General features: G+C 37.4%; 4 protein-coding genes and 1 long non-coding RNA gene across 12 annotated transcripts; 3 read left to right on the forward strand and 2 right to left on the reverse strand.

Moving 5' to 3' along the window:
- Window positions 1-37,914: 37,914 nt before the first annotated feature.
- LOC148648267 (uncharacterized) lies at window positions 37,915-40,773 on the reverse strand. Its single transcript, XR_015926779.1, has 3 exons — window positions 40,666-40,773; window positions 38,505-39,016; window positions 37,915-38,127 (listed from the first exon to the last, which is right to left on the reverse strand). It is a non-coding gene; the product is annotated as an uncharacterized LOC148648267 (long non-coding RNA).
- A 9,786-nt stretch (window positions 40,774-50,559) lies between these two features.
- Window positions 50,560-56,702, forward strand: LOC148648268 (uncharacterized). Of its 2 annotated transcripts, none has more exons than XM_088608053.1 (3): window positions 50,560-51,167; window positions 52,052-52,177; window positions 52,989-56,702. In XM_088608053.1, the coding sequence occupies exons 1-3, from the start codon at window positions 50,847-50,849 to the stop codon at window positions 53,106-53,108; spliced, it is 567 nt and encodes a 188-aa protein (XP_088464179.1). In that variant the 5' UTR covers window positions 50,560-50,846; the 3' UTR covers window positions 53,109-56,702. The 2 variants fall into 2 exon arrangements, with proteins under 2 accessions (XP_088464179.1, XP_088464180.1); XM_088608054.1 differs by having other exon boundaries at window positions 50,565-51,167; window positions 56,637-56,702.
- Window positions 56,703-63,438: 6,736 nt separating this feature from the next.
- rgs19 (regulator of G protein signaling 19) lies at window positions 63,439-109,740 on the forward strand. 7 transcript variants are annotated; one of them, XM_088608417.1, is made up of 6 exons: window positions 63,439-63,586; window positions 86,543-86,578; window positions 91,272-91,408; window positions 97,158-97,244; window positions 98,468-98,702; window positions 100,602-109,740. In XM_088608417.1, the coding sequence occupies exons 1-6, from the start codon at window positions 63,530-63,532 to the stop codon at window positions 100,788-100,790; spliced, it is 741 nt and encodes a 246-aa protein (XP_088464543.1). In that variant the 5' UTR covers window positions 63,439-63,529; the 3' UTR covers window positions 100,791-109,740. The 7 variants fall into 7 exon arrangements, with proteins under 7 accessions (XP_088464543.1, XP_088464545.1, XP_088464544.1 ...); XM_088608418.1 differs by having other exon boundaries at window positions 63,444-63,586; window positions 97,170-97,244; XM_088608421.1 differs by lacking the exon at window positions 63,439-63,586 and adding an exon at window positions 79,513-79,986.
- Window positions 109,741-110,533: 793 nt separating this feature from the next.
- Window positions 110,534-120,356, reverse strand: tcea2 (transcription elongation factor A (SII), 2). Its single transcript, XM_088608416.1, has 10 exons — window positions 120,135-120,356; window positions 118,908-118,970; window positions 117,818-117,923; window positions 116,561-116,651; window positions 116,115-116,251; window positions 114,710-114,766; window positions 113,347-113,501; window positions 112,326-112,472; window positions 111,486-111,557; window positions 110,534-111,199 (listed from the first exon to the last, which is right to left on the reverse strand). The coding sequence occupies exons 1-10, from the start codon at window positions 120,207-120,209 to the stop codon at window positions 111,191-111,193; spliced, it is 912 nt and encodes a 303-aa protein (XP_088464542.1). The 5' UTR covers window positions 120,210-120,356; the 3' UTR covers window positions 110,534-111,190.
- A 13,121-nt stretch (window positions 120,357-133,477) lies between these two features.
- sox18 (SRY-box transcription factor 18) lies at window positions 133,478-136,319 on the forward strand. The gene is made up of 2 exons (XM_088608066.1): window positions 133,478-133,957; window positions 134,362-136,319. Exons 1-2 carry the CDS (start codon window positions 133,615-133,617, stop codon window positions 135,264-135,266), a joined length of 1,248 nt encoding a protein of 415 aa, XP_088464192.1. The 5' UTR covers window positions 133,478-133,614; the 3' UTR covers window positions 135,267-136,319.
- The last annotated feature ends 2,624 nt before the right edge of the window (window positions 136,320-138,943 follow it).

Raw genomic sequence — 138,943 nt, forward strand, 5'->3', positions numbered from 1 at the left:
AGGTGTTTTAAATGTCCTGTATCTGATGGGAATGTGCTCTGCATTTTCCTGCATTTCTTTCTTGTGCAACCTTCGGCTGAAATGGCATTTCAAAAGATCAGGTTATGGGCCATTTACAGGTTAAAATCACAATTACCACTACAGTCTGGCTGAAATGAGTATTTGATTTGGTTTTCAATGCCAACAACAAGAAATTTGAGCATGCAGGAAGTGTGTTTTCAAACTTTGGATTTTTGACCATTTTCGACAGGCGCGCGGCTTATCAAAAAAAGCAAAATTGGGCCAATTTTCGATCTCGAGGAAAAAACGAAGCATCACTCTTCCCGCATTTCAAATGCAACCTAAATCTCAACCGAGGCGTCCCAAAATGCCTAGGTGTTGTTCTAAACCTAACCCTAACCCTAGTTCGGACACTTCCGGTACAATTACAAATAGGTTCATCGAGAAACAGTGGCTGGAAAAAGATACCCCAAATGACTGCTTTATACTCAGAACCATTTGAAGCAACACTTGTAGGTGTTTTAAATGTCCTGTATCTGATGGGAATGTGCTCGGCATTTTCCTGCATTTCTTTCTTGTGCAAGCTTCGGCTGAAATGGCATTTCAAAAGATCAGGTTATGGGCCATTTACAGGTTAAAATCACAATTACCACTACAGTCTGGCTGAAATGAGTATTTGATTTGGTTTTCAATGCCAACAACAAGAAATTTGAGCATGCAGGAAGTGTGTTTTCAAACTTTGGATTTTTGACCATTTTCGACAGGCGCGCGGCTTATCAAAAAAAGCAAAATTGGGCCAATTTTCGATCTCGAGGAAAGAACGAAGCAACACTCTTCCCGCATTTCAAATGCAACCTAAATCACAACCGAGTCGTCCCAAAATGCCAAGGTGTTGTTCTAAACCCAACCCTAACCCTAGTTCGGACACTTCCGGAACAATTACAAATAGGATCATCGAGAAACAGTGGCTGGAAAAAGATACCCCAAATGACTGCTTTATACTCAGAACCATTTGAAGCAACACTTGTAGGTGTTTTAAATGTCCTGTATCTGATGGGAATATGCTCGGCATTTTCCTGCATTTCTTTCTTGTGCAACCTTCGGCTGAAATGGCATTTCAAAAGATCAGGTTATGGGCCATTTACAGGTTAAAATCACAATTACCACTAAAGTCTGGCTGAAATGAATATTTGATTTGGTTTTCAATGCCAACAACAAGAAATTTGAGCATGCAGGAAGTGTGTTTTCAAACTTTGGATTTTTGACCATTTTCGACAGGCGCGCGGCTTATCAAAAAAAGCAAAATTGGGCCAATTTTCGATCTCGAGGAAAGAACGAAGCAACACTCTTCCCGCATTTCAAATGCAACCTAAATCACAACCGAGTCGTCCCAAAATGCCAAGGTGTTGTTCTAAACCCAACCCTAACCCTAGTTCGGACACTTCCGGAACAATTACAAATAGGATCATCGAGAAACAGTGGCTGGAAAAAGGTACCCCAAATGACTGCTTTATACTCAGAACCATTTGAAGCAACACTTGTAGGTGTTTTAAATGTCCTGTATCTGATGGGAATATGCTCGGCATTTTCCTGCATTTCTTTCTTGTGCAACCTTCGGCTGAAATGGCATTTCAAAAGATCAGGTTATGGGCCATTTACAGGTTAAAATCACAATTACCACTAAAGTCTGGCTGAAATGAATATTTGATTTGGTTTTCAATGCCAACAACAAGAAATTTGAGCATGCAGGAAGTGTGTTTTCAAACTTTGGATTTTTGACCATTTTCGACAGGCGCGCGGCTTATCAAAAAAAGCAAAATTGGGCCAATTTTCGATCTCGAGGAAACAACGAAGCAACACTCTTCCCGCATTTCAAATGCAACCTAAATCACAACCGAGGCGTCCCAAAATGCCTAGGTGTTGTTCTAAACCTAACCCTAACCCTAGTTCGGACACTCCAGGAACAATTACAAATAGGTTCATCGAGAAACAGTAGCTTGAAAAAGATACCCCAAATGACTGCTTTATACTCAGAACCATTTGAAGCAACACTTGTAGGTGTTTTAAATGTCCTGTATCTGATGGGAATGTGCTCTGCATTTTCCTGCATTTCTTTCTTGTGCAACCTTCGGCTGAAATGGCATTTCAAAAGATCAGGTTATGGGCCATTTACAGGTTAAAATCACAATTACCACTAAAGTCTGGCTGAAATGAGTATTTGATTTGGTTTTCAATGCCAACAACAAGAAATTTGAGCATGCAGGAAGTGTGTTTTCAAACTTTGGATTTTTGACCATTTCGACAGGCGCGCGGCTTATCAAAAAAAGCAAAATTGGGCCAATTTTCGATCTCGAGGAAACAACGAAGCAACACTCTTCCCGCATTTCAAATGCAACCTAAATCACAACCGAGTCGTCCCAAAATGCCAAGGTGTTGTTCTAAACCCAACCCTAACCCTAGTTCGGACACTTCCGGAACAATTACAAATAGGATCATCGAGAAACATTGGCTGGAAAAAGATACCCCAAATGACTGCTTTATACTCAGAACCATTTGAAGCAACACTTGTAGGTGTTTTAAATGTCCTGTATCTGATGGGAATGTGCTCTGCATTTTCCTGCATTTCTTTCTTGTGCAACCATCGGCTGAAATGGCATTTCAAAAGATCAGGTTATGGGCCATTTACAGGTTAAAATCACAATTACCACTAAAGTCTGGCTGAAATGAGTATTTGATTTGGTTTTCAATGCCAACAACAAGAAATTTGAGCATGCAGGAAGTGTGTTTTCAAACTTTGGATTTTTGACCATTTTCGACAGGCGCGCGGCTTATCAAAAAAAGCAAAATTGGGCCAATTTTCGATCTCGAGGAAAGAACGAAACAACACTCTTCCCGCATTTCAAATGCAACCTAAATCACAACTGAGTCGTCCCAAAATGCCAAGGTGTTGTTCTAAACCCAACCCTAACCCTAGTTCGGACACTTCCGGAACAATTACAAATAGGATCATCGAGAAACAGTGGCTGGAAAAAGATACCCCAAATGACTGCTTTATACTCAGAACCATTTGAAGCAACACTTGTAGGTGTTTTAAATGTCCTGTATCTGATGGGAATGTGCTCGGCATTTTCCTGCATTTCTTTCTTGTGCAACCATCGGCTGAAATGGCAATTCAAAAGATCAGGTTATGGGCCATTTACAGGTTAAAATCACAATTACCACTAAAGTCTGGCTGAAATGAGTATTTGATTTGGTTTTCAATGCCAACAACAAGAAATTTGAGCATGCAGGAAGTGTGTTTTCAAACTTTAGATTTTTGACCATTTTCGACAGGCGCGCGGCTTATCAAAAAAAGCAAAATTGGGCCAATTTTCGATCTCAAGGAAAGAACGAAGCAACACTCTTCCCGCATTTCAAATGCAACCTAAATCACAACCGAGTCGTCCCAAAATGCCAAGGTGTTGTTCTAAACCCAACCCTAACCCTAGTTCGGACACTTCCGGAACAATTACAAATAGGATCATCGAGAAACAGTGGCTGGAAAAAGATACCCCAAATGACTGCTTTATACTCAGAACCATTTGAAGCAACACTTGTAGGTGTTTTAAATGTCCTGTATCTGATGGGAATGTGCTCGGCATTTTCCTGCATTTCTTTCTTGTGCAACCTTCGGCTGAAATTGCATTTCAAAAGATCAGGTTATGGGCCATTTACAGGTTAAAATCACAATTACCACTAAAGTCTGGCTGAAATGAGTATTTGATTTGGTTTTCAATGCCAACAACAAGAAATTTGAGCATGCAGGAAGTGTGATTTCAAACTTTGGATTTTTGACCATTTTCGACAGGCTTATCAAAAAAAGCAAAATTGGGCCAATTTTCGATCTCGAGGAAACAACGAAGCAACACTCTTCCCGCATTTCAAATGCAACCTAAATCACAACCGAGTCGTCCCAAAATGCCAAGGTGTTGTTCTAAACCCAACCCTAACCCTAGTTCGGACACTTCCGGAACAATTACAAATAGGATCATCGAGAAACAGTGGCTGGAAAAAGATACCCCAAATGACTGCTTTATACTCAGAACCATTTGAAGCAACACTTGTAGGTGTTTTAAATGTCCTGTATCTGATGGGAATGTGCTCGGCATTTTCCTGCATTTCTTTCTTGTGCAACCTTCGGCTGAAATGGCATTTCAAAAGATCAGGTTATGGGCCATTTACAGGTTAAAATCACAATTACCACTAAAGTCTGGCTGAAATGAGTATTTGATTTGGTTTTCAATGCCAACAACAAGAAATTTGAGCATGCAGGAAGTGTGTTTTCAAACTTTGGATTTTTGACCATTTTCGACAGGCGCGCGGCTTATCAAAAAAAGCAAAATTGGGCCAATTTTCGATCTCGAGGAAAGAACGAAACAACACTCTTCCCGCATTTCAAATGCAACCTAAATCACAACTGAGTCGTCCCAAAATGCCAAGGTGTTGTTCTAAACCCAACCCTAACCCTAGTTCGGACACTTCCGGAACAATTACAAATAGGATCATCGAGAAACAGTGGCTGGAAAAAGATACCCCAAATGACTGCTTTATACTCAGAACCATTTGAAGCAACACTTGTAGGTGTTTTAAATGTCCTGTATCTGATGGGAATGTGCTCGGCATTTTCCTGCATTTCTTTCTTGTGCAACCATCGGCTGAAATGGCAATTCAAAAGATCAGGTTATGGGCCATTTACAGGTTAAAATCACAATTACCACTAAAGTCTGGCTGAAATGAGTATTTGATTTGGTTTTCAATGCCAACAACAAGAAATTTGAGCATGCAGGAAGTGTGTTTTCAAACTTTGGATTTTTGACCATTTTCGACAGGCGCGCGGCTTATCAAAAAAAGCAAAATTGGGCCAATTTTCGATCTCAAGGAAAGAACGAAGCAACACTCTTCCCGCATTTCAAATGCAACCTAAATCACAACCGAGTCGTCCCAAAATGCCAAGGTGTTGTTCTAAACCCAACCCTAACCCTAGTTCGGACACTTCCGGAACAATTACAAATAGGATCATCGAGAAACAGTGGCTGGAAAAAGATACCCCAAATGACTGCTTTATACTCAGAACCATTTGAAGCAACACTTGTAGGTGTTTTAAATGTCCTGTATCTGATGGGAATGTGCTCGGCATTTTCCTGCATTTCTTTCTTGTGCAACCTTCGGCTGAAATTGCATTTCAAAAGATCAGGTTATGGGCCATTTACAGGTTAAAATCACAATTACCACTAAAGTCTGGCTGAAATGAGTATTTGATTTGGTTTTCAATGCCAACAACAAGAAATTTGAGCATGCAGGAAGTGTGATTTCAAACTTTGGATTTTTGACCATTTTCGACAGGCTTATCAAAAAAAGCAAAATTGGGCCAATTTTCGATCTCGAGGAAACAACGAAGCAACACTCTTCCCGCATTTCAAATGCAACCTAAATCACAACCGAGTCGTCCCAAAATGCCAAGGTGTTGTTCTAAACCCAACCCTAACCCTAGTTCGGACACTTCCGGAACAATTACAAATAGGATCATCGAGAAACAGTGGCTGGAAAAAGATACCCCAAATGACTGCTTTATACTCAGAACCATTTGAAGCAACACTTGTAGGTGTTTTAAATGTCCTGTATCTGATGGGAATGTGCTCTGCATTTTCCTGCATTTCTTTCTTGTGCAACCTTCGGCTGAAATGGCATTTCAAAAGATCAGGTTATAGGCCATTTACAGGTGAAAATCACATTTACCACTAAAGTCTGGCTGAAATGAGTATTTGATTTGGTTTTCAATGCCAACAACAAGAAATTTGAGCATGCAGGATGTGTGTTTTCAAACTTTGGATTTTTGACCATTTTCGACAGGCGCGCGGCTTATCAAAAAAAGCAAAATTGGGCCAATTTTCGATCTCGAGGAAAAAACGAAGCATCACTCTTCCCGCATTTCAAATGCAACCTAAATCTCAACCGAGGCGTCCCAAAATGCCTAGGTGTTGTTCTAAACCTAACCCTAACCCTAGTTCGGACACTTCCGGTACAATTACAAATAGGTTCATCGAGAAACAGTGGCTTGAAAAAGATACCCCAAATGACTGCTTTATACTCAGAACCATTTGAAGCAACACTTGTAGGTGTTTTAAATGTCCTGTATCTGATGGGAATGTGCTCGGCATTTTCCTGCATTTCTTTCTTGTGCAACCTTCGGCTGAAATGGCATTTCAAAAGAGCAGGTTATGGGCCATTTACAGGTTAAAATCACAATTACCACTAAAGTCTGGCTGAAATGAGTATATGATTTGGTTTTCAATGTCAACAACAAGACATTTGAGCCTGCAGGAAGTGTGTTTTCAAACTTTGGATTTTTGACCATTTTCGACAGGCGCGCGGCTTATCAAAAAAAGCAAAATTGGGCCAATTTTCGATCTCGAGGAAACAACGAAGCAACACTCTTCCCGCATTTCAAATGCAACCTAAATCACAACCGAGTCGTCCCAAAATGCCAAGGTGTTGTTCTAAACCCAACCCTAACCCTAGTTCGGACACTTCCGGAACAATTACAAATAGGATCATCGAGAAACAGTGGCTGGAAAAAGATACCCCAAATGACTGCTTTATACTCAGAACCATTTGAAGCAACACTTGTAGGTGTTTTAAATGTCCTGTATCTGATGGGAATGTGCTCTGCATTTTCCTGCATTTCTTTCTTGTGCAACCTTCGGCTGAAATGGCATTTCAAAAGATCAGGTTATGGGCCATTTACAGGTTAAAATCACAATTACCACTAAAGTCTGGCTGAAATGAGTATTTGATTTGGTTTTCAATGCCAACAACAAGAAATTTGAGCATGCAGGAAGTGTGTTTTCAAACTTTGGATTGTTGACCATTTTCAACAGGCGCGCGGCTTATCAAAAAAAGCAAAATTGGGCCAATTTTCGATCTCGAGGAAAGAACGAAGCAACACTCTTCCCGCATTTCAAATGCAACCTAAATCACAACCGAGTCGTCCCAAAATGCCAAGGTGTTGTTCTAAACCCAACCCTAACCCTAGTTCGGACACTTCCGGAACAATTACAAATAGGATCATCGAGAAACAGTGGCTGGAAAAAGATACCCCAAATGACTGCTTTATACTCAGAACCATTTGAAGCAACACTTGTAGGTGTTTTAAATGTCCTGTATCTGATGGGAATGTGCTCGGCATTTTCCTGCATTTCTTTCTTGTGCAACCTTCGGCTGAAATGGCATTTCAAAAGAGCAGGTTATAGGCCATTTACAGGTTAAAATCACAATTACCACTAAAGTCTGGCTGAAATGAGTATATGATTTGGTTTTCAATGTCAACAACAAGACATTTGAGCCTGCAGGAAGTGTGTTTTCAAACTTTGGATTTTTGACCATTTTCGACAGGCGCGCGGCTTATCAAAAAAAGCAAAATTGGGCCAATTTTCGATCTCGAGGAAACAACGAAGCAACACTCTTCCCGCATTTCAAATGCAACCTAAATCACAACCGAGTCGTCCCAAAATGCCAAGGTGTTGTTCTAAACCCAACCCTAACCCTAGTTCGGACACTTCCGGAACAATTACAAATAGGATCATCGAGAAACAGTGGCTGGAAAAAGATACCCCAAATGACTGCTTTATACTCAGAACCATTTGAAGCAACACTTGTAGGTGTTTTAAATGTCCTGTATCTGATGGGAATGTGCTCTGCATTTTCCTGCATTTCTTTCTTGTGCAACCTTCGGCTGAAATGGCATTTCAAAAGATCAGGTTATGGGCCATTTACAGGTTAAAATCACAATTACCACTAAAGTCTGGCTGAAATTAGTATTTGATTTGGTTTTCAATGCCAACAACAAGAAATTTGAGCCTGCAGGAAGTGTGTTTTCAAACTTTGGATTTTTGACCATTTTCGACAGGCTTATCAAAAAAAGCAAAATTGGGCCAATTTTCGATCTCGAGGAAACAACGAAGCAACACTCTTCCCGCATTTCAAATGCAACCTAAATCACAACCGAGGCGTCCCAAAATGCCTAGGTGTTGTTCTAAACCTAACCCTAACCCTAGTTCGGACACTCCAGGAACAATTACAAATAGGTTCATCGAGAAACAGTGGCTTGAAAAAGATACCCCAAATGACTGCTTTATACTCAGAACCATTTGAAGCAACACTTGTAGGTGTTTTAAATGTCCTGTATCTGATGGGAATGTGCTCTGCATTTTCCTGCATTTCTTTCTTGTGCAACCTTCGGTTGAAATGGCATTTCAAAAGATCAGGTTATAGGCCATTTACAGGTGAAAATCACATTTACCACTAAAGTCTGGCTGAAATGAGTATTTGATTTGGTTTTCAATGCCAACAACAAGAAATTTGAGCATGCAGGATGTGTGTTTTCAAACTTTGGATTTTTGACCATTTTCGACAGGCGCGCGGCTTATCAAAAAAAGCAAAATTGGGCCAATTTTCGATCTCGAGGAAACAACGAAGCAACACTCTTCCCGCATTTCAAATGCAACCTAAATCACAACCGAGTCGTCCCAAAATGCCAAGGTGTTGTTCTAAACCTAACCCTAACCCTAGTTCGGACACTTCCGGTACAATTACAAATAGGTTCATCGAGAAACAGTGGCTGGAAAAAGATACCCCAAATGACTGCTTTATACTCAGAACCATTTGAAGCAACACTTGTAGGTGTTTTAAATGTCCTGTATCTGATGGGAATGTGCTCGGCATTTTCCTGCATTTCTTTCTTGTGCAAGCTTCGGCTGAAATGGCATTTCAAAAGAGCAGGTTATGGGCCATTTACAGGTTAAAATCACAATTACCACTAAAGTCTGGCTGAAATGAGTATATGATTTGGTTTTCAATGTCAACAACAAGAAATTTGAGCCTGCAGGAAGTGTGTTTTCAAACTTTGGATTTTTGACCATTTTCGACAGGCGCGCGGCTTATCAAAAAAAGCAAAATTGGGCCAATTTTCGATCTCGAGGAAACAACGAAGCAACACTCTTCCCGCATTTCAAATGCAACCTAAATCACAACCGAGTCGTCCCAAAATGCCAAGGTGTTGTTCTAAACCCAACCCTAACCCTAGTTCGGACACTTCCGGAACAATTACAAATAGGATCATCGAGAAACAGTGGCTGGAAAAAGATACCCCAAATGACTGCTTTATACTCAGAACCATTTGAAGCAACATTTGTAGGTGTTTTAAATGTCCTGTATCTGATGGGAATGTGCTCTGCATTTTCCTGCATTTCTTTGTTGTGCAACCTTCGGCTGAAATGGCATTTCAAAAGATCAGGTTATGGGCCATTTACAGGTTAAAATCACATTTACCACTAAAGTCTGGCTGAAATGAGTATTTGATTTGGTTTTCAATGCCAACAACAAGAAATTTGAGCATGCAGGAAGTGTGTTTTCAAACTTTGGATTTTTGACCATTTTCGACAGGCGCGCGGCTTATCAAAAAAAGCAAAATTGGGCCAATTTTCGATCTCGAGGAAACAACGAAGCAACACTCTTCCCGCATTTCAAATGCAACCTAAATCACAACCGAGTCGTCCCAAAATGCCAAGGTGTTGTTCTAAACCCAACCCTAACCCTAGTTCGGACACTTCCGGAAAAATTACAAATAGGATCATCGAGAAACAGTGGCTGGAAAAAGATACCCCAAATGACTGCTTTATACTCAGAACCATTTGAAGCAACACTTGTAGGTGTTTTAAATGTCCTGTATCTGATGGGAATGTGCTCGGCATTTTCCTGCATTTCTTTCTTGTGCAACCTTCGGCTGAAATGGCATTTCAAAAGATCAGGTTATGGGCCATTTACAGGTTAAAATCACAATTACCACTAAAGTCTGGCTGATATGAGTATTTGATTTGGTTTTCAATGCCAACAACAAGTAATTTGAGCATGCAGGAAGTGTGTTTTCAAACTTTGGATTTTTGACCATTTTCGACAGGCGCGCGGCTTATCAAAAAAAGCAAAATTGGGCCAATTTTCGAACTCGAGGAAACAACGAAGCAACACTCTTCCCGCATTTCAAATGCAACCTAAATCACAACCGAGTCGTCCCAAAATGCCAAGGTGTTGTTCTAAACCCAACCCTAACCCTAGTTCGGACACTTCCGGAACAATTACAAATAGGATCATCGAGAAACATTGGCTGGAAAAAGATACCCCAAATGACTGCTTTATACTCAGAACCATTTGAAGCAACACTTGTAGGTGTTTTAAATGTCCTGTATCTGATGGGAATGTGCTCTGCATTTTCCTGCATTTCTTTCTTGTGCAACCATCGGCTGAAATGGCATTTCAAAAGATCAGGTTATGGGCCATTTACAGGTTAAAATCACAATTACCACTAAAGTCTGGCTGAAATGAGTATTTGATTTGGTTTTCAATGCCAACAACAAGAAATTTGAGCATGAAGGAAGTGTGTTTTCAAACTTTGGATTTTTGACCATTTTCGACAGGCGCGCGGCTTATCAAAAAAAGCAAAATTGGGCCAATATTCGATCTCGAGGAAAGAACGAAGCAACACTCTTCCCGCATTTCAAATGCAACCTAAATCACAACCGAGTCGTCCCAAAATGCCAAGGTGTTGTTCTAAACCCAACCCTAACCCTAGTTCGGACACTTCCGGAACAATTACAAATAGGATCATCGAGAAACAGTGGCTGGAAAAAGATACCCCAAATGACTGCTTTATACTCAGAACCATTTGAAGCAACACTTGTAGGTGTTTTAAATGTCCTGTATCTGATGGGAATATGCTCTGCATTTTCCTGCATTTCTTTCTTGTGCAACCTTTGGCTGAAATGGCATTTCAAAAGATCAGGTTATGGGCCATTTACAGGTTAAAATCACAATTACCACTAAAGTCTGGCTGAAATTAGTATTTGATTTGGTTTTCAATGCCAACAACAAGAAATTTGAGCATGCAGGAAGTGTGTTTTCAAACTTTGGATTTTTGACCATTTTCGACAGGCTTATCAAAAAAAGCAAAATTGGGCCAATTTTCGATCTCGAGGAAACAACGAAGCAACACTCTTCCCGCATTTCAAATGCAACCTAAATCACAACCGAGTCGTCCCAAAATGCCAAGGTGTTGTTCTAAACCCAACCCTAACCCTAGTTCGGACACTTCCGGAACAATTACAAATAGGATCATCGAGAAACAGTGGCTGGAAAAAGATACCCCAAATGACTGCTTTATACTCAGAACCATTTGAAGCAACACTTGTAGGTGTTTTAAATGTCCTGTATCTGATGGGAATGTGCTCTGCATTTTCCTGCATTTCTTTCTTGTGCAACCTTCGGCTGAAATGGCATTTCAAAAGATCAGGTTATAGGCCATTTACAGGTGAAAATCACATTTACCACTAAAGTCTGGCTGAAATGAGTATTTGATTTGGTTTTCAATGCCAACAACAAGAAATTTGAGCATGCAGGATGTGTGTTTTCAAACTTTGGATTTTTGACCATTTTCGACAGGCGCGCGGCTTATCAAAAAAAGCAAAATTGGGCCAATTTTCGATCTCGAGGAAAAAACGAAGCATCACTCTTCCCGCATTTCAAATGCAACCTAAATCTCAACCGAGGCGTCCCAAAATGCCTAGGTGTTGTTCTAAACCTAACCCTAACCCTAGTTCGGACACTTCCGGTACAATTACAAATAGGTTCATCGAGAAACAGTGGCTTGAAAAAGATACCCCAAATGACTGCTTTATACTCAGAACCATTTGAAGCAACACTTGTAGGTGTTTTAAATGTCCTGTATCTGATGGGAATGTGCTCGGCATTTTCCTGCATTTCTTTCTTGTGCAACCTTCGGCTGAAATGGCATTTCAAAAGAGCAGGTTATGGGCCATTTACAGGTTAAAATCACAATTACCACTAAAGTCTGGCTGAAATGAGTATATGATTTGGTTTTCAATGTCAACAACAAGACATTTGAGCCTGCAGGAAGTGTGTTTTCAAACTTTGGATTTTTGACCATTTTCGACAGGCGCGCGGCTTATCAAAAAAAGCAAAATTGGGCCAATTTTCGATCTCGAGGAAACAACGAAGCAACACTCTTCCCGCATTTCAAATGCAACCTAAATCACAACCGAGTCGTCCCAAAATGCCAAGGTGTTGTTCTAAACCCAACCCTAACCCTAGTTCGGACACTTCCGGAACAATTACAAATAGGATCATCGAGAAACAGTGGCTGGAAAAAGATACCCCAAATGACTGCTTTATACTCAGAACCATTTGAAGCAACACTTGTAGGTGTTTTAAATGTCCTGTATCTGATGGGAATATGCTCTGCATTTTCCTGCATTTCTTTCTTGTGCAACCTTTGGCTGAAATGGCATTTCAAAAGATCAGGTTATGGGCCATTTACAGGTTAAAATCACAATTACCACTAAAGTCTGGCTGAAATTAGTATTTGATTTGGTTTTCAATGCCAACAACAAGAAATTTGAGCATGCAGGAAGTGTGTTTTCAAACTTTGGATTTTTGACCATTTTCGACAGGCTTATCAAAAAAAGCAAAATTGGGCCAATTTTCGATCTCGAGGAAACAACGAAGCAACACTCTTCCCGCATTTCAAATGCAACCTAAATCACAACCGAGTCGTCCCAAAATGCCAAGGTGTTGTTCTAAACCCAACCCTAACCCTAGTTCGGACACTTCCGGAACAATTACAAATAGGATCATCGAGAAACAGTGGCTGGAAAAAGATACCCCAAATGACTGCTTTATACTCAGAACCATTTGAAGCAACACTTGTAGGTGTTTTAAATGTCCTGTATCTGATGGGAATGTGCTCGGCATTTTCCTGCATTTCTTTCTTGTGCAACCTTCGGCTGAAATGGCATTTCAAAAGAGCAGGTTATGGGCCATTTACAGGTTAAAATCACAATTACCACTAAAGTCTGGCTGAAATGAGTATATGATTTGGTTTTCAATGTCAACAACAAGACATTTGAGCCTGCAGGAAGTGTGTTTTCAAACTTTGGATTTTTGACCATTTTCGACAGGCGCGCGGCTTATCAAAAAAAGCAAAATTGGGCCAATTTTCGATCTCGAGGAAACAACGAAGCAACACTCTTCCCGCATTTCAAATGCAACCTAAATCACAACCGAGTCGTCCCAAAATGCCAAGGTGTTGTTCTAAACCCAACCCTAACCCTAGTTCGGACACTTCCGGAACAATTACAAATAGGATCATCGAGAAACAGTGGCTGGAAAAAGATACCCCAAATGACTGCTTTATACTCAGAACCATTTGAAGCAACACTTGTAGGTGTTTTAAATGTCCTGTATCTGATGGGAATGTGCTCTGCATTTTCCTGCATTTCTTTCTTGTGCAACCTTCGGCTGAAATGGCATTTCAAAAGATCAGGTTATGGGCCATTTACAGGTTAAAATCACAATTACCACTAAAGTCTGGCTGAAATGAGTATTTGATTTGGTTTTCAATGCCAACAACAAGACATTTGAGCCTGCAGGAAGTGTGTTTTCAAACTTTGGATTTTTGACCATTTTCAACAGGCGCGCGGCTTATCAAAAAAAGCAAAATTGGGCCAATTTTCGATCTCGAGGAAACAACGAAGCAACACTCTTCCCGCATTTCAAATGCAACCTAAATCACAACCGAGTCAACCCAAAATGCCAAGGTGTTGTTCTAAACCCAACCCTAACCCTAGTTCGGACACTTCCGGAACAATTACAAATAGGATCATCGAGAAACAGTGGCTGGAAAAAGATACCCTAAATGACTGCTTTATACTCAGAACCATTTGAAGCAACACTTGTAGGTGTTTTAAATGTCCTGTATCTGATGGGAATGTGCTCTGCATTTTCCTGCATTTCTTTCTTGTGCAACCATCGGCTTAAATGGCATTTCAAAAGATCAGGTTATGGGCCATTTACAGGTTAAAATCACATTTACCACTAAAGTCTGGCTGAAATGAGTATTTGATTTGGTTTTCAATGCCAACAACAAGAAATTTGAGCATGCAGGAAGTGTGTTTTCAAACTTTGGATTTTTGACCATTTTCGACAGGCGCGCGGCTTATCAAAAAAAGCAAAATTGGGCCAATTTTCGATCTCAAGGAAAGAACGAAGCAACACTCTTCCCGCATTTCAAATGCAACCTAAATCACAACCGAGTCGTCAGAAAATGCCAAGGTGTTGTTCTAAACCCAACCCTAACCCTAGTTCGGACTTTCCGGAACAATTACAAATAGGATCATCGAGAAACAGTGGCTGGAAAAAGATACCCCAAATGACTGCTTTATACTCAGAACCATTTGAAGCAACACTTGTAGGTGTTTTAAATGTCCTGTATCTGATGGGAATGTGCTCGGCATTTTCCTGCATTTCTTTCTTGTGCAACCTTCGGCTGAAATGGCATTTCAAAAGATCAGGTTATGGGCCATTTACAGGTTAAAATCACAATTACCACTAAAGTCTGGCTGAAATGAGTATTTGATTTGGTTTTCAATGCCAACAACAAGAAATTTGAGCATGCAGGAAGTGTGATTTCAAACTTTGGATTTTTGACCATTTTCGACAGGCGCGCGGCTTATCAAAAAAAGCAAAATTGGGCCAATTTTCGATCTCGAGGAAAGAACGAAGCAACACTCTTCCCGCATTTCAAATGCAACCTAAATCACAACCGAGTCGTCCCAAAATGCCTAGGTGTTGTTCTAAACCTAACCCTAACCCTAGTTCGGACACTCCAGGAACAATTACAAATAGGTTCATCGAGAAACAGTGGCTTGAAAAAGATACCCCAAATGACTGCTTTATACTCAGAACCATTTGAAGCAACACTTGTAGGTGTTTTAAATGTCCTGTATCTGATGGGAATGTGCTCTGCATTTTCCTGCATTTCTTTCTTGTGCAACCTTCGGCTGAAATGGCATTTCAAAAGATCAGGTTATAGGCCATTTACAGGTGAAAATCACATTTACCACTAAAGTCTGGCTGAAATGAGTATTTGATTTGGTTTTCAATGCCAACAACAAGAAATTTGAGCATGCAGGATGTGTGTTTTCAAACTTTGGATTTTTGACCATTTTCGACAGGCGCGCGGCTTATCAAAAAAAGCAAAATTGGGCCAATTTTCGATCTCGAGGAAAAAACGAAGCATCACTCTTCCCGCATTTCAAATGCAACCTAAATCTCAACCGAGGCGTCCCAAAATGCCTAGGTGTTGTTCTAAACCTAACCCTAACCCTAGTTCGGACACTTCCGGAACAATTACAAATAGGATCATCGAGAAACAGTGGCTGGAAAAAGATACCCCAAATGACTGCTTTATACTCAGAACCATTTGAAGCAACACTTGTAGGTGTTTTAAATGTCCTGTATCTGATGGGAATGTGCTCTGCATTTTCCTGCATTTCTTTCTTGTGCAACCTTCGGCTGAAATGGCATTTCAAAAGATCAGGTTATGGGCCATTTACAGGTTAAAATCACAATTACCACTAAAGTCTGGCTGAAATGAGTATTTGATTTGGTTTTCAATGCCAACAACAAGAAATTTGAGCATGCAGGAAGTGTGTTTTCAAACTTTGGATTGTTGACCATTTTCAACAGGCGCGCGGCTTATCAAAAAAAGCAAAATTGGGCCAATTTTCGATCTCGAGGAAACAACGAAGCAACACTCTTCCCGCATTTCAAATGCAACCTAAATCACAACCGAGGCGTCCCAAAATGCCTAGGTGTTGTTCTAAACCTAACCCTAACCCTAGTTCGGACACTTCCGGAACAATTACAAATAGGTTCATGGAGAAACAGTGGCTGGAAAAAGATACCCCAAATGATTGCTTTATACTCAGAACCATTTGAAGCAACACTTGTAGGTGTTTTAAATGTCCTGTATCTGATGGGAATGTGCTCGGCATTTTCCTGCATTTCTTTCTTGTGCAACCTTCGGCTGAAATGGCATTTCAAAAGAACAGGTTATGGGTCATTTACAGGTTAAAATCACAATTTCCACTAAAGTCTGGCTGAAATGAGTATTTGATTTGGTTTTCAATGCCAACAACAAGAAATTTGAGCATGCAGGAAGTGTGTTTTCAAACTTTGGATTTTTGACCATTTTCGACAGGCGCGCGGCTTATCAAAAAAAGCAAAATTGGGCCAATTTTCGATCTCGAGGAAACAACGAAGCAACACTCTTCCCGCATTTCAAATGCAACCTAAATCACAACCGAGGCGTCCCAAAATGCCTAGGTGTTGATCTAAACCTAACCCTAACCCTAGTTCGGACACTTCCGGAACAATTACAAATAGGTTCATCGAGAAACAGTGGCTGGAAAAAGATACCCCAAATGACTGCTTTATACTCAGAACCATTTGAAGCAACACTTGTAGGTGTTTTAAATGTCCTGTATCTGATGGGAATGTGCTCTGCATTTTCCTGCATTTCTTTCTTGTGCAACCTTCGGCTGAAATGGCATTTCAAAAGATCAGGTTATGGGCCATTTACAGGTTAAAATCACAATTACCACTAAAGTCTGGCTGAAATGAGTATTTGATTTGGTTTTCAATGCCAACAACAAGAAATTTGAGCATGCAGGAAGTGTGTTTTCAAACTTTTTTTATTTTGGACCATTTTCGACAGGCGCGCGGCTTATCAAAAAAAGCAAAATTGGGCCAATTTTCGATCTCGAGGAAAAAACGAAGCAACACTCTTCCCGCATTTCAAATGCAACCTAAATCACAACCGAGTCGTCCCAAAATGCCAAGGTGTTGTTCTAAACCTAACCCTAACCCTAGTTCGGACACTTCCGGAACAATTACAAATAGGATCATCGAGAAACAGTGGCTGGAAAAAGATACCCCAAATGACTGCTTTATACTCAGAACCATTTGATGCAACACTTGTAGGTGTTTTAAATGTCCTGTATCTGATGGGAATGTGCTCTGCATTTTCCTGCATTTCTTTCTTGTGCAACCTTCGGCTGAAATGGCATTTCAAAAGAGCAGGTTATGGGCCATTTACAGGTGAAAATCACATTTACCACTAAAGTCTGGCTGAAATGAGTATTTGATTTGGTTTTCAATGCCAACAACAAGAAATTTGAGCATGCAGGAAGTGTGTTTTCAAACTTTGGATTTTTGACCATTTTCGACAGGCGCGCGGCTTATCAAAAGAAGCAAAATTGGGCCAATTTTCGATCTCGAGGAAACAACGAAGCAACACTCTTCCCGCATTTCAAATGCAACCTAAATCACAACCGAGTCGTCCCAAAATGCCAAGGTGTTATTCTAAACCCAACCCTAACCCTAGTTCGGACACTTCCGGAACAATTACAAATAGGATCATCGAGAAACAGTGGCTGGAAAAAGATACCCCAAATGACTGCTTTATACTCAGAACCATTTGAAGCAACATTTGTAGGTGTTTTAAATGTCCTGTATCTGATGGGAATGTGCTCTGCCTTTTCCTGCATTTCTTTGTTGTGCAACCTTCGGCTGAAATGGCATTTCAAAAGATCAGGTTATGGGCCATTTACAGGTTAAAATCACATTTACCACTAAAGTCAGGCTGAAATGAGTATTTGATTTGGTTTTCAATGCCAACAACAAGAAATTTGAGCATGCAGGAAGTGTGTTTTCAAACTTTGGATTTTTGACCATTTTCGACAGGCGCGCGGCTTATCAAAAAAAGCAAAATTGGGCCAATTTTCGATCTCGAGGAAAGAACGAAGCAACACTCTTCCCGCATTTCAAATGCAACCTAAATCACAACCGAGTCGTCCCAAAATGCCAAGGTGTTGTTCTAAACCCAACCCTAACCCTAGTTCGGACACTTCCGGAACAATTACAAATAGGATCATCGAGAAACAGTGGCTGGAAAAAGATACCCCAAATGACTACTTTATACTCAGAAGCATTTGAAGCAACACTTATAGGTGTTTTAAATGTCCTGTATCTGATGGGAATGTGCTCTGCATTTTCCTGCATTTCTTTCTTGTGCAACCTTCGGCTGAAATGGCATTTCAAAAGATCAGGTTATGGACCATTTACAGGTTAAAATCACAATTACCACTAAAGTCTGGCTGAAATGAGTATTTGATTTGGTTTTCAATGCCAACAACAAGAAATTTGAGCATGCAGGAAGTGTGTTTTCAAACTTTTTTTATTTTTGACCATTTTCGAGAGGCGCGCGGCTTATCAAAAAAAGCAAAATTGGGCCAATTTTCGATCTCGAGGAAAGAACGAAGCAACACTCTTCCCGCATTTCAAATGCAACCTAAATCACAACCGAGTCGTCCCAAAATGCCAAGGTGTTGTTCTAAACCCAACCCTAACCCTAGTTCGGACACTTCCGGAACAATTACAAATAGGATCATCGAGAAACAGTGGCTGGAAAAAGATACCCCAAATGACTGCTTTATACTCAGAACCATTTGAAGCAACACTTGTAGGTGTTTTAAATGTCCTGTATCTGATGGGAATGTGCTCTGCATTTTCCTGCATTTCTTTCTTGTGCAACCTTCGGCTGAAATGGCATTTCAAAAGATCAGGTTATGGGCCATTTACAGGTTAAAATCACAATTACCACTAAAGTCTGGCTGAAATTAGTATTTGATTTGGTTTTCAATGCCAACAACAAGAAATTTGAGCCTGCAGGAAGTGTGTTTTCAAACTTTGGATTTTTGACCATTTTCGACAGGCTTATCAAAAAAAGCAAAATTGGGCCAATTTTCGATCTCGAGGAAACAACGAAGCAACACTCTTCCCGCATTTCAAATGCAACCTAAATCACAACCGAGTCGTCCCAAAATGCCAAGGTGTTGTTCTAAACCCAACCCTAACCCTAGTTCGGACACTTCCGGAACAATTACAAATAGGATCATCGAGAAACAGTGGCTGGAAAAAGATACCCCAAATGACTGCTTTATACTCAGAACCATTTGAACCAACACTTGTAGGTGTTTTAAATGTCCTGTATCTGATGGGAATGTGCTCTGCATTTTCCTGCATTTCTTTCTTGTGCAACCTTCGGCTGAAATGGCATTTCAAAAGATCAGGTTATGGGCCATTTACAGGTTAAAATCACAATTACCACTAAAGTCTGGCTGAAATGAGTATTTGATTTGGTTTTCAATGCCAACAACAAGAAATTTGAGCATGCAGGAAGTGTGTTTTCAAACTTTGGATTTTTGACCATTTTCAACAGGCGCGCGGCTTATCAAAAAAAGCAAAATTGGGCCAATTTTCGATCTCAAGGAAAGAACGAAGCAACACTCTTCCCGCATTTCAAATGCAACCTAAATCACAACCGAGTCGTCCCAAAATGCCAAGGTGTTGTTCTAAACCCAACCCTAACCCTAGTTCGGACTTTCCGGAACAATTACAAATAGGTTCATCGAGAAACAGTGGCTTGAAAAAGATACCCCAAATGACTGCTTTATACTCAGAACCATTTGAAGCAACACTTGTAGGTGTTTTAAATGTCCTGTATCTGATGGGAATGTGCTCTGCATTTTCCTGCATTTCTTTCTTGTGCAACCTTCGGCTGAAATGGCATTTCAAAAGATCAGGTTATGGGCCATTTACAGGTTAAAATCACAATTACCACTAAAGTCTGGCTGAAATGAGTATTTGATTTGGTTTTCAATGCCAACAACAAGAAATTTGAGCATGCAGGAAGTGTGATTTCAAACTTTGGATTTTTGACCATTTTCGACAGGCGCGCGGCTTATCAAAAAAAGCAAAATTGGGCCAATTTTCGATCTCGAGGAAACAACGAAGCAACACTCTTCCCGCATTTCAAATGCAACCTAAATCACAACCGAGGCGTCCCAAAATGCCTAGGTGTTGTTCTAAACCTAACCCTAACCCTAGTTCGGACACTCCAGGAACAATTACAAATAGGTTCATCGAGAAACAGTGGCTTGAAAAAGATACCCCAAATGACTGCTTTATACTCAGAACCATTTGAAGCAACACTTGTAGGTGTTTTAAATGTCCTGTATCTGATGGGAATGTGCTCTGCATTTTCCTGCATTTCTTTCTTGTGCAACCTTCGGCTGAAATGGCATTTCAAAAGATCAGGTTATAGGCCATTTACAGGTGAAAATCACATTTACCACTAAAGTCTGGCTGAAATGAGTATTTGATTTGGTTTTCAATGCCAACAACAAGAAATTTGAGCATGCAGGAAGTGTGTTTTCAAACTTTGGATTTTTGACCATTTTCGACAGGCGCGCGGCTTATCAAAAAAAGCAAAATTGGGCCAATTTTCGATCTCGAGGAAACAACGAAGCAACACTCTTCCCGCATTTCAAATGCAACCTAAATCTCAACCGAGGCGTCCCAAAATGCCTAGGTGTTGTTCTAAACCTAACCCTAACCCTAGTTCGGACACTTCCGGAACAATTACAAATAGGATCATCGAGAAACAGTGGCTGGAAAAAGATACCCCAAATGACTGCTTTATACTCAGAACCATTTGAAGCAACACTTGTAGGTGTTTTAAATGTCCTGTATCTGATGGGAATGTGCTCTGCATTTTCCTGCATTTCTTTCTTGTGCAACCTTCGGCTGAAATGGCATTTCAAAAGATCAGGTTATGGACCATTTACAGGTTAAAATCACAATTACCACTAAAGTCTGGCTGAAATGAGTATTTGATTTGGTTTTCAATGCCAACAACAAGAAATTTGAGCATGCAGGAAGTGTGTTTTCAAACTTTTTTTATTTTGGACCATTTTCGACAGGCGCGCGGCTTATCAAAAAAAGCAAAATTGGGCCAATTTTCGATCTCGAGGAAAAAACGAAGCAACACTCTTCCCGCATTTCAAATGCAACCTAAATCACAACCGAATCGTCCCAAAATGCCTAGGTGTTGTTCTAAACCTAACCCTAACCCTAGTTCGGACACTTCCGGAACAATTACAAATAGGTTCATCAAGAAACAGTGGCTTGAAAAAGATACCCCAAATGACTGCTTTATACTCAGAACCATTTGAAGCAACACTTGTAGGTGTTTTAAATGTCCTGTATCTGTTGGGAATCTGCTCGGCATTTTCCTGCATTTCTTTCTTGTGCAACCTTCGGCTGAAATGGCATTTCAAAAGAGCAGGTTATGGGCCATTTACAGGTTAAAATCACATTTACCACTAAAGTCTGGCTGAAATGAGTATTTGATTTGGTTTTCAATGACAACAACAAGAAATTTGAGCATGCAGGAAGTGTGTTTTCAAACTTTGGATTTTTGACCATTTTCGACAGGCGCGCGGCTTATCAAAAGAAGCAAAATTGGGCCAATTTTCGATCTCGAGGAAACAACGAAGCAACACTCTTCCCGCATTTCAAATGCAACCTAAATCACAACCGAGGCGTCCCAAAATGCCTAGGTGTTGTTCTAAACCTAACCCTAACCCTAGTTCGGACACTTCCGGAACAATTACAAATAGGTTCATGGAGAAACAGTGGCTGGAAAAAGATACCCCAATTGACTGCTTTATACTCAGAACCATTTGAAGCAACACTTGTAGGTGTTTTAAATGTCCTGTATCTGATGGGAATGTGCTCTGCATTTTCCTGCATTTCTTTCTTGTGCAACCTTCGGCTGAAATGGCATTTCAAAAGATCAGGGTATGGGCCATTTACAGGTTAAAATCACAATTACCACTAAAGTCTGGCTGAAATGAGTATTTGATTTGCTTTTCAATGCCAACAACAAGAAATTTGAGCATGCAGGAAGTGTGTTTTCAAACTTTGGATTTTTGACCATTTTCGACATGCTCGCGGCTTATCAAAAAAGCAAAATTGGGCCAATTTTCGATCTCGAGGAAACAACGAAGCAACACTCTTCCCGCATTTCAAATGCAACCTTAATCACAACCGAGGCGTCCCAAAATGCCTAGGTGTTGTTCTAAACCTAACCCTAACCCTAGTTCGGACACTCCAGGAACAATTACAAATAGGTTCATCGAGAAACAGTGGCTGGAAAAAGATACCCCAAATGACTGCTTTATACTCAGAACCATTTGAAGCAACACTTGTAGGTGTTTTAAATGTCCTGTATCTGATGGGAATGTGCTCGGCATTTTCCTGGAATTCTTTCTTGTGCAACCTTCGGCTGAAATGGCATTTCAAAAGAGCATGTTATGGGCCATTTACAGGTTAAAATCACAATTACCACTAAAGTCTGGCTGAAATGAGTATTTGATTTGGTTTTCAATGCCAACAACAAGAAATTTGAGCATGCAGGAAGTGTGTTTTCAAACTTTGGATTTTTGACCATTTTCGACAGGCGCGCGCGGCTTATCAAAAAAGCAAAATTGGGCCAATTTTCGATCTCGAGGAAACAACGAAGCAACACTCTTCCCGCATTTCAAATGCAACCTAAATCACAACTGAGGCGTCCCAAAATGCCTAGGTGTTGTTCTAAACCTAACCCTAACCCTAGTTCGGACACTCCAGGAACAATTGCAAATAAGTTCATCGAGAAACAGTGGCTGGAAAAAGATACCCCAATTGACTGCTTTATACTCAGAACCATTTGAAGCAACACTTGTAGGTGTTTTAAATGTCCTGTATCTGATGGGAATGTGCTCTGCATTTTCCTGCATTTCTTTCTTGTGCAACCTTCGGCTGAAATGGCATTTCAAAAGATCAGGGTATGGGCCATTTACAGGTTAAAATCACAATTACCACTAAAGTCTGGCTGAAATGAGTATTTGATTTGCTTTTCAATGCCAACAACAAGAAATTTGAGCATGCAGGAAGTGTGTTTTCAAACTTTGGATTTTTGACCATTTTCGACATGCTCGCGGCTTATCAAAAAAGCAAAATTGGGCCAATTTTCGATCTCGAGGAAACAACGAAGCAACACTCTTCCCGCATTTCAAATGCAACCTTAATCACAACCGAGGCGTCCCAAAATGCCTAGGTGTTGTTCTAAACCTAACCCTAACCCTAGTTCGGACACTCCAGGAACAATTACAAATAGGTTCATCGAGAAACAGTGGCTGGAAAAAGATACCCCAAATGACTGCTTTATACTCAGAACCATTTGAAGCAACACTTGTAGGTGTTTTAAATGTCCTGTATCTGATGGGAATGTGCTCGGCATTTTCCTGCATTTCTTTCTTGTGCAACCTTCGGCTGAAATGGCATTTCAAAAGATCAGGTTATGGGCCATTTACAGGTTAAAATCACATTTACCACTAAAGTCTGGCTGAAATGAGTATTTGATTTGGTTTTCAATGCCAACAACAAGAAATTTGAGCATGCAGGAAGTGTGTTTTCAAACTTTGGATTTTTGACCATTTTCGACAGGCGCGCGGCTTATCAAAAAAAGCAAAATTGGGCCAATTTTCGATCTCGAGGAAACAACGAAGCAACACTCTTCCCGCATTTCAAATGCAACCTAAATCACAACCGAGGCGTCCCAAAATGCCTAGGTGTTGTTCTAAACCTAACCCTAACCCTAGTTCGGACACATCCGGAACAATTACAAATAGGTTCATGGAGAAACAGTGGCTGGAAAAAGATACCCCAAATGACTGCTTTATACTCAGAACCATTTGAAGCAACACTTGTAGGTGTTTTAAATGTCCTGTATCTGATGGGAATATGCTCGGCATTTTCCTGCATTTCTTTCTTGTGCAACCTTCGGCTGAAATGGCATTTCAAAAGAACAGGTTATGGGTCATTTACAGGTTTAAATCACAATTTCCACTAAAGTCTGGCTGAAATGAGTATTTGATTTGGTTTTCAATGCCAACAACAAGAAAGTTGAGCATGCAGGAAGTGTGTTTTCAAACTTTGGATTTTTGACCATTTTCGACAGGCGCGCGGCTTATCAAAAAAGCAAAATTGGGCCAATTTTCGATCTCGAGGAAACAACGAAGCAACACTCTTCCCGCATTTCAAATGCAACCTAAATCACAACTGAGGCGTCCCAAAATGCCTAGGTGTTGTTCTAAACCTAACCCTAACCCTAGTTCGGACACTCCAGGAACAATTGCAAATAAGTTCATCGAGAAACAGTGGCTGGAAAAAGATACCCCAAATGACTGCTTTATACTCAGAACCATTTGAAGCAACACTTGTAGGTGTTTTAAATGTCCTGTATCTGATGGGAATGTGCTCTGCATTTTCCTGCATTTCTTTCTTGTGCAACCTTCGGCTGAAATGGCATTTCAAAAGATCAGGTTATGGGCCATTTACAGGTTAAAATCACAATTACCACTAAAGTCTGGCTGAAATGAGTATTTGATTTGGTTTTCAATGCCAACAACAAGAAATTTGAGCATGCAGGAAGTGTGTTTTCAAACTTTGGATTTTTGACCATTTTCGACAGGCGCGCGCGGCTTATCAAAAAAAGCAAAATTGGGCCAATTTTCAATCTCGAGGAAACAACGAAGCAACACTCTTCCCGCATTTCAAATGCAACCTAAATCACAACCGAGGCGTCCCAAAATGCCTAGGTGTTGTTCTAAACCTAACCCTAACCCTATTTCAGACACTTCCGGAACAATTACAAATAGGTTCATCGAGAAACAGTGGCTGGAAAAAGATACCCCAAATGACTGCTTTATACTCAGAACCATTTGAAGCAACACTTGTAGGTGTTTTAAATGTCCTGTACCTGATGGGAATGTGCTCGGCATTTTACTGCATTTCTTTCTTGTGCAACCTTCGGCTGAAATGGCATTTCAAAAGAGCAGGTTATGGGCCATTTACAGGTTAAAATCACAATTACCACTAAAGTTTGGCTGAAATGAGTATTTGATTTGGTTTTCAATGCCAACAACAAGAAATTTGAGCATGCAGGAAGTGTGTTTTCAAACTTTGGATTTTTGACCATTTTCGACAGGCCCGCGCGGCTTATCAAAAATAGCAAAATTGGGCCAATTTTCGATCTCGAGGAAACAACGAAGCAACACTCTTCCCGCATTTCAAATGCAACCTAAATCACAACCGAGGCGTCCCAAAATGCCTAGGTGTTGTTCTAAACCTAACCCTAACCCTAGTTCGGACACTTCCGGAACAATTACAAATAGGTTCATGGAGAAACAGTGGCTGGAAAAAGATACCCCAAATGACTGCTTTATACTCACAACCATTTGAAGCAACACTTGTAGGTGTTTTAAATGTCCTGTATCTGATGGGAATATGCTCGGCATTTTCCTGCATTTCTTTCTTGTGCAACCTTCGGCTGAAATGGTATTTCAAAAGAACAGGTTATGGGTCATTTACAGGTTAAAATCACAATTTCCACTAAAGTCTGGCTGAAATGAGTATTTGATTTGGTTTTCAATGCCAACAACAAGAAAGTTGAGCATGCAGGAAGTGTGTTTTCAAACTTTGGATTTTTGACCATTTTCGACAGGCGCGCGGCTTATCAAAAAAGCAAAATTGGGCCAATTTTCGATCTCGAGGAAACAACGAAGCAACACTCTTCCTGCATTTCAAATGCAACCTAAATCACAACCGAGGCGTCCCAATATGCCTAGGTGTTGTTCTAAACCTAACCCTAACCCTAGTTCGGACACTTCCGGAACAATTACAAATAAGTTCATCGAGAAACAGTGGCTTGAAAAAGATACCCCAAACGACTGCTTTATACTCAGAACCAATTGAAGCAACACTTGTAGGTGTTTTAAATGTCCTGTATCTGATGGGAATGTGCTCGGCATTTTCCTGCATTTCATTCTTGTGCAACCTTCGGCTGAAATGGCATTTCAAAAGAGCAGGTTATGTGCCATTTACAGGTTAAAATCACAATTTCCACTAAAGTCTGGCTGAAATTAGTATTTGATTTGGTTTTCAATGCCAACAACAAGACATTTGAGCATGCAGGAAGTGTGTTTTCAAACTTTGGATTTTTGACCATTTTCGACAGGCGCGCGGCTTATCAAAAAAAGCAAAATTGGGCCAATTTTCGATCTCGAGGAAACAACGAAGCAACACTCTTCCCGCATTTCAAATGCAACCTAAATCACAACCGAGGCGTCCCAAAATGCCTAGGTGTTGTTTTAAACCTAACCCTAACCCTATTTCGGACACTTCCGGAACAATTACAAATAGGTTCATCGAGAAACAGTGGCTGGAAAATGATACCCCAAATGACTGCTTTATACTCAGAACCATTTGAAGCAACACTTGTAGGTGTTTTAAATGTCCTGTATCTGATGGGAATGTGCTCGGCATTTTCCTGGATTTCTTTCTTGTGCAACCTTCGGCTGAAATGGCATTTCAAAAGAGCAGGTTATGGGCCATTTACAGGTTAAAATCACAATTACCACTTAAGTCTGGCTGAAATGAGTATTTGATTTGGTTTTCAGTGCCAACAACAAGAAATTTGAGCATGCAGGAAGTGTGTTTTCAAACTTTGGATTTTTGACTATTTTCGACAGGCGCGCGGCTTATCAAAAAAAGCAAAATTGAGCCAATTTTCGATCTCGAGGAAACAACGAAGCAACACTCTTCCCGCATTTCAAATGCAACCTAAATCACAACCGAGGCGTCCCAAAATGCCTAGGTGTTGTTCTAAACCTAACCCTAACCCTAGTTCGGACACTTCCGGAACAATTACAAATAGGTTCATGGAGAAACAGTGGCTGGAAAAAGATACCCCAAATGACTGCTTTATACTCAGAACCATTTGAAGCAACACTTGTAGGTGTTTTAAATGTCCTGTATCTGATGGGAATGTGCTCGGCATTTTCCTGCATTTCTTTCTTGTGCAACCTTCGGCTGAAATGGCATTTCAAAAGAGCAGGTTATGGGCCTTTTACAGGTTAAAATCACAATTACCACTAAAGTCTGGCTGAAATGAGTATTTGATTTGGTTTTCAATGCCAACAACAAGAAATTTGAGCATGCAGGAAGTGTGTTTTCAAACTTTGGATTTTTGACCATTTTCATGCCAATGTTTCTCGATGAACTCTTTTGAAAGTGTCCGAACTAGGGTTAGGGTTAGGTTTAGAACAACACCAAGTATTTTGGGACGCCTCGGTTGTGATTTAGGTTGCATTTGAAATGCGGGAAGAGTGTTGCTTCGTTGTTTCCTCGAGATCGAAAATTGGCCCAATTTTGCTTTTTTTGATAAGCCGCGCGCCTGTCGAAAATGGTCAAAAATCCAAAGTTTGAAAACACACTTCCTGCATGCTCAAATTTCTTGTTGTTGGCATTGAAAACCAAATCAAATACTCATTTCAGCCAGACTTTAGTTGTAATTGTGATTTTAAAGCACCAGGCACTTTTGGTCATTGCTGTTTTTCTTCTACAGCTTTTACTGACACAAAAAAGTTGGTAGATTTCTGATGCTTATGGATTGCAAACTGAGTTGACAGATTCCATCAAGCACCATCAATTAAGATCAGAAGTGCCCAGTTACATTGACACTTTGTTTTGTTCCCTACGGTTTTAGCCCCTTATTTGGTGTTGACTGACAGAGAATACATTTTCAGGTAAGTCCTAACATTGTTTTTCCATTTATAAGTACTGTACCTTATAAATTTATTATATCTAATTTCAGGCAAACTAGCACATAGGTTTTCTGTTCATTTTGGTTCAGAACAATTTCATCCTCAGGCTCCTCTCCCTTCAAAACAGTTTTACCTGTCTGATACAGTTGTCACAATGATGCTGCAGGAAACTATAATGATTCGTTTTAATTTCTTTGGTTAAATTGTTACCTCTAACCAAACTATCCCTCTTCAAGTCATAGTTAAATTGCATAGCAATGTTGCATATTTCGAGACTAGCATTTTATATATGGAAGATCAGGCAGTATTATTTCAGTAGTTCAGGCATACCATAATTAATTCAGAGAAGAGATGTGATTGAACAGTGAGCTTTACTGGAGTAACTCACCGATGGATACCGATGGTTTTAATGAAGAATGAAGCCAGGATGGAGGTTCCAATAATGAAATGTAAATGAATAAGCAAGAACTGTGATATTTCTACATAAGTACCGTACATGGAAGGGGTTGAGATTAGAACAAAACTTTAAAATTGAATTTAAAGATGAGAAACAAGTATCATTGAGTGTTCATGTTTCTAAATGGAATTAGAAGAACACTTCTAAGTCTAATTGCTTAAAGAGCAAGTAGAACATTTGTATATACAGTAAAGGGCTGTCTTGAGACACATATTAAGATTGGATTACAATGGAAATTCCAAGCTGATTAATTAAACTTCACTCCTTTCATATAAAAAACAAATTGATTGTCATATCAAATTAATCAAATTAACCAAAACTAACCAATCCCTAAACAAGAACCCACAGAAAAGAGGTTCTGTTTGTTTAGAATTATTATTTTTTTATTGATTTTTTCATAAAATAAATTCTTAGTATTTATTGACATACAATATAGGCTATTAACTAAATGCTTAATACTTAGCACTAGATTCTTAAATATACTCTTACTTGTTCATGTATTGACATATCAAATACTTTATTCATTTAAAATTGGACTGAAATGATATTATTCATTTAATATTAGCTTTCAAATTAAATTAATAAAATATCAATTAATTGTCATATGTTTATGGACACTGTATAATAGCTTGAGTTTTCTCATTCCATACAAGTGGCTCTAACTTCCCTGTAATAACCAGTGATGTGTGTCAAAACAGGAACCCAACTGGGTAAGATTCTAATTGTTTCAATTGTCCCCTGTAGGGATGGTGCCTAGCAAAATCCAACACAACAGAATATGAGCTTTAAAGCTCCTAACATCCTAAAGGCTGGGAAAAAACCGCTCCCTGCCAATCAAGAAATTGGTTTAGTGAAGGCAGGTTGGAGGAGTAGCATGTATGTGGCAGAGTCATCTTTTATTGAAGGAGCCATGCATGTCTCACTGATATTAAAGTCAATCAAAACACAGGGGTCACTGATGCCTAGCAAGCTTAGACACCCCAGCCAAATCCAGACAAGTCAACACTAGTGGCATCTAGTTGTGTGAATTCAACAAAATCCATTCAAAGTCAGCTAATATGATTTCCTAGGTCTGAATCGTTAATGCCAACCTTTTAACTAATACTTTGCCTATAAGAACTATAAAATATTTGATGTTCAGCATTTTTTATTTCTGGCAACAGCAGGAACTTTCATGCAGAATAAAAAGTAAATTTATGAACAGATTAATACTTTTTACTGTACTTTAGATTTTTAGCTCAAATTTATGTCCCTCAAAGCAAAAGGCTTCTTGATATAAAATATCTTTTTTTTAATTGCTATGTTTATAATAGGAACCAGAAGGGAATGACCTGGCAACATCTCTTGATAAAAAAAGATTTATGAGGTCTATATCTATTGCAGGCCATTCTGCAACTGCACATACCATCTCAAGTAATAAAGTCTCCAGCATGAAATCTCATTAGCGGGATCACTTTTGAAAAGTGTTCAGCCTGTACCATCACACTGTAAAATGGATAAAGAGGTTAACCTTCCTGCAGGCATGTATTAACATTATTTCACTCCTTCATCTCTAATGATTCTGCCAGTGTCAATGTGACAAAGCTGCATACCAGAATTATCTCTTCTGCAACTGTATAGAGGAAATGATGAATAACTACAGTATGTGCTGAAAGTACTGTGTTCAATTAGAGAGGATGCAGCATTGTTTTTGCACATCTTAGGGTATTCAGGCAAGGAGAGCTGTAATGCAGCCCCAGATTATATTCTAAAATGTATGTTTAAATTGAAAGAGTGCATAACAGAAAGGTGAATCAGGTGTTCATGATTGATGTGAGATCTTGGGTTACATTGTATGTGCTCTTTGCATGTATCAACATGATCAGTCTGATGGGGAAACACATTACCAGTTTTCTCTGAGTGCTGAGTGGTTTCCAAGGAAAGAGCATAAATTAAACAAACCAATGTTACATTGATCTTTTTTATAGACATTTAGCATACTTGTACATAACCTTGCCCCTGTTCATAATTTATGTTTTCAATTTGCACCAAATGCTACTGTTTTAATCTAAAGGAATCCATTTAGTCTGCTTATTTATCCTAACAGATGTCCAATGCACATGGCTTAAAAGTGAAATAATTGAAATCTAAATTAATAAGCTGATGATGTTTAATGTTTACTTTTCTTTCTGGACTAATATAACTGAGCACCAAAAATAGAAAACAGAAAAATACATTACTCCCATGATGACTTAGTAAAGTTATTTGAGCCTGTGACACTATTTTAGATTAAAACAAATTTAATATAAAGTTAGCTAGTTAATAGTTATCACTTTAAATGGATAATCTGTCCACAAATAAATGATGCCAACAGAAATCTTAAAATAGTTGTCTTTAAATGGTACAGTAGGTGTTTGTAAAAGAAATGGTGCTTCTGTGGAAAAAGAGACAGTCTACTTGGACGTATTTCACTCTTTCTTGATTGCATTGAAGAAGGCTTGTAGTTATTGAATAAACAATAGATTATCCATTATTTTTCACTCTTAATGAGTTCCTCTTGATTTCTTAGTTCCTTTTACAATAATCTGTAATTATGGTACTATACTACTATATAATAAATATTCTCTGGTGGCATCAATATTGATTCTTCTGCTGTGCTAACCTATCCTTTAAAACTTTTAAGTGCCCTAAGGCTAATTAATTTTGGACTCCTTAAAAATACAAAATAGCATTAATGTATTACTAGTAATCTTTAATTGCCTTTAAAAAATGTATTAAAAGAGCATTGTTTATAAAGAGTGCTCATTAAGGCAGCAAAATGATTATTTCAATGCATATGGGAAACAGAAAGTTAATTTGCAACAATGCACAGTATGTCATGCTTGAAATCTCAGAGGCCCATATAATACTGCAGTAAAAATGTTAAGTATACTGTATTAGCCCATGTTCTATGATACATTGGCGCTCCACAGCCTCATTCGGTAATTGCTAACATGAATAAAATCCTAGTGTTTTATCAGTGTTAGCACTGCTAAAAATTCAGAATTTAGTTAAGTACTTGATGTAAGGAATATTGTGCACATTACCAGGATAGAAATAATAATAATAATAATAATAATAATAATTGTTTACACTTATATTGTATAGCACTTTTCTTGACACTCCACTCAAAACACTTTACAGATAATGGGGATCCCCTCCACCACCACCAATTTACAGGGTACATGGCTGCTGGCAAAGAATCGCTTTATTTGCCAAGTACATAACATTAACAAAGACTTTGCAATTAACTATAGTATTTGTGGTGTTTGGTAGAAATGACATACTTTGTACATGGAACAAGTAAAGGTTTATTCCATGTTGAAAAGAGAAGAAAATAAACACAATGTTTCGGCTGTGGAGATTTCTTCGGGTGCGACATGCTTTATCGTATATTATGTCTTCATATGAGATTGCTTATTATTCTGCTTAAAATTAATGGGATGTAATGTATCACCAGACTGTTTCATGTACAAATGAACCTCAAGCTTTCCGGAACAGATAACTCAGTTGGCAAAATTACACAACAGCTTTGCTAAAAAGCATGCTAAAATGGGGATTCTAGCTCCAGAACACCAGTTACCACTTTGAAAATGGATAGATGGCAATAATAAAAAGAGATTATTTATTGGCCAGCTGCTTTAAATGACATAAAAATGTTGTCCTATTTAATGGGGGGGATCAAATCCAAATTTTCCACACCCCATTGCTCCCCTTCAGCTCCCACTGATCGTCTATAACAAGGAAGAGCTGCTATCTAGCTAATTCATCTGAGACAGTCTTGCCTCATTAGTCAGGCCACAGATTTTGTTCTATGCTCTGCCAAAAACCCCTAAAGCCCAGTCACCCTCCCATTGCAGTTTAGACAGCTGACTAGTGTTGCAAATTGTAGCTGCAGGTTGTTTAGTAAACCCATAAGTATTTTTCCATCTCAGCCAGTCAGAACGAAGCAGCATCCTTATTTTGCTTCCCAATTTTACATGGTTGTAATTTCATAAAACAAGTGTAGATAGGAAATACATGTCTGCCACCCAGGCAGCCTTATTTAGGAAGCAGACCCCCCATTTGCATGACAATACCAAATTGAAATCTGTTTAGCATCATAGGAGCTGCAACAACTTAATTGAATAAGCAAAATTGCATGCAAAACAATTTGGTCACTAAATTTTACAATAAGGACAAATTGAACATCCGGCTTACAGAAATACATGGAGGTTAATTCAATAGCTTTTTTACATAATACATTTAATTAATGATTCTGGCTTGAGAAAGAAATTTAAATGAGAATTTTCAGTGGTAAATCAATAACCCTTACATTCACAAAGAGCAAATATAAATGTCACTAGGCAGCATTGTACAAAGGTATTGTGATGCACAATGTTCTGGATCAGAACAGTGTAGTATTTCAACATTGGTACAGTAAGGGTGTCTGAAGAGCAAGGCAGAGACAACATTCCTGCAGGGCCAAGATAATAAATATGGTAATGCTTTATTTTTATGGCATTAATTAAGATTAACATCATATGCAATTGCAATTAAATCCACTTTAAATCTTGTCCTGTAAATTTCAATCAATATTTTGCTAAAATGTGTATAAATTATTAAAAACAGAAATGAACACACACAATTAAAGACAAAATTACAAACATCTTTCGTTAGAAACGATATTTGCTTACAGTAGTCTGTTACTCATTTATCAGTTATCTGTATATTTTTCAACATTTATAGTACATTCATTCATGCAGGCAAGTAGGAGTAAAAAACTTGTGAATAAAATGAGTTCAGAAATGGGGAGGCCAATATTCATGTCTACAACTCTAGAGGAACACATCAGTCAATAGGCACCGCCTATGCCTCCCAATGTGGCCTTTAAGAGAAAATGTATTTTGCATAAATACACTGTGACCACTCATTCTGTACTCCTGCTTTGTCCAACATCAGTGTTATCTCACTACATTCACCAGCACATTGCCAGGATGTAAAAATTAGTGCGAACTGCACTCTTATCTAGCCCTCTGGTACACAAACAGAGAACCAAGTAAAACAATTGGCATAGTAGCTCATAAAGTTTATTTCACATGATTTAATCATTACAAGAAGGTCAGATAAAGAGGTTAAAAATCTTTTCCAATATGTTTAGCCCGTATATGTTTCTTAGGGCAATATATTTTCATCACAAGGTGAGAAATTGGATTAATGATGAAAGGATTTGAAAGAGGTGCATTTATTATATAACTTATAGCATCATGACATATTTGGTAAATATGTGGATTGCATGTCAGGCTCCAAACCCTTGTCAAATATATCAAAGTCAAGCAACGCTTGACTCTTTGCTTTTTCGTGCTCTTTGCATGAACAGAGGGAGAAAAACTGAATTACAAATGTACTGTTTGACAATCATCAATAAGGTAATACAGAGTGATATCTTCCTAATGTACAAGTTTTATCCATGTGGATATTCAAAATTAAACCTCTACCATTTACTTTAATTGTTTGAATTTTGTGCAAATATTTTTTAATCATGACATAGAGTGAATGATCAACTAAAAAAAACACAAATGTAAAATGTAAGCTCCCAATCAGATGTTAGCTGATTAAAAAGAAGATTTGATATACAAGCAGATTGCAGCTAGATTAATGTTAATAGCATCTTTACTTTCATCTTCTTTGGCATCATTCTATTCCTCTCATGTACCATTTTGCTCCCTCTTCTGAAAGACCAATTTGGAGACAAGTGGCAGCTATGTGAGAACATTTTTTTTTCATTCTAGTCCTTTAGAACAATTTTTAGCAAGGAAAATGAGTGTCAGCTAATTACTGCCTGGAACAGAGGTAAAAACCTTGATTGCTGCAATTTGAAAATCAATTTTCTTCAATTTTCATAGGTTATTTTCATAGAGTGGTGTTATAGTTAAATAATTAAATATCAGTGATGTCATGAACTGGTGCAGCATCTCTGTTTTTTTCATTCCGGTTTTATATAAAATTTAACATTATATTGAGCACTCTTGACCACCCCATATGAAGGTGCTCAATGCATTCTTATGCTTCTTTGGTGTCCTATACATTGTAAAACATTACAATTAATACATTAAAAGATTACAGTACAGTATGTGCCCAGTTCATATTCATTGTTTCTATTGTAACAACTTGTCTTAAAATGTATTCAAATACCTTAAGTATTTTGTAATGTAACAGTAAATTGAACTTTACCTCATACAGCCATTTCTTAAAACCAGCTAATCAGCTAGGATATCTGCTTCAACAACATGACTGGGGAATTTTTTTAATGTCTTCTGTTCTTGGTTTTAAATGCACGTCTCTGTAGAGTCCATGTGTGTGCATCTTTGACATGTCTTTAAAAGTCAATCTATGACATTTGAAGCAGCCCTTGCCACCCACTTGATTAATGTCATTGTTTTTTTGTGATGTCATTCACCAAAGATGTCTTTTTTTTACCAAAAAATATCCACACAAAATGTGTTAATCCCTATTTCTTTGATGCCACCTAAGTTTCACCTCAGCTGAAAAGCACTTTCCACCACTTCTGAAGTATGTATTCAGCTGTCTGAATCCTGCTGCTTAATGCCATATGGCTTTAGTTTACTTCAGATGACTTCCTCTCTGATGCTTTTCAGGCTTCAGACATGGAGCACTTTAGATTGTTCCAGAAACCTAATAGTGGGAATTAGTTTGCTAAGACTGAGTAATGAAAAAGAAAAGGGATTTTAGATACCAATATAGGTGCAGTGACTCAGGGTTTATTTTGTGAGTTTGTCTGACTCATACACTCAAACACACTTGAATCTTTTCATAAACAGAGCATCTAATTTCATATAAAAAAATCTTTTTTCACATGGGCACAGTCTGGTCCATGCTATTAACCACCTGTGGGCAGGATTCCTCAAGTTGTAGCATATAGTTTGGCACTGTAGCTCCTAGCTTGGATGGGCATGAGTTTCCCAGTGTGGTCCTAGTTTGCCAGGCTTGTGCCCGTACCTGAGACTTGTGTTGTGGAGTTGTCAGTGAAAGTTAAACCGCCCTCCACCAGTAGAAAAGTGTGCACATTCCTACAAGTTTGTCTGTAGAACATCTGAGTCAATTGACAATTTGTGATTGCTGGGGAATATAAAAAGGAAAATAATTGGGTAGCTCTGTGGCATGGAGGTACAGTAAGTACAGTACTACTGCCCCACAGCTCCAGAGTCAGTGCTTGCTCTTTCCTCCTGCTTACCTGGCCCTTTTTCCACTGGACTCATCTCTCAGTCCTACAGTGAGGCCTGTTCTTCTGTGATAAGCTCTTACTGCAACTCTGCCAAAGGAGGGGAAATATTTATTGTTATGAAGTGGTTAAGAATATTCATTTGCACCTGGACGGTGAGAAGAGTTAGCAAAGTACAAATTCTGTTGCTTCACACTCACTAGTGGCTGCTTCCCCATTTCTGAAATTTTATTCTGAATGGTGATGCTCATCCAAGAATCCCTTTCAATCTAACTCCTGTCCAGAGACTCAAATTATTACACAAAAGACCAAAGTTCATCACCAAAAGGCTAATTCAGAATTGAGGAGAAGGGCGTGTTTTCAGTTTTTAAACCTTTAAATGAGGTGAAAGACAGAAAAAAAACAACCTTTTCTCTAAAAAACACATTAGGCTCAGTATCAATAAAGCATGAAACTAAATGAGGTAATCAGGAATGAGCTGCACATTGGGAAAGTATTTTACTGCCACATTTAATGTTATGCATATTCATAATTAAGATCTTTTGTTTTGCTCATGATATTGTGTTTTAAATGTGCTGGTTGTCTCAGAAGTACTGTAGATCCATCAATTTGACACAATTCCTGCTGTCAGCTACTGCTTCCATCGAGGAAGAGAAAAATATGAGATGGTACAGGACAGATAAATCTGTGATACTGCATCTTGTTTTTTTATTTTTCTCCTGTCAGGTGGGATGGAATTAGAGATATTATGAGCGCACTCCTGTAGCTAGTACAAGGCCCTTTGCTTTCAAGAGCTGTGTCTGATCCCCATACTCTTTCACAAGCTTTCAGTAAAGCAATGACTGATAACACAGATAACAAGGGCCCCAAGGTAAGATATAAAGAGGTGAACCTGTAGCAGTGGGGCAGCTCAAAGCATCTGTGGCTGTGATCAGGGTCGTTCTCTTCATTGTTCAGTAAGCGCTGCTGAACATGTGACACAGTACTTCACCAGAAGAATCAGCAGGTGGTGTTCCAAGTTTATCTCACTATTGAAAATGTCAGTCTTGGCGATGGCATGGTAAGAAGTGTGCAGAACTGCATGACATTTGAGATCCCTCTCCATCTTCGCTCCTCTTGATTCTCTCAGCCTCTCCTCTCTCCCCTCCTTGACCACTGCCATGACCTTGATCTCTCCCTTTGCTACTCCCACCATTAGCAAGGACACAAACAAAAGGAGTTCATTCTGTCCATCTAGCAAATGTCTTCTCTACACCCACCGGTCACATTTTCATATACAGTATAGGATCTACAGGACCAGCTACAGTATTTACAGTATTTACCCCTGTTCCAGGATCTACACTGGTCTACTCATTGTATCAACCACTAAGCTCCACTAAATCATCCAGAACTCAGCAGTGCCTCATTTATTCCCAGAATCTTCCTTGTTTTCTCTGCTCATCTTCTTCAAGTTGTTTTCTCTCTTCACTCTCATGCCTTCCGGGTCTTTTCATCTGTCATGACTGTAATGGAGCCATATTCTCAGCAATGACACTGCCTCTGACCACCTCCCTGCACCTCATCAGGACCACCTGTTCACATTGTATAATTTATTACTTTAATGTCTGGTGCCTCACATTGTGTTCCTATGCTTAAGTCATTATAAAGTGTGCATGTAAAGTCTTTTATCATGTTCTGTTCTTGTTTGCTTGATTCTACCTGTTGTATTATGTAATATTATTGCGTGAACAGATTTCTTTGGCTCATACCACGCTATGTAAAGAATGTTTGCAGTTTTAATATTTTACAATTCATTAATTTCTTCATGGGTCCTTAGGAACAATGCATTAGCTAAATGTAGTAAATTATTCATTATAACTGTTGTTGTCATTTCTCCAGAAATCACAAAGCATATCTTTAAAAAAATAAATAGAACTAGAGGCGACAAATATTGAAGACATTGTCCTTAAGTTTGTGAGATTGGTACCTGAAGAGACCTTTTCTTTTGAAAGATTTACCTTAATATTAATTACCCTTGATAAGCACAGTAGATTTTTTTTCCTGTTCTATTTCTGTCTCTGCACACAGCTTGCTTTAACCATGCATGTCTAATGTCAGGGGTCAAAACTTAATGGGAGTGACGAAGTGCAGATGGACTCCTTCACCTTTGCTTCCTATAAACCAGAGCTGTCACTGTAAAATCTCATATCATCCTACTCTCTCATAAACCCTACAAGTAATATTTCAAGGGTTGAGTACTGCAAAATTATACTAAATGTTTGTGTGGATCTGTAGGAATGTGAAGCTTTAGTTCAGGAGACAGAAAAAGAGTATAACGATGGACAAATCTCTGATATTCTGAACTGGCCTTCAAGGCTTTCCATTCTCTTTGCTTGTTATTTTGTGACTATTACTGAGTATCTTTCACACAGGTCTTTTTCCAAGGACCAACCAAAACTGACCTCTGATTAAGCCGATTTTTAACACAATTCACTTACTGTAAATGTGTGCGTATGACTTCAAATATCAAGAATCGATAATTATATAATATATATAATATATAAATAATATACAATATCAATCATCATAGATATGCACTTACTGGATTTTCTACATTCAAAACACTTCTAATGCTTCAGATCTTTACCTATTTTTCAAAATTTGGTTTAAAACTCCAACACTGTATACAATATGCAGTATAGTAGAGTAACATATAATATAAGCAGACATAATGAATCTTTTTTTGCTCAACCAATGGCACTATATTTTATTTTGAAATCTGGGAACACCAATTGATCTTCTTTTTCTTACACAACACTACTAATAATAACTTTTATTTATAAAGCGCCTTTCCAAGCCAAAGGACACTGTACATAGTTAACTGTTGTCTTACTTGATAATAAACTTGGCTTTACTGCTACAGCACATGAGGGATCATATACAGCTTTCCTCTGAAATGTGCACTTGTTAGAGGTGGGCACCACTTCTCAGGGTGAAAAGCCTGCTTACAAGAAAATTGACTGAACCCTGGAATGATGCAGCTGTCACTGATGATTCTTGCAAGGTTGCACAGACACATGGGAAGACAAGCAGATCACTCCTGTATTGCAAGCTAATTCAAGCTCACTTAACTCCGGCAGGCTCAAGCATTTGTGTAATCCTGCTTTGGAAATCCCAGACATACTCAGCTAATGGCTGCTTTCTCTGTTAACCTCTATCTGCCCTGTAGATTCAACCTGCAGTTCAAATGAACACCTTTGTTGACTGGCATGGTATAGAGTCTTTACTATGTACAGTAAGTATTATCTTTGTCTTATGATGTTGCAACTTCCTATAAAAATACACAATGCAAAACTATTTTCTGAGATGAACTTACTGTATGTGAATTGACGATGTAAGCAGCACGCAGTGCAGACTCAGTGGTTTTTCCATTAATCTAATTAACTTCTAATTTAACCCCAAGAAACCGGAAACATCATAGAAAACAGTTTTACCAGAGACCTAAGCTAAAGCTATTTGTGGTAGAATAATCCTAATTGGATTGGCATGGTGACAAGGTGGTAGGCATTGATGGCTCACAAACATGGGGCCCTGGGTTCATTTCCTGGGGTGTTGTCTGCAGAGTTTCCCTGGGTGCTCTGGTTCCCTCCTCCCACAGTCCAAAGACATACTGGTAGATGAATTGCCTTGTAGGGAAATTGCCCCTGGTGTGCTTGTGTGCAAGTCTGTATCTTTGTGTGCCATGCAATGTATTGGCGCCCCATCCAGGTATCATCATGTGTTGTGCCTGTTGCTTGCTTGGAAAAACTCTGGCTCACGTCTCCCAGTCCCCTCCACACCCTGTTTTGGAAAAAGCAGTTAGAAAATGGAGCATTAATTCTTAATAATAAGTCTGGAGATTTCTTATTTTCAGTAGGACGGGTTGTAACTTAGGATGTAATGTAACGTGTTGCATATCTAGATATACAAGTATTATTTAGAATTATTAAAAAAGAGGATAAAAATAATTTAGTCAGTCCAATTAAAAGGGAAGAATCTCGGAGCATATTCGGCAAAGAAAAGTGAATGAATATCATGAATGCCAGATGTACATTTAAATCTGTCCACATAAAGACATTTTTGTTTTTTTTCCACTTTTTTCTACTGTTAAAGATTTCCGGCTTGAACTTTCTGAAAATTTCTCTTTTATTCCTCCATTTAGAAATGTCAGCATCATTTGATGAATCCTGATAAACACAGAGGTATCACGGCAATTAGGCTTTGTCTGGTGCTCTTTCTTCAAATTATTACTCTAAAGATTAGATAAAATAAAAGAAAACACAGTCGAGTACTGCTATTAGTCATCAGTAATGGACTGGACAGCATTTCCTGAGAGAGAAGATGACATTTTGTTTTTTGTTTCACAATATTATATTCTCTCCTACCTTCAGTCTGTTTCCATGATTCAATTTATGTTTGTAAACTACAAAGAAAAAAATGTATCAATATGAAATCACTATACATCACTTTGTACTCTTTCAAAATCATAAAAAGTTCATATGTCACAGTTTGTTGCAACATACAGTAAGTCAATGCAAATTGATGGAATTCAAGAGTTGTTGATGTTTTTAACACTGTTAAAAACAGCTGGATCCCAACATAACCACGGAGACAGAACCTTAAATCAAACAATTCACCCACAAGGGAACTTTCCTCTATTAGCCTTATCATTTAGAAAGCAGGTTGCTGCTGAATTCATAGAACTTAATTCCCTAGAGAAATTAAAAATGCATAACAAAGTTTTCACTGCCTAGGAAGGTAGTAGGAAGAAATCACTTTTGAATACTTCTGCAATAGCCTGCTCATTACAGTGCAATCTCCTGTCTGCTAAAAATTGAAAATGTATATTCATGCTGGACTGAGTATCATTTATCATTTACATATATTGGCCAGACATTTGGAATATTACACAAATATTGGCACCAGCCAGCATTAAAAAGTCACTTTGACAATGTGTACGGTATATTATAGTTACTTTACAATACTAAAGTTATTTGTAAAATTATTTTTTTCTCAAATGTGTTTTTGAAGACCATTACAAAATCTGTTTTCTTTTATTTTTGTAGTTGTCTTTACCAAAGGAACAGACGAATTATAAAAGGAATACATCTTTTCATATGCTTTCCTATATACAAACATTAAATTGCTCCATCATTATTTGCAAAGGCACGACAGACAGTTTAGCGACAGAATGTGAAGGGGAATTAAAAGGGAAACTGCAGTTCCAGTTTCTCCCTGGTTAGGAAATCTCGGAAACAAAATAAACTCAATGACAGTATAGAAAAAAAAACACAAATTTCGGATTAAGCACAAAATCGTGAACTTTGTGAAAGTACTGAAAGTCGCCATATTGTGAAAAACCCCTGGTCTCCCCACCGGCGAAAGCGAGAGTTAATACGAATTACGACATAAAGCAGGTCTTCTGCTCACTGGTTACTGTAATGACTTACCCTGTATGTACTGCGATGTAAAAGCGAATAAGTACAGGTTGTGCAGCAGATATTTCACTGCAGAAATGTTCCAATGTGATTTGCAAGCAGAGTTAACAAGTAAGTAGTATTTGTTGACAAAACAAGCAGTATGTGATACTTGTAGTAGTATTTGTTGGCAAAACTGACTCAAAATGGAGAGTAATATTTCTATTGGATTAAGAGATGCCTGCTTGTTTACAATGTCATAGGGCCACTTCAGGTTACAGGATGTTATGTTGAATCGCAGATTATGGTGCTGCGCATGCCTGGAAATGTAATCTATTTTGTCATGTAAATTGATTTTACAAGTTACTGTGTACATTTTACTTTTATTGTGGCTTGAAATGCACTCATCAATACTGATTCTTGTGTATGTACAGTTTATACTACGGAAATAGGTTTTCCTCTCATGTACCCTTCCATTATGCATTAAGGTTGCATCAGACTTGGAATATGTTTGAACTGATACTTGTTCTCAGATTAAGCAGATTCACCTTTGGTTCCGAAGGATTGCACAACCAAATGAGTGAGTCATAGAAGCTCACAGGCGGTACACCTGGAGTGATTTTTCCTAAACATTAATCTTACTCAGTATTGCTGAACACTGATTCTGCTGAACTATTCATGCAATTTCTAATTTATTTGGCTGTCAATGTAACTTTTATCCTAAGCAACTTACATTTGCACCAGCAGCTACAGTATATCACCCTGGAACTCTCAACTGACAACCCACTGAAGCTCAGGAGGTGTGAGCCTGGCCAGTACCTGGATTGGAGACCTCCTGGAAGTGGTGTTAGTGGGACCAGTAGTGTGTGATCACCCTGCAGTCTATGTGGGTCGCAATCCCCCAGTATACCGATGGGGACAGTACAGTATATTGTAAAAAAGGCACCATCCTTCAGATGAGACATAAAACAGAGGTCCAGACTCTCCATGGTTAATTAAAAATCCCAGGGGGGTTCTCAGAAATTTCCCTCTGGCCTTTACCAATCATGGCCTCCTAATAATTCTCATCTATGAATTGGCTTCATCACTCCCCATTGATAGCTGATGTGTGGGGAGCATACTGGTGCACTTTGACTGCCGTCACATCCTCCAGGTGGGGCTGCACACTGGTTGTGGTGGAGGGGAGTCCCCATTACCTGTAAGGTTCTTTCAGTGGAGTGTCCAGAAAAGTGCTATATACAGTAAGTGTGAAGAATTATTATTATTATTATTATTATTATTATTATTACTTATAAAGCTGTTTTTTTTTTTGCTGGAAAAATTTAGATTTCTACTCAAGAATGCACCTTGGATTTGAACCTACAACCTGCAGAAACATAAACCACAGCTCCACAATGCTTTCTGTTTCCTAGGATTAGAGTTTCCTCTCTAAGAGGGAAGCATTTGGGACTTAACATTTTAGTGGATTGAACACTGATTTAGATCTTAAGCCATTTTTATCAATTATCCTCCTTGTTAATCACTAATAACTATTTAATTGTGTTTAAAACAATGTGCTCAACTTTATAGTTTATATATCACATGATTAAAGAAAAAGATTGCATCTATGAAGGAAGTAGTGATTGATATTAATTTAATTGTTGTTTCATTCTTGAGAACATTAAATATTTAAATCAATTTTTAAATGTTTAATGTGTATGTATCTAATTGCTTCTTTGCTGTATGTTTATATTACAATTAACCATATATTGCTTGAATTTGATTGGGAAATGATCTCATTAGAATACTACACATCATATGACCTCAGATGAGTGAGGTCTATATGTCCTGATGAAGGTTTATTTGTGCTTAAATGGGAGTTTAATAAATTGTGATGGAGCTAATAGTTTGTGACTTGCTTCCTGGTAGATTTCCCTTGGACTGCAACTCATTATAATTAAAGGTGTGTACTTTTTTCTTCTTTGTCAAACACAGAGCCTCACCATCATGTTGCTGGATATCAGAATCCTAAGCGGTACCATGCAGACAACTAATTAAATGCAGTCTTGCGGTTACCATGGTCAGTTGCAAAACCCCAGGAGAGAATGCCTGATGAAGCACCAGTCAAACAGAGAAAAAAACATGGATTTTTAGACAGTGGGTGGCAGATTCCTATGAGTATAAAGATTTAATTACCCAATAACCTTTTGATGCTTTATTGTTATAAATGCAAAATTACCAACAAGAGCTCAAATGGGTGCATATTTATTTCACTGTTTCCTGTTTTATGTTTATTATATGTTTGTATTTGGTTCGTGGATACACACATTGTTTTTAATTTAGTGGAAAAAGAAAAATGCATAAGTTATTGCTGTTTGTGAAGAAATAAATTTCAATGTGTAGCAATATTACAGCTTTTGTGGATTCTTAAAATAATTAAAAATGACAGTGCTAAATTTCAGATTAAAGACTATTATGGACATATACAATTCAATAATAACAAAAAGTTAATATTGCAAACGTAACAATATCTAGTATTGAATGAACACAGAGACTACATTGCTGTCAAATAAAGCTCACAGCTGATGCTAAATTAGATGAGTAATGCAATTTCTTAGAACATGAATTCAGAAAATGTCCTTGTTTTTTTTAGATTAGTATGAAACTTCACTTACATGTGTGAACAGTCACATTTCCTCTCATTTAACAAGGCCCTCACATGTCTTGCCTCATTACCCAAATAGAGATCTCTGCATTTACAGTGTGCATAGGGAAACTCATTTCACAGTGAACAAGTTATTTCACTCCTTGAAAAATAAATTCCGCTGCCTCATTGTGAACTAATTGCGACTTAAAAGTCACTAATGAAAAGCAAAGCTTAATGAACATTCCTCAGGGAGACCTGCTGGTGATTCTTTGAATGCGAGAAGCTTGTTTTTCCCCTGACCCTGTAGTACACCACACTGGTAACATGAAATATCAGCTCAACAGCACAAATTGGAGTAGTAACCCATGTAACCTATACACTACTACAGTAGATTATAGTTGAGAAAGAATGACAAACACATTTATCTTTTATTATTGCTTTCAAGTCATATAAAGTTTAACCGCAACCCCTGAAGCTAAAATACTAATGTCACACTGTTAATGGAATTACAATGAAATGGAAACTGGTATATCTAGTTTATATTTATTTCAGTTTATTACAGTTTGCTGAACATCTCCAAGACTCTTTACTGTTACAAAACTGTTGTTTTAATTGCCAAAACCATTAGCTTTTGTATATAAAGTAAAACCAAGATAAAATGCTATAGATTAATCATTAAATTTAAAATAAGCAACAGCTGTGCTTTCTAATTGTTTTGATGGTTTCCATTGTGCACATTCTCTTATATTTTAAATTAGTTTCCCTATGTAGTTAAATTAAGTTAAGTTCAAATTTACATTTTTGTCTCTTTACATTGCAACTTTTTTCATAAATTAGGATTTGAAATAAAACAATAAATCTAATCATATAGATGTATCTGTCCATTTTACATTTACATGATCACAAACCTGATTTGGTCTGATTTATTTTATTTTGTATAACATTATCAAGAGTAATCACATCACACCGTCACCATTACTGTATATCTAAAAATAGCAACGATAAAAAAATTACAGCATTTCTCATAAAAACAAAATCAAGCAGTTACTTTGTTTGGCCAACAGATGGCACCAAGTACAAAGTAAAATCCAACAAGAATCCAAATTGAAGTACTGAGCTAACATTCAAATTAAGTAGACAAAGCATCCTTGCTTATGTATGTTCATTTTATTTTGTATTTATATTTGTAGCATTTATCTAGTATAAGCCTAATTAACACACTCACATAACAGTGGGTTATCATTTCAGAGGTGCAAGGGCAACAAATGAACATTTTTCAACAGGATTGATCATATAGAGCAATTTATATTTTTGATGCAGGGAACAGCCCCTGTATGACCACTTAAAATATTGTAAAACCAGAACACTTAATGGCTGCAGTTCTTTTATCAAAAAGGCACAGCAAAAATTGCTCAAAGTGAAGATGAGGAACAGTGTACTGTATTTAGAGACCAAATAAGACTGAAATATTCCAAAATGATCCCATTGCCCATTATTCCTTGTTTTCAGTGTGTCTGGGTGTGTCCCTCTGGTGTTGTTAAACGGAAATAAAAAATAAAAATTAATACAATCAGTCTTGAAGACAAGATGAAGCTCCACGGCAGAAACGTTGTATTTTCTTTCTTCTCTTTTCAGCATAGAATAAACCTATAACTTGTTCCTACACCTTATGGAGCAGATTTAGGTGTTTCCAAAACCATTAATTCTGCTTATATCATATTTTCCTTTTTCAGATGTTCTCTAAACTGGAATTCTAAGCAGAAGGTCCTGACATTTGCTTTCAATAGATTAGACAGGGATCTATTAATGTTTTGATAGTTATCTTAATAACAAGCTTAAAAACTGTCAGAAGTCACTCCTAAAACAACAGGATATCATTAAGAATATAGCTATACCCCATGTAACTTGTTTTTTTTCTGTTCACATGATTACAAGTAATATTCTTATAAGAGTAAGCCACAAGTGTCTGATTCAACAGCAACAAAGAAAAAAAATAATAACAAACTGTCAGAAAAGAATATTGTATAACACAGCATGTCACTCATAGTAAATGATGTTCCCATCTTCAGCGCCTTTCTTTTGTGCTGTAAATCTTTGTTAGCAATATTATTTAGGTGAATAACAGGCTTTTCACTCCTCTTCAAATATACCGTCTTAGCAGGTACTGTGTAAGTCAGTGATTTCAGGAATTCTTGTCTCAACTTTGATTTGATTTTCACCCATTTTATCTTCCTAAACCAGCTTGCTTGGTGTTGCTCAAATTATCAGCGATATCATCTCAATCTCCCACTTTTGTTAGCAGGTTATCTTGGTGGCTTTTATCACAGCACACATATATAGGCTAACGCCCACACATTTCCTTTAACTGCACAGAGCTCTTATTTCACATGGGCTTATATGCTAAATGCAGCATATCTTGGATTAGGCTCTGCTGCACAGTATGCATGGGTGCTGGAAAGGTACAACTGTAGTTTTCAAGGAGACTGAAAAGATGAAAAAGTCAGACAGATCCATGATAAGTGCTTATACACTGTACATTTCCATAGAAAAAAGCAAGATATTATTAATGTACTGCAACATGTATGAATTAATCAAATCTATGTAAATAAAATAAATAAGTATTGAAGTATTAATCCCATGTGATATATAATATTTTACAAATGGCATTACAGTTTGAATACTCTCAATAAAGATAAACTGTAAAAATAGTACAATATACTGTGCAGGTAAAGAAAAGTACAGTATGTCCCTTGAAGACCTGTATGTTACACTTTTCAGACAAAATTAAGCAGACAGACTTCAGAAGAAAATGACCTAGTTATCAATCAGATTGTATATTGTATAGTTTAAGCAAATATTAATATAACAATCACAGCTGAATGTACTGTATGAATTTGTAAACACTGTTCTTTCAATACTCAGTTTATAAAATGACCACTAAGCTGCCCTTTAATTTTACTGTTGACAAGAATTTATCAGTACCAGAGAAACATGATTTGTACAGACAAGAGACCATAAGGATGCTGTTCATTCTGGTACTGTATTTGTCTTACCCCCTTACTGAGAAGGACGCAGAATTAACGGACAATTGTATAGCCCATAATCTGTGCAATCCCCTTCAGTTTAATAAAAAATAACTATATAAAACTATATAAAAAATAGTGTAGAAAACTTTCTATTAATTGTATAAGGATGTGACATTGAGATGGTCAGATGATTATAGAAACATACATACAGTATTTTATGACTGTCTTGAGTTCCCTGGTGGATGTTAAATCTTTTCTCAATCAACCATTGTGCTGCACAGTAGGCAAAATGTGCTTGATTTAGTTTACAGTGGGGTGCCTGATGTACTATTAACAGGGAAATGATTTACAGTTTTGCCAGTAACTCTGATAGCTGGCATATTCACCACAGTGAAAGTCCACGTTTCACTTTCTGCAGTTTTATAACCACTTGGATGAAATAATTATAGGAATGAAATTTCGGAAGTGCATTGTTTGCCTAAATACAATTAAGGTAAATTGTTTTCAGTGCTGTTAGTTTTGGCTTTACTTATGCTGCTGCTATTAGATATAATGTCAGAATGCCTCAGATTATTTTGACAAACTACTACAAAGCTAATGAGAAATATTTGATGAGTTTTGTGAAATCAGGTCATTTAAAAATCCATCCTTTATTAATAATCCATTTATCTTGGTGTGTGTCACAAGTCTGAGCCTATCCCATGTGGATAAGACATAAGGTGGGACTGAGAGAACATGACAGCTTCTTCTTTGTATGGGACACCAATCCTTCGCAGAACCACGCAGAAAGAGACAATGCAGAGTAGCCAAATCAGACAGCAAGTCTGTGGGAGATAGGAGGAAACCGAAATACCCACTCAGTGAAAACCCACACAAAAAGCATACAAACCCCTATACACAGATGGCTAAGGCCAGAATCAAATCCAGGAGATGTGAGACAGAAGCAGTAACTCACACCCCACCAATTTAAAATTGTCAATCACATGTGTGGTTATTTGCTGTTTTCATCCTGGCAGATTTTAACCGTAGCTTTAATCTCATTTAAGACACAATATTTTTATTAGTTTAGGAACACAGCTTTCTAAATTAAGTTTAAGTCTGAAAGAATGGCAGAAAGAATTATGGCAGTCACATACTGGCTGAGGAATCCTTTTTCTACGTCAGATTATTACTTGTGCTTTTGGCGTTTGTTCCTGTAACTGCATTTTTCTACTTATTCACATAATAAACAAAGGTATTTTGCAGCCTTCTCATTTGCAGAAAACCTTTTAAATACTTGCATGATGATCCCATGATAGAATATCTAAGTATTTTTCAGTATAGTGTGCTTCTTCTGCATTTTTTACCACCTTGTGTTATGTTCACTTAATTTAATTTTCTTTAGTTAGTTCAAATACAGCCAGTCATAAACCTAGTCCACATACATTTTACAATTTTTATTTTCCCATAGAATTCATAGAAGTGGTGCCTTTGCTGTTTATGAGATTTACAACAGAATTGGGTGACTTGTTAGATTCTTAAATATATTTAGTGTTTCATGTTTGGGATCAAAAACACTAGCTCAAACCAAACTGTATAGACTGAACTCTTCTGTGGGCAAGATTCATTGCATTAGACCAATAAATGTGGTTTCCTTGGTGAAATATTACATATGTCTTACATTTTGTTTGTAGGTGCTTCATTTCCATTGACCTTGGACTTGTCTCTATGCCCACTCAACCCCAGTATAACAGCTGTATGCCAAACTTTGGCTACATGTGCATTTATGTAAAAGAAAGACAAAAGCCTTTTATATGGTATGTTTAATGGTTCTTGTGATGCTTTGAATATTATGCTGATCTAATTCATTATTTCAAAGACATTATCCAAATGATGAAAAATAGGCTGCCAAGCACACTGAACTCAGTACTAGTCATTCCAGTTCTTTTTTTTTTTCATGGGCAGGAGAAACAAAACATCACAAGCCTTTCTCTTTGGTGATTTGGTCCATTTTTCAGACTGTCAGTCTGTCTGTCTGCATGAACTCTCACTGGGCTGTTTTTTTTCCTGAATAATTTTGACGCTAGTCTGTTTAGCAGAGTTACGACTATAAATATAAATAGGCTATACTGTTAAAGGACCCAAGTGTAGCCTAGCATCCATTAAATTTCCATTTTGATTCTGTTTATCTAACTGTTATTTTATTTTATTCTGAGTTGGTGGTGCTCAGCATGAAATTAAAAGTCCACAGTTTTTTACACAATGGGTGTTTTTTATCAAAGGTGGAGAAACTAATTTATCAATTCCTTCTATACAGTAGATCATTGGCTGCCCCTCATTGCTGCGGATGATTGTTTGCCCGAACCTGAAGGAGACTGATAAGGTCAATTCGTGCTAGCAGGTCGAGCAGGTGTAGTCCGGTGGGGATGTCTGGCCATGTGCTGTGCGATCTGGTCCCGCTGACCTCTCCGAAACTCCTTCAATGTATCTCCTCATTCTGACATGTTTGGGTCTCAAAGGGCTGGGTATCTTCCCAGATATTCATCCTCCATCTGGTCCTGCTACAGATATATATTTATTTAAAAAAAACTCAACTTACACACTCTGTAGAGGAAAGTTTAAATGTCCTTTTTTTAAGATCGTATAACAAAATGCAGACAATAACATTAAGAAAATATGTCTTGATAAGATGATAGTTGTAGCCCAACCCACATTTGTACTAGGTGACTCAGACTATAAAACCATTGACAGTTTGACGTTTTACAATATTTGCATGTAGTCTAACACACATCAGGTATCTTTCTGCAGTGATAGACTGGAATTATACTACAGCTCCTTTCACAGTGGGGTGGCCTCTTTTGGGCCCAGAGGATAGTGATAGTTTGTTGAGCTGTCAGACATAAATTAAAGGTTAAATGGAGAGTTTACTGTTTCCTATGTTGATGCAGTTCTTTTAATAGCAGGCTTGAATAGCATGAACATGTTGCCCTGAGTCAACATGTCACAGAGGCAACATGTCTATCACTCAGTCTGCTCGGTCCTAAAAAGCCAGTCCATCACAGAGGTATTAGTCAGCAAAAGATCCTTAGTTCTTCTCCTTCTGTGGAAGAACTCTTCACTTCTCTATTCCACTGGATGGATGGATTCCTGTCAAACTCCTTTTAGTTCTCCCTCTCCCTTCCTTGCTTCACTTTCATTTCCTGGAACCCCTGCACTCAGCTGGGCTTCCCGTTACCTGGACGATATACGGTAAATTCCATGTCTCAGAGGCGTACTGGTACACCATAGCCAGCATAACCACTGGCACCCGGTTCCCAACGATAAACACAAATCTACTGCTCTGTACAGACCACAGGGAATTCACATTAATCCAGGAACACAGTACACACCAGAAAAACAAATGCTAAATTCTCCCTGGATCCATCTTCCTCTTCTAAATTCAATCCATTAAAAAAATCCCCATAAGTCTTCATCATCTCTTTCTAACTTGTTAAACCTAGAACTGGTGTTTGGGCTGCCAACTAACAGTAAAGCAGAGGAGTTCCATAAACTCTATATGAATCTGGATTCCAATTATACACTTTCCTTTCCTGAGCTGTGAAAGCTTAGACACAGCTCCCTGCTGTCTTCACCTGACTGCTCCTACTCCTGAGGAATGTCCAGTTATACACAGGGCCAATCAGCTAAACATTTTTCTGGCTGTGGAACTGAGAAATCCAATCAGTCAACCAAGGTAGGCATGTCCACTTTACTCTCAAGACAGAAGAGGCTTTAACTCAGTCTCCACATGAGCCATCGCTGAATATAAATTATTTCGCAAAGTACTTGAGCTGTGGATCAGTCGTTTACAATTCTGCATTCTAAAATATACTTTAGAGTTGCTTTTTTTAATTTTTCATATGTATTATCTTGAGATACCCGTATTTCAAATATACTATTGTTAATGTGCGCATTTGCCCCCACACTATTTTCTGTTACTTTGAAGTTAGTGATCACGTAAGGGAAATGTGTACTATCCATTGAGTTCTTTTAGTTTACAGGCAACAAAAAAATACAGTATGTTCTGTCTTAAGAATACTGTAATTAGAGATCCAAAATGCACCTTCGGCTCTACTACACGAAACGTTGTGTTCTCTTTCTTCTTTTTTTCAGCATGGAATAAACCTATTACTTGTTCCTTCACATTACCAGCATACCCTCCTCCAAAGCCCTTAAGTGGATCATCAGTGCAACAGCGCCTCGCTTTAGCGAAAGTAGTGGGAGCACAAATATGACGTCACTGCGGCAGTTACCATAGCGACGATAACAAACGAAAGGTAGGTAGGGCATTTTTTAATCAGTTGTGAAGAGATAAGTAAAATTTTGTTACAGGTAAAAAGTAACAAAAAACGTAACAATTATCTGTTTTGAAGCTAGCTCGATTTACTTTCTCCAAGATAAAACCGGTACTTCGGCTGTGTTTAAAATGTAACTCTACAGCTGCATGCTTTCTTTTTTAGTTCAGGATGAAAAGGTTCAAGTGAGACGCTGAAACACACAGCCTGCACTGTTGCAGCGAAAAGAAATATTCACAGCAGGAAAACATGTCCGCGACGGCAAAAAAAGAAAAGTTCGTGGCTCATAACTGGAAAAATGTGCCTGGATCAGAACTGAAAAAGATGTCCCTCCTGCAAAGAGCTCGGTACCTCGCTTACGAGGAGCCGAGCAAGGAGGTTGTAAACTCAGTTTTGATCTCGAAGCAGCGGCTTCGTGGGAGGGCACCCGTCAGCAGAAACCCGCAAAAAAACCCAGACCCAGAGGCAGAGGAGCAGCAGAGGAAGCAGGACACAGTGATCGGGCAGCTAAGGGCTGCGGAAGCTCGCAACAGGGTGCGATCGATGAGAGTACGGTACCAAAGCATGAGAGTGGGTTTGTTTTTGCATTTTTTTATCATTCTTTTTTGTTTCTCTTTTACATTTTTTTTTCCTGATTCGACACAACGCACAGAACGAACATGATTGTGTTAATTCTTTGCAGGCATGTTGCAAAGTTGGCCTGCATTAATCGAAGTCCCTGTCTTATACTCTATAGCTCGTAACATCTGGAATTATAAGTAAACTAATTCACACTCAAACATAGACACGTACTGTACAGTACGTACAAAAGCCCATACAAACTTGGTCTCAAAGTCTTTACAGATTTCAGTTTATATCCTACAGTGAGAACAAGGACAGTCGTACTGTAGGTCTCTATGCCATTTTAGCAGTTTTTAAAGAGCTGTCTCCCATAGAGCTTTTTTATTTAATCTATTTTTTGTGTGATTTTTAGAAGGCATGTACAGTAAGTGCTATTTGTTAGTATGTTGCAAACCGGAACGTGGGCACTTTGACTTAAGCATGAAAGCTATGCAGAAGATACTGTAGGATTGTTTGTGATGCTAAGTAGACTAGTAACTTAGGTCTGGCTTATGAGGCCCAGTGGAGTTCAATATTGTAGCTCACAGAGTATTTTGCTTTGAGCAGTCAGCCTCATGACAATGGGCAGTATAAAAAAAAAGTTTTTAAAACATTTTAGGGTTTATTTAACTGAATGCTATAGTTACAGTCATCCTAGCAACACAAATCTTACTGAAGTGTGGATAGGTTCTATCATCTGCTTTATATAGAATTGTGACTTTTATGTGTTGAAAAATAACAATTTTGTGTTTCATGTCAGACTACATAAAATGGCCTATAACATGAAAACAAGGTGAGAGTTGTTGGATATATGCAGCAGCCTCTCTTTATCATCATTTCGTTTCTAATTCCAGGCCCAAGAAATCAACCATCTGATTTCTTGCCAGCCGACTGCACAGAAAGCTGTTCGACTGGAGCTGCTGCTACCAGCCAAGCTTGAAAAGATCAGCCCTGGCAACGACGCGGTAGATAAACTAGAGGTGAGCACTGCAGTGCATTACTTGTGCCTTCTTGGCTCCACCTGTTTTACATACATTTTTCTCTATCATATAGTTTTCCTTTACACAATAGGAACTGCAGATGATAAGATATTATAACCATTTTACATTTTAATTGAACTTGAACTTGAACTTTATTGCCACATGTAACCGGTACTGGCACAATGGAATTCTTACTTACAGAAAGTCTCTCGATTGTAAAACAAAACAAAGTGCAAACAGTGCATCAAGACAATATACAAACAAACAATAGACAATGTGCAAGTAAACATGTAGACAGTTTGAATGTAATGACATTAAGGAGTCTGTCCTCAGGTTTAAAAGCATTTGTCTATCATAAGTAATGACAGACATTGAGCGTCCAACACAAAACAAGAGTATTAACGTATTAATAAACATTAAAACAGTCACACAACGAGAAAGCTTTCTGTAAACCGTCCCCATCTTTCCGGCGCCGGAAGTCAAATTTATTTCACATACACTGTTAGTTTTTCATGTGGCACAGGATGGGCACATTTTTACCTCCATACCCTTTTTTATAAATGGATAATGGTAACAAGTCCACTGTCCAGGGAGAAAGACTGGTCCGTTATGGATGCTTTGATGTTTGTACCAAAGCTGCCATATTCATTTCTCTTTCATTAGATTACTTGTAATCTACCTTCCTTTGAAAGGTTACCAGATTTGCTTTGCTATTTCCCATAGTTTTAACATGCATAAAACAAGTACCTATTTTGGTATTGCCGTATTCTGTGCTGTATATTGCTGTGACAGCCCAGGTTCTCCTTTATAGTCCTGCCCCTGCCTGCTGAGTCCACCTCCTCTGCCGCATGCCTTCACAGAGTTAGACAGTCTACAGCTGGAAATCATCAAAATAAAGGATAAACAAACAAAAAAATATATTTTGACTTAGGCTGCACTGCTTGCTTCAGGGAAGAAATCTAGTGGAACAAAAAAAAAAAAGCCACACATGAACACACAAATAAAACCTTGAAACCCCAGAACAGTTGTTCCTGCAATGTCCTGTGGTCGAAATACTTTCATTCTTTTGCTTTTTTGCTATCAGTTCTTGCCCAAGTTATGTTATTTAAGGGTTTCAGCTTTGGAATTGTTTTCATGGGTAACCAGGATAAGAACATTACACTTGTTTGTTTAGTAAAAAGAATTCATCTGGAACCAAATAAAGGGGTTGCTTTAATGAACTGATAATAAGAGAAAAAAACAGATTTGCAGCATAATCCAAGTTCCTATTGTTCTTTGCAGGGAATACCCTGCACTTATTTAATTGGTTGGCATAATAACTCCATTGCATTTCCGATTACTAGCCCTTACCTAGTGGACATTATTGAAACTAATCTCTCCAGCTGTGTTCTATATGTGAATGAGTTGGGAGGTTGGAATACGAACCAAGGGCTACTCTATGCCATACCTGTGTGTAATTTTAATTATTAATGAGTATACACAAAAAAGTAAATGGGCATATTTTTTTCTGGCATATTGTATATACTCAGTCAATAATAATAATAGTAATAATCAGTACTTCTGATTGCACATTTTTCATGTGGCTGTTCATTATTAATGTGCACTTTGTATAAGAATTAAATTTGGATATTCATTATTATGTCACTGCTCTAGTACAAAGGGTCTGCACACAAGAGATCAAATTTCATTACATTTTTTTTAAATAAGGTACAGTTCAGATACAGTCTCAATTTGGATTTGGATGAAAATTTGCACATATTGACTTAATTATTTTGAGAAAAGAGGTGGTTTGTCATCATAGAAGGTTTTAATTGAATAATATAATAAAGTCCATTATATTTTGCTACATGTATTTAAAATTTAACAATTAAATTTTTGTTTGTTGTTTTGAAAGGAGCAGATACAGTGTTAAATGTTATCTCAGCCGTTAAGGCCTTTTCTTAAAAACTGCAGTCATATCAGGATTTGCTGAACCCCACCCAAGCGATAAGAAGGTTTATGTCATATACTGAGCATCAAAATAAACTATTGCTCTGTTTATGCTTGTATGTTTTATAAAATCAGGTACTGAATATGGATTTGGGGTATTAATTAAATCTTTTTGATGTCATTTCGGTTAATTGATCATTCATGACTGACCAAATGACCTTTATTTGTCAGAGATGATAGGGCAGAGGTCTTCAGGAGATCTAACCTCTTGATTGCAAGCCTGGTGAAAAGAAAGAAAAATAAAAAAACTAATATGCTCTGCGTATCCACAGAATAATGCCTGCGCAGTAAGTATCTGATGCAATGCGCTATGTGGACTTGTCAGCTTCGGAGCCTGCCCCTCTTTATCAGTGAATCAGCCTGACTGCCTAGCTCCGCATTGATCAAGTTGTGGGACCTCGCTTGCTACTCTTTAAGCAGGCTGATCCTAACATGATTCCAGCTGGACAGCACATGTCTTCATGCTGCTCGTTTAACAACAGCTAAATTGTGAAATGAAAATGTGACAGTTATGCCGTGTATGCCCTCCTCTCAAGAGCCCCTTTCACCATTTGTGAAACAGCTGGGACAACTTGTGACATGTAGGGCTCAGGCCCATGCTTAACCATAGACCAGGTTCTACAAGAGGAATGGGACCGATTCCCACCAGACAGCATGTGCAACCTATTGTAAAGCATGCATAACAGATGTACAGCGTACATTGCTTCCAGTGTTGGACACACATGCTACTAGCCTTTGATTTTCAAATTAGACCGCCTTGTTGATCAGTGCTGTTGTGCTATGTTAACTCAATCTAAGTCCCATTCTACAAAACATTTAATTTCTTTAACTCTGTGAATTATATTTGCAGTTAGTGTAAATTTATTTTGATGTTCAGCAATATTGGTGGTTCACAATAAATCACAGTTTGAGATTTACTGTTTATTATCAGAAATTATATTTTTATTCATTTTACTTTTAAAAATGTAAAATAGACTAGAAGCTTCAAAAATATTTACACATTATTCAGAAATACTTTTAAGTATAATGATTTTAAATTCAATATGCAATATTAAGCTTATTCTCATCTTTCTGACCTTGATGGTTTATGGAACTATCTGTGACAAGTAGGTAGCCTAAGACTGTACAAAATAATGTTTTTCATGTATTAAGTGAAACAAAGCATTTTTTAGAAATGCACATTTTAGAACAAAACAAAAATAGTAACCTTTAATTACACCTGCTTTCCTTAAAAACATATTTTTATTGAAATAATATAGCAGCTAAATGAATCATTCTGTCTACATTAGGGACTTTAAAGTGGAAACCATAAGTCCTGCAGTGAATTTGCTGCACTATTTCCTTCAACTTTACATCTAAAAGGGTTTTTATTCTGCTTTGCTTGACTTACTCTATTCTTTTAGATTTATTATAAGATTTTACTTTTCTCTGGTTCCTGTTTAAATAAATATTTTAGCTGTGCTTTGTGTTCACCCTTACCCATGCTGAACAGGTTCATAAATCTGTCACTAAAGATTTTTGTTCTCACCTCTCACGTAACTTTTTTTTATTCCACTGAGAAAGCTTCGGGGTGTTTCCCTGGTGACTGCGAGTGTGGCAGTAAAGCAGAGTTCATGCATTATTTTTTAAAGCGAGATATCGCCAGCAGTGCAAGCAGCACCGTTGTAGAAACACGCCAGTATTGGTTAACTATTGTAAAGATTAGCTAAAAAGACCATTTCAGCAGGAGTAAGCCAATGCTGCAGCTATAGTGGTTAAATCGTATTCAGCTGACAATCCAACAAATAAACGTTTGGAGTGTCCTGTTCTCTAACACAGCACTGTTGCAATTTTTAATTTTAATTTTTGTCATTGGGTTCAGCTGCAGGAAGTTGCAAAGAAACCCCTTCCTCAGGATATCCCCTATGGCTTGAGGTGTGCCTGTGGAGGATCTTGTGCATGCAAAGCAGATTTTAATGATCTGGTAGCTAATTGTGTCTTTCATCGAATGAATGTTATGTTACGATCATAAATAAGTGAGGAGAGAACTGAGAAGATGCTTCACTCCAAAGTACTTATTGGATCTCTTTAAAAAAAAAACAAGAACCAGTCCTTCTAAGTACTTACCACTTTAAGTCCACATCTCTTTATCAGTAATTTCTGTTTGGCAAGTGCCTTAAATAATTTCTGAGTTGCAGCATCAGTGTCTTTTGTTTCATGCAGACAAAGTTAGCTGTGTGAAGAGGTCCTTTCTTTGTCATAACGGCCAATGTTAAATGTGATAGGCTTAATAATTGCCCAGTTAACTGTCTGTTCTTCTATGCAGTGCCAGATGTATCTAAAATATATACTTGAGTTCTCTTCTTCACAAATGTATATTTCTGTTTTCAAATTTTTATATTTGCTGATCAGCAGCTTTGTGGGTGAATGCCTCATACTTAATTTGTTAATTATATTTTTAAAATATTTTGTTTTCTTTTTTGCCTTGCAGAGGAAAAGAATTGAAGAGATTCTTGAAGACGAAAGGGGACTGACAATAAATCGAACATGAAATCCATTGATGTGCTTTTGTATTATAATTAGTCACTGTTAGGTCACTTGCTTGACCATGTACAGTGTAGCAGCTGCATACAAATAGGACTTTCTCAAGGTAAAGAAAAAGGACCTTATAATTTCTGTACCGCAGTATCAGTATCTTCTTAACAGCCCATACAGCATTTAAAGAAAAATGTAATAGACTAGGTTCTGCAAAAGCTATTTCAGAAATAGGGTACAATAATAAAGATGATCAAATACAATGCTATGTATAATCAATGTCTTGCAGAGAAAGCATTGATGTCAGTGGGAATGACTGAATGATCTTACCCTGAAGATTTAGTGCCATAGTGGTTTTCCATTTTTTCATGATGTTTTATAAAAACACCCTGGCCATGTCTTTTATTATTTTAATAGTAAATGTGAACAATACAGTTTTGAAAACCAAATCAATAAGCATGTGAAGTTTTGCTCACATTTACTTTAATGTATGGTTTGTCTGCTATTTTGACTCACTGAAGTAATCACTGACTGTTCTCAGAATTGCAGAAATTACAAATCTGTTTTCTTTCCTGGCTTTTGGGGAGCTGTGTTTGCATCAATTCAAAGTAGCAGTCTTTCTAATGAAACAACATGAGGTAAAAAAGGGATGCAGTTGCATAAGTGGTCCCTATTTTCTCATGTAAAATTAACCACAGGGAGGCTCTGTACCCAGTAATTGGTGTGTGGGCTTTTCTTTTCAACCATTGAACAATTGTTTTTTAAATAAAGTGACTCATGATGAGCAGCAAGGTTGCGTGGTGATTAACATTGCTGCCTCCTAGTGCTTGGGACCCTGGGTTCAGTTAATGGAGTCCTATCTGCATGGAGTCTGTGCTTGCGTAGTTACCTCCCAATGCTCTGCTTTCCTCCCACTGTCCAAGCACCTACTGGTAGGGTATGAGACTTCTGGGAAATCTGGCCCTAATGTAAGTGTGTATGTTTCTGTTTGTGTTGGATGGATGGAGTGCAAATCCAGGCTGCTTTCCTCAGCAACAGATGTGTATTCCTAACAAAAGAAAATGGATAACTCATTAGTATGAGCACATGCTTAAAGATAAACAAAGCAGAAGTCCACAACTTTTAAGTTATGAATGAAAGAGCTGTTGATCATCAGTAATTCAGAAAAAAATGTGGAGAATATATTCCTGATGAGTCTCCACCAGCCAACATTTTTGAACAATTTGTAAATCATTTTGCCATGACATTTACCATTCATGGATAACAATCCAAGAATCATCATTTCAATATGACGATGACGTTATGTGTACTACATAAAGTCCTGGTGCTAAAAGCAAAGCTGACCTTTAATTGTACATCAAGGGTACTGTGATCTCAATCTCATTATTTGACCTGTTTGTAATTCTGCTTGTATTACTTGCATGTGTCAACAATTTTACATTATGATGAATTTTATTAAGAATATAATTATTTTTTATTCAAGTTGGCTAATTGAATTCATATTTATTGCAACTGTATCAATATGTTTTGTTTAAAAAGTAATATCTGAACTAACAAAACTAGGAAAATGGAAGAGAATTTACAGTCCTAATCTAGTAACCAAGTCATTCTTCCCTATAACTTTCATTGTGGAAATTAAGTTTTGAAGGCTTGTAATGAAGTTGTTTTGCTTGAAAGCAGTGGATTTTGCTGGTATAATTCCAGCATGTTTTATTTTGATACATTCCACATTCAATTTTAATGGTCATTTTTTAATGAAGTAGAGCCCTGAGTTATTAGGTATTTAACTGTCCAAAGCACAATTTGTCTATCCACTGCTCAGAGAGACTTTTATTGCATCTATCATAAATACATCACTGACCCACTGAGGTGTATAAGAAATTAAACAGTATATTGGTAGACACACAATATTGCCAGAGTATTTCACAGGATGGGTTTGGAAACTTTTATTGACTACAAAAACTTTGATAGCTAATTGCACTTTTTATCATTTGTTGGAAAACCAATCCACTGGATAAAGACCTGCAATGAGGTTTAATGTAGTGCAAAGTATGCTCCAATAAATAATGGATGTTGTGATAATCTGAAAATAAATGTATAGTGTACATTACAAAATGTTTTTTAATGTTTTAATAATCTGCAAAGCCTATCTAGCATTATATTCAAAGATATATCCAGTTACTGACTAAGCTACATACATTGGATTAGAAATGTTGCCATATACTTCAGTCATCCACCCACATCTTGCCCACTCCCAGTACTATTCAATAAGACAACAGGTGGCTTTGTTGATTGTTATTCGTAAAGAATCTATGTGGAACTTCACTTTATGGAGGTTACAATGAAAGATCAGGAAGTTACGTTCACTCTCACAGCTGCCCTAACACGTAATCATTCCTGACATCAGTTTAAAAAAGTATAAATACCAATATGTCAGCCCCTTTTACTTTGCATTTTGTCTCCTTTCTGCAGCCCCTTGGTGGACTTCTCACACTGCCTCAGCCAAGCAGATTAAGCCAGATCTTACTATAACTAAGTGATCAGGGTGGTGTTATTCCACGTGAACTGAGTAAAATAACAGCATTAAGTATGTGATTAGATGCAGCACTTATGTTCTTTGACAATGGACAGATCTAAGTTAAAATTAAAATATTGCAACCACAGTACAAACTGAGCCATTTGCAAAATTTTGGAGTGTGCGTACTATACCTGCAGTTCATTCAGTATGAGTGCGTCAGTCAGTAGATAGCACAATTACCTACTGTATGTCTCTGATATAGCAGAGGTACTTAAAGCCACACTTTAAAATGGATCAATTGAGACCTGGTTTTTCCATGTCCTTAGATTTAATAATACATACACCTCAGTATACCTGCCCACATTCCAGTGGGAGGCTTTGTAATGAGAAAAAGCTGACAATTGTTCTGTCATTTCTCTGAAATGCCAGTCAAGACTGATAATATTCCCTTAGGACACGTGGCATCTAGGATGAGCTGCTATAGCTGTGAACAGTAACCATTAGCTACAATTTATTAGATCAACTGCTGGTGAATCATATTTCTTCTCTGCCATTTCTCTTGCATTACCACACAAAGGAGCACATAAGCCAAATCACTGAAAAGGTTATTATCTGTGATTGACTTAGGGGAATCTTCCTTGGTTTCATAATATTGACAGGGTTCCAGTAGAGTAGGCTGACATATCAGAGGATGTGTCTTTTTTTTTCTTAAAATTTCCGTTGTAGCTCAAATATTGCACTGCACCAGATTTAAAAGTTACATCAGTTTTTCTACTAAATACACCCCACACATACACTCCCCCTCAAGGCATTAGAGTTTACTACAATCAAATGAGATATATGCAGAAAAAACATATAATTCATGACATAGTTCAATATCTCTGTAATCTAAATAGTCTGCATTAAATGTTCCTTGAAAAGCAATTTTGTTCTTGCCCACAAAAGAAAAAAATATAATTTAATTTCTAATTAGTAGAAATATATTTTAAGAAATACAGAAATATTAGGATTGTGAGATTTAAAATACTGTGCATAAACATCAGTTGTGGAAACATCGTTGAAAGCAAAACACTGTAACTAAAGAAATTAAAATCTTTGAATTCTACTATGTTCCAAAATTATGATCACCACTGATAAAACAGCTGACCTGCTTTTATGACTGAGAGAACAAAAAAAAACTGAATTCAGGCTGTAACATACAATGAACATTTTTAATTGATAAAAGCACTAACAAAACCTGATACACTAATTTGCATTGAATACAATGGCAAAATTTAAAGATGTAGTTGTTTTTCACGGACATCGGAGGAGATACTAGTGACACCAGCTGGCCGGTCTATGCATTGCTTATTAACTGTAAATTGAAATCGGCAGTCACAACACTTCTAAGGGAAAGAAAACTGATACAACAAAAATAAATGTGTTAAAAATCAATTAAAGTTAGAGGTCATTAGCAGGAAAGGTCTGTAAAATAGCGTGGTTACGGGTTTTATAAAACATCTGACTGCCACTACACATTTTCCTGGGAAGAAGTCTTAAATGGATACATTTGAGATAATTATAACCTTGAGGTCTAAAAGAAGATTTAATTTGTCCTTTTTTAGTGATCTTACTTGCACGTCGATTTTCTCATACATTTTAAATCTATTATGTGACCGGTAAAACTATGATTTATGATTTCATTTGCTTATAAACCTTTTTGTTATCCCAACAGTCGGCGTTAAGCATGAAGAAATATCAAGACTGTCATCTGTCTTACGAACGACTCCTTCCTTTATGAGATTTTAAGTCTCTGCAGCATTTTGAGTATAAATTCTGGGTGTATACACTAATTACCCGGCTCTTTCTCTTCTTTTTGATTGAGTCTAGCATGGTTTATTGGTGGAGTTTGGCGACATCTACTGAAACTTTGGAGAGCGCGCGACCGTTCACCTTCGGTTAAAACCCAAGAAGATAAGAACAGAAGTCCAAGACTGTATATGACAATATAGTATAGTAAAGACAGAAATAAAAAAAATATATATTCTATCGCCAATAAGACGAGTTTCCTCTAGTTTTAAATTATGATTACTTACAGCAGGAACAGGATTTTGCAACTAATCGTATAGTTATGGATTAGATTTTTTCTAAAACACTCACAATGTCCTTCAGTCATAATACTGTATGTTATTATATCTAAAATGTTAGTGACAGTGAGATAGATAGATACTTTATTGATCCCGTGAGGGAAATTGCAGTACAACAGCAGCTTAACACAGACAACACAGCAACAGTATAACGAATGATACAATAAAAATAATAATAATAATACAATAATACAATAGATACTCACATTAAATGCTATTTGAGATTTCGCCTTGTTTTCAACTTGTAACAGAGAAATTAGCTCTAAACAAAATTATAGATGGAAAAATGGCTCTGAATTGAAATCTTGATCAGAAAAGGACAGTGAAAATGTTTGCACAGAAGCAATTACATTGTCTTTACATCTCAATAGGAACTTGGCGTGGGCATTGATTCAAATAAAATAAGCAACCAACAGTCTGATTTTTTTAGATGTTTTGAACTACCGTTTTGGCACTTAGAGAATATGAATTATTTTTGTTGCTTAACGATTCTCCAAACAGGAATTTCGTTTTTCTTGTGATACATATTACACCAAATGTTCAAATTTACTATTTGCATCATTTACAGGCACCATATAGGTTTTGGATGTAAAACACGTCATGACTTGTAAGAACCAGTGATGTTAAAGTCAAAACTAACAGAACTAAGGTAAAAGCTGTACAGATATGACTATTATAAAGTAGCCTAAAGATTATCCACCAGTAGACGTCTTCTGCTTGTTAAAAGCAGTGTTCTGAACTGACGTCACTCGTGTGAACAGTGTTTTAGTTAATAATACATTTGGACAGTCATAATAGTTGGTAGGTTTATGGAATCAGATAAGCACATAAACGCAGCAATGTGACTACAAATCATGTAGTTCCAGCGATTAGTACATAATGTGCTATTTCAATATGTGGATAATAATTTTGTAGAAGTGCTGTAGTTCAAAATATGAAATATTGATAGTTCTACTCAGAAATTAACAGATATTTTGCTTTGCCTTGCGTGTATAACAACACATATTAAACTGAGCTGTGTAAAATCATCAAACTGTAGTAAATTGTTATGAATAAAGTTTCTTTCAGTTCTAAAACTGGTTGTGTACTGTATTCTACGACTGCAGATACTTGATAGTTGTGGCTTAACTGTTGTGTTTTGAGTATGTTGTACTTTACATGTAGTTGAGAATTAAGTCACCTTACTTTAGCTAGTTTACTTTCTAGGGTTGTATACAATAATGTGTGATTGCCCACTGTTAATCAGGGAATTCCATAACATTCCTAAATAATTATAAGAGACATACTACTAACACTCTGCGAACTCCTTCTTCGGTCTTCTTTGACTTCACTGGGAAGGGTTAAAATTTATTTTTACTATTTTACTATCATCTCTTCCTTTCCTCAAAATCAACGCAAATAATTAAAATTAACGCGCTGACCTTCCAGGCATGTACTGTGTAACAGCCTAATCCAGATGAACTGCATAACACAACTGTGAAAAGGACAGTGAAACAACGAGGGGCTTGTGTTACCTGCGCGGTGGAGCTGAGTGCCGAGAGTGATAAAACGTTTTCGTAGGCTTGCTGTCATTTTGATTCCAGTCTAGTGTGCCCGTGCACCCAAGCTAAATGATGCAGGGCAATTCAGTGTATCAATAAACTGACTTTTAGAAATATTTTTAACAGTGAGTCACAGTGAGATGGGGACCGAACAGGTAAATACATGACCGTACGTTTCAAAGACGTGATTTTTTGGAACCCTTACTTGTTACGGGAAAAATGTACTGTTACACCAGGAATTTTAAATTGTTTAAATTGAATTAATCGTCAGGCTTCTGTGCTGTTAGGCTACCAAAAATGTGTGTACTTTAAGAATACCGGCAGCAGCAAGAGCCTTCTGTTAGATCTATTTTCAGTTTGTACTGTTTATGATGCATGTGTAACAACAAAAAATATTATTAATTACTAGTAACGACAGTAAGCATTCGCGAGATGCATGATAATTCCCCAGCTAACGTAACTTGAGGCTCTCATTTTGAGTTGTAGCGCGCAGAGACAGGAGTTCCAGCAGAAGGGACGATTACTAAGGAAGTCCTCAGCAAGCCGGCGGAGTCGAACTGTCTGAGTGAGCGCCTGCGCAGTTCAGCCTCTGCCAGCCTCCTGTGTAAGGGTGTCGATTCTGAAGCTGGAGCACTAGAGCAAAAAAAAAAAATAAAAGAAACGGATGTGCTTCAGAAAACGAAACGGCTACAGCCCTCCAGATCATTTTAATGCAAAAATTGTAAGTACTGTTTTGTATTTAACTATCGCATTTTAGTAGAACGCGACCAGATGTTAGCTTTTCTTGCCCGATTTGGAAAGGTCCGTGATTGCTCTAGAATAGCTTGTCTTTTACAAACCCCTGATTCCCCATGATTCTTATACTGACAGTCTCCCTTTTTATGTGTAGTTTAGGTCAGTAATACATATGTCTGTACTGTACGAGGCTTTTCTGGAATCAGATCGCCGATTGTCATTGCTAAAGTGAGGTTACGTTGCTTATCTCTAAGTAAAGTATATATGTAGCTTATTTTTGTGTGTAAATGTATATTATTAACAAACGGTCTGTATACCGTATTCACGCGTTTTCTAAGTCTGCTTTCTATATAAATCACATTGCCGTGGTTATGATTTTCTGTACGTGAGGCTGAGTATTCAAAACGCCTAATGTTGCATTCATTGTAGAAACTGGTGAGTAGCGTTACTGCGGTGAAATATGTATTTTTATTTTTTCATACAGTATATATATATTTTAAATTACTCGACCCATCTCGCTGGCCGTGCATTTCTAATGGACAGTTTGTCGAGGAAAATAGCTTCAATTTTCAGCACATCATCTCAGCTGCCATACCGAGGAAAAATGAAACGGCAAAGTAATTCTGTACGATGAGAACAATCATAATAACATGTAACGTTAAAAGTGACTATTAGTATATAGAATGTGTAAATACATATGCAGAGTTACCCGCGTTTTTTTTCTAAATGAAGCCATTAGGAAGTAGGTAATCATACTACTCACTGATATAGCATATATTGATATGTCAATTCTCGTTGAAGGGATAGCGACTATATATTTTACTATCAGTTTTGCGATATAATTGACTTCGGTAGTAATGCTGTTCAGTTTACCGTGCTCTTTGCAAAATGTGTTGTGTGCGTACACAATCGTCTTGTCACGGATGAGAACTGTGCTGTATTTGACGATTCTGCGGAATACTATAAGGGTGTTTTTTCGTAAAGGTTTGCGTGCCTTTCCAGTCCAAAGGATGTTCTCTCTGTGGCTGTGTAGTAAGGCTCGTGCCCGATCCGCGCGCGACCCACGGGTGAATGAATTGTTTTTGCGCGTGGCCTGAGCGCGATCCCGACCGGGGGGGCGGGGCTCGGGGTGTCGCGTGGCGGCACAGCGCTTGGACGAGTTCGCGCGTGCCAATCTACAGGGCACGCGCTTTAAAGGGAAGAGAAGCGGGGCAGTTAGACCGAAGATTAGAGCTGGGGAGAGCGGTTTTTCTAAATGAGTGCGTTTCCTCTTTTCTACTCCCGGTATGGCTTCAGAACCCTTCTTCTATTTTCCGTCCTTTTTCAGCTTTTCGATAAGCTAAATCAGTAGAGACATCCCCTGATTTGGAAACGTTGTCGGTATGTGCCGCTCCAGTAAATATTATCATCAGTGAAATTATGCAAACAAATAGAGCGAACGCTGACTGTATACTATACTGAAGTCAAAAGACCGTACTGCCAAGATTATATTGGACAACGTAATGTAGACGCAATGTTAGCAGTTTTGTATAGTAGTTGTTCCTGGTGCAGGGTTTTGTAAATGGGATAGAACAGTAACACAGAGCAGATTGAATTTACACGTGTCTGCGTGCGGTGCTGCTTTCATTGTTGTGTTACACAGATTGTGTTGAATACATTTTATTCGAAGAGATAACATCTACTGCTTCTCTCACAACCCGAAGCAATAGAGTGTTTCTCCTTCTGTCGATTACAGATCATTTTTGTGTTTGGGATCTACACTCAGAAGCTTATGACTGCAGTTGTCTTTAAAATATTGCTTTCAGGTGGCCGAGAATGCACATAGTTTTCTTTGAAAGAAACATTCATCTATGAAGCCTTCCAAAATGTAATTGTATGGATCTGAAACATTAATATGTAGTTAATGTATAATATTTGAGTAATAATAAACGATCGTTTTTTTGTCAGTAACGTAATATACAGTACAACATTTATAAGATGTGTATCAGCAGGTAAATGAAAAGATAAGGAATATATATATACAGAGAAATGTTCACAAGCATTCATACTTTCAAAAATGTCAGTTTTTTGTCTAAAGAATTTTATTTTTAATAGTATGATCATTTCACATGTGTGATACAGTAGAAACCAAAGGTAATGATAGTGATGATGACAAAAGGGAGCTGTTCTGACAAACAGGGGTAGCAGTGTAGCGCACTGGTTAGGGTTCAGGACTTGTAACTGGAAGGTTGTGGATTTGAATCCCAGATATGATACTGATGCTATACTCTTGAGCAAGGTACTGTACTTCACCTGAATTGCTCCAGTAAAATACCTGGTTGTGTAAATGGATACAAATATAATTCACTTAGACCTTATCTCCTTTTTCAACACAACATCCTCTTTGTATTTTTGTTTTCTGCAAATATGCCTTTGGAAAATAATGCAGTTGACTTCCATTACAGTTTCATCAGACTAATTTTACTCTTTCGATAAATATTGATGGTAGTGCACAGTTGTCCAGAAAAGTTTCCTTCTGCTTTTCACAGGGTCATTTTATTTTCTGAAGTAACCAAGTTAATAAGACCCTTTATTTCCATTGCCTTTAGGGGAATCCTAATAATATCTTAAATGAAAAATGTGCCATGTCTAAATATGAACATATATAAAATAGGACAAAAGAGCCGTTTATGTTATTTTGGTCAAGAAACCTGTATTGAAATAGGAGTGCTCAGTTTAACCAGGAGATAAGTGAAGATGCAACTGCAAATAAATCACCTTCCAGTCATTCATATTTTAAATACAGATCATGGTTACAAGCCACATGGTTTTCACTTGTAAGCCCAGATATTCTTTAAGTTGTAAAGTGCAAGATTCATCATGGTCTAGGAATGAATGCGCTAGGAATTCAGGACCTGATACAGTTAATAATCGTGTCAAATTGATTGTGATAAAAAATGACTAACATAATTATGAAAAGGTTGCTTTCTTTAAGTAAAACAGTTTATCCCTAAATTGTCAATGTACCATCTAATGTTTATTGTATTAAAACTTTGTAACATGAACATGACCCAACCTTTCCCATGTTTGTAATGGGGCTTTAAAGAAGCATTCAGTTTTATGTAATATGCTCATTTGAGATGACTAATCTTGAATACTATATCCTCCATCTTAAGAGCACCTCTGCCACCATTAGGCTGCTGTTTATTTTCATTCTCAGTACTGACTCTTCCTCTTTTCTCATTCATTTCCTCTTTTGTGTGCTGTTCTCCTTCATTTTGCTTCTTCATTATGATGCCACTTAAAGGAGTATTGTCAGGGTCTGTCCCCTGTGTTTTCCAGTTATCTCTTTGCTTACATCTGCCTACCATGCGATATTCTGTGTGTTCTGTATGATGCTCTGTCATACATTCTGCTTTGACCTTCGCCTTGCAAGTGAGGATAACTCTGCTACTAGCAAAAAAAAAAGTCTTCTGACTGAAAAGACTGCTTGAAGATGTGTAACAGGAAATGTGATGGGGAAGTGTATTAGTACTGCACATGCTGAGGAGAATCATGTGATCCTACTTTTCTGCCTCTCCCACTTCCTGCAGCTTGTTTTAATCTTTTTCCTAGTCTTTCTGTAAGAACAGGCAATATGTACAAAAAAGAGCAGGACATTCATCCCATCTAGTTTGTTTTGTTTTCGGTAGCTACATTATCTCAGGGTCTCTTCCTGCCATTTCTTCAAAGAAACGATGGTATCAGCTGTGTAATCGGTTCCAGACTCCCACAACCTAATGTGTAAAGTACTGCTTCTTACACTTTCTCCTTGTTTCCATGTGTCCTTTGGTTTGTATTTTACTGTTGTTTCTGAAGGAGTCCATTAGGCCTTTGAGTATTTTACGTACCTGATTCAGTTCCATTCCTAGTCATATCTATTCAAAGCTCCAAAGATTTCGTTATTTTACCCTATTAGAGTCGGGCATTCCTTTGAGTTTGGAAATGTACCTGGTGGGTCTTCTCACGATGAGTTCCAGAGCAGTAAAACATTTTGTGTACCATCGTGGCCAAACTGGGACACGATATTCTAAATGTGGCCATACTAGTGCATTGTGAAGTTATGACATAACATCCAGTAATGACAATTCTACACTTCTAACTGCACATCCTGTTATTTTGCTTGCCACTTTTGTTGTCTCTCCACATTGTCTGAAAATGATGTCACCACAAACAGTTACAGTACATATTTATATATATAGCTTCTTCAAGATAAGCATTTCCTATTTTATATATGTTGCGTATGTTTCTGCTACCTGCATGTAACACTCCAATCTTGTCAAACTAGATATATTTAATTGAAGTAGTTAACATCATAAAGTAGTGGATAGCATATACAGTGGGCTAGGATGGAAGTAAAAAGAAACAAACATTTTGAATCTGCTGCTTGTGAAAGCGGAATCTTGGAAGAAAAATACCCCTACGTCAGTGCTATATGTTTGTTTTTTCATTTTTAGGGGAATGTTGTATTACTCATATTGAGCTGTATCAGTTTTCAGAGTCACCTGTAAATGATCTCATAAGAAATATTTAAAAATGTTACATGACAAATTCAGGCGATTTGGCTAGTCAGACCTCAACATTTGTCTTTAAGTAAATAAGAGGTCACTGTCAGGATAAGGGTTTAAAAATCTGGTTGTGCTGTATTGTCACCTGATGATATGTCCCCTCATCCAGTTGAAATAAGTTTCTCATAACTTGTTACTCAGCTTAAATGTCTCCATTCCCCGTTGGTGATTATATCTTAAAATGAATCTTACATTTTTTAATGATCATTTTAAAAAGAATGAGTGGCTATCAGGTGTGAACCAGGCCAATAGAAATGTGTTACGTTTTCCACCTGGAGTGCCCTATCATAGTCGTCAGGACCGTGATGTCAGGTCTTAATTGAAATTAATTATTCAATTAAAATGCTTTCAGTTCTTGACTTTTGCAAGATTTCAATATATCGGTAAAATGTTATGATTTGATCTGGTCTTTCCTTTAAATTTGAAATTCATAGTTATCATCCAATTTATTATACGCCAAATTTGGAATTACTAATTGCTTATGACATGATATTTTGGGTACAGCCCCTGTAATTTAAAGTGTGAATGAGCAACTGTGAACAAGCACCTCTGTCCTGTCTGAGTCATTCATCTTTAGTCTTGCTGAGAGCTCCAGAGGGTCCTGCAACTGAGGGAGTGCTGATCAGAAGACCTGCATGTCTCTCACTGACAGAAGTGCAAGCTTGCAGGCGCTGGGCAAATTGCAGCTGTTTTTACAGCGAAAGTCACCCTGGTTCACTGAAGTCCAGCCACGCCATCAGCACCTAACCAATTGTGCATTGCCTCTTTAAATTCTTCATCTCTCTTTGCATATGTAATAATCTTCATTTCTTCAGCTAATTACACGTCATTCTTGGAACAGTGGGTCTGCTCCCACGTTGTGAAGGTCTTTAGAGGTTGAGCCAATCAATATCAGCAACTTTTAAGGAGCTGAAATGATGGATGGAGAATATTCTATATAATCTTTTGTTGTGTAGAAAATTATAGTTTGTTTTTTGGTCAGAATATCTAGCCTGTAATAAAAAATATTGAATAGTCCTGGTTTAGTCACACATACATTGTGTTCTGGTCAAGGTTTCACTTTGAGATACAGTTACATACTTGTTCAGATAACAGTAGGGATGATGTAAAAGGATCCAGAAGACCTATACATTTGCACGCTTTGTTAATAGCTCTTTCTCATATCATTTAAGTCCATTATATTGCTTGTCATATTTTAGGTTTCACATTCATAAAGAAGATGAAATAACTTTAGAAGCTTCTTTTTGTTGTGTTTCTCTGTGTGGATATTAGCTCCAGTTCGAAGGAAGAGATGGCATGCATGTTTCTAGGCTGTTAAGAACATTGTGGATTTTAAGACAATTAGATTGCAAGTTCTTGAGCCATGATGGACATTCTGGTACTGTACATTAATCATTTTACATATTTTCTCTTTGTTTTTTTCTGTTGCTTTTGGTTTTTTGTTTTAAAAATAAACATTTCCTGCACGAATTACAGTTTGGTGTGCGTGGGTATGTACAGTGCAGCCCAGCAGTGGATAGTATTGTGTAGTTTGACCTACACAATGGAAAACAGTCATTTTATAAACATACACGTAATATATCTTATCCACTCCCACTTTTGGAAAGAGAAAATAGCTAATACAAACTACTGTTGTATTAGCAACAATTATGGTGAAACAGATATGGATATTCACAGTAGAAATTGTTCACAGCTTTTACTTTCAAAATTATTTAACCCCTTCGGGGTGCTTTGGCGTTTTATAAATTTAAATAGAAAATTATTGTCCAGGATGCAAATAATTTGTTTTTGATATTTTATTTTCTTGTTGTTGTCATCATAGCACATCGTGGCTCAGTGTAATATACCATATTAGTTTCCTATGGTGTTGCTGCAAGAATATTGTTCATAGGGAGCTTAAAGTGACAGCTGCACACAGATTCAGGACTTTGGTGATACCTGAAAATTATATCCTTTACCTTAAACCGGGCTTGACTGAATCAATTTTGACATTAATATACAGTATGTCTTATTCATGAGATGCTGAAATATGTGCATTATGACAAAATTGAGACTTTACAGAAAAATAATAGGATATGCTTTTTATGTCATTTTCAGTTGTCTTGCAATTTCCCCCTAAAAGCTTCATTAAAGCTAAGGTGGTTTATTTCATACAGTCAATCCTTCCTTTAAAACAGTTATTCTCTAATTCATTTACAGTTGTCAGTGACTGCACTTTATACACTTTTGTATGTAATCTGCTTTCTATACCAGAAACTGATCAGAGCAATGGGTTCTCGATATTTATTTTGCTGTGCAATCTGAACAGCGGCCATTTGAAAGACATTTTACATTCATCCAACAACCTTTTTTGCAAGAAAATTGACCAAACCTTTAAATGCTTTAAAATCAGGGGAAGTGTATGCAGTAGGTCACGCTGTCTATTTTAAGTTCTGATGAGACTAATGAGGGTTTGAGGAATGAGGAATGAGGTGACTCGCAGTAATAGACAGACAATATGTATATGGGATCAAATAACACAGAACACTGGAATGAGACTGTATCCACTGATCCGTTAAGCAAATCTTGTATATATTAATGTTTTATATATTAAGAAAATGTATGTTTTGAATCCTAGCATACGTTAATGTAAGAACATAAGAAAAGTTGCAAGTAGAAGATAGTCATTTAGCCCATCTTATTCATTATTTTGATTCAAGAATCTTGTCCAGCCTTTATTACTTGATTTCTTCCCTAGGAGCCTTGAGGAAAAAGGGTTGTAGATTCACATCCTGGGTGAGATGCTGCTATTATACCCTTGAGCAAGGTACTGTACTTCACTCAGATTGCTTCAGTAAAATGCCAAGCTGCATCTGCAGGGCATGATTGTAAATGAGAGTTTGTTCTCTACGGACTTAACTGGTTAAATGTCCAATGACCGGCGATTTGCTTTAACTTTATTTTATTGCAATACATGCTTTTTATGTGTTGTAAAGTGTGTAAGGAAGGTGCTGCATACTGTGAAAGTTTCTATTAGAGAGTTCACTTTTTGTTTTAGAGAAGTTATAAGCTTTCACTTGGGCAGCATGCATATGTCTTTAAAACCACCATCGCTAATGCAAGCACCCTCTTCCCTCCCCTAAACAAAGATACTGAACAAAACGGGAAACTTTGCTGATTGGCAGTAGGGTAGTGCTTTTTAGTTAGACCTTCGATTTGTGTGCGCATTGAGGGGTTAACATTTCTTCTATTCCTGGAGCTCCCAGATTTTTCCCCCCCTCCCTTACGGTGACACTTCCTTCAATAATAGTTTTGAAACACAGCACTGTTTTCAGCATGTGTGGCTGCAGTCTAGTCTGTACTCCAGGTATTTTCGCATGCATAGCTGACCTGACTGTGTAATGCCTTGGGCGCTTCGGAATCACATGCTCGTTTGTCTGCATCTTCCTCATGGGCGATTGCACTGCCTTTCTCATTATGATCATGGAGCCCCGATCTAAAGAAACAGGCAGTGGAAGCACAAGGGTGTCGATTATTTTAAATGTCCCAAGAGCTTACATTCATTTTCGTAATCATAATAATAGTAATAATAAAATAAGCCTTTGTTTAACAAGTTTAAGTCAATTGAAAACAAATTGTCATTTTAAATGAACTGGAAAGTTTTACTGGAGGACATATTGCTGGAGCAATCAGAATGGAGTGCCTTGCTGTACTTTTTACTTTTTGTCAGAATTTGGTGCATGGGGAGGAAGAAGGTTTGTGAACAAAAAGCTTTTTAATAGTTGAGAACATAAAGTTTTGACCTGAAGTGAGAACGGGGGATAAAAGAGCGCGATACGTTTTTTTAGACATCAGCAAAAAAATATTTGTTTTTTGCACTTTCCCATTTTCTTCTCTGGCTTGAGAAATGATCGTTTCCAACTTCATATTACCAACATACAGTCGGATGTACAGTAGGTGATGTAAGTCTGCTTGCTCTGATCTTATTACCTGGCCAGTACTTTAATCCAGAGGTCTTGGTCTGTGAAAGACTGCTGAGTTGTTGGAGGTTAGCTGAGCAGGAGGTCTACCTAAGAGATATCCTTCTGGTTTGAGGAGCACCTGGCTTATCTCTTGAACAGTATTCCTTATTTTAACTGTTGTTTCATGCCACCTAGAAGTCATCGACATTTCAGCATTTTAGCTCCAGGCACCCAGTTACAAACACAGGAAAGACAGCACCTGGCAAATCATTGATATCGATGATCAGTTTTTTTCTTTACTTGACCAAATGATAAACATTGTGATCCAGAGGAGATCTGTTGCACCTACAGTAGCTTCTTAGGAGATTTGTATGATGTTCTCACATGTTGTTTTTGTCCTCTCAGTATATGGTACTTTCCTGCTTCCCTAAGACTTTATCATAAAAATACCTTCATATGTTAAAATAATCCTAAGATGACTGGCATCATGTCGTTTTGGTTTTAAAACACTTCTTTCTTATTGTAAAAGTGATGGTTCCTCCTCGATGTCCACTGTGTGATTTATATAGGAAAACAGAGCACATGTTTTAAAGTGCTGTTTGTTTATGTGGAAATGGCTTCTGGTGGTATTTATTTGGGCACCTGGTGTTCTTTACCTTCAGAAGTCATATTTCATGTTACTTGGGTGATATTACTGTATGTACATTCTGCTTGAACATGTGACAGCTTGGCAAGAAAGCAGGAAAGATAAACAGAAGAGAACAGAATTTTTGTTCATCTGTTTTATTCCCAATGTTACCTTTATTCTTTGTTCTCCAAAATCAATTCTAGTTGTAATCTGAATAATGTAATAATGAATAACATAAGAAGGAAAATGCATCCCACCACTTTGAGTGTATTGTGTGTAGACTAGTACAATTATTTAGCAATATAACTTAGAAATATTTAAGCTTAATTCTCCATCTTTATTCTTCTAAGTAATATTTAATAACTAAGCTAATCAGTCCCATTACTTTGCTTTTTAAGTTAAAGATGTAGTTGTCTTTTTTGATGAGGATAATCAGTATTTGATTTAGATATTCCACTATATATACAGTATAATCAAGAACTCTGTCTTTCAGGATCAGTCCAAATTACAAATGAAATCCCTTTTGTTATAATCCTTATCGCCTCTTTTAGTCTCTGCTTTTTTTTGCATTTTGGCAGTCTGTTAACCGCCACCTTCTATTTTTGTTCTTTTCAGTAAATTGTAGACTTTGAGCAGTGACACTTTTGTTTCATTACTCCTTTTCTCTTAGTAGGTAACATGTGGCAATCAGGTGTGACCCGGGGCAGTAGTACATTACCTGGATGTGGCTATCAGATGTGACCCGAGGCAATATAGCCAAAAGAGCCAATAGAGCCAACAGATAAAAAGGAAGATAGAAATCAAACTAGTTTTGACATTTTATCCCTAATACTTTGCATTCATTTTTGTTTAAATACCTTTTACACTTCATAAATTAGTATTGAGCAGCACTGTGGCACAGTGGTTAGTGGTTCCAGATCTGGAGTGCTATATGTGTGCTATATGTATCCCGCGGCTGGCGGAGGAATCCTACTCCGTTCGGCTCCTGAGTGAGGCCCTTAACCCCAACTGCTCCAGGGGCGCTGTACAATGGCTGACCCTGCACTCTGACCCCAAGCTTCTCTCCCAAGCTGGGGTATGCGAAAAGACAAATTCCTAATACAAGAAATTGTATATACCTGTAGCTAATAAAGTGATGAAGTATGGAGTTTGGATGTTCTCCCCATGTTCACATGCGTTTCCTCTGGGTGCTTTGATTTTGTCCCACTGTACAAAGGTTAAATGGCTTCTGGAAAAATGGGCCTTGCGTGTGTCTTTGTGTCTGTGTCTTCCCTGTAATGGACTGGCTTCCTATCCAGGGTGTATCCTGCCTGAAGTCTGTAGCTTGCTGGGATAGACTCCCCTGCAACCCTGTAGTGGGTAAAGTGGTTAGAAAATGGATGGATCAGTAAGTACAGTCTAAACAGTTAAGTAATAAAAAGTTCAAATTGACCCTTTTCTTTAAATAAAAGCAAATTTGTAAAACTGCTGTACCACAAGAGCTAAGTAGGTCTGAGTAAGGAAAAAATAGATGGGCGATTTCTGTTCCTGGGAAGTTCACTTGTCACATGGCTCATGGGGACTCATGGACCTCAAATGAGTGAAAAACCACAAAGATCTAAAACAGAAAAGAATGTCTATATTATCTAACAGACCAGCGGCACAGCCAAACACTCTACGTAACAAACCTCACTGCTTTTCTCGATATGCCACTGAACAATGAGAGGTCAGTTTGAAATGGTTCCTTCACCAATATGACTCTGCAGGTGAAAATCTGAAAGTTGTCAGTTTTAATGTTTTGTTATTTCACTATATGCTTTTCAGTTTTTTTCTTAAGCTATAAAATCAGTCTAAAAAAAGTTAAGTTTTAATGAAAATAAAAAAAACACATTTACTGTATATTGCTTAACATCTAGGAGAAAGTAAACATGATATCACTCTAACATCACAATATTCTTTATATAATAAATAGCAAATGTTATAAATCCTGTTGAAGACTTACACGTGGTAACTTAATAAAATAATCGAAACATCACCAGCACAAATCTAATAACTGGTCATTTTATCTAGGAATTATAATATGGTTTGGTGTTTTGTCATCATTGTATTCCATGTTTATTTTTGTAAATAGCTCATCATATCCTTTGGGAAAAATTCCTATGTCTGATACATTGAGTTTTTATCAAAATAGGATTTCATCAATGAAGATATACGTTGATGATACAATTTTATATTTTATATTGTTATATAGTTTGAAGTGATTGTGAGATGTTCCTTTAATTTAAATAAGTTCCATAGCTTTTGTACAGTTTTTTCTGTACAAAGCAGCTTGCAGAAGGCTTTGTGAAGTCAATATGATGTGATCAGAGAAGACTGAGAGCTTGTCAGCTCAGTCACAGTGTTTTCTGAATGAACTTTTAGTCCAAAGAATTTTGGGCGTTTCTTGAAAAGAGTAGGGGTGTAACCCCGGCATCCTGGCCTAATTTCCTATTGGCCCTTACCAATCATGGCCTCCTAATAATCCCCATCTATGAATCGGCTACATTACTCTGCTCTCCTCCCCACTGATAGCTGATGTGTGGTGAGCGTTCTGGCGCACTATGGCTGCCGTCGCATCATCCAGGTGGATGCTGCACATTGGTGGTGATGGAGGGGAGTCCCCATTACCTGTAAAGCGCTTTGAGTGGAGTGTCCAGAAAAGCGCTATATAAGTGTAAGCTATTATTATTATTATTATAATTTTATTTATTATTGTTTGTTTTCGTTTTTTGTTTCACTTTTCTTCCAGCGTTCACCAGTCGTCTCAGTAAATGAGTGCAGGTAAACATTAAACTATTTGATTTATGACATTTGGAATGTTTAATACCCTCCTATGAGTCAAATTCTCCCTTAAAGACATACAGTACAAACCAGGATCATTCATTTCAAGTAGATTGTTTTCTCTCAGGCCTGTTGATAAGTGTATCTTTCATGCGGATGCTATCCTCATTTCCCTTTCAAAGCTTATCATTCCGTTGTGTGAAGACATTAAAAACAGAAACAAAAAAGCACACACTCTCTTCCACATGCACCCACACATGTTTACAAATTCAAAAAATATTCCCAGCAGTGAAGCAAATAGTTCTTTCAAAAAAGATGCTGCAGAAAGCCTAATCAGTTTTTTTGAGAATGACTATTTTTGTTTCATATCAAACAAACCCGTTCTGAAATATCCCCCACCTGCAAGATCTCAGTGGCTTTGATTGAGTAAAAGGAAAAAAAGAAAACATCTCAAATCCTATCAACTGCCAGTCAACTGGATTAAGAGCAGATCATAGTGCACAGTCCTATGTAAAAAAAAAAGCTTGTTCACAAAAATGTGCATACTTTAGAGGTAAGGCTTGAATATGTGGTGTGTTATATAGAATGAACAAACATGGAATGAACAGTGTCAAAAATATTTCCTTATAGTTCACTGTAATCCCTATCTATTGGCACATCTTGTGTAAATGATAACTAGTTGTGAAGGGGTAAACAAAGAAACAGGAAAAAGCAGACACCCTCCTGTATGTTTTTAGTGGGGAGGTTACTTGGATCGTGCTTTAATCAACCCAATCAAGATAAGAAAGGTAAAGTCAATGCAGAGTCACAAAGCCTCATCAGGCCAGAGCTCATCCTGGTTTCCCTAGTGTTAGCAAACTAGGGAGCACGTGACTCCACCCTGCATGAAACACTGGTTCACCACAGGGTTTCCACCCTTCACACTGCTGCTCAAGGTACATCCGCAGTGTGTGCAGCAGTTCTGTCTGCTGTGAGTCCAAAGGCTTAGCCACTGCACTGTGGCACCCTTACTTTTACTAAGAGACCAAGTTAAAATAAAAATATAAAACATAATGTAGCATTGGTTTTAGAACACTCACTATATAGGATGTTTTCTTTTTTTACTTCCTTCTTGAGGTATGGATATGCAGTACTTGGGGGGGAAAAAAAGTAATATTAGACAGAAAGACATTGCTTTTGTCCTGCAGATGACACATTATATAGCACGGCAATCTATTTTTTGCAAGTTTAATTCTATTATGTGTTGTTACAGAAAACAACTAACCTATATCTGCACACTGGCCTACACATTTTGAGCCCCCTTTTCTGTCATCAGACAGTACTCTGCCTAGTACAACTGCTTTACTAACTAAATTAAATTTCAGTTATTTTCATGTGAGGACTCTATATACTGTATATATAGTCCTTGTAATTTTTCCCCTTTGTCACATTTGTTTGTGGCCTCCTCCTCTGTCCTTCCCCCTTGATCAGAGTTCCTTTGGTCTCTGGAGAGAAGTGGTGGGGACTGAGGGGAGAGGGGGAGGGGGCTGCTCTCAGATTGAGCTGTCTGTGCTCCCCCAAACAAATCACAGTCTGTGTTGGCTTGGAAACGCATTTCTCTTTCATTCGGTCTGGCCTGTGTTCACCTCCGAATCACTGAGAGTTTACTGCAGAACCAGAAAAGTTTCCCTATTTTATTTTTATTACGGCTTATTATGTTTTAAAGAAAGTACTAAATATAACATATCCTTCTTTGTGAAAATTTTGGAAGTGTTTTAGTTTTTTAAGCATTTTGTTTTTCCAGAAATGCCGGTCAAACTTTCAACTGAAAGCAAAGAAAACTTTTTTTTTTTTCAAAAGGAAAATTCTCCCAGCTCTTTAAGGCTTTCATGTCTTGGCTTGTTTCTCTAAGCAAGAACTTGTTAAAAATGAGTTGTTGCGCACAATTATAATATAATTCTAGAGTGTATTGCAAGCAAAGGTACGAATGAACATCTGAATGTTTCCATACTTAATCTATGTATATCCATATTAATTCCAGAATGAATGCTCATAGGCTAAAATTATTTTTTATTGGCCATAAAGTCAGTAGGTTTTGAGTACGTGCTTTCATTTGTGGTGGAAAAACAAAGGTAGATTTTTCTCAGACACAGAAACGGAGAGAAACCAAGAGAGCCACTTGGAAATAAAATTCTATAAATAAACTTGTAGTTTTAGCTTTTTGACTTTTCTAGAATACTCGAGAGCTTGTTGAAATCTTCGGTATTGGTGTCTAGTGTTTTAAAATCATGTTCTGCGCGTAAGAATAGATGCAAAGTACTGAATCCTTTCATAATTCAGAAGGCAAAAGGCGTGTGCAGCCACATGCTTTGGATTTTTATTATAAGTTAATACATCATGTGAAGAATGTCTCCTGTTGCATTTTGTGGAGTCTTGAGTTTTAAGCAACGCAGAGTGTGCTTAACTGCACCGTGTTCTGCAACATTAGCATCATACACCCATCTCTCTTTAACTTAATTAAGTCACACACATGTTTTCACACATAGCTTTTCAGCAAACCCAGCATTACGTTTAACAGAGAGTAATCTTTCAAAATATACTTACAGCAGGTAAAATAAAGTCAGATTGTAATTTGAAGTTATTTTAAAACTTAAGTGTGGTCTGTTTGATAAAAAGTCCATTAGTGTTATTTCATTAGCTTCTTGTCTGGTTGAAAAACAGCTATTCTCACAATGTCAACAGTGGTTTACACAAAAGTTGTGAAGCTAGAGTAACGTTATTACCTTGGTTTCTTTCAGTAAAGAATAAGTTGGGTGCAATCCTTGGATATATTAGCTGGTACTTTCTTTTTTTTGTATGATAAGGCAGTACTTCCACTTAATTTTATATCTCTGAAACATAAATACTGTATATTTCATCCCAACGTTTAGCACATTAATATTGTCCACTTTTTTGTGTTCTTCATCTCCACTGTACATGAACTGTAATGATCCAATGAAACAGTTCCCTAAATTCTATGCACAAAATGGAAAATTTACATAATTATAGGTATAGGAATTTACACAGCTGCTGTTATGGAATTTATTCATTAATTCTAATATTGGATAAATTTTAATTAATTACATAGGTGTTTATTTTGGACCTTCCAGTTTAAAAAAATTACTGGTTAGAAAACCATTAAGTTCACAAAGCATCAATACAATAGGTTTTTTAAATGTCCTTTTTTAGCAATTTTATGTTCTTGAGACTTGAAATGCTAAGTTTAAAAAAAAAAACTTTTTGCACCTTATCACAAAGGGAAAAATGTCATTACTCTGTTTCACTCTTCCTAGTGTGGAGTTGGAAATATTTTTTTTCAGTTTTGCTTATAAAAATGATAATACAAATATATGAGGTTATGTACATACACTGAGATATAAGATTTTTTTTAAAGCACAAATAGTTCTGTTTATCAGCTATAAGATCACAGCCACTGACTTTTTGGCTCCTTTTGTGGCAATAACTGTGGCTTTCCTTCTTAGCCAAAACTGGAAATAGAAATTTCCTTTTGTAGGGGTTGTTTGTCTCCGATTCTGCTAGAACTGACCATCCCACAAAATCTGTAAAATCGTTTTATCTTAAAAAGACAAAAAATATCAAGGCAAAAAATCTAAATAAACATATCTAATGTATATGTAAACATAATATAAAGGTGCTGAAGGAAAAAAAATCTACGACTTTTGTTATTATTGTTGTTATTGTTGTTGTGGTTAGTTCTACATTTGTGGCACTGTAACGGTCACGTTGTGTTTGTGTTCAGTGTTCAGTTGTGTTCCGTTAATTCATGGCCTTTCTGTTGGAGTAACTTACGTGTGGGTGTGGGTGTGGGTGAGGGTTGCGTTTTGCTGTATATCCTTTCCTCAGCAGTGCTTCAGTAGTGAGTGGTGACATGACTGTTGGTCTTTCCTGCAATCATTTGCAACAGACCCATGTGATTAATAGAAATGTAGGAATTTTAATAATAGCTTTAGTCTCAAAACCTTTCAAACATTCACCACTGCACAGTGGAGCATCTCTTAGGTGTGGAATGTGTTCATCAATAAGTAAGGGATTCGATTTTGATTTTTTTAACCCTTTTTTTAGCAAAGAAATGGGCAGGGCTGACTCATTTTGCGAGCAGTATTTCTGAAATCGTTTTGCCAACCACTTAAGTTACAACATCTATTTCAAAACATGTCAACTTCCGCTGTCCACCCCTTGCTCTTCTTTTCAAAACTTTATCTTTATCGAAGCTGTGTTTCTGAGCGAAGGTAGCAGCGTCAAAAGCGATATACAAACTGGTGGTTTGGAGTCATGCTGGGTCTACTATGATTATCTGACTGGTGCCCAGAATCTGGATTGGGCTTGAAAGAGGAGAGGAGAAGAACATTGTAAGGCTAGTGGAATACTTTCTGTGCCTCCCAGTTTCTAGGTGGTGAGTTGTTCTCATTTCTACATCAGCTTGATATTGTGTAAAAGAGCAGCGCTTTGCATTGCTTGTGGTTTTAGATTTTATGTGTGATTGACAACAGCGTGGTGAAGGTAACAGCCTTTATACAATCGGGACCTATGGGGTGCTTACAATCTGCAGAATAGACATGATGTACTTTTAACAAAAAAACTAAAGCAACATGTATCAGGGAGCATTTTATTGTCGCAATCCCCTTTACAGGACAAAGCCTGCTTGGATTTGTGGCAAACATCAAGCATCAGCTCTCACCTTTGCTTTTACACTCTCTGATTATAAAACTACAGTCCTCTGGCTTTAGATGGCTTCCATTAAAAAAGAGAAGGTGATTTTCCCTCCAGAAATCACATCCAAATACAGTACCTACTGTATATTCCATATTTTATGTTTTCACAGTATTATCATTCAATACTTTCTTGTAGTGATTCCTGTAATTCCTGTTTGAGGATTATTGTGTAGCAATAAAAACAGCAACTGGAATTTATATATACCTGTAATTATAAATTGCAATGCCCTACAAAAATGTGCAGCATCCAGTAGATATACTCAAAGAAAAGAAAAAGTATTCTTTCTTAGTGTGTTTGTGCATGTGCATTATTCTGTGGGTCACATGAGTCCTTCAGTTTGTCTTTTCCATTTCCTTTTGTTGAAGGGATAGTTTTTGTCTTCTCTGTGCCTGTAAGCCTGGTTATAGCTCAGCCTTCACTTTTTAAAAATGCATGACTAATTCTAGGCGACCAAACGACCATGTTTGGTGAATATTTGTACATAAAATTCCACAAGTGCAAGAAACTTGGTCACTTTGCTTTTAGAAGGCTCTCATGTAGAGTAAATGGGACCCAGCCTTTTAAAACAGCAAGTTCAATCTACCGTATATAGAGAGAGCAGTTTTGTATATTTTAATTAGAAATCTGCAGGCTCATGCATATGCAATTGTTGTATCTGCTTTAAGTCATGTGCTCTAGTCTGTCTTAATACAGTAAAACAGTGCAAGTTATCTGTTGTTCTTAATAAAAGAAAGCCTTAAATATTACATTGCCAGTGAAAAAAATTTCTTTGTAAACAAATTTTGTAAAGATATATCTAAACAGCATGTATTTTTAATGTTCCTGAGTATTCAATCTAATGATCGCTTTTTCTGTGTTAGATATATACTGTACGTATCTGAGGTGTGAAAATTCTCTGCCAGATATTTGTATTAAAGCCTGTTTTATCCATTAAAAGGGTTTTTGACACATTAGGCTCATTACAGCTTGTAATTTGTGTGTTCTGAAAATCAGTGACACCTTTCACTTTATTTTAGCACGTTTTAACTGAGCAGTTCTGTAAAATGTACTTGTCTGATATTCTGTGTGTATGTTTATCTTAGAAGGAATCCCTCATACAGGATTTAAATTAAAATTATGAGATTATGCCAGATAAACTAGATCTTCATTAGCATTGTGAAAAACAGCGTATGGTTCACTACCTGAATAGATTATAAAGATGTGGAGAATAGAGCAGCACAATGATGAAGATTTTGTATATTACAGTTAGTAGGCGATAAATGTCACTGGCTAAAAAATGATCCTATTAATACAATACATAGAAAATCAAAGGTTCTAGTCAAGATTCTTTGATTTATATTTTCATTATAATTTCAGGATGAAACATGGTAACTTCTGGATATACTGTACGGTACCTTTGGTCTGATTAACATTCCATGAATTGTCCAAATGTAATTTTTTTAAAGGGTCAAAAGTTTTAAGAAGAGTGCAAATTGTCCTTTGGTCTCGGTGTTTAGTTTTAAGTAAAACAACAGTCTGGAGGTAACTACAATTTCAATAAACTCGAGATGTTTAGTATTGATTAACAGTTGGGTGTGTTTTCTTTAAAGTATTAGAGATATTAAGAAATAGTATATTTTGCCCTATCAAAGACTTACGTGCAAACTGGAAATCAAGTTTTGAGATTTCTCTGGAGTGAAGGCAATCCTTGAATACAATGTTTCGACTTCTTAATTTTCACACATTTCTATATAAGATGGTGCTTGCTTTTAAACTGTTCCAGATACCTTCATATGAAGCCATCAGAGCCTGAAACGGACACTGTACTACTAGAATTCTAGTACTTCCTGTGCCTTGTGCGACAGTGTGTAAATGATGTGTAGGAGCCCGACTTAAGTGAAATAATGTTCAATAAATGAAAAGGCTACAAATGGTTAAAAAGATGTGCATTTTCTAAATGCAGTAAATATTTGCATCATTCCAACAGCAAGTTTAAAATCAAGGCCAAAGTGATCATATTTGTGGCTTTACTACAGTACAGTTTTATTTGATTTCTCTAAGTCTTGCATATATTGTAGGGTGAAAGAGGAAATATTCTAGCATACAGTACCTATCTTGCAAATACCTGATGCTGAGGGTTGTGGATGTGTAGAATAAGCTGCCCAGTCACGTTGTAGAAGTCGGTTTCCTGGGATCCTTCAAGAAAAGTCCTAAGGAAATCCTGTGATCAGCAATATTCTCAAATGATTATTTTAATAGATGGGTGTCTGTTAAGGAATGCCAATAAATTGATAAGACAGGTTTAAGATTGAAGAGGAACAAGCAGCATCACATTCACCCCAGTTACTTCTATCCAGTATTTATATGCTGCTTCCAGACTTCTGTTCTACTGGGCAGGTTTTTTTTCAGAAGGGCTACAGAATTCCTTCATAACTGCTGTAATGGTGTTACTTTCCTGATTCTTGGCTCAGCTGTTAATAATAATAATAATTGCTTACACTTATATAGCGCTTTTCTGGACACTCCACTCAAAGCGCTTTACAGGTAATGGGGATCCCCTCCACCACCACCAATGTGCAGCCCCACCTGGATGATGCGACGGCAGCCATAGTGCGCCAGAACGCTCACCACACATCAGCGATCAGTGGGGAGGAGAGCAGAGGAATGAAACCAATTTATAGATGGGGATTGTTTGGAGGCCATGATTGATAAAGGCCGATGGGGAAATTTGGCCAGGATGCCGGGGTACACCCCTACTCTTTTCGAGAAACACCCTGGGATTTTTAATGACCACAGAGAGTCAGGACCTCGGTTTTACGTCTCATCCGAAGGACGGATGTTAGGGGGTGATTTATTTTTTCCTCAATCTGATCACTGTCAATGTAAACTGCCATAATTTATTTCAGTTTTATTATTGTGTAACCTTTACACGACATGCAGACTTTTCAATCAAAGATGCAAACTTTAAATAAGAGGATGTGTTTATATTTTATGTAGATGCTGTGAAATCTGGTTAACAGAATAACCAAATGTATTCATTTTATCAACATGCAGTTGAAACATAAGATGAAGGTCATGATATCTGCTTGTATGAAGAGAAGAATATTAAGATACACAAACTAAGTGTGAGTTAGTCATCCATTTGTTAATAGTATATACATGCCCTATCCACTCTCTTGACAGCGGATTGCAGTGTCTGATTAACACATGCTTTCAGATTCCCTTTTCAGATGGCCACTGACAGACATCTGGGGAGTGATTTGTTTGCATATTTTTAAAAATAAATTGGTTTCAAACTGCAATCAGTGCAAAAATAAAAAATGGGGCATGAAAACAAATGAGGAAACTGAAATGTACAGTAAACCATGATATTTAAATTATGTTTTGGGGATAGAATGAGTTAGCCATAAAGATTCCATTAAGTCAACTGTAATTGCCTAGATATTCACAATTATTTATACTATAAATGTGGTAATGACTTTTTTGATGCAGTGATGTTGACAAATATTAGCCCATGTTAGAGACCTTTGTACACACGTAGTAGCTCCTGAATTCTCTCATAACAACACATATCAGTTCACTATTGTGTTAGTAGGACAAATTTCATGGCTTCTCGTGTGATGCTGCTTTAAAGAGACCTAGAAGAATCCCTTCCTCTCCTGAACCACAAGTGACTAAAGCTAAGCATTTACTTCTGATAACTGAAATGTTATTTTCTTGCTTGATAGAACCTGTGTGTTATTACCTGTTCAGCAGTGAAGTATTTTATGAAGTATGTATTGCTGATTTCTTTGGTTTTTGGGGTATTGTAGTATATCTCACACAATACTACAGCTTTTTCAAAATACCATGACTTTTTGTATTCAGCAAAAACTAATGATGAAGTTATTAGTATGTGAATAAAAACCGGATTTTTATTCTCCAAACTGGCAGAAACTGAGACGTGAAAGCGGAACTGCAGCTGCAAGAAGTGGTTTTCTACTTCTGGTAAATGAGTGTGCAAAAAAAATGTAAGAATGAAAATCTTGCTTTCATGTTTGAGAGAGTTCCACTATGTCCTAATTGATTTCCCAAAGAATTAGTTTGTTTTTGTAAAAAAAAAAACACTCTGCAAATATGTTACAAATAGTGAATAAGCTGTATTCAAAGATGTAATCGTGTTATTTCTGAAGTGACTAAAAAAAGCTTTGAAATCTTTAGGAATTGGGGAGTTCCTGTGATGCATTAGGGTGGAGACATTTGAAAGAAAGCTGACTTTTCACATTTAATCACACTTCCCTTTCTTTGCCATACTTTTCTGTTGCAACATTTTATCAAGATTTGCAATTTGGGGTTTGTACAGTTCTGCTGAGCCTTTAACGAATTAACATTTATGAATAACTAACAAATAAAAGGATGGAGTTCATACTTTTAAACTCAACGAAAAAAAAACAGTGCGTTGATTTATTTTTTAAACACCAGCTTCAAATAGTAACACCTTCGTTTGAGGTGGAGAGATTGTATTAATGTATCATTTGTTACTGTAATGGCTTGTTTTGGTCAGTAGCGATTCATTTTTCCTGGCGATCTTCTCAAGAGAACAAGTGATAGTGTTCATAAATCAATACTTTGGGACATATCTCTTAGTATTAATAGTGTCTGTATAGGTCCATTTCATTAGTTAATAAAGTGACAGAATGAATGACTGTGCTCCTTATCTCGGGCAAATCTGCTAAGTGAATCTCAAAGTAGTGTGCGGTACAGAGCTCTAAAGAAGGCAAATGAGGCTGTCTGCTTTCTTGGCAAGCTAGGAGTTAACCCTTATTTTCCGATCTTAAAATTGAATTAGATTTTCTGATTGTAGTATCTCCTTAAGGAATGCTTTCTTTAAAGTGAACCCCTAAGATGGATCTTGGTAAATTGCTCCTCATTCCAGTGGCCTAGAAAGTCTACAGTTACTGTGTGATTAACACCAATTGCTTTGATATAATTGCATTCTGCCTACTCATATTTTAAATGACCCCATGTAAAAAAATAGACACTTTAAAGTCTGCCAATTTGCAGATGCCTAAAAATAACACTCACAGAAATGTTATTTAACTTGGAAAGGTCAGGCTGTTTAAAGCCTGAAAACAGGATTTGAAAATTGTACGATTAAAAGCTATCCCTTACCCCAGCAGCCTTATACTACAAAGCTGAAGGGTCACTGCATCTGTTCAGCTCGAGTGAAAGTACAAATCTGTTTTATGAAGGATCAAAAAGTAACTCCATAGATTTACAGAAGGTATTTTGAAGATGCAGAATATTCACTGTAGGACAGATAATACAGATCATTATACAGTTACCCTTATACATAGTTGTATTTTCAAGTATTGCTTTACTGTGAGCTACAGTATAATGTATATAATACTACAGTATGCTGACTTCCTTAAGGGGGTAACTAAGTACTTTGGAAACCTGTTTTGCTAAACAATATTTCCTGAGAGTTATTTGTAAAAATCAAAAGTGATTTATCTGGACATAATATAATCCTATATATTAGAATTATTCTTGGACCACTGGATTTTTTAATTAATAAAAACATTAGCTACTGTACCAAAATTATTTTTTTAAATAATACCAATAATAAAAAAGATTTAGAGCTCATGACTTTCTAATAACTCTTCTTTGACAACGTAAAGTCTGTTTTGTTTGCACAGCAAGCCATAAAAGACATGATCATTATTTTTCATGTCTTGTGAAGGGTATTTTATGAAACGCTGAGTAGTATAGCTTTTAAATGAACACACACAGCACAGACATGAACTTTTTTTCTATACAGTAGCTTGTGTCTTGCCCAGGATGTGTGTGAGCTGTTTTATCATTTGTATGATCATTAGCCTTATCCTTATGTGTAAATGCATTAATGTATTTGTAACAAGATTTATAAACAATTATAAATGCTTTTCTCTGATTATTAGTAATAAATTATGATTATAGCGTGTAGTCTGTGATTCATTCTAAAGCCTGATTTAGTGTATTAAAGAGAATGTGTTAATTGAACATGTTATCTTCAAATGACCCCTTTTATGTAAATTTACTTTCACAAAAAAGTAACAGATGGGTTAGTGCAGTTCCCCAGAACACTGTGATATTGATTTAGTGAAAGATGACAGGACATTTGGCCTTTAAGTAAAGCCCATGATCTGATTAAAAACCCTCGTTTATACTATGGTACTTGAAATAAAATCGGTGAGTGGCATTTTGGGGGACATAATATCTGTTAATTTTATTCACAGAGAATCCCAGAGAAAACGGAGCAGTTTGGAAAAAAGGTGATACTGATATTATTTTATTATATATTATATAATAGTACAAAATTAAAGCGGCAATTTAGAATGACTGTGCTTCTCTCGGAAGCCCCCTTTTCAGTTCTGCTGAGAGTAAGCGGGGCCATACTGTACAGCCTCTGACTGGGAGGAAAACCATAATGTATTAGAAGAACCAGACCAGGCCCATAAGTAGTTACAGCACCAAGATGGCAAAAATGATCATCTTGAAGTTTGCATTTACTTTGCTCTGCAACACAAAGATGTTAATTAATATAATTAAAAAATACACAAGCAAGGATTTGATTGCATTTCATTCCGCTGTAGAACACTCTTGGATTTCATACCCTCGGAAAACAGTGGTACATTGTTTTTAGGATGCTTTAACCATGACCTTCATTAGAATGTCACAGTGATACATTTTATGTAATGAATGTCCATGCAGTTTTTGTTTGTGAAGTGTATTTGGTGTTCTTCAAATTCTAAAACCTTCTCAGTAAGTGCTTTGCAGCCAAACAGGGTAACCACACTCCCTCCCTCACTTACCCTTTGACCTCAAATTCTTGTGAACTGAACATGGCAGATCTTGCTCTTCGTATACAGTACAGTGCTCAGCAATCTAGACAATGCTTGGACAGCTAGTAGCTAATCCAAAATCCAAAAGAGGTGTACAGTATGTGCTGTACAGTTTTATGAATAACCTTAAAAATCTTAAATTTAAAAAATCCAAAAAGAAAACAGCTGGAAAAAAATGTGCAGAAATTAACTTTTTGAACAACAAAGCAGTTGAAAAACTTTATCTGACAGGAAATTATAACGCTGCACCTCAGGGTTATCTCATCTCTTTCTGTATCTGCATAAATGTATGCAAATGTATACTGTATGTGATGCTAAGTCTTTAAATTAAAGTTACTATACAGTATACAGTATATAATGAATAATGTTTCATATCTGAGCATTTCTTCCCATCCTCAGCACACTTAGAAATTTGTCTTGATGTGTTGACCTTTCATTCTAAATCTACCTTGAGAAAAAAGTACTGTACTTGATCAATGCTTTTGCAGCATTATTAATTTTAGCACACGTCACAAAACCATTTTTTTTAAACTGCAAAGGTACCAGAAAAAAGAACAATCACTACTGTTGACATGAAGAAAAATCTGTTGTGTATTGCCTATAAACTCAGTAATACGGCCTTCATTTTGATATTTATATACTGTAGATATGGATTTTTTATTTTGCTGGTTGCTATGGATATTAGATTTACAGATAGTCCCCTGAAGCTCTTAATGCACAAGATCAAGCTCACTACAGCCCTACACTGTAAAAATGACAGTATGTGTCACCAAAAACCTTCAGTGTTTTTAGATACAGCTTTTCAGCAACTTTTAATGTCCATCCCTCCTGATGTTATTCTGTTATTTTTTAGATTATTGATAACTAGAAGGTTTCTGTAAGAGGGAAAAAATAAGAGCTTTTGGAACGATGAAGCCACTCCTTAAAGCCCATTGAGAGGAAGTGGCAGGAGGAAGTGTGGCAGTGCTACACCAATGGGATTCAGATCTTTCTGCGATGGCATTTAACTTCCCCTGTATACTTCCTTAAGTTAGCTTTGATAAGACTTTGAGATATTTTTTGGGCTATCTTTCTTTCTCCTCTGAGAGTCAAAAGCAAAAATTAACAAGACGATATTCAGGATATAAAAAGTAAAAAATAACAGGAAGCTGTAGGTGGTACAAACTACCCTTAAGAAAATGGTTTATAGGAAACCATCATCATTGTCAGCATGATGAGTTACGTGTAGAATATATGTACATTATACATTAAAAAACAGCTCCTCTAACTTTATAAATCACTTCATTAAAACCATACTAAGGTGTTGATCCCACAGTTCTTGTGCAAAGTATTGTTCTCTGTGCTTGTGAGCAGCTCCTCTGCAGTTCTGAAATACCTGCTGTTTTCTTGCACTGAGGCCCGAGTCATTGCTAAGCATAAAGAGAAGGCTCCTATTATCATTTTCTGGGAAGTGGCAGCATATAATTCTTCATGGTGAAAACATGAAAGTATTTCATAATCAAGTCAACGCTATTTTTATAGAGAGTTTGAGAGCATTGATAGTGTTGAGCCGCCCATTCGTGGAAGTTTTCCATGGTGGTTATAGATTTGAAAAATTCACAAAGTTCAGTTACAGATATTATTGAGGTCTGTGGAATGCAGCAACGTTTTATTTCAGCATAAAATGGAAAGAAGGGATTTTTTTATTTTACAGTAGCGTAAATAATGGAACATTGTTATAATATGGCAGACTCTTGATTATTTGCTATAGGGTATTCTTTACACAGCTTTTGTTTCTGGATTTTTTTCAGAAAGTTCCCATTTGCACTTCTCTGGCGGAGAAGGTGAATGATTTTATGGTCTTTTCTCAAACAAGCAAAATCCCTTCAAGAAGGTCCTGATTTCCATTAGCTTGTGAACAGTTGATCCAGTAGCGGTTCTGAATCTGAAATTGTCAGAAAAAGCTTGTTGTTCACTGTTGTTGGCGCTTATTGCTGACACGACATTATGTATGCCTGCGCATGACTGACTCTCTCATTCTTGTATTACATTGTCTGTCTTGTAATACCATTTAAATAAGCAAAACATGATATCAGCCAACAAATGCTTTTGTTTTAATTTGTGGCATAGTTCTCCTATTGTAATTCATATTGCAGCGTATTAACATAGTGCCCTTCTATTCACGACAGCTGGTCCAAGTGTAATTGGAAACTAGGATGGCTACAGCTTTTCAGCAAATTAAAAATAACCCCTGTGGAACAGTGAAACAGACTGGTACAGTACAGGAGAGCTTTGTATTGCATGAAATAAATTCTTTCCAATGCCTTACTTCAAGCAGATACTTCAAATTTGTTATTACTGCATTCATCCAAAGACCAATTAAGGAGGAATATGTGATCAGAAGGTGTACAGGTCATTCATTTTGTGAAAGTGCTTTGCATCCACTTAAATTATGAGTATTTCAGATTAGATTTGCACGGCATCTCAAAAGTCAAAGTCAAAATTGTAAGTATTTTTTTACATGCATGAAAAAAAAAGATTTAAGAAGGCGACAGTCCTTTAACGGAGTAAGCATCGGTACTTTCTTTCACCTACATGTGTTAAGTAGATCCTTTAAAACGATGATATGATCTTGTGGGTTGAGGGTGCGACCCCTTTGTATTAGCCGTGATAGGAAAAGTTTCAGGCTTGAGTAAGGCAATGCAGACTGCTGTGGTTGCTGCTGTTTGAAAGATGGTTGAAACAGTCTTGTTTATATCTGTACTGAGGGAGTCAATAAGACCCCTCAGTCCTTTTGTAAAGAAAACTTTCTGAATTTCCCTGAACACTTGTGATCCAGTGGCCGCTGGTTTAGCCGCTCTCACTACCGTATGTCAGATGCAAATGATGTGATTGCTGGGGCCATCCATTCTTTATTCTGATGTGTTCAATTGTAATAGCTTTTGTGGAGTCCAGAGAGGTGGTACAGTATATAAAAACACAACAGCATTGTGTTGTGTGTGATGAAAGACATCCAGCAAACTGCTCATGGCAGAATCACATGATATATCACATTATTTTGTTCCTCCACTGTATGCACTATTTATTGGGAAGGCTTTTTTTCTTAGTACTATGGTACTGTGTGATGTACGGTACACAAGCAGACATGCATCCATATGCTCGCATTGTGATAAATACGGGCACAGCCCTTCCTTGTTAAGAAACAGTGTTTCAAGTCTATGCAAGATAAAACAGCTACCTACAGTATACCTGTCTGCTAGACCTGGCCTTTCAATGAACAATACCAGGGAAAGTCCCTCGCACCTGGGACAGTCTTCAGTTAAAAATGAAGAATGGGAAACCAAATTATTTGCTTTGAACAGCTGTTTTAGCATCTACCCTGCTGTGTTTGTACTGTCAGCATGAGTGCTTTTATTTAGTTTATTTAGTTTTAGAAGCAAAAGAGAAAACCTAACGACTCATCTCACCCAATTCCGTCCAATTCATGTAAAAATACTTGAAACTCTCTTTATTTCTCTCTTCTCTTCCTGCATATTTCCTATAGCACTTGATGACAGTTGTGATGGGAGACTGGAGATGAACGCTGAAGTGTAGGGTTTGGGCTCTTGGGAAAGTATTAATCTCTAGTAATTTAAATCGAATGCGTTTTTCCTTTAAATCATAGTAAGGACTTTGCATACCAGTTTACTTGGTAAAATGCCCTCAGCTGCTAAACAGACCTAGACAACTTTGGGCATTTTACTGAGATGGGAATGAGGGAAATGAAAATATATTAGCATTTGTTTTCTTTCCAGATTTTTTGTAACTCTTCAAATGTCTCTGCTACCTGCTACAAAGTGCGCTTTTATATTGAAAACTCAGTGACTTGTAAAAAAGTAGTCTTACTATTTAGAGAGCAAATAAACCTATTATCCTTTGGGTCATTGTGTTTAATTCACCTGAGCTCTTCTTCCTGACCTAATTGAGGTAATTACTATACAGTATGTACTTAATTAGTCCAACTGTTTTTTAGTCTTTAGCTAAAGAGGGTTTTAAGAGGGATCTGGGTTCTTGCAGGTCTTCTAGATCAGGAGTGAGTATTGCTACATTAAAAGTTTTAAAGGAGTTGGATTTGTTGTGATGTGTTTTTCTGTTTGTGGTGCAGTATACAGGCCCTGTCCCGGCAGAGAGAGAGCCTCCGATGGCGCGGAATGAGACCTCCCCAAACAGGGCACAACAGGCTGGCCACCAGCGTCCCAACACCTGCTGCTTTTGCTGGTGCTGCTGTTGTAGCTGCTCATGGTACGTCATACAATCTATTTGCTACGAAATGCGGCGCATGTGTAGCAGGTAAATATACCTGTGAAACAGCTTGTTTTCTCTTTCTGTTTCTTTGGAAGTTGAATCATTTTTGCTGTTGTTGGTGTTGTTGGATCATCTGTCCATTGGGGAAATGCTCTCAAAATCATTTTTTGGAAGGGTGGTGACTGGGGAGATTGTTTTTAGTGCCTATGACCAGTTTAAATGGATAAATATGCAAAAATAACTTATTAATGACTCAAGAAACAAAATGTCTTTGAAAATGTTCACTGAGAGCTACAGTATGTAACAATGTTATTCTTCATAGTTTGTTTTATTTTTAAGGCAGAATATTAAATATATAGGCTCTGTATTATTTATTTTATTCTCTTAGAAGGGTCAGTAAAGCAGTGTTTTTTTCAATACTGAAACCTTTACAGTGAGCCTCCAGATTTTAACATCTCTGTATCATTCCTAACAAGTACTGTAATACCTGAAAAGGGTTCATTTGCAATCATCTGTATTTATATTAAAAACAGATACTGTATTTTATTGTGTTTTTCACTGCTGTTTTGCATTTATATATGAACCTGAGTGCAGAATAATTGCTCAATAACAGCAGAGAATATAGCATCCTAATTTCAAGGCCTACATCTGATGAATACTAGCTTATAAGAAACATACAGTACTGTTGTTTTGTAGAGAGGCTGGGACTCCAATGCACTTTGTTATATTTTCTGTAACTGTCACTTCATACAGATTTGTGATTTATTTATGTAACTATTAACCCTCATTTCATAACCTGCTGTTTGTTGTGTCCTTCAGAGTGATTTTACATTATCAGAGGTGCTTTTGAGTGATGAATCCTCTTTATTGATGAAATCGCAAGGTAAAGGTGAAAGGTTAAAAGGGAAATGTATACAGTATATGTTTTCACTGGAAATCATTCTTGAATCAGACCAGCTCAACCAAATCAATTGCATTTGATTTTCACTCTGATATTAACTATCAGCAGAAAAAAGTGACATACAGTAATGCCACTGTACATCTTTATCCTAGGGCCTGTTATGTAAGAATGCAACTGTAATAAATGTATTATTTCGTTGCTTGCTGTTTTGCTTTTAGGTTATAGGCTTTCTTGCCAGTATAGGCGGCCGTGTTCATGGTCTGGGCTCCAGTTCCAATTTACACTCAGCTTGGATCTGATGTGAAAAGGGATCAATGCTCAAACACACACATTAAGTCTAACTGTAATACAGTATGGGATAACTCCTTCATAAGGAAATCCATGTGTTATAGGATTTTTCTGAATGAAACTGTTGTCCCTGTTTAAAAAATGGAATCGTCAAATGTGTGTCCCACGTGATTTAAACCATTTGTCAGCTTTTTTCTTTCATTAAAACTCTTCAGTAACCTTATAGTACACAATGGCTTGAGAACTTTATTTGGTGGTAGTTTAGAGGTATCAGAATCTGACAACAGGGCAGATTAAAGAAGCAACAAAAAGATGCTTTACAAGACTAGGAGCTGACTGACTGTATTTGTTGCATTAAGTCACATGATTTGTAATGCAGTGATTGCAGTATTGGTTCAAAGATTAAGTGTGGTGTTACCTTCCAGCAACATTACTGTTGTTTTAAACCGGGCTGGATTAAGATGAACAGACACATGCTATGGTGTATCTTGTTTATATATACAATATCAGTATACAACACTATGTTACCAGTTTTTCCTATTTCAGAATTTGACAACCTTAGTAATTTGAATAATTGTATATTCTGGCTACAGATATAGTTCAGTATGCAGTATATTTGCCTTTGTTCATTTAATCCATGCCACACTTTTTCACAGTACTCAAAAAATTCAGTTATTAAGAGTTTATTATTTTCTGGTTGATAAAAAAAAACCTGGTGTCATGAATATTCACTTTTAATAATCCAAGAAAAGAAACAGTGGCAAACAGCAGGACATATAGCAGCAGGACAATTACAAAGAGACTTTGGCAAAATCATGGCGTCATTTCAGACATACGATAAGTGAACCAGAACATCAATGAGTGCAAAGTGATGCACTGTGGTCCTAGGATCTTACCTTATACATATCTCAGGAGTGCTTCTGAGCTGTGGAAAGCTGTGTAGAAAGGGAATCTGGATGATTATGCTGAATTTTCTAAATCCCTATCAAGACAATGTGGAGACATAAAAAAGGAAAAAATCCTTGGGTATATACAGTACAACTTTAACAGTAGCAACTTTAACTCCAGGGAAGTTATGCTTAAGCTTTACAATGCACTAGTAAGACCTCACTTAGAATATTGTCCTTGTACTCAGTTTTAAGCATCATAAGACAGATACCTTAAATATTAAATTATCAGACAAACAAAATGGGCTGAATGGCCTCTTCTCGTTTGTACCCTTCTTACGTTAAATCCTTGCTCTCTGCTGTGTGTTCTTGAATTTGAAAATGAGCCCAAACCAATCCCTTTTATCTGGAAACCAGAGTTGCATTGAAAGAATTCCGTTTTGTCATTGTGAAGCCCTAACATGACTCTGCATGGGTCTCCTTCCTTTGCACAAAATGCACGGTATCTGTTTTGTTTGAAAATAGTTCAAACGGGACCTGTCATAAACATGAAGAGGAAACCACCAAAAAAACTTTACCTGCAGGAATGTTTCCAATAGGAGACAGACAGGTACAGTACTGTAGCACTGCTGGGATGTGGAAGCAGTTGGGGCATGCTGTCAAAGCAGAGCCAAAAAGTTAGTGCTGTTGCTTGCTATAGATTGCACTGCAAGACTGCACACCTAACTCACAAAATCTGACATTCACAATGGAATGTTGGAAGTGGGCCAAAGAAAGTACCGGGTATTGAAAACAAATTTGCGATCCTCTCCTTATTGTTTCTTTTGCTTCAAGTCCCTTGTCATTTTGTTAGTAAGTATCTAGGACATAATGATGAGCCTGACAAATTTAGGTTCTTTTTAAGAGGCATCTCTTTTGCAGAATCACATGTTTATTGTCCAAAACTAGGGAGCACAAAGGGCTTCACAAACAAATATTGCAGGCAGGAGGATGGAGACTTTTAATCTCTTGCATCCGGTTTCTAGCAGCAAGTGTGATAATGTACAAAGTACAGTATTCGTAGGGAACCCCCCACACACACGGGCACCCCCTCTCAAAGGAAAAAAAACATAAGTGACTGCAGACGTAATGAGACATGAATCTTGCATGAGAATATCTGCTGTATGAATTATGAAGTGGAAGATGTTTTTTCCTTTAAAATCAGATGTTGGCATTACAACTTATCAAATTCACTTTTATTAAAATTAGCATGGGAGAAAGCTGCTTTATATTGATGCTACTAAGAAATTAACATCAGTACCAGTCATGTAAAAGCATTCTCCAAATCGAGTGGTTATGACTTGTGTTTCCTGCAGACTTTGGAATGCCTTACTTATTAATTTAGAATAAATAAAAACTCAGGCTACTTTGCTGTTTGATCCCATAGACCTGCAGCTATGTTTCCAAGACATTCTGTTCAACTGTTGGAAACACAGCTCCAGTTAAACAGTTGTACTTATTTTTGTAATTACCAGATGTAACGTAACAACCCCCCTAATTAAGTCGTGCAAGTTCAGACTAACCGCATCAGGCACTTAAGTAAAATATACTGTACAGTATGTGATCGGCTTCACTGTGCTGGAGATGCAAACACATTCATAGCATTTTATAGCTGATTTCCTGATAAGGATAATTTCAAAGTCATGTGATGCTCCATCACAAAGGAAACCATGCAAATGTTCTCAGAACAAAAATATACAATTATTTCCAGAAAATACCAAAAACTTTGGACATTAACTTTAACCCTGCATTCTGTTGAAAATTCACTGCAGTGTTCGTTTCACTGTGGAAAAGACAATTGTAGACCACTGAAGAGAATTTCAGCTGTGAAATCTTTTAGGGAGGGCAGTACTCTTAAGATGTTTTGTGTGTGCTTCAGAAAATCCTGAAATAATCCACATCTGCACATCCCCTAAAGGAGAGTTCTTGGTATTGCATTGGCAGAAAGATTTGGCAGCTTCTGCTGTTTCTACTTGCATAGAGCCGGTACCCTGCTGCCTGGAAAGCCAGTATAAAGCTGCCAAAACTCTTTAGGAAGTACAAAAGATTGTATTTACTTTTTTTCCTTCAGTCAGTTCAACGTTATTGAATGCATGGGAATACTCTGACCATTCACTTTCTCATAGTAATTATTCTACACTTACTGTAAGCGACATAAATCTGTTTGAAATATTTATTTGTGTCTGATGCCAATTTACTGGATTTGAGAGCTTGCTAGCTTGCTGTCTGAAAATAATTAAAAACTCAAGTGATACATTCACTATACTCGTTAAGATTTATTTCAAATGCACTTTGATTTTTATAATTAAAATAATTTTAGCAAACGCTCACATGCAAGCCTTATGCAAAACTTAAATAAGGGGAGGGTGTGAGATTTTAGCCTTTTGGAATCTGCGGTGCAGTGGCTGTGCGTTCAGTACTTGTGTGTTTTAATTAAAGTAGAAAGAGGTATTTGGAAATGAAGAAGTAATAAGGAACTGTTTTTGGTGGCTCTCATAATGTGACGTGTTCTAATTAGGGCTGCACTGAGGCATGGTGAGATGCACTTCATCTTGCAGGTGGAGGTTCATTTCAGGAAATTACAACTCGCAGGCTGTTTTGTTAAGACAAGAAATTCTTCTTTAAGGAAGTAGATGGGCCGACTGCATAGCCATGCCCTTCTTTGCAAAGGAAGAACCTTTATATCAAGCAAGACCAGAGAAAAAAAGCTGTGTTGCAAACAGGAACCATTGTTCATTCTGTGGTTTGTAATTTAAAATGAAGTTAGCCAAAATTCTGAGAAGTAAAGCAGTTAGCAGACATATTGAAACAGAGCTCAACATGCCACCTGCAACTCACTCCAAAGGCTGTATTATAAAAAATGCAATCACTGTTGCAAAGCTTTTTGATGGCCTTCTTGTGGAAAGCAGTTTTCTGGTGTATTCTTATTTTGGACTTTAAATTGTATATGAAAAAGAGAGTATTTTTTTGCATTATACTATATGTACTTCTGTAATATATATTGTGTAGTTGTCTTCATTTCTGCAAATGCCAACATCACCACGAAGTCATCAAAACGGAGCAGGAAAGAGGGTGCACAACAGGGTGTTATTTTTAGACATAAAACCAAAATTAAGAAGCATGTTCTAAAAAGTTCATTCTCCTTTCCGTAAGCAGCCAAAAACTGATCTGACCCAATTAATGATTTATTGATGATCGTGGTAGCAGTTTTAATTTAATATCAAACGCCAACACTCAGTGATGGGTGGCTCGTATTATTACTTTAAAATTACTAAAAATCTAAGCCATTACATTAAAAAGACATAGCCCACACTTGATTTTTTCATAGTGCAGTAGAATAATGAGTTGAATCAAGATCATTGAGCGTTATTAGCGGTTTGACATGTCGGCTTCTAGGAGGAAGCAGAGACAAGTATCAACTCTGGGCCATGAGCTCTTCTCCATGTGAAACTTTCCTAATGTCACTTTGAATCCAGTAGCAGCCCTGTTGCTATTGCTGCTGCTGCGGGCCTCCAGTTAAGGGTGAAAAAGGCATCTTTCTACAGTACGAGTGTGGGCTGGAAGAAGAAGACACCAGAGGTGACTTTAGTAAGCGTGCCGTTATTTCTTAATGCCGTTTACTACCTTTCAGTCTTACTGTTAGGAATGAAGATGAGAACCGGACACGAAGGAAGTCCCAGGAGACCAAGCTGGAGACCATACCAAACTGTGAAGCTTGGTGAGTCTGCTTCTCCTCCGTTTTTTTTAAATGTATTCTCCATTTCATTAGGTTTTTTTTCTTTTAAGCTTCAATTTGAATCTGACTTTCCCTTTATGTTATTTATTTTATCTACATACCTCCCTTTTCCACAGTTTTCCACAGGATGTGGTCCACATTTTTCTTGTTGTGTTAAGAGCCATTGTAGGTTCCGCAATAGTTTGAGCCAGTCTTTTACAAAAAATCCATCTAATAAATGATTGAAATTTAGTTGGGCTTGCTGTTAGGTCATGAACCTGACTTTTTTTATTCCCCCTGCTGACCAGAATTACAGTATGTTCACACAATATGGTAGTTATGTTATGGTAGAGATGTAGTTCTTTAATAACTGTTGCCTTGTGTGACGAAGTCGAAGATGCTGGAGGGGTGAGAGACGGAGCACAGCATCTTGAATATCACTCCAGTGAATGAAAGAGTCCTGTCAGCGATCTTCCTAAATCCTTGTGAGGATGCAAACACTGGGAAAGAGTGGATCTCCCAGTATATAAACTGAGTAAAACCAGACAGCTCTGGTCATCAGCATCAGGTTTAACACCGGCAAACTCATGGGTTGCAACAATCTTAGAAAGGGAGAATTTTATTAAAAAACTAACAAGTTAGAGGTGACAGCTATTCGTCAGATTCTCAACGTCCAGCCAAAAGGTCTCCTCTATGGTATACGGTATATTTTTTCCCGTCCACTGGAAGAGTCCTGTCTGCTTCACACCATGGAGCCTTGCATGTTCAGTCACTTCACGTTCTCTTCTAAATATCAATGTGTTCAATGTGAATTTAATGTGAGCGTAGATTTTTATTTTTAAGAAACATATTCAGGCAGCTTGTAAAAATTTCACTTTCTCCTGTAGTTCATTTTAACTCAGCTCTGACCAACCGAATCAGCTTACTAGTGACTTAATTGGTCACCAGCTTCTCAAGTGAAATTTCTAAGGATTTTGACTGGGATGCACGTCCCATTTGTAACCGTCCCAGGAGTTGATCCTGGTTAGTTAATTTTATCCAGTCTACCCTTGGTGTGCTCAAATAATCATGCACCGCAGGTCACAGTTAACTAATGACATGGCCTGGGTTCAAACCAGTGACATGGACCACAAGGCTCATTAAGGCACATGCTCCCAGCAAGTACCTTAAATGGTGGAAGCACTCGGGAGACCTGGCAATACATTTCTCTCTTTCTTCTCATGTAGCACCAAACCATCAACAGAGGAGATGCGCATTTGGGCACAGTCCTTTGACAAGCTGATGAAAAATCCAGCAGGGAGAAACGTCTTCAGGGAATTCTTAAGGACTGAGTACAGTGAGGAGAACATGCTGTTTTGGTTGGCTTGTGAAGACCTCAAGAAAGAAATCAACAAATCAGTCATTGAAGAGAAAGCACGGATGATCTATGAGGATTACATTTCCATACTCTCACCCAAGGAGGTAATATGTGAATGAATGCAATCATTAGAAATGCTCTTAATGATGCACAGACAACACATGTTTAAGTCAGTTACGTAGAGAACCAAAGTCAGTTCATAAAAGAAACTGTCTTTGATGTATATGTTTAGAATACCAGCAACCCCGTGACAAGAGATTGCTTTAATCTACAAGCCGCTCAGTTTTATTAGTACTGTAAAATAAAGGAAACATTATACGTATAAGACTTTGTTAAAAGCCTGTTGGGGATGGAACCTAATCGCGAGACTTACTTTTTCACAAGTGTCACACAGCATGCATGTTTTTGCCTGTTAGAAATGACATTTAAGATATGCGTAGAATAGCTTTTCAGAAAGGGTTACTTTCATTTCCTTAAAATAGCTTTTTTTCTGGTCATTGTGTTGAATAAGAATGTATTGTTTTTACTTAATTATTTCTCTTTCCTGGAATTGTTTTTAAAACAGCTATGCACTTTGAAATTGTAATTTTTTCATATAATACAGTACATATATTTTCTTTCACACATTAGTCTGTAGTTAATTTCTATGCTCTTGTTTCTGTGGTTAAATAAGCAAAGAGGGAACGGAAACCTTTTGAATTCCAAAGGAAATGAAATGCACAAAAGCAATTTAAGAGTCTGATTAATGTTTAAAAGACGTATTAGATATGTTTCATTTCTATCAAATCGCAATTGCTTTTTTTTCCTCAGTTAGAATGAGTTAAATCATAAGGTTTTGTGCTTAGTCCATCTCTGTTCAGTATATAATCAATACGATTCTTTTTATTATACATGCTTCTTAGCTGTAGCTATCTCTAGCTATGCTGGAGAACAAGTAATAATGAATTTTGGTCTATGTGGATGGAGAAAGACTTTATTGTTCTTTTTTAACTGAAACGTTAGCCCATGTAGTCCAGTACATGTATGAGCTTTTTCACTTCACTCATATAATGTTAAAAGCAGTACAGTTTATACAAAGGTAGCTTAACCTGATGTCCTTTTGGGAAAGGTTTAATGAGAAATATTATTCATCAGTTACAGATTTGATTCAGACTACGATCAGGATTATGATCTATTACTGTCATACAGTTGGTCTAGTGTTTAGTTTATATCACTCTATCAATACTATAAATTTAAATACATGTCATTGATAAAACATATGTATGTGCCATTTTCAGCCCCAGATTTGGAGTGTTAAATTAAGTTGTAGTCTTTATTTGGAAGTATAATGCAGACTACTTTCATAATTTATAGTAACTAGTGATACTTATTCTGAAAGTACCAATTTTATTACAAATCCAGGAACTCCAGTGTTTGCTTTTTGGTGGTTTTAAACTCAGCAGTTAAACTGAAATGAGTGAAACAAAGAACATCATAGTACTGTATATGTGTGTTGGCAATATAAAATAAATAATGTGATATGTTTGCTTCATGTAGAGGGACCCATGTTTTTACTAAAATTATTTTTTTACATTTTCTATTAGCACTGTGCTTTGGTGGCATTAAATTTCAAGGGTTTTTCTATAAGGAGATGAAGCTGTTTCTTTCTTCATCTAAACTACAATTGTTTTATGTTTAATTTTTTAACCTCTGCATATACATTTTCAGAGCACTTTTCCGTAGTAAGATCAAACTTGAATTAATTAAAGTCTCTGTAGATTAAGCTAAATTACATGATCCCAGCCTTATGTAATTTGCTCTTTATTTTGAGAGTGATCATATTGTGACAACACAGAGGACTTGATTCTTCAACAAACCATAAAAAGCAGCCAGTTTTAAGGCCTTGCTTTAACAGGAATCTTTTCATGAAAGGTGTGTCTTACTCCAGCCTAATTCTTGATGTTTATTGTATCTTCTTGTCATTTTAATTTTTTTTCTGCTTTTATTTTTTTTATGTCATGCAGGTAAGCCTTGATTCAAGAGTCCGTGAAGTCATTAACAGGAAAATGCAGGAGCCCACCTCTCAAACATTTGAAGATGCGCAGCTTCAAATTTACACCCTAATGCACAGAGACTCCTACCCTAGGTTTCTGAACTCGCCTATATACAAGTCACTGCTTCAGAGTGGTTCTCGTTCCTCCTCAGAGTCATAGGCCCCCTCTCTCCACTGCACAACCACTAAGGAGAATCCAGATCCTTATGGATTTTATTTTTTACCCCTTTTTAACTTGCCATGTTGGAATTGCTGATCTACAGACTAACTGGAAGAAACAGGGTCATCACATGATATTCTTCTATCATTCCACTACTATGCGTACAGCTACTACAGCGTTTACTACTGATTTTTATTCTTTTTTTTTCCCTGATGCCACACGAATGGAGGAGAACTGTAAAGAACGCTGCAATAAGACGCTGGAGTCTATTAAAAGTTCTAAAACGGTGGTAGAGCTGATCACCGCTGGCCTTTTACTCTTGTGAACCTGACCTTTCCACTGTCTTTCTGGTGTGTTTGTTGATGTTGATGAGGTGGGAGTTTAAATTGACCTGAACTAGGGGTGGGGCTGCCAGCGGTTGTTTACAAAGCTAAAGAAAGGACGATTAGGGTTTACCGTGCTAAAATGCATCCCAGTGTCAAGTAGACAATGCCACTGTTTAATACATGTACTCATATTCGGGGTGTATAAATCAGTTTGGAACATCAAGCTTTGCAGTCCAGCTAATTCATTATGAAAGAAGCCCATATTCTGTGGAATATTCTGTGGAAAATTATGTCAAAGGCTCTAATTTCTGAGGTGAGGTGCTATAGAGCTTCTAGCTCCCACACTTACTGTAATTGATCCCTTCCCAAAACACATAGGGGATAAAATATCGAATGACAGCTGTTTTTTGTTGCTGCTGTTGTTGTTGTTGTTGTTGTTGTGCATGCTTCGGCTGTTTAATTGTCTAAAAAAATCAAAGATTATTTTTTTCAGGTCATTTTAAAATGTTAAATACTATTTGAGCTGGTGAAGAATAAACATCAGCAGCAGCCTTTGGATCAGAAGGCTTTAGCTGCAGTAGAGTCACCCAGTGGAAAGCAACTACTTTCAAACAAAGTACAGCCAGTAAACTAGCGTTTTATGGTCATTATCACTCGTGTTGCGGACAGCAGTCTGGCATGGGCATACTGAAGGTACCTCATGCTGCGTTGCGAGAATTGCTAGACTGGATTCCACAGAACCAAGAAGGCAGGATCTTTCATAATAAATGACACTTGCAACTGCTTACTTAATTTACGGATTGGGTTTGTGCACAGTCAGATTCTATCAAAGTTTAAAAAAGGTTGCAAAGAGAATATTTGACAAGATAGCCAAATATCGAAAGACCACCAAAGGGGTGTTTTAGTCAAAGTTTTAAGAGTGTTACTCTTACATGGATCAAAGGTGTAAAAGTGGGCAAAATGATTTTAATGTATTCATTTTTAAATTAAATTCACCTGAGGCATTTGTTCCCTATTAAATGCATATGTGTATGCAGCTGTGTGTATGTGTATATACATAGAATATGTATCTTACATAGAACACCTCTCAGGGTTATGGTGTCTTTTAAGAGCAAGCAGTCGGCAAGAATTATGGGAATGTAAATATTAATTTGCTCTGTCCCTTTCACAGCATTAGAAAGCGGATCCTTTTAGGAAGACTTTTAAACAAGGCAGAAACAGAAGTATGTGTAGACAGTTCAGCTTTCAAGCATCTTGAAATGGCCAGAGATAATTAATAATCAAATTCCAATTATGTATATCATATATATATATATGCACAGTGTATATACATATAATGTACTGTATGTGTGTTCCTGAGTGTAGATTGGTACTCATAATCAGTATGATAAATTAGGGACATACCATTGTTGCTGTTCCAGTTTGCTATCCACTGCTCTGTTGGAGAGAGGTGATTGTACATCTGGCACTGTACCCAGTTCTTGAAATATTATTCATATAACCTATACATCCTTTGAAATCATTCTGTCGATATGCACTAACACGTTTTCATGTGTTTCTGCAGCATAAATCTGAGGGCAACTGTATTACCTCCAGCTCTTGCGAAGCTTTGATATAATTCTTGACGATATCAGAAAGGAACATTTTTTAGGCATCTCTCCTTAACGGATGACGTTCAGTAAGTCTTCTTGCCCATAATGTGCCTCAGTCCCGACACAGTGGGATCACTTCTGTGGAAGGAAGAGCCTTATATTTTAATTAGCAGTGTGCATCAGGCTGATATTGACAAGAAATACATATCAGTTATTAGTTAAACCTGACAGATAAGCCTTGCTGAGTTACCAAATAGTTACAGTTTACCCAGTCATACATTTTCTGCATCTTTTATACAGATCACAATGTGGTTTTTTAAGGTATATTTATTGTACTATGTACAAAGGGAGGTAAAAAAACATTTTTTCTGTACCGATCCCGTGTTTTAAGTGAACATTGCTCCATACCTAAGAAATGACCTTTGGCTAATTTGCTACACTTACATGTGCTTAAAAATTGACCAGCCATTTAGAAAATATATATGTGTATTCTAAAACCACTTGTATAGATTTATTGTCAGAGAAATAATTTTTGTGTTATTTTCTTCAAAAAAAAAGTGTAATATATTTTTTACTTCACAGGCTACAACTTTGGCATTTGATTTGCCAAAAAAAATGCCTTTATCAGATTAGGTAACTAAGACTAAAATAATCTTAATTTTATCTAAATATTTATAATGTTGCTGCTTCTGAGGGATATAGTGATGAATAGCTTTATATTTCTAAGCCCTTGCAAGTTTATATTACACTGTGGTTGAGCTCTGCAACTTTTTTCCAATTCTTTACTTTTCTTAAAGAATACCGGCTAACCACAAAAAACCTTCCTCCGAAATTTTTCGTTTTTGCTTTATTAAATACAAAAAGTATCGCATGCATTGTTTGTAATTATAACATTGGAAAAAAATATTTTTTAGTACTTTGTAAAATAAAACAGGGGCTTTCCTGTACATTTGACATGATTGCCCTGTTCTGTTACTTCAAGCCATTATCAGTTAGTACATCCCCAGTATACACTGAAGATAGCCAAGAATGCATCAAGTGAAGAGTCTGGCTGTGTGTTCATGCAGAGATGAGAGATGTTTGTGTAACGTTTCCAACTGAGAAAAAAAAGCTTTTTAAGCATTCTAATTTGCAATATTCCTTGTAAAAAAATTAATCATTTTTCATTTTAGAACAGTTTTTTTTTAATTTAATGAGTATTTAAAAAGGAGCGCTGCAATTTTTAATGCTCTTCTTTTAGAGTAACAAATGCTTCGGGTGTAAAATTATTTTTCTGCTTTGAGGTTTAAAATGATGTGCATCATGAGAATTTATATATATGTGTATATACATTAATTATTAGATATATAAACATATATATATATATTTTGGGGGATGAATGCTATGTTTACCATGTTAAGTGAAGTGATTGTTGCCTGTCCAGAAAGTGCAAGGTTTCTGTGATTTTTGCTGAAGGCTTTTCATGCCATGAAGACCCTATGCCCTTTAACATAGTTTCTTGACACTCGATGTACTCAGGATCATGAAGAGACTGCCAGTTTGGAGGCTTAGTTTCTAATTGACTATACAGCTGTGTTGGCTAGCTTTGTGAAAGCAGAGCATTGTTGCGCCGTGTTTAGAATGCATGTTCTGTCACTCTCCAGACGATCTGACAGGTGGCTTGCATCTCATATGGAAAAATATAAAAATAAAAAGACAAAGAAACAGAGCTCCCTGTGGTTTCATGTAAGAAAATTATTTTCCCAAATCAGGAGAATGGATCTGTAGGCTAGACTCCCAAATTTCAGTTAATCTAGCTTTAAATACAATGTTGATCTGTGATGGTGTGTGCGGTTTGGACTTGTACAGTATAACTGTCTGGTTCACAGAAGTTAGCTCCCTTCTCTATTGTTTGTTAAAAAAGGAAACCACGCACTTTTGCACCTGTTCAAAATGTTGAATAATGCCAATATACATTGGTCATCTTTCAAGGTGTAAAAAGTCTTTGGCAAGACACAGGACATTGCTGTTGTTCATTTATTGTGATCATGAAAAAAGAGTACTCCTTCAGGTCAAGAAAACAATTACATGCCATTTATAAACTATTAGGCTCTCAAATGTTGTTGGGTTCCATTTGACTGTTTTCTGTCAATATATCCAGACAATGCCGTGTCTTACAGGTACAATGTATAGAACGTTTTTTTGGTTGACTGTCTTTCTTTAGTTTGGTCTTGTGCTATTACACGTTGATTCGAAATGTTCAGCAAATAGCTACTTTCATATGATTTCCAGTTTGGTGTAATGAGAAATTGCAGCACAGTTCAATCTCTGTAGTTTCGTGTTAGTTAGTAATCATACCTGTAATTCATTGCCACTGCTGCTCTTAACTCTCACCCTGGAATGGTGGGTATTCATCCTAATACCGTATGAGGTTTATAACTGTTACTGTATCTTTCCCTTTTGTGAACTAAAAATGATTTCACCATATTTGAGGAAGCAGTAAGAAATTGAAATATATAGATATGTTACAAATCCAAATATAATGTTGATCCCTAGTTTTTGGTATTTGAAAAAGGTTAGTAAACTTAATAAGTTTTAGACATATTCTAAATTGCACACAGATAAAAAACATTATTTAACAATGACTGAGAGAGGTGCTGAGAGAAAAGTAGTTGCACAATAAAGAGAAGCAATTATTCCAAGTGTTTAACAAACCTCAAGTTTACATGAAGTGGGCATTAATTATAACGCATGGTACAGTTATGGCAAAATGTAGCTTAGGTGGCTCACTGTGTTAAATTTTACCAACCCCCCCCCCCCATCCTCCTCCGACCCAAACCCCTGATTTTGTTATTCAGCAGTCAGCAACTGGCCTGGGGATTTCTAGATAACGGTGCTTTGAAAATGCGTCAGGTGTCTAGTATATATTTTTAAGACATTCATGTTTTTATAAACTGTGAAATTATTATTAGCAGTAAACAAGTTTAACCAAAAGTGGTTATTTGTACTTTTTTTTCCCTCTGGCTTATTTGTGTTTTGTTAAAAATTCTCATTTGTTCAGGTGAGCAGCCAATTTTGCGCCTTATTTTAAAGGGGATGGTTGATATCTACACCAGCCCAATCAGCTTCTTTTCCTCTCTCTCTTTTGAGCCTTCCTGGCTGCACGTTGTGGCGTATGCTTTTGAGAAGCCTTGTTTAGAAGGGTTTGCAGGTTACATGCATGAGGTCAGAGTGCCATAGAAAGTGTTTTTCAACCGATTTCAGTCTTCTGTGTTAGACTTTTGAACAGTTATTTATTAGTGTTCTTTTTTTATCATGTTTGAAATACATGGATGAACTACAGGACCAAATTTTTATTTTTTTAATTTGTATTAATCTGTTGCAAGGGTCTATAAGCAACCCAGGTATGTTCATAAATTTTGTAGCTACTGCTCCACTTTCCAGTCGGTTGTATTGAGGCCTAAGATAACATAAGACCTCGGAATTATCATTAACCTAGACTGGGATGACCTGTAAGTCTACATAATGGTGGATAAAATGAGCAAATATCTGTTTAATTATTCAAATAAAAAAAAATGTTTTATTCACATATGCTGTACAGGATGCTCTTTGCTTCAGAAATGTCTGGAAGTGAAACCAATTTTATGTACAAAGTTGAAAGGTAACTAGTGAAACTTGATCTTTAACAATAAAAGGCAAACAATGGACAAGGATTTCTAGGTACAATCAAAACTTTTGTAAAAAAAAAAGCAAACAAAATACGGTTCATTTTTTGAATGAATTTGTGTGTTAATAATACAATCAATAAGGTTATTTTTGCTGGGGGGGAACAATTTTTCCCTTCTGTTGAATTAATATTCTTAACCCTTTCCTTGAGTTTTACAGTTGTGAATGTTCCTTTTGGCTTGTTTTGTTGTTGTTTTTTTTATTATTTGCAGTGAGTCGACTATTGTATAAGTGCTTTTAGGTTACATTTTAATTGGATCAATAGACATCACATTACAAATGAGCTCAGTCTTTCACTGGCCCTATCCAAAAACATTGGATATACTGTAGAACCTGGGAGCATTAGATCTATAAAAATAACAGGAAGATTATAGATATACAGTAGACCATACACATGGTGTGCCACAGGGCTTCGGCAAACAGCCCTTCCCAGATCTCCACCGTTGTCAAGTAAACTCTCCCTTCCAGGAATCTGTCCCTTTTCTGCCCAGTGGCACAAACACACGTGGGTTCAAATTGTAACAACCACTGTCACTTACCAGTACGCTTTTCTCCACAGGTGCAAAGGCTTACAACAATGGCATGAAAAGCATGACATTTCAAAACCAGTTTTTTTCCTACCTTTCAAGACTGCTCTCAAGAAACTAGCGGCCTTGAAGTACAACGACCCTTTAGAAATAATCTTTTTTTAATCAAAATTGGATATGTAAATATACTGTATTAGACATCAACCGATGGTAAAAATTCAAAATATTTCCACTTATTGAACCAGATAATAAAATAAACTTGTAGTAAACAATGTAGATTACAATTTTAAACTCATTTTGGGGGGTTATGGATTTGATAATTAATGTTTTAAAATACCTGTTAGCCATTTGCACCATGGTGTGAGAGAAGCTGCCATATGGAGGAAAGCTCAGTGAAGTGAAAGAGCCACTCTGCATTGTCTGGTGTGCAAAAAATTCCTTTGATAGCTTCCAGCATTCATAAAACTATTCCTTGGTTACTGAACTGCAAACAGACAGAACTGATATAAACCATATTTTTGAAAGATCTGTTTCTGTCATAGTTTAAATGCTGCCTGTGCAGTTCTTATATTTTCCATCTCTTTTACTTGGACACAATATCTGTAATAGGGAATAGGTCACAGTTAGATCTTTGCTCTTCATGGAGAAAATCTCATTCATCCCCTATTAACCTCATCCCACATTCCAACAGGGCCAGAGCTTAACTGAAAAGCAAGCAGTGCAAGTGCCTCAATAACAACAATATTAAGTATCCTTTCAACTGCATTAAGACAGATTTGATGTGTTATTACTGTAATAGCTCTATTCAGACTGAAGTATAACTTGGTTTGTGCTGTTTTATTTTCAAACAGCTGTTCCTATCTGTGGCTAATTGCAACAAATTCCAAATGAGTTTGGCATGGGCATTGTCATCAGGCACACCCTAGTTTGGGGAAGCCATTAACCTACGCAAGTTTGTTTTCTACATTTTCTGCCAAGACAGGCAAGTGTCTATGGGACTCAGAATGGTACCATTTACTAGTCTCGTAATTTCATTTTTTTTTGTCACTTGTAAAACATTCACCCCAAAAGTCCCAAAACCATTAACGATACATTTCAGTTTTTAAATTAATATAATTCAGTCGCTGAACTGTGGTGAGGCACTTAGCCTAGACAAGGAGAACATACTATTGGATGTGACGTTTTCCGCTAAGATTTCAAACCTCAGACTTTGAAGGCTTAACTTATGACAGGCTTTTACACTGATGAACCTCTGTATGTCACTATGTAAGCATCTAGGCTGTGTTGCAAAAAAGTGTTCTGAGCAATGTAGGCCCTTTTTTTTGTTATACTGTATAACATACTGTAGAGTGATCTGTTCTTGGCACTGGTCATTGTTCCACTTGTATAAAATATAGCAAGACTATAACCTCTGTAGATGAAATGTTTCATTCATAATATCTAAAATGTAGCCAAAGTCTTGCTCTTTCCAATGGTGGCAACTCTTTACTACTGTATTACTGGATTTGAAAAGCCTGTGTAATTCACTGATGTCTAAAACAGATAATTTAAAAAGATATTTAAAAAATGAATTCTACCCTGCATTCATTTTTAAGCTATTCAAATTTGCTCTGCACAGAAATATAAAAAATAACGGTCATGGTTTTGCTGTCATTAAGGGCTCCTTATTTTCCATTTTCCTTCCAAGACTTAACATAAAAATGTTTGCTTCATTCATGAATACGTCATTTTGACACTGCTCTTATTCATCTTGAGAGATTCATTGTTTCATTAATGGAACAAGAAATGAAGTTTCAAAACACCTGTGCATAATGCAAAGAAGAATGTATTCCAATTCATGCAGGGTAAAATGCATTTTTAATGCATACATATTATATTAAACAGGAATCCATTCTTAAAAAGCTGTGACTGCATGTTTCATAATTATTCTGTACCATTCAAAATTTTTAGGAAGCATTTATGATGTTTTTATCCTCTGAAACACACCAGTTTTCCCTGATTTTTTTACAGTGGTGTATGTTAAAGTGCCCAAAAACTTTCTTGACTGCTGTAATACTGTAGTTATGTTATGTATTGTATGTTGGATTGCAGCAAGTTTTTAACTTTGATTTAGTAACATTTTTGGGGGGAAATTATACTTGTAGCAGATTAAGCTGTGCCAATTACAATGTCATACATTTAGGGCTTAAAATGTATTTGAACCTAAATGTATATTTGTGCAAAAGTAAATGTTAAAATTGAACCCTGGCTTGAAGAATGTACTTAATCGAAGTTCTGGGAAGTTGTTTGTTATTCTGGAAAGACATGGCTGCCCTAGGGTATTAAGTTTACAATTGCAGACATTCTTCAATTAAAATGCCTCCAGAGGTTTTTTTATCAACCTTGTGTATTGTATGAGTTCACCTTAACTCATGCAATTTGGTAATTGTACTTGGTTTTTATTTCAATTGAGCTGCATGAAATTTTAATACACTTTACTGAGGAGTATGTTTTAAAACAAAAAGAAGTATTTACATTGAAATGTTTTGATTCAGGGGAATGGACACTGCAGCTTTCGAAGCTTTTCTTAATTTTGCTGCTAAATTCCCTGGTCAGGACCGATTTACTGAAATTATTTACGGGGAAGTCATTTTTTTTACAAATTACTTTTATTTAGACCCCTTTCTTATTTTATAACCATACCCGCCCCCCCCCCCCCCACACACACACACACACCCTTACAGGACCTATTGTAGTTTTGCACCTTGTAAACTTTTGTTTCTACTGTTTGAAAAAAAAATAAAATTTAAAGTTAACTAAATGCTTTGCTCTGAATTTATTACACTGATGATTACAAAGAACTGAAAACACCAATTAGGAAAACACCGGAAGAAACGTGGCAATCTGTGTCTGATGTCACAGTATTTGAAAATGTGCTTGAAGCAAATTTGCAGAAAGAGGAACTATAGTGGGACGTGGAAATAGGATTATTATTTTGTTTGAAATGCAAAAATTTGAGGGAAGAAACCGGAGCACCCACACAAACATGGGGAGAACATACATTCATGAAGTCATGTTGAAGAACTGTTTTTCATGCATTGATTCAAATTGTTCCCACTTTTGAAGTTGATTCTGGGACTAAGCATTATTTAAGTATGTGGAGAGACACTCATCAATGAAAAATAAAACTGGAATAAAGTTCAACTCATCTTTCCACACTATTCTGACTTCCTTTTTCTATCAATTGGGTATGTTCTTAAAGGAAAGAATGCTATTGAAACTGCAAAACAACTGCTCAAGCGTAGCACAGCACCCTCTAGTAGCTGTCAGAGGTACTGCAGCTTTAATGTTTATGGCCACAGTAGGTGCTTATGTAACACACTGATGTTTAAGTCGCCTGTATCTCCAATATCATTTGCGATAAAGAGACAATAATAAAGTACATAACAGGCAAGCGTCTGATCATGTTGCCTCAGCATGGTCAGTCAGTTTCCTCCTTCTGTCACCTCCCCAGCTCTCCCATTTATAAGCCACTTTCATAGCACCCTGCTGGAAACCACTTACGATGCCATCCTTATACAAAAAGTGTAATCCTAACAAAAGAACAAAGCCAGTCAATGTAATAAGTTTTAATTAATCGTACAGTACAATATATACAAAAAGTCATTTTCATTGAAAATTTGCACTCAGACTGTAACAATCTGCACGCTTTAATTTTCATTTAAACAGGAATGTGGGAACAGTGTTATACCTTACTTCCACGGTCAAATCAAAACTGGCCACTTCAGCAAGTCATTCTCTGTTCCTACTGATAGCACATGCTGTATTTGGTTCTAGCAGAAGTGAAGGTAAAGTGAAGCAAGATTGACAAGAATGACAGCCCATGCAATTTACAAAGCTGCACTGTACAGGTCATAATACAACACTTCAAGGAAAAGCTGGTAGTGTAGTAGAGCTGAGTAATAAAAATCACAACAATGCAAAAGGCACAAGATTATAAAGGCCAAAATAAGTTATAAGGCCCAAGAACAGACTCTTTTCCCCCTATAAATCAAAACATGTATATGGAAGTACAATTTCTTCAAATAAAAAGTCAAACCTTACTTTTTTGCAGATACAGTACTTTAGATCCTATTTTGTAAAAAAAACAATATAATGCTCTTCATAGTGACTTTTCAAAAATCATTTCTGTATTTGTAGCAAAACAATATATCGTATTGAAGTTTCCAAATCCCAACATCTTGCATGGAATTCACAAAATCTTCTGAGCTTTAACAGAACTGTAAAACAGAAAAACCCAGATTTATTTATTTTGCAAGCACAAGAAACTTATTCAGCTAAAAGCAAATGACACCTATTGAAGACCTAAAATCACACCATAGTACACCATTAAATTATCTGATGAACTAGAAATGTAATAAATCTGTTAAGGACAAACATGCAGACATTAATCAACTAGTGATCCTTGTACCATTATTTGCAAAATCCACACAGTTACCAAAATCAGCACAGAGAAAGTTTAAATGTAGTTTTCAGATTCACTATAGGAAAAGCAATAAAATGTACCTTCCATCGGTTTCCACACTCGTTACACACAACAAATGTGGTCATAGGTTCATCTGCACTGCGGGTTTGCACCTAAAACAAAAACACCATTATCATTAAAAAATGAAAATGTAGTAAAAAAAATCCCTCTTGTATTTTAAGAGCCTTGAATTCCAGCTACTTTTCCTTGATCATCAATACTAAAAAAAGATATGCAAGATTTGCAAAACTTACGATGCTTCAAACACAATACAAATGGAGTATACTGTATACTGTAGTGAGTGAAAAAAAGTCAATGGAGCATTGCAACCCAGTGATAAATAAAAATCTCTTTAAGACTGGAAGTAAACCAGCTCTGGGTTGTTTTTAGACATCAAAACATCACTTAGACATCAATGAAATTTCTGCTTCAGCTTTATCTGTACTTAAAGCACTCCTGAAGCCTACTTAAAAAACCCAAATATTAAGCGTCCTATTGAAATTTACTATAAAAATGCATTCAAATGTTATTAAATTGCCATTTTAGTATACATGTAATTCTAAAATTGTTACTTAAAGTGCTATTTGATAACTACCATCAAACTACAAAATCAAAAAGGTCATTTTTTGGGGTCTCAATACTGATGGCAATGTGTCAGGGTAAGAAATTTGGAAACGTCAACAATAACCTGTCTTAAAATAGAACAATTTTAAGAGTACAATTTAAAATGCATTCTGACTGGGAGCCTGGTGGACCAAATTATTCCAATGAATTGACGCCCCCCCCCAGTCTCAGGTAAACTGTGACTTTCAGAAGCCAGGCAGGAAGCACCCAAAGCATCCCTGTGAGTGCAGCCCTGTGAGGGACAGACGTAGGAGTACCTGGGTGTAGGTGCAGTTCTTCTTCTTACACTTCCCACACACAAACATGTCCGTCTCCGTGCCTCCGACCTTGGAGAGCTGGTGCTCCCTGATCGACTCCTTGGTGAGGGCCTTCCTCATCTCCTTCAGCTCCGCGCTGGCCATCTCCTGCAACCAAAACGCCCAACAGCTGTGAGCATGCTGTACATTCTTCTCACCTCCAAAACCTCAAGGCTGAAAAAAGGAGACGTTACAAAGAATGTAGTTACGGCTGAATGTAGTTTACAAACGGCGCTTCAAATGATAAAGTTCCATCTACTCCTATAGTCACCTTCCTCATCTTCTTCGACTGTTTATTGCATAAGATTTCGAGGGGTGAACTGGGCTCTGGACTTGGAACAGGAAGGCTGTGGGTTCAAATCCCAGGTGCAACACGGCTGTGGCACCCTGAAGCAAAGCCCTTTGCTTCTGGGGAAACGGGTACATATGGAACTTGCTTTTAAATAATTATTATAAATATAATAAGAGGAGCCTTCTGGAATTACAAAACTGTAATTCAAGGTTCCAGAATTTGCAAGACAAGGTAAATATGCAGTAAGTAAACCTAAACTAAGTGGCTTAAACTAAGCCACTCGAAGAAGGCTCCACAGCCGAAACGCGTTTTCTTTCTTCTCCTTTCAGCATGGAATAAACCTATTACTTGTTCCTTTGCAGCCTACGCATGCTGACACAGCTACGCACCTGAACTACGTCAACCTACTTCTGCTGCGACCCTCTATGCCTTCCTCCAAATCTTTTTCTAGATCTCTTCGTCATTCCTCCTCCTCCTCCATGGGCTACTTGCCCCCCCAACTCTTACTTTACCAGCATTCCGTCTCTTCACAGCGATCTGTTCCAAGACCAGGCTTTCTAACCACCTCCTATTCCTTTACAGGTATTAAACTAAAGATGTTGATCGTGTTATTTTGGACACACTTGATGGTAAGGGAAGCTAATCTTTGTCTTGTAACACCACCAGCACCCTGGGAGAGGAAGGGCTCACCTCAGCGGTCATGGTAGCGATGCGCTCTGCAGAGATGCTCCCACACAGGACACTTCTCCTCAGATCCGGGTTCTTCTGGTCCTTCAGGTTGGAAATCCTGCTCCTCAGCCTGCTTTTGTATTTCATGTCTGTGGATTTGAACTCTCTGTAGATACGTAACCGCCAGTCAAGGACCGCCAACACGCCAAAGAGGCACGTCATGTTTTTAAAGCCCAGTGCCACCAGATGCAGGAAGACAAATGTAGTAGAAAAAAAAAACTCTAGATCAGTGCCTTTCATAGTGCACTGGCAACAGCACTTCAGCACTGGGACAATGGAAATGAATTGCATTCGATTTTGGGGAATGCTTAGCACAGCAACCAGGGCATTGAGCACTGAGCAGTTTCACTGCCTATAATTATAAAGGTAAAGATTTAAAAGGAAGGCTATGCAAATCCATCAATTTCCAAATGTCATTTCTTGAAAACTGCCCATAAGGTGAAATTCCGTAAACTGAAAAAAATTCCCATTATTTAACATGTGAAATCGTCAAAGAAGACTATCTTTTCATGATAAGTACAAAACTTATCTTATTAAGTTAGTACAGTAGTTAAGAAGAGAGAATGGGTGGTGGGTGAGGTCTTCTGTTTGGCTACAAAGCATGCACCTTTGTTGTCGCCAAATCTCTTTGGCAGGTATGAAAATGCACACGTGGTAAAAGTGAAAATTTGGAAGCAGGGATTAGGATATCGAGGAACAGCTGTACATTCACAGTAGAAAAAGTAATTTAAAAAAGCAAACATGAAAAGTTTAGTTATGAAGTGTTCATTATAGCTAGAATTACAGGATTCAATGTAAATTTAATGTCCAATAATAATGTCAAGACTTCTTTTTAGTGAGGCAAAATTCTGAATGATCCATCAGGTAGGTGGTTCTATATCTGGCAGTGTAGCAACTGCATTAAACAGCAATATTCTGCATGTATTGTTTTGTCCTATAAAAACAAATTGTATGTGGCATGTAAGGTGCTCTACTGTGCAAGCAGATATGTCAAAGACCACTGAACCTCTACAAAATCAAAACTAAAAACCAAGGCAGAGAAAATACACCAACTCCACCACCAACAGATAGGTGACCTAGTATGTTTCACTTTTTACCTGTTCTGCACTTGAAAAGCCTTTTGAAGATCACCATGTTTAATTTTTCTAACACATGACTGTCAGTTCTGCCATAGTGATACTGTTTATCACCTTTGATGCATGTTTCAAACAGTTTAAAAGCCACAATAACATTAACTTTCTATTTTTCTGAAGGAAAACAACATACCGCACCTTCAAGACTGATGAAAAATTCTGTCTGACAGTATTTTATTTTCAAAGGATATAATCTTCAATTTGTGCCGCCAAGTGCTCACAGTCAGTTCCAATTGCTTTATAATCATCTGTTAAAAATGTATTTAAAAAAAGTTATTAATGGTAAATACAGGCTTCATGGTTCAAGAAAGCATGAACAGTGAATAAGCTGTTCCCTTCAGGACACTAATCACACATGGTAGAGTCTGGATCATTAAGCCACATATAAAATTAGACATGACATTTTAGTGACATGGACACTATAGTACAACATCAATTGTGCAGGGATACCTTTCTTTAAAGAAAGAATAGTCCCTTAAATTAACTTTTATACCCTAAAATACATTAAAATGACATTATGAAGTAGGAAATAAATGATTGTCATGGGATAATCTTTGTTCACATAAGGATGAACAAAGAACATTGTTTAATAACCTTTCATTTCACAAAGAATAAGGTAATTCTTTCATCACCGCTATGAGAATCAAATGTCTTCTTTGACAGTAGTAAGACTAGATGTCATGTAATAAAGATAAATTCCTTATTTTGTGAATTGGATTAGATTGCGGGATTTTTTTTTTTTTTTTAAACCTGCAGCTTAAAAAAATGTTTTATAGATCAGCTAAGGTCATTATCCACTATGCCCTAATCGACACTTCCATTTTAGAGAACATCAAGCCATCTTCCACATGTACTTTTCATATGAATGGCCTTAGGACCTCATATGCCCCACTTGTTACGCAATGTGATCACAATACAGTTATTATTCAGATATATTTGCACTAATGGGATGATGAGAGCTTCTTGTGAGACAAACTCAGGTCCTGCAATTGATCTTTTCCAAAAATAAAGTATTACACAATAATGAAATCTTATAATAAATCACCCCTTCAAGCTTGATGTTTGCAATTTACAAAGCTAAAAAAAGGCTGTGCATGAGTGCACAATGCCAAACCAAGCTAAATCTTCGCACAAGCATGAATCCTGCTGAATACTTTAACAGGGCTGTATGGATATGCAGCAGCTTGCAGACCACTGTTAACTGTTAACAAGCTCATACCTTATGCACACTGTGCAATACAGGGCTTCATATACAGTAGGTACAGTATTCCTACTGTAGGCTTGAAACCTAGTCATCATAACTCAGTTTTCAATTTCTGACTTCTGGTGATTTTACCACTACAACAGTTCTTCATTTTAAAAGTTTTGCTCTCCAGAACATTCAGAAATTCAGAACACCTTGCTGAAATTACTCACTGACCCAGGACTCAGGGAGGTGCACTCAGCATTCCATCAGAGAGGTGCCAAATTATTAATCATGTGAACAGCTGGTTCAGGCAACACTGGTGCTTAAAAAGAGTGCATGCAGTGTAGTTCTATAAACACTAGTAAAGGGAGTAAAGGATGATCCTCAAGTTCACCACATGCTATACTCACCATCTGTCTGCAAAGCTGCTACCAGTAGCTCCCTGCATTTGTTGCGCACACTGTCCGTGGTCACTGGTGCCGGGGGGAAAGTGGTGATTTTTGGAGTGGTTGGAGTAGTTGGGGTCTTTGGCGTTTCTTGATTTTTGCTTGAGAAGAAGACAAACGCCACCATTCTTCAAATTGTCAATGAAATCTTTCACCAAGTGAGTAGGTCTTTGAAAAATGTTTAAACAATTAAAATATGCACACAATATAATATTTTAAAACTCGCAAGCCTTCAAAAATGCTGGATGACAGGGAACAACATAGGACCTGCTGCTCGTTAGGAATTCATTCTTAAAAAAACAAAAGATCAAAACAATGCTTGACTAGTACATTGGAAGTCATGCGGACTATTTCCAATCATCTGCTCATCCTCCTTCTTATCACCAAACAAGAACTAGAACCTACTGTACCTCTGGTCACTGGATTCCACAATGTTCCTTGAAGAGGACGAAGATGAAGAACACTCTTTTTTCTTGTCATCCGATTTGTTTTCAGAACCATCTAAATGATAACATTTTCCCAGTTAAATACACACTGCTGACATCCAGGAGCATGATCAATTCTCAGTAGAAAACAAGACGCCATTTAATCACAAATGTCTTCACAGATACAAGAGGGTACACACACAAACGTCTAGGATATGCATTTAAAACTGAGACCAGAAGGCCATGATTGTGGTTCATCAACCACGCTGACATCTTTCAAGCAGCGCCTGGATGAGATCCTCAAACCTAATTAGAAGCCAAAAAGGCTAAACAGAGCAAATTGCCTCCTCCCACTTGTAACCTCTTATCGTCTATTGAGATGATCCACTGGGAACCTTTGGATGGAACCAAGGACTTCCATTATGCAAAACAGGCTGCTAATGTATCAGCTGTGTACAGCGGCCCGACTTGGCTGAAGACAGACATGGTATGCACAGCACCTCCTACAAGCTAACTCTGGCTCCTGTAAACACAAAGATTGTAAAGACAGACCAGGTAGATCAACCCTAATTAGAGACCCATTCTTCCACGTCATTACAGCAGCTTTTCAGATTCACAAGGTCTATAAACATTTCCATCTACATCAGAAACTGCAGAAAACAATGAAATCTCCCCATCTCCCAACCTTGGAAATAAATGTGGTTTAAATAGATTATTTACAACTCTATATATACTGTGGCAAAAAAAAACAAACAAGCAAAGCAAACCTTCACATTAGCATTTCTCAACTAATGTGCCTTCAGACATTAACAGGGCGCACCTTTAAAACTTTGAACAAATCACATATGAGAAAATAAAAAATGAAAAAAACTAAATATTTTTATATATATATACTGTATTAATGTTGTGGAGTAACCAAAGTCTCATGTTACATGTTCAGTGTATACAAAGAAGATAGAGGCCACACTTACAGATCATCCATAAGGGAATAACGTGTGGCACAAATTCAATTTTTTAAGCTTGACATAGCAAAATAAAAACAGAGAACATCTCAGTGCTTCCCCCATCACACATTCCTGAGATTTGTTTATAATATTTTAATAATGTGCTTGGGCCTATGACGTGTGTGCGCCCAGGCGGTGTGCCGCAATTTTTTTTAATTTACTGTATAAAATTGAACTGCGGAATGGAAATGGTTGAGAAGCACTTCTTTATATAAATCTGAAACAGAAAATTCATTACCGAGCAGCTTTTTCCACGATTTAATGAGAGATTTGGCTAAAGTCTGGACTTCTTCATCATTGCTCTGCTTTCTCACCGCATTAACAGACATCCCAATCCTTGTAGACTGTAAAATAAAGAACATAACATTCAAACATGCAAAAAACACTTTGTATCTGTCTCCTTTCTGTCTCGAATAATAAAAAAAAAATCCTAAAAGAAATCCCAAAGTAATGTAAAAGCTAAACATTCAGTCAAGATAAAAAAGGGATTCACAACCTGAATCAATCAGTAAAGTCATTCATTTGGGGTTCAGGTTGTGCCCTAGAGTCTCCCAGACACTCATTCTGGCCTGTACCACTACTCAGCTGCAGGAAGAATTCCCTAAGTGGAAGCCCACTGTAGTGTTGGCTGCACTAGAGTGGCTGATCTTGGCAGCTTGGCCAACAGGGAACTATGAGATAACCTGGGTGCTACAGGCACTCTGGAGCCCAGCTGGGTGTGGATCTTTGCCACACACACACCTTCTCCCTAGGGACGGACAGAGGATCCGATCAAATCACTGCTTGATAAAAAAAAAAGTGTGATTGTAATCCGAGGCCAATGCTGACATTTATAGGCTCAGCCCAGCATTGTGGCACATTCCTGGTACTGGTCATCCCACACAACTCATCTGGTGGAGATTTCAGACACACAATCCCTATCCAGTTCAAAACCAGGGATTGTGTGTCCAGTGCAAAATAAAAATATAATCTGGAAATACTCAAAAACTGATGCTTATCTAGATAAAAGGCCAACAACACGTTTTACAAACTGCCTAGGGTGGATTAATTGCACATTCCATGCACTTTATAAAGTACTTCTTAATAAGCCTTTTTAAAAGCAATACTATAAATACTAATGTGAGAGCAACATACAGTAATTGGTCCAGAGCACACTGCCCTGCTATACAGTACAGTTACAGCAAGGTGGATGAAACCTTAAACTAAATATATTAATAGCAACCAAGTGAGCATGATGGCCTTCTTTCATTGGTACTGTACCTCCTCGTGTTTTGAAAGTTGCAATTTTGATTTCTGTCATTTCTAATGTTATGATTGCTCTAACTCACCTGCAACGTCTCTAATGACATTTTTATATTTTTCAGTTCTTTCAGCAGGTCCACAGCTCCATCCTAAAAAGATTAAAAGTGAAGTAAATAATTTGCAAACTCCGTGAACTTCAGAAGAATTCAGATACATACAGTAAATGCAAGGCACCGCCGGTAGAATCAAAACCGAGACTTTCGCTTTCATTTCTTCCTAGGCAAATTCACGCGGGACTCTTAAACAGTGCGTGACTGAAATGGAATTCATGATTATATCATTAACGTTTTCTTGTATTGATAACATATATTTCGTGCATAGACTGTATAAACCCTACTGAAATACATTTAGCACTTAAGTCATTCCGTCATTAAACGTTCTATTTCATTTATACCTACAATGTGTTAAACCTGTTTTGCTATAGAAATGACACTTCATACGGATGGGTCGTTCTGTGTCACACTAGTCACAGTATATATATCGCCATTTGGGTTAAATAACTGTAGCCGCCCGGGTCATAGCGATCCGGTCCATTGTTTTTTATAGAAAAAGCCTGCTTCCCATTTGTTAAAGACTGACACTACAGAAAAATCTGGACCAATACCAGCTGCCAGCTCATCAGCACATAAACATGCAGATCTCTGATGCAGCCCACTTTTAGCCTTTTATACATGGACGGCACGATTGCTAGCCTGCACAAAACTTCACGTTACCCAAGAGGTGTGGTAAATCCCAGCATCGCAAAACAGATTTGCATATTTCAGTACTGATTTTTGGGGATCCATAAGGATTACAGGCAATGCATGTGATGCGATAGCGTCTGCGAACAGTATCAGTGTGCTTACAAATTGACAAAACGGTTATTCTTCGTATTGCTATTATTTCATTACTGCAAAACGGCACAGACTACACATGCATCCGAACCGTATGAGACTGGAGCTTGTTTCCTTTTCCCAGGTGGGTGCAATCTCGGCCTGAGATATCTGGGAACATGAAACCGGCGGATACTTTGTATTACCAGCGTTACAATTGTGAAATACAGCACAATCAAACAAGACGGATTTTTCTTGCTGAACAAGAAAAAGCCCTTCCTATTTATTTAGACTTATCTTGTTATATATAGGAAACTGCACGCAATAAAGCGCTTGGCCGTCTCCACGATTGGATTTCGTCAGAATTTTCTACCAAAACAAAGGTGAAACATCTGAACAGCTATCACCTATGATAAGAGGATGCTATTAAATTGTCCTTACCGTGTTTTTTTTATTTACCATCTTGTCTAGCTTTTTGGCGATACGCTCAACTTCTTGATCCTTCGCCATCTGCATGATTTTTATAAGAGTACTGCAAATGTCGCGAAATAAACCTCCATTTATCTCCCAAACGCTGATCGCACTGCTTTCTCCCTACTCCCGCAGCATTCAGACGAGCTAGGCTGCCGCAGTACAACGACCGTGAATTTGTTTAGCGAGTCCGGAGTGGTCACATGGATCCTGGGATTTGTAGTTACTGAGGTCCCAGTAAGCCGAAACCCATAGTTCCCTTAGGATCATGGGTGATGTAGTTTTTGTTCTGTGGAATATGTAAATAATAATAATAATAATAATAATAAACTTTATTTTATATAGTGCCTTTAAAGGTGGCTTCTCAAAGCGCTTTACAGGATGACAATAACAATAAATAAGAAGACTACAACAATAAATAAGAAGATTTCACAAGATAGGACACAATTATAATTACAACAATACAACAATAACAACAGAGGATACCGTGGAAGGTGGTATTAAGAAGAGCAGAGGGGTGAAGAATGGAACCAGTTAAGTGAAGGCTTTTCTGAAGAAGAAAGTTTTGAGTCTGGATTTGAAGGAGTTTAGAGAAGGTGACTCTCTAATATCCTTGGGCAAAGAGTTCCAGAGCTTGGGGGCAGAACAGGAGAAGGCCCTGTCTCCCATACAATGTAGACGGGCTTGGGGGACAGTAAGGAGGGCAGAATTTGAAGAGCGGAGGTTGCGAGGTGGGGAGAAGGGCGATAAAACTTCAGACAGGTATTGAGGTGCCAAGCCATGTAAAGCCTTATAGGTGAGCATGAGGATTTTAAAGTCTACGCGGAATGTGACCGGAAAAATAATAAATCTATTTTAAAAATTAAGCATGGTATTCATAACACTTTGCAATGCATACTGTATGCATTCTGTATATTTTAGAAATATATTGCGCCTACTACAAAATCACAGTAAAGACTTGAAAGGTATTGTAGGTATTGTCTTTGCAAAGTATTAAACTTTGCAACATACTTTGCAACTTTGCAACAATGAAATAAGCAACATTTTTTTTATTTCTACTCTTTGCTTTGCTGATGTAAAGTTCAACAGAGTAGGCTCATCTTACCTCCATCTGTGCACAAAAGTTGAGCCTTTTACGCTCTGGTTAGAACTGAAAGCTACCACCAGAAAAACCAACAGATGTCGCTGTTGCTTCATTCAGAAGAACCTGCCCTTAATCGTAAGAACATGCAGAATTCTATTTGCTAGAAGCGACTCTTATTTGTGGATTTTTATGCGAATTTTCACATATCTACCTTTAGTGAATTCATTTTCCTGATTAACTGGCCCTATCTGTTGCAGTACAAAAATCTTTTTTGCTTTCTGTACAATAATATTTCAATTTTTGTCATTAGTGTAGATTAGTTGTTAAGTTTTAAGGCACATTTCCTAATCAGTAAGTGGACTGGAAACTTTAATATATATATTAGACAGTGACATGAAAAACAAGCGCATGTAATGCAATTCTATGAGATAAATGATAATAACTATAGTATCAAAGATTATACAAATTAATTTTTAAATATAAAACGTGTTATATTTTTAATCACACACCTGTTTGGTGCATGTTGTACATATTGACTCGACAGGGGTACATATCGCCATGCAAAATAGTTTATCAGAGGCGAAGGCTCTTTGCTAACTTTTTGTTTCTAAATATGTCCAGTTTCTGTACCTTTACATCTGTAGTATCAATTTGTATGAACATTTATTCTGCACATTGTACAGATAATTTCAAGAGATTTGTACAGATTTAGATTTACAACACATAGTTCTTAGATTAAAATCATATGAATATGAATGTCACTGCACTTTCTAAGTAACCTAGATATACTGTACATATTGCGAACAGTGTGCATATAGAGATCAGTGGATTTGTACATGGATTGGATTACAGGCAGATACGTAAGACAGCAAAGCATTATAAATAAAGAGTTATAGTGTTACTGAGTGTCTGTTTAGGCATAATAGACCAAAAACCTAATGACAGCATACAGCAGGAGTGGGATTGTGTTTATATCATGGTTGACACAATAGGGGATATCCCTTTCGGGGACTCAACAGACAGAGCTCACATTACTGTTCTGTTACTAGGGTGGTATGCTTTCTAAGGAAACCCCACCTTCGAAGGAGCCAACCTGCCTTACTGGAAATTCCCAGTGCTCCAATCTTTTTAGTACGGGAAGAGAAAACTCATAAATTTCCTCAAGCACTATAGTCCAAAGAAGAAGGTAGAATTACTGATATGATTTAAACTTACAGGTATCAACTAGCACTATTAATTCAGTCAGGAAACCAATCCAATGGACAGAATTCATTTTAAAATGGTCTTGAGGGTCCCCACACTGCATATAAGAAAGATGTTTTTCCTGATTTATTTACGGGATTTCAAATATACTTCTGTACTTTGCAGGTCTTGGCAGTTACCCCAGTGTTTCTGGTAGAATAGTCTCATTAGTTTTCAGTCCACAATTTCATAATAGCAATTTCCCCCTTTTCAGAGAAATGGAAATTCTAAAAGGAAGATGAAGATTATGGTCCTGAAGAAATATCATTGAAAAATATTTGAAAAAAATAGAATTGATGCCCGTTTCTTAAACAGAACAGTTATTAAGGCTACAACAGTAATACACATGACAAAGCACTGAAAGAATAGCATGCACGTTGATTCCTGGGCCAATTTTCTCAGAAGCAAATGAACTTACTAGCATGTACTTGGGCTGTGGGAGGAACCCAGAGCTTCTGGTGAAAACCCACACAAACACAGAGAGAACATACAAGCTCAACACAGATAGAAGCCCAGGAATTAAACCCTGGGATCCAGCACTCCAAGGGAGCAATGCAAACCACAGTGCCACCAGCAGTAAATACAAGTTCCTCTTGAAGCGTGGAACACATTGACATAGAGTTACAATATGGTACAAGTACAGCATGTGTTGTGTCAGGTATAACATTGTGGGCTAACAAGTATGACCTTTGGTATTTTGTAGTTCTGGTTTCAGTTTGATTGAGTGGAAAGCTTGTGCAAGTTCACGTCACTTGAATGTTTCAGTGAAATATGAATGGAATAAAATAATGTTCTTCAACAATTACAGTGACCTTTACTGCTATAAAATTTGTTAAAGAGCTGCTGATGAATGCACTTTGGTCTGCAGTGCATTTTTAATCCCCCCAGCTTCCTTTTATCTTGTGACAACATGCTGCACCTCCATCAATCTGATGTTCCCGTTCTTTCTTACTCGTCAAGAAGAGCTGATAAACCAGTTACTAAGGGCAGTGAGCTGAATTCTGTTGCTTTATGTCATTCTAAAATAATAACAGGAGTTATATTGCAAATAGCTTATCTTAATCCATTTTCATTTTTCATTTTTAAAACTTCTAAATAAAAAATGTTGTGTATAGGTGGAATAATAATAATTGCAATCATGCTCTTGAACTCAGTAAAATGACTGAATGAATTTAAGGAGAATTGTTTTTTTTTTCATTAATAACATCTCAGGGTTTTTTGGGGGCAAATCCTGGAGCCAACAGAGGGAAAATGAAGCAAAGCGATTTGAGTACATGGTATAAGTATCTGCTTACACAATGCTACAGTATGCATTTATACAGTGGTAAAGTTGAAATTATTAAAAGAGGAAATGTTGTGATGAGAATATAGTCTACAACCAAGTCTTTTTTGCCTTTTCTGATCTAAAAAAATGATACAGCGTGGGCTATAGTATTCTTTCCACAGGGAAGTACATGTCATGATATCCGTGATTTTTATGGAAAAAACCCTAAAAGAAAATTAGTATTTCCCATCATTAACGCAGCCTTGTGTCTTTTACAGCCTTTCCAGGAGAAATGATGGAAACATGGTCAGAAAAACTGTCTGACATATATAGAATTTCGGCTAATGAATAAAAGAAGACTGAACAACATCCAAGTTTATTTCAAAACAATGAAGCATTATCTTCTTCTGTCAAGGGTCTTTCTGTCTGACGAAAGTACATGGTCTAAATTTTAAACATATGTACCAAAGCACATAAAACACTTTCTTTTAGACATCACTGGAGTCCAAAAGACTATCTCAGATTTGCCTTTTCTCCTTCTCAGCACAAATAGCTCACAGTCCAGTTATTAACCTGTTGTAGTTATATGTGCAGTAGTTTGTTTTAGGCTCCAGCGCTATTGGACCATCATTTATTTCTACTTCATCTACTATTTTGGGGTTTGGAATAGAGAATACAGTATGGTCCAGTAAATAGTTCAGTAATGTACTGTAATGGTGCTTCTACAGACGTTCATCACGTTCTTCCAGTGGCACTTCTAGTGCTACTTATGGATTAGGATAATTATTTTCAGGATCATCATGATTTATTCATATTTATTAGAATTGTATGATGCAATCAAACCCGATACTGGCATAGTTACAGATGCATATCCAGCACTCTATAGTTGTAATTTGGCAACAAACAATTTTTCCTTAATGTATTGTAATTCTTATTACCAGTGCAAGAGTCAGCATTTACTTTTCCTGTTCAAAACGGAAAAGCTTTTCCAGAACTCCGCAAAAGGCGTTCACGTATGGTGACCATGTGTCTTTTCATATCAAGCCAGAGATAAGATTACATCATTCTGATCTGAATGAGATTCGACACACCGGGCTTATCAAGCAGAAGAGGAAATACAGTCACGGTGCGTATTGTAATATAAAGTTCTAGTTCATTTGCTGAGCGTCTTCTCCATCCCCCTCAACACGGCACCCCCTCTCCCCAGCAACCTTGACCTGCCTCAGTCTGGTATTATTACATTTCCCCTTGGCTGGTAAAAGCAGGATTGCAGACTGCAGCCTGATAAATCCTGCTGTGGGAAGGTTTGAGCTCCTGAACTCTCACACAGTGTTTTCCAATTTAACACTTCCTTCATCGCCCGCTAACCAGATAGATTCGCAAAGGTAGCGTCCAGTGGGGATTCATAAGAATAGAACTGCCTGAAATGCACGGTGGACTTGTTTCCTCTGTTGAGGATCGCTAAGTAAGGCTTTCAAATTCTTATGTACAGTACCTGTTATTTCACCTCATTTCATCCAGGGGTTTTCCCCATGAAGTGTTTCTAGTGTGTCAAAGAATCCAAGCGTTTGCTTCGCACTTTTATTGTTTTCAGACTCACAAATAGCCGAATGTGCCCTTAAAGTATTAAATTCATTTGTGCATGAATCCCCACTAAGTTTGTTATATTGAAAAGATCAGAATTAATTTTCCATTATGCTCTTTGCTATTAAATTAACAATCTGTGTTTTTATAATATTTTTGGTTATTTCCAAGAAGCTATCAAGACCATACATGTCTGTAAGTGTTAAAGACTCTTCCTTCATTTATTTTCATGTACTTTACAAAGATTTTTCATTTATACACAAAACTGTATAAACCAATACTAAATACGTTCTGTCGACATAAAAGGTTGACGAATGTAAATGAATATTTTTCAAATTTAAGTTCTGTGCTCCATATTATCAAGTAAACTATCCCAAGATTTTGTATATAAGTTCATACTGTACTCCGCAATCTTCAATGTCTGCTGCTCTGTATTTAGTTACATGCTGCAAGCATACAGTTCAATTTTGCAATACATTCAAAACTCTCATGTGAATATTTGGTCCAGTTCTTTAAATCTTCTGTACAGCACAATTACTCGAGCTTACAGGAACTGTATCTTGTAGGAATCATATGGATTCAGCTCATGTGGTATGGGTAGCTACACCAGTCCCCATCTGTGGACATGATGGAGCCTGTTTGAAAAAACTGCACATTGTCAGTCAATTCATGCCGACAGTACTAGTTCATCCCAAACGTTTTTTGCACGGTCACAAAAGCAGTGCGGCTCTGATGATATTTCTGTGTAGTGAACACTGTTCTACTCATGCTGTAGTGCTTGTTACTTGAATAAAACAGCTGTTGCACTGTATGTGGGATGTCAGCTTTTGAAGATAGAATTTCTCATGTTAGTTTTAAACTTCGGATTCAGCTCATAATTTGCTAAGTAAAAAATGCATAAAGTAAATTATGCTTTTTAAGAAATACAACTGATCTTACAGATATTTCTAAAAAAACACATCAGACTTGTAGTTTGTTCAATACACCAAATTCTAAAGTTCAGTATCTGTATTAACACTCACTGGTGAATCTGCAGCACAGATAGGGGCCATCCAAGTTTTAAGTTACAAAATATATACATGTGCATTTTGTTATTATTTAAGTGGAAAATAATAACTTGTTTTCAAATTGGTTTTCTTTTAGGACCACAGACTGTTGACAGATACAAAAAAAAAGACTGTGTTGAGTCAGTTTTGTTTTCTTAAACATAAGTTAAAAAAAATATTTTTTGGATGGGGTCCATCTTTTACTCATCAGAGTCAATTTGGAGTGTTGAAGGCAAATTCATACACATTTTATTGAGATGATCAACATATTACACCAAACCCTTGAAGAACCTAGAAGAAAAACAAACATAGCTGACAAGAATGTGCATAGTCTTTATTTTTATGTAAGTGCAGATTTTTGGGGGGATTTTTTGCCTCGCTCCACATTCAGGGTGCAGAGAGGTGAACTATGTGGACCGGCTGCAGTACAATCTGATCTCATCGATAAAAGCAGCACTTCTTGTCTGAACAATACAGTCCTCTTCAGAGCAGCACAATTCCCAGAAACTCTTGGCTTCACATTGCACCCTCCCCAGGGACAGCCATGCCAGTCGCCGTGTCTGCACACTGAAGAATAGACACGACGCTACCTGCTGACAGGCACACCAGCAATTCGTATGTTCTCTCTTGCCTGAAGAGCTGCTGCAAATGGCATCTGTGTTCTAATTCTCAAGGGGCTTCACAGTAAGAGCTGGAGTAGCACCTTCGTGTCACTGTTGTGAAACCTTCTGAGGCACATGGATATGGTGAGGTGCACCCTAGTCAGGAATATATTCAAAGAAGAGGGACCCTGACTGTTATAGGTCTAAAAAGCATTCCATGCACAGACACTATAAAAATAAAAATAATCATCTTCTTGCTTGAACAAAGGAGCTTTCCTGGGGAGCTTTCCGTTTTTAGAATCCTAAAAGATACTGACAAAGATATTCCAACAGCTCATCTACTCAAGAGCTGAAACAAGAACCCAGGGACACAAATTGAAGTACATTTGGGTCTGAGAATGGGCTGCACTTCTTTATACAAAGATACTGTAGGTTACATGCCTTTCTTCTGTTTGTAGCCTAAGTTGCTATACATAAATGTTAGCATTATTGCAGACAACACACACACACACCCGTTTTCTCATCTTAACAACACTCAGCCCTTTTGCACACATTGTATTTAAAATCCCATCTTCTATTTCACATTTTCCAAATAGCTTTGGAAACCACAAAATAGTTTTCCTGTTTTTTGTGGTGAATGGAATTCTTTAAAACTCTCTTTCAAAATGGCTACCAAGATTGCTATGAAACAAAACCTTTCCCCTATGCCTTGAGACTCACAACTATGCTGACACTACAATATTTAAAAAGGAGTGTTGTCTGCCAGCAAATATTTTTAAAATAATTGTGTTATTTTAAACAGACTGTCCATTGGTTTAGATTTATCTTGAAGTACTGTATCTTGAATGCAAAGACCTGATATCAAATTTGTTTCAGACAAAATCAAAATATAGTACATTAAAAATGTAATGGAACAAGTACAAAGGATCTGGGTTCTACTTTTTTTTAAATGCATTTTATTCAGTTTCTACATACCTAGAAAGCACAGTTTTAAAAACAGCCAGATCAGAGGGCTGTGACTTTGAATCCCAGGTGAGATGCTGTTGTACTGCACAGTCCCTCATTCAGACTGTTTACTCTTCTGTATGAATTAGTTGCCATTGTAAATGAGAGTTTGTTCTCCACTGACATACCTGAATAAAAACAGACTTAATAAAATGCACGTTCTAATCAATAATAATCAAGATGGGAAAGAAATGCACTGCATCTCTAAAGGTCAGAGCCTGCATTGTAGCTTTTCATTGAGTTACAAAAAAGTCTCTTTCATTATCTTCCCTCCATGAATTTGTGCCAACTCAAAGTGTGTCCAGTGCTGATAGCATTGACTTTGGCTGGCCTTGAGATCACCTAATCAGATCTGCATTTCCACAGAAAGTGACACAGGAATGGGATACCTTCATTCAGCTGTTAACGCCAATTATACAATTCCTCTTTCCTATTGAAAGCCTAGTTTATTTTGTTAGCAATCAGTGGTGAACAAGATTTGTTTCGGAAATTTACACAGGGCAGAGAAAGCCTTTAGAAAAGTGGGCACTTCCAAAGAAAAGGGAGAGCTTTCTTCTATAACGATGCGAAAACAGTACTAAACAGAGAACCTGCCAGCCAGAAAATCAGGACTACTTCAAATAAAATCTTCAGATTAATGGAGTCAATCCTCCTAAAGAATCAATAAATCGCAGACTGTTTTTGGAAAGACAAATTAGAATGTGAAGCAGCAATTATCACTTCAAGCGACAGTCAGAAAGCAAACACTTGTCACCATAATTAAACTGGGGTGGCCCAGTGGCACAGAGCTGTCTCACAGCACAGGGACCCAGGGTTCAATTCTGGACCTGTGGTGCTTTCTGTGTGAAGTTTGTGTGTTCTCCCCAGCTTTGTGTGGGTAGGTATGCCAGGGACATACTGGCAAGTTAATTGACTCCTGGGAAATTTGGCCCTGGTGTGACTGTGTGTGGGTCTGTGTTTGTGTCTGCCCTGTGATAGAGTTCTTACATTTATATATTATACATTATATAATTAGATAAATTACATTATGTAACTACATTTTCTTCTTTTATACTTTTTATTTTTTTTGTGTTACTACATATAATCTGTGATGGACTGATGTCCTCTCCAGGATGTACCCTGCCCTGCGCCCATTGCTTGCTGGGATAGGTTCCTTCTCCCCTGCCACCGTGAACTGGAAGAAGCAGTTCGAAAATGGATAGATGTTGGCAAATACTTTTAGACTTGCAATGGCAGTGTAGTCATTGCTTTTTAACTCTCACCCCTAGTAAGGATGGGATGGCAGGTGGTTTGATTCATTCAGCTATACTAATACTGAAGGATTGTTTATATCCTTGGACATGGAGTAATTTTCAACAAAAGGAAACTTGGAGATGCTTCTCTTAGACCTCTATGATCAAAGTGAAGACACTCACATCATCTTGTTATCAATAATTATCACTATCATTGCATGGACACTGGATTTAGCTGTTTTTTATCATTTCTAGTAAGATACTACAGCTTTTTTGCACTGTTTGTTATGGTTTCTGAAAAAAAATTAGACTCATTTTTGTTCCAAGCTAAATAACACAAATAAGTGTTAGCTTTCTCTGGGAGGTAGGTAGAAAAACAACATTTGTGAAAAATATAAGAATGTACTTTCATTAGTAAATCAGTTAAAAAACATAAGCAGAATAAGTAATAGTAGCACTTTTAAATGCAAAGTGTCCTAGTTTAACAAAGTAGTAACAGACCAGTAATTTGACAGCAGACAAATGTATTCTTAAAATTATTTATAGAATTGCCATTTAATCAGAAAGAAGTGTACAGTAACCCTCTGGAAACTGATTTTGAGGAATGACAGCACACTAAAAATGCAACTGGCTTCCTTTGTTTCTGTATATGAAAAAGTGAACCTTTAAATTAAAAAAAATGTATAACCTTTGACAGCAGATAAAAAAGGGGTCATATCCTGAGAAAGTGTTATTTTAATAGTATGACCTACACCACACCCAGTGACAGCTCAGTCTTACAGACTTATATCTGAGGAGCTAGGCAGAGACTATGAACTCGGTTTATATATAGATTTCCTGAAGCTGTCATTTCGCTGCTGTTCCTTTTCTATTATAATTAAACCACAATAAGAAAACAATTTGATTAAAATTGCAATTTTCTATAAGAAATGTTAACATTTAAACCACAATAAGAAAACAATTTGATTAAAATTGCAATTTTCTATTAGAAATGTTAACATTTTATTCATTCACCTGTAGAAGAATTCTAGAAGTAATTTAATCCTGCAACAGTTATGACTCCAGGTTTAGTTGATACTGTAATTCTTATTTTTAAATGGTTGTCATGAGCAGTAGTTCTCAAACGTCAGCAGGTCTCAACTCTCTTCAGAAAAAAGATGAAGACTCCATCATTATGTAAAGCTTGGTATCGTTTCTTCTTTCTCAATAACAACTGCTTCTGTGATAGAAACATATGGATCTTGAAGCAACAGTGATTTCCAATGGCTCAGCTAACTTTTACAGAGCAGACTTTAAAAGAAAACATCCTTGGCTGCAGTTTGATGTAAGCCGAGTTGTGTATATTGTAAATACCTAACAGCTAAACCACTCGACATGGAAGAATAAATGAAAAGCCTTGTCATGGTTAGGAATGGCTGTGTGTGTGTGCTTCTTTTTTCAAACGACATCAGTGCAGAACACAGTGAGCACACCGCTTGAAACAGCAGAGGTGGAGCTGAGGCCAGAGAAATGAGGACGATTGCCGGGAGACACAGGGGAGGGATTCCCAAGAAACGTGTTCATCCATCAATGTGCTTCTCTCCTGCAGGAATTTAAAATAGCTCTGTGTGAACATGACCTCTCTTACTCCGCGTATTAAGAAAGTGTGTGTTTAAACTAAGCAGTAAGACGCGGAGTCTGGAGCTGCAGCCAAATTTCCTCTGTGGTGTAGGTGTGGTGCCCCAGCTCTGGCAATAGGAGACAGAGGGGCGGGGGGGGGGTTGGCGGAGGGGTGTGGAGAGAGAGCAGAGAGCGCCAGTTGCTGGGCGGCAGGCCAGATCGTCAGACGCCAGGCCTGGCAAGGAGGGCGGTGGGAGAGGTCACCTCGCTGGCTCTCTGCGGCTGATCTTATCAGACGCAGCCACCGCAGGCAGCAGGAACATCCCCAGCTTCCTGTCCATCGGTGCGACAGAAACACAAATTGTGAGAATTCAAAGCTCGCTGCAGTCCCTCTCCCACCCCTCGCCCCCTTCCAGTAAAGTTCCAGTGGGCTCATATGTATTTATTTATCTGCACTTACTAGGAGAATGCGGTGCATTTGTTTTCTTGCCATAAAATAATAAACACAGGGCATAAATGATAATGCTCTAACCACGCTACAATCAAAGACTGAGAAATTTCTCCAGCGCTCAAGATCCTCTATAGATAGTGGTGTGGCTGTCTCCGTTTCAGCACAAGATGAAATTCTCGGCTACAACCTTTCCTGTGTATTGATTCTGGGGCGTGTGGTGCAAAAGTATAATGCAAACCACATTTTCCCACACACATCACTACAAAGAAGGCACAACCACTCTTAACCCACTCAAAGATCACTTGAGGTATGCTACACAAGCCTTAATTATTTAGTTACTATTTTGCAAGTTGCATTAATAGAGCTCCTGGGGTATGTGAAACTGCTAGCAAAACTAATGCAAAGTCTGCTACAAAACAAATAAATTATAATCCTTTGCCATTAACGTCGCAGAACTGAACTGTAGTAGTAGAATAATTTTTATTATGAGCCAGTTTAGTTGGTGTAAGACTAAACCTAATGGAACACTAACAAACATAAAAATGACACTATAGAATTGCTGCCTCTTTTGTCCTCTTTCATGACTGTAACACTGATAATGCACGAGGATGGGATGTTTTGTGTGCAGTAACCACAGACACAGCTTTGAAAAGGACAGACACAGCTACCGATAGATGTTGTGCATCAACCCCAGCTCCCCTAGCTGGTATGCCTGGAAATCAGTCAGAAGTGAAGCACGTTTAAGAGGCACTTCTTTACACCAAGGGATGTGGGAGTTTGGAACACACTACACAGTCATAGTGTTAGAGCTGATGTCCTGGTTTCTCTTGTGAAATGGCTGGACAAGATCCTCGGATCAATTAGCTATTAGGATCTAAAAGAAGTAAATAGTCTTCTCTCATTTGTAAATTAATTTTAATAAGCAGTAACCGAAGGCATTCTCTCCTCTTCACCAAGTTCAGACTTTCACAGGTTGAGACACTAGGGATTCTCTTGGTCCTTGATTTATTTATTTTTTACATTTTCTGATTATTTTTTAAATGTCTTTTCCAAAAAGCTGGAGTTAAATAGGTCACTAATGAGGCCCTGTAGTATTTGCCTGGAAGGAAGCAACATACAGAACTTGGTTCCTATTGTATTATATTTTAGTATGTTCTTTTGTGTTATAAAGGACAAAGGGTTATTGAGTCTCCAACATCAACGTTCTCTTTTGCTGGACAAAAGGACAGTGTACTGCAATGCTCTTAAAAATAGCCACGCTGCAGCAACAGGCAGCACTTTATAATGAAAATAACTTGCTCACAAGGGCTTTATGTGGTCTTTTCCTGAGTTTCAAGACAAATTTAAGTACTTACTATCATGGTGGAACTGTTCTCTGTCCTGATTTAAGGATTTATTATTTTCAAGGATATTTATAGTGGTCAATATCATACCAACTTCAGTATCCCATAAATTAATGGAGCTCCTATAATTATTATTTTACTATTTTCTTAATCACTCAGTACTTTTATACGTACTTATAAATATACTGTTAGTAGTCATGGTTTTACATGTATTATCACATGCAAATTATTTTTGGGAAATATTATGGGAATTAACTCAAAGCAAATAAATGCCATTGAAACACACTAAAAACCTGAAACATTCCTTTTTAGGTAGGCACTTGAGTTTTTACTGTTAAAAAAAGGTGCAAGAAGAGCCAATAAGATAAACTGAGAATTTTGTTTTAAAAAAACAGCCTGTTTACAGGGTTATGTTAATGTCTGTTTTCACATTTGTGAATTTATTGAGATTTTTTAGATGGAAAAGGAAAAGGGGTAAAAATGCTTTGAGGATTCCTATAGTTTTTCAGCACTTTGCATTTCTTCTGAAAATGGGCTGCTAATGACTTTGACTTTGATTTTGGTCATCTGTGACCGCAGTCGTGCCTTTGGAGTGGATAGAGAACTTGCAACCAAGCAGAGGAAGAGAATACAGCATAGATCCAAGCTGTTAACCTAAATTCACTTAATTTTCTTGTCCTGTCCTCTATTGGTCTTGGGAACAATACCCCTCTCGAATTTCACCATCCCATTGGGTTGGTGGGGAGAGGAACTCCTCCTCTAGCTGTCCCACAAAACGTCCCTCCTCCTTCCCTGTGCTCTGATTGGTGTAGAATTTATATATTTACACCGTGAGCTTATCAACACACACCACTAGTTCCAAATCTCTGGGAAAAAAGGTCTAGAGAAAGTTTGGCAAGCCTTTGAGAGGTAAAGGAAAAGGTAAAAGTTAGCGTGCAGTTGTCATTTTTTTTAAATTAACAATACATTTTTCACAAAAACAAGGTTTTCTTGCTGGAATGAATATATCTGAGTCTAATTATTGTAGAGAGGAGACTTCTCAGCCAAGGGGCGATTGTTCATGGGTCGCAGCCCACAGCCCCAGCTCTGATTGCGGGCTGGGGTTCAACCAGACCCGAATAGGAGATCCAGGATCTGTGGTAGGAGCTGAGGGCCGGACTGCCAGCCCCGAATCTGGGTGTGGATTGGGTCCGGCCTCGGGAATCTCAGAAGGGAAATCTGGAGCAGAGTCTAGGATTCGCCGGCCCATGAACGCTTTCATGGTGTGGGCAAAAGATGAAAGAAAACGTCTGGCTCAGCAAAACCCCGATCTGCACAATGCAGTCCTGAGCAAAATGTTGGGTAAGGCACTTTTTAAAATATGTAATGCATCTTTCAAAAAATGTGCATGTTTTTAATGTGTGCTCTTTCTCTAAACAGATTGAAATACACTGCAGATGTACTGTATGAACTACAGAGCTGTTTCTCATGCTGTAATTATATTATACTTATAATCATACTGTAATTACTGTGCAAAGAGAAATATCCTTTTTACCTCCAACCATGCATATGATATTTTTGTTTGTGTTTTTGGTTTTGTTGGTATTTTTCAGCATGTTTTTAATTTTTGGTCAACATCACAATACAACAGCATGGCCAAGTACTAGTGTTCCTAGTAATAAATTCTTGAAGTCTGCAATCACAATCATTTGTATTGACTCCATTTTCACGGCTGTGGTATTGAAATGCTGATTAACCTCTTGCAGGCCAATCCTGGAAAGCTCTGAGCACGGTCGAGAAGCGTCCATTTGTGGAAGAAGCTGAGAGACTCAGGCTCCAGCACCTCCAGGATCACCCCAATTACAAATACCGCCCAAGGAGAAAGAAGCAAGCCAAGAAAATCAAGCGGATGGAGCCAAGCCTCCTTCTTCACGGCCTTTCCCAGACTTGCGGTGGTGAAAACTACAGCATGAATCACCAGAATGGGAGCCAGCCGGGTCACCACCAGCTGCCTCCGCTAAACCACTTCAGAGACCTGCACTCCGTGGGCTCGGAGTTCGAGAGCTATGGGCTGCCAACGCCTGAGATGTCTCCTCTGGATGTGCTGGAAGAAGGCGATCCGGTCTTCTTCCCACCCCACATGCATGACGACGTGAACTTGGTGCCCTGGATTAACTACCACCACAATCCGCACCACCACCACCACCACCACCACCCCCCACCCCCCCAGAAGTCCCCAGAGAGCCATCAGGAGAAGCGGCACATCCCTGGGCCTGAGGGGACACACATGTCCTTCTCCCAGAACCCCGTGGGCGTTGCTGAGGCGGTGAAGGGCTCCCACACCAGCAGTGTTTATTACAACCAGGTCTACTCAGGCCCACAGGGGGGCTTCACAGCTCATCTGGGCCAGCTCTCACCTCCGCCTGAAGCTCCCACTCTGGACAATGTGGAGCAGCTTAATCACTCTGAGTTCTGGACAGAAGTTGACCGCAACGAGTTTGACCAGTATCTGAACATGAGCAGGACTCGTCTCGAGGGCCCGGGACAGCACTACACAGCCTCCATGTCCAAGGTGCCTCCCAGACATATATCTTGTGAGGACAGCCCCTTGATATCAGCCTTGTCAGATGCCAGCAGTGCTGTGTACTACAGTGCCTGCATCACGGGCTAGACTGTCAGTGAGCTGGTGTGGAAATTGACACTTTTGTTTCAGAGCAAACTTTGCACCATTGTTCTCATCGAGTCATACTGAAGCGTCGTTTTTTCTCACAAACATTAACGCATGATAATGGGAAAATTATTCCATTATGTGCACCTTATTTTTACCACTGATTTTCAGTATACTTGTGATTAACTGGGGCAAAATCTGCACTGGTTCCAAAGTGCATGCATTTGGGAATTTGTTTTCTATTTGTATAAAATAGCCTGATACACAAAAGCTATGATAATATTAAACTATGTTAAAGAGCATACTTTCTAAAATTATAGGTATGTCCCCACATAACGAAATTGCATTGATAAAATGTTCTAGGGTGCATGGCAACAGTATAATAAAATGAGGACATTTATTATCAAAATGGAATCTGAGAAGCAGCGATAATGAACTAGTTACAAAGAATGTACTGTTTTGTCGCTCCTCAAACCTAGTCTGTAAGTTGTGGTTGTTGTTTTTTTTAAGCATTTTGATTGTAGACAAAGAATTTTGTTTAATCTGAGCAGGATCTCAGCCACAAACTGCATGAAATCCAAATCCAAAATGGACCAAATTCACTATTCAGGCCCTGCTGATAGTTGAATATAGTTGGTATAAATATGTTAAAACCAGTATTTTATTATCCTTGTCCATTTTCTAATTGATTGAATTGGTTCTAATATTTGATATTATTACGTGTCCTCCATGATAGAAGATTTTCAAAAAAGATTAAGTATCACAGATAAAACTAAGGAAAATGGTATATTCCCTCAGTGTTTTTAATAATCAGAGTAAAATTGCTGCAGTCCCTCACATGTTCCGTCATTTTAAATTTCCTGGACACAGACAGCAAGCGCCAAAAATGCTAAATTTGTTTTATTTATAATAACAGCACTGGTCATTACACAATATCTATTAAAATTGTTGATTTCATGGTAACTTTTGTATTATTCTGTCTGTAAATATTGTCAATTTTTATATATATTTTAAAATTGCTTAAAATTGTTGTGCAAAATAAAATTTGAATGGTGATATCATGTGTTGGTTAAGTTTCGGGTGAAAGTATTGCAATTCAGTGTCACTGACATGTCTTCAATATACTGTACTTGCTAGTTTTGTAATTATTGACCAAGTCTTACTTGTTCCTATATTTATTTATTTTTTTCAGTTTTAGACAGGACAAACATGATGAGTCTGAGAACTTTTTTTTTAAAGCCACAATGTTTCAGTCTTAGTTTATAGTGCTGTCTGATTTCATTTTCCTGGATTTTTGATAGACCACAAAATGAGTTTGGCTCATGAAGCAATTCTTCCTAAACCACTTACACAAAAATAAACAGGGGAAAAAATAAGAAATAAGTAGTTCTTTTTCTTTCTTTTAATTTAAGAAAAATATGTCCAAGGATCAAAGAAAGTATTTTTTAAGAAAGCATTCTTTTGCTCTGCTCTTAGGCCAGATCAAATTATATAGACTAGAGCATTGTTTTCTCATACTTTAGAAAAGTCGCAAAAACCTAATACAAAACATTTTAAACCATTCTTACACCTTTTGCAAATGGGAAATGAAAACAATCACTCAAAAATGAACAGAAACAAACATTACTAAACTGAAATAATCATTCGTTGTTTTTTTAAATGAACATACCTTGTCATGTTTATTTACGAAGGGCACATGTGCTTTTTGCCTTGTGACTGTACAAACAGCAATGAACATCCACCACAGGATATTGCTGGAAGGGCCTGCTGACCTAGGCTTTGCCAAATGTCCTACAAGGAAGTAAAGGTCAGGCGTGAGTCGTTAAATTTCAGAGGGCCAATTAGTTAATGATAAAATTAGCAGAAATGTCAAAACAGAGGAAAATCCTGTTAAATCCCTGAGGTGTTGAGAGCTGCTTTCTGACTAGGAAGGATGCTGGAGGCAACATATCCTTTTTCTGTCTAAATACCTTACCTCACTGTCTTCTGATGAGGCGTCTCTCAAGTGGAAAAAATCCAACACGTTAATATGTGTAGAGAGCTCATTAGCCTTTCCATGACTTGTGGATGCTAATATTTTCGACTAAAGATACATCCTCACTTTGATAAGATGGTAAGATAATGGTGAGTGATTAATTCTTCTCGGATCTTAATTAGTTCTCTGCTCTATTTTTATCCTACAACTATGTTATATTACCATGCAGACTGTGGTTACGTTGTAGTTTTTCTTGACTTGAAGACGGGGTTTCACATGTTTAATGAAAAGCACCTTTAAAATATAACTACAAATCACACCAAGATATAGTAAACACAACATGATCTGCCTCCTCAGTTACATTCTTTTCTAGCTAAAGTTGAAATATGTTAATACTGTATCCTTATCCAGCGTTCAGATATAGTGAGTGGTCGAAATCCATGTAAAAGTGGATACAGTATTCCAATTTTATATTGCTTAGATTCCCAGGGATTTGTTTTGATGAGAAAAAGAAAATGACCACAGTATCATACACTAAAACATAGCTATAATTATTAGATTTAAGGACACATCAGTAACAAAGTTCATCGAAAGCAGAAATACAGTGTAGCTGTAATGTGTCAGTATATGACAGGAAAAGAACCTCTCGCTGAAATACTCAAATATGGTTTCTGATTTAATCAAGGCAAGCCATATTATAGTTCCTTTGCCAAAGTAGAAATACCTTGAGAGGTCAGACAAACAAGGACCGGCCTGCTAGTCTCCACAGTGTGTAGGATGTATAATTTGGCCTTGTATCACACTTTCATGTCACAGCGTGTTGCACATCTGCAGGTTTGATACATGACTAAACATTTGATTCAACAGCTCAGCTTTAAGGAAAATGCTGCAATGCCAGAGAAACAGAATAAAAGAGTCTAATCTCAAGTGGCAGAGTGATCATGATGAATAAATGACTGTCTTCTGGAACAGCCTGAGGTTGTTGATATCTCCCACCTAAGACCTTAATGTTTCAGATTGAAATTACATTTCTATAGATGACAATTAACAAGATTCTGCTGCTAATTTTAGACAATGTGAGGGTGATTGGATGATGTCATTGTGCATAACAATACAGGATATCTGGCTCCTTCCTCATCTTTGTCCCATACAAAGCAGTATATGGCAATGGGTATCCTGTGCAAGCTTGCAGGCGTCTCACATTGAATGGAATTACTTTAAGGCATGGCCGCTGTTGAATCACAATAATGTCACAGAAAATGACTGATTGGGCTAAAATGGAATGGCACTAACAATTGTTATATCATACATGTCCTGCTGAACAAACTAATAACACAATGCAATCCTGAAAAGGTCTTTTTCTTTATTGATAATAACAAATCCAAGGTAAAGTGACAATCCATCTCTGATATAGCTGTTATTTGCAGCTGCCTGGTGATTGAGATATTAAGCAGCAGCATTACTGAGAACAGATGTCCCAATGAACCTCTTTAGAATAAACACAGGCTAACCCTTAGAATCTACATTCAGTTACTTCTCAAGAAATACAGAGGTTTTAAATTACGTTATGATATTTTTGCTGTGGTTATTTGGCGGAGGGTAAAGGGTGGCCAGCTATGTAAATAATAACAGGTGTAGTGCTTCACTGATTAACTCTTATAACTGAGTTGCCAAACTCACTAACTGAGTAATAAGATAAAATGAA

Source organism: Lepisosteus platostomus, chromosome 15 (genome assembly GCF_059453375.1).
Source record: "Lepisosteus platostomus isolate fLepPlt1 chromosome 15, fLepPlt1.hap1, whole genome shotgun sequence".
In the NCBI taxonomy this organism is placed as follows: domain Eukaryota; kingdom Metazoa; phylum Chordata; class Actinopteri; order Semionotiformes; family Lepisosteidae; genus Lepisosteus; species Lepisosteus platostomus.

Coding starts and splice junctions, on each gene's coding strand:
- LOC148648268 (XM_088608053.1), top strand. CDS start 50,847: ATGTCCGCGACGGCAAAAAAAGAAAAGTTCGTGGCTCATAACTGGAAA. Junction 51,168..52,051: donor TACGGTACCAAAGCATGAGA/GTGGGTTTGTTT, acceptor TTCTAATTCCAG/GCCCAAGAAATCAACCATCT. Junction 52,178..52,988: donor ACGCGGTAGATAAACTAGAG/GTGAGCACTGCA, acceptor TCTCCTTTATAG/TCCTGCCCCTGCCTGCTGAG.
- rgs19 (XM_088608417.1), top strand. CDS start 63,530: ATGTGCTTCAGAAAACGAAACGGCTACAGCCCTCCAGATCATTTTAAT. Junction 63,587..86,542: donor ATCATTTTAATGCAAAAATT/GTAAGTACTGTT, acceptor TTTTATTCACAG/AGAATCCCAGAGAAAACGGA. Junction 97,245..98,467: donor ATACCAAACTGTGAAGCTTG/GTGAGTCTGCTT, acceptor CTTCTCATGTAG/CACCAAACCATCAACAGAGG.
- tcea2 (XM_088608416.1), bottom strand. CDS start 120,209: ATGCAGATGGCGAAGGATCAAGAAGTTGAGCGTATCGCCAAAAAGCTA. Junction 118,971..120,134: donor TGGTAAATAAAAAAAACACG/GTAAGGACAATT, acceptor TAATCTTTTTAG/GATGGAGCTGTGGACCTGCT. Junction 111,558..112,325: donor AGAACTGCACCTACACCCAG/GTACTCCTACGT, acceptor TTTTTGTTTTAG/GTGCAAACCCGCAGTGCAGA.
- sox18 (XM_088608066.1), top strand. CDS start 133,615: ATGAATATATCTGAGTCTAATTATTGTAGAGAGGAGACTTCTCAGCCA. Junction 133,958..134,361: donor AGTCCTGAGCAAAATGTTGG/GTAAGGCACTTT, acceptor AACCTCTTGCAG/GCCAATCCTGGAAAGCTCTG.